General features: G+C 32.2%; 4 protein-coding genes and 2 long non-coding RNA genes across 7 annotated transcripts; all 6 read left to right on the top strand.

The window, feature by feature from the left end:
- The first annotated feature begins 22,563 nt into the window (after positions 1-22,563).
- LOC132712728 (protein regulator of cytokinesis 1-like) lies at positions 22,564-42,719 on the top strand. Its single transcript, XM_060695147.1, has 15 exons — positions 22,564-22,771; positions 23,012-23,132; positions 24,467-24,589; positions 26,485-26,718; positions 27,445-27,615; positions 28,661-28,810; positions 29,429-29,576; positions 31,738-31,874; positions 32,296-32,394; positions 33,043-33,189; positions 34,005-34,124; positions 34,514-34,567; positions 35,692-35,823; positions 36,921-37,097; positions 41,179-42,719. Exons 1-15 carry the CDS (start codon positions 22,761-22,763, stop codon positions 41,272-41,274), a joined length of 1,920 nt encoding a protein of 639 aa, XP_060551130.1. The 5' UTR covers positions 22,564-22,760; the 3' UTR covers positions 41,275-42,719.
- Positions 42,720-65,550: 22,831 nt separating this feature from the next.
- Positions 65,551-75,296, top strand: LOC132712730 (homeobox protein Hox-A1-like). The gene is made up of 3 exons (XM_060695149.1): positions 65,551-66,535; positions 73,945-74,098; positions 74,526-75,296. Exons 1-3 carry the CDS (start codon positions 66,043-66,045, stop codon positions 74,782-74,784), a joined length of 906 nt encoding a protein of 301 aa, XP_060551132.1. The 5' UTR covers positions 65,551-66,042; the 3' UTR covers positions 74,785-75,296.
- A 7,895-nt stretch (positions 75,297-83,191) lies between these two features.
- On the top strand, positions 83,192-86,223 carry LOC132712729 (forkhead box protein E1-like). The gene is made up of 4 exons (XM_060695148.1): positions 83,192-83,486; positions 84,031-84,456; positions 84,709-84,976; positions 85,362-86,223. Exons 1-4 carry the CDS (start codon positions 83,406-83,408, stop codon positions 85,892-85,894), a joined length of 1,308 nt encoding a protein of 435 aa, XP_060551131.1. The 5' UTR covers positions 83,192-83,405; the 3' UTR covers positions 85,895-86,223.
- A 14,215-nt stretch (positions 86,224-100,438) lies between these two features.
- On the top strand, positions 100,439-118,757 carry LOC132712727 (T-complex protein 1 subunit eta-like). Of its 2 annotated transcripts, none has more exons than XM_060695145.1 (12): positions 100,439-100,553; positions 101,408-101,561; positions 102,265-102,371; positions 102,704-102,829; positions 106,380-106,432; positions 107,822-107,993; positions 112,471-112,635; positions 113,620-113,753; positions 114,413-114,565; positions 115,421-115,572; positions 116,068-116,256; positions 117,330-118,757. In XM_060695145.1, exons 1-12 carry the CDS (start codon positions 100,548-100,550, stop codon positions 117,548-117,550), a joined length of 1,632 nt encoding a protein of 543 aa, XP_060551128.1. In that variant the 5' UTR covers positions 100,439-100,547; the 3' UTR covers positions 117,551-118,757. The 2 variants fall into 2 exon arrangements, with proteins under 2 accessions (XP_060551128.1, XP_060551127.1); XM_060695144.1 differs by having other exon boundaries at positions 107,801-107,993.
- Positions 118,758-120,793: 2,036 nt separating this feature from the next.
- On the top strand, positions 120,794-126,924 carry LOC132712726 (uncharacterized). The gene is made up of 4 exons (XR_009623343.1): positions 120,794-120,919; positions 122,414-122,492; positions 123,094-123,198; positions 125,728-126,924. It is a non-coding gene; the product is annotated as an uncharacterized LOC132712726 (long non-coding RNA).
- A 4,240-nt stretch (positions 126,925-131,164) lies between these two features.
- LOC132712725 (uncharacterized) lies at positions 131,165-143,983 on the top strand. Its single transcript, XR_009623342.1, has 4 exons — positions 131,165-131,235; positions 133,527-133,593; positions 140,152-140,235; positions 142,534-143,983. It is a non-coding gene; the product is annotated as an uncharacterized LOC132712725 (long non-coding RNA).
- The last annotated feature ends 196 nt before the right edge of the window (positions 143,984-144,179 follow it).

Raw genomic sequence — 144,179 nt, 5'->3', positions numbered from 1 at the left:
TAGTTCAGCTTTTACTTTCTTTTTAAAGTTAAAAAAGTTACTTTCCTTTTTAATATCAAGTGGGAGCATGTTCCAATCCCTAATACCCTGGTAAAAAAATGTACTTTTTGTAAAACTATTAACATGGGGTATATGAAAGTTCCCGACACTGTTTCTACTATTATAACAATGAACATCAGACTTTAAAGAAAAGTTATCATACATATAAGATGGACACTTTTTATTAAATATTTTGTGTACATGATTAAGTCTTAACTGCATGACTCTATTTTCTATATTAAGCCACCCAATACTGCTAAAATCAATAACTTTCAATGATTTTCTAGAGGAATAACCATGAATATAACGAACAACTTTGTTTTGTGCTACTTGAAGTTTATGTTTAAGTTGTTTAGTAAGGCCACTATACCAAGATGAGCTGGCATAATCGAAGTGACACTGTATTAAAGAGTTACATAATAGTTTTCTTAGCTCCATATTCAAACTGTTGCCTTGTCTGTACAAAAATTTTAATCGAGAGTTTACTTTTTGTACTATATTATCAACAATAGAAGTGGCTGAGAGATCATTATCCAAGATAGAACCGAGATACTTTACTGATGGCTGAGATTGTATGGTGTGATTATTACAGTGTATTTTAAACTGCTCTAGTTTTGACAATTTCCTCTTAGAACTAAAAACAATACATTCTGTTTTACCAAGATGTAATGATAGCTTATTATCAACAAGCCATTTACTACAATTTTCTAGTTCCTTACCCAAAACATTACAAATAACATCTGGATCTTTATGTGAATATAAAATTGCACTATCATCTGCATAAAGAATAAGCTTACATTTTTTGCTAATACTAATACTCATATCATTGACATAACATAGAAACAATAGAGGACCCAATATACTTCCCTGAGGAACACCACATGTAATATTCATAGCTTCGGACATAGTATTATTTACATTTACAATTTGACTACGACCAGTTAAATAAGATTGAAACCATTCTACTGACTCCACACCCATTTTTTGTAACTTTCTACACAAGATGTCATGGTCCACAGTGTCAAACGCCTTTTGTAAATCTAACATAATCATACCGGTGAGCAGTCCTTTAGAAGTTTGACTTTTTACATGGTCAGTGAGATGGATTAGGCAGGAGTCAGTAGAATAATTACATCTAAAACCACTTTGTAATTCATATAATAGTCCCTGCTTAACTAAAAAAATTTCTAACTGATTATATACAGTTCTTTCTAAGATTTTTGAAACAATAGATAAAATACTGACAGGTCTATAGTTGGAAACATCAGATCTGTTATTCTTTTTGAATAATGGTTTGACTTTAGCACATTTCAGTTCATTTGGAACTGATTTAGATGTAATAGAATTATTCACTAAAAAGGTAATGTAAATGTATCTTTAAAAATGGTGCAGCATCTTTAAGAAAGTTTGCTGGAATTTCATCTAATCCTGTGCTTTTAGAAAAATTTAATTTACAAAGCTCTTTATATATATATTCTTCACTAACAGTATGTAAATGAAATTTATTTCCATCTGGATTTCTGTTCTTATAGAATTCTTTAAAGAAGTTTGATTCTACAGAAAAAAAGGTTAAATGGATTTGGCAATTTATCCACCAAAACAGAAGCAACAGTAGTAAAAAACTGATTAAAATGACAAGCAATTTTTGTTGGGTCAAAACAATTTTTATCATCTATGTTAAGTACAATATTTGGTGAAGATTTGGGTTTTTTTACTGTAACCAAGGTCTTTTAATTGAGACCACAATTTCTTTGGATTATATTTATTTTCTTGTAATTGATGTGAGATGTATCCAGACTTAGATTTTTTATCTGTCTCTGTATTAAGTTTCTATAATTACAGTATTTATTATACATATCTTTCTGATTATGTTTTCTAAATTATTGTAAAAAATAATCTCTCATATTAATTAATTCTAAGAGTCTAACCAAGGTTCATTCCTTTGTTTAAGTCTTACTTCTTTTACAGGAGCCACTACATTTAAAACTGATAAAAACATATCTTTAAAAAGTAGCCAAGACTCATCGACAGATTTGGCCGTAAACATACTCGACCAGTCACAAAGTTTAAGATTATGTATAAAAATTTCAGCAGAGTAGTTTTTCATTGATCTAATAATAATATTTTTGTGTTTATTAAAAGTGCCTTTTTGTAATTTTCTTGTACAATATACAGGCAGGTGGTCGCTAAGACCAATAGGTAAAGTACCTGACTGAAAAACCTTATCAGAATGACTACATAATATATGATCTATTAACGTTTTTGTATTTAATGTAATTCTAGTAGGTTCTTTTATAATCTGTGTTAAATTAAAGATTTTAAGAACACATTCATATTTCATAAATACAGAAGATGTTTTGTCCAACCAATCAATATTTAGATCACCCAAGAAAAAACATTCAGTGTCCGATCTTATTTTAGACAAAACTGTTTCAAACATATTTAAAAAGTCAACATAAGATTGTTTTGGAGGTCTATAACATGAATTTATTAAAATTGGTTTAGTTTTAGGAAGTAATAAGTCAGCCCATACAATTTCTAAGTGTTCAGTTTCGAGGTCTTGTCTCTCGGTGAATGCTAAATCTTCATGTATGTAGAGACACACTCCTCCTCCAGAACGATTCCTATCCTTCCTTATCACATTGTAGCCTTGTATTATCACTTCGTTGTCTGTTACACTGTTATCAAGCCATGACTCTGTTATAGCTATTGCAGAAAATTTAAACTTTGTTGCTATTTGTCTAAGTTCCGACATTTTTGGTAAAAGAGAGCACACATTAAAATGAATAAAATGAAGGCCTTTACGTTCAAAGCAATTTATATTTTCACAAGAATCCCTGATTGTAGAAGAAACATTCTGATGTTGTTGGTTACTTTCAAGATTTGAACTGTTGACTCCTTTACTGTTGATAACATGATTGTTTGAAGAATTATGAATCTCATCAGCCGAAGGAATTTCCTTTGATAGAGATAACTTAGAACAAGCATTACACATCCATGATTCAAGATTGCTATACAGGGATGTAAATTCTCTTGGTGAAATCTGTTGACATTTTATGTGCCATTTATGATTACAAGTGACACACTTCACATTCCGATGAGTGGAGGCAATAGGTCTACAACATTTGAAACAAGGATTACGAATAGGTCCGGGGTTGACCTATATTAACTTAAAAGGATTTAATTTTGACATGAGTTTTACATTTTATTATCCCGTTTATGTTCTATATATTGTATGTTGTATATCTCACAACAACGGCATGTATTTAGTATAGATCTTATCTAATACCAAAGCTTATTATTGGATAAGAAATATCTTTGAGTGCAGGAGTTTGCACTACTTTTGATTAAAACAGTAAACTATTTGTTTTATGCATAGAGATATTTATTGCAACATATTTAAAGTAAACAACATGTGTGTGATAATCAATTGGCGTGCCATGTAGAAAATAATAGGGTATGATATATATGTATATCTGATTTTATAACTCTTTTACTTTTGCTATCTTTTAACCTTGTAACATACTTGCAACCTTACAAAATATATCAATATGATAAAGTTATATTATATTGAGATATGTGTACAATAAATGGACAAAAATAAACAAAATGTACATTCAATCATAAATAAATGCAATAGAACACATATTTAATTTTGGACACGGCTGCCATATAAAAAGCAGATACCGGTATGACATTATCTCCTGTGACAGCCCCCCCCACCCCCTGCCTCAGAAACAAAGTATAACGTCTATCAAATATAAAGTATATATCTCATTACACTCTGTAAACTGATGTTTTAAAACTAAAATATTTATAGATATTCTAGGTCACAAATGCATTCTTTTCAATTTTCAGTCGATCTTGTAATGTTATTCAAGTTTTACAAAAAGTCTTTTGTTCTGTGTAACACGTTAAGAATATCAATTAATTCAGCTATTACGAAACTGTCAGCCAATTAAAGCATACGTGTGTACATGAAACACAACTGAGCAAACAATGGGATTCAATTATTCACACTCGGAGGCTAATATTTGCTAATACTATGGAGGAATTACGGTTTACGAACAATAATTATTGATATATTGATTCCAAATTAAGACAATAATACTAAGCTTTAATTGTATATTATCTAAACCATTCCTGATAGTAAATGGTGTTTGTTTTTGGTTATTTAAAATGTGATATAAATCATTTACATGTACACAATACATGCTTTCATTCACCGTTATTAAGAGTATCACTATTAAATTGTCATGTCAAAAGTTTCTAATAAATGATTGGACAGTCTCTTCAAGTTCTATAGTTGATATATTCCATATCTTAATTGAATTCAGATTTATCTTATTCTTCTAATATATCATAGACATTTAAATTTCGTATTGAACACAAAATAAAGATCAGAATATTATGCAATTTCCTTTTTTTCAATAAGTAAATCATAATATATAAATATACAGTTTCATGACTGTATGAATTAATTGACAAATACGGATTTCTATGTGAAGTTATATTTTTCACGACAAAAGGAAAAATCATTCAACAATCAAAATCGTACAAATGTATGATTTGAACAATAAAGAATATAACTTGTAAGATTTATTTGACAACTTCTTTGCAAATTGCTACTTTTGCAAAAGACCCGAATGCAAGAATTCCTATGAACATTATTTGTGATGAAGCACAAGTTGCTACCTAGATAGAGCCACGAACTACGGAAAACTAGCAGCTGAATATATCCCACAATTGACTACCGAATTACACGATTAACTGACTCAAAATTAATGTTGAATGGCAAATTGGACACTCAAAATTAACCTTTTTATGATTATTGAAAAGTAAGTTAGATACGTATCAACAAACATATTCCGATTCCAGTATTCCAGAATGACAAGTAGCACATTGCTTTATGGTTTTGAATAGATATAGGACCGTCAACAATCATGAAACACTTGTATATCATTTACTATCTGACAATGATATTAAAGGCGTGTGATATAGTTATAGATGTAGACACACAGAAAGAATAATGAAAGGTATATAATATAATGTATATGATATAATTTATTCAAACTCTCCCTAAATATCTTAGAAAATGATAACAAAAACATTTAAGTGAAACAAATTGCGACGTGTATGCAGCTCTGTTATGTAAGCTGTAAATTGTATCCGATACAAATTACATCATGTTTAGGTTGATTTTATACTAACAATTGTAAATTTGCTATGGTAATTTAATTTTACACAAATTTCTTTATAAATAATAAAATGAGAACTTCAAAGTCAAGTTATAAGATGGACAATTGAATTTTGACTTGAATTAACAAAACTTGTAATAAAAGCAACATTATATGTAAGTACGATGACAGTATCTGCTTGTACTTGAATTGAAATCCAAATGATTTTCATGACTTGGAAATATTATCTTGGGAATCATTTTATTTGGACATAAAAAAGAGGCAATAAATCCCTTTAGTGGAAGCATGAAATGTTTTTTCTTCTTTTTCTTCTAAGTACTGTACTATGGAACGATAAACAATCGTATCGAATACTTTCTGTACAAAACGCACGGGCAAAAATACACAAATAGGATGGCATCTATTATGTTTTGTATGTGGTGTAATTGGATACATGTTAAAATTGCATAGTAATCTGTTATTGCGCCTCTAACAATATATTTAACAATTGGCTGGGAAACGTGTTTGTTTTGTGCGTTTTATTCTGAATATGCAAACATAATTTTGAAAATATCTTTAATCTGGATTATTTTCTAGCTCATTTCCATAGGAAATCGTTAAGATATTTTATTAATTATACCACGTTTTATATGATGCATGTTTTAAAATGATGACTGTACAACAAACTGTGACAGTATTAGACTAAAATATGCAATAGTTTATTGTATTTTTAGGTAGATAAATCATTATGTGATAAACGATCTTCGTACCAAATGATATCATAAAGTAATTGAAGCAGCTAATATTATTTCAAGAGTTTTCAACTATATCAATATTGATATGATCAGCAAAAAGGGTATTCTAAGCACCATTCTATTAATTTTGTTTTTTCATAAAAATCAAGATAAACATTGAGAAACGTCATAGATTACTTCATAAAAAGTTCGCGGAAGTATCAGAGTGTTTATGGAGTGTGTACAATTGTGTGTCATTTTAAAGTTCACATGGACGATAAAATGCTTTGAAATATTGACGAGATTTTCATACAAAGTGCAGAAAGCAGTACGGAATAAACATTGGAAAGCCATTACCTTATTTGATTTTCGTCCAAACAATATGTCTGATTTATCTCGATGCTTTTGGACGTTTTCTGCATTTCTTTAGTCATTCAACATATTACAGTACAATTTATCTTCAGTTTTATTCAATATTAGACATGATTCAAAATGCGAGATAATTTAAAAGTTTTATTTCCGCATTTTTATGTTGTTTTGGGGTTGTTGCTGCTTTTTCTTTTCTCTTTTTTATTCATTTATTGCTTCATTTTAATATGACAAATACAATCAACTTTTATTATTATTTCCTTGTCATTATGACAATTGTTTGACATTTTAATGTGATATTCAAAAGGATGGTTAGTTTTTATTTCATTGCCACTGACATTTTACATAACGAAGATTGTAAGAGTAGTATACTTCACCAGTGCTTTATGTAAGTAAGTATCTAGGTTTGCTGCTTCTATTTAGGGTACAAAGGATTGGGTGTAAATTTATTTTCACGGATCTCCGTCATAGAAAGGAATAAACATAAGTATTTGCTTGTTTTTCCAATCAATATATAGATGAAAAACATGTTTATATTAAGGAAATGACTCGTCATTTACAATTATGACAAATAAGCATAGTTAAAGATCATGTAAACATATCTTTTTCATGGTTTTATTTAATAAATAAGATGCTCAAATTAAGATTTGTCAATATTGTAAGTTCCAATAAGCATTATTTATAAAAAAATATTACCGAATTTAACATTTCATGTAAATAAAGGGAGGTAATTAGAAATTTATTTTCTATAAATTCTAAGTCAAATTTTCCAATAAGAAATGAATGCATATAATTTATTGATTATATATAACTTTACTTACTTACTTACTTATTATATATACAAAAGAGAATTAAGTATTTCAAAGTCACCGATGATATATACTTTCACGTGTGATGTATTGATAAATATTTGTCTTTTTGAAAAATAATTCAATTATTTCATCTCCTGTTATGCCCTTTGAAGCGTATGATGAATTTATTTCATAAACAAAAATATGAAAACCTAGCAATAAATTCTGATGAAAACAGTTATGGTAAAACATCACAGGAAATTAAACTTTGTTATATGAGAACAGGTATAAAAACATACTATTTTCATATTAATACTATAATGGGCAAAACAGTCTAACGAAACATTACAATTTAAGCTATATATTCATTGACAAAGTTAACATATACTCATTTTTACGAACTTCCTTTAGGGCATTAACCTAGAATTATTCTTATTACTTTTGATGGAAATCTTTCTCGTTTCATGCAGCTATTAATATGATAGTACAATATCAATAACAGAATTCACACATTCAAATGTTGCCAAGGAAACATGTGCAATTGTCAAAATATCTTGATCTATTTATTAGTTACGATATTTTAAGTGTTAACAGTTTTAGAAACATTGTTTTTTGAAATGACAAATTTTGAAAATGACTTGAAGAATTAATTTTATGCATAATATAAGTATTAAATACACAAATACCATAACACAACTTGACATAACATTTCATAACATAACATAAATAAATAGATAATATATAATATAATAAATAAAATAAATAAAGATAAAATAAATGAATAATAATAAATTAAATAAATAAATGAATAGAAAAAAAAATAAATGAATAAATAAATAATGAATAAATAATATAAAACATTTTTAGGATAATTAAAATATAATGAATAAATAAATAGATAGAAATTTAAATATAGGAGTAGCAGGAAATACTTGCATACCCTGTGTTGTTATAAAAAATTATTTTATTATCAATTTTGTCGGGTATTGCTTTGAACCGTTTAAACAAATAACATAATATTATGTATTCGTAAGAACAAACTATCTTTAATTATCATTTACCAATCAGGTCAATATTTTCTATATGTATATATTTTCCATAGAGAAATAAACATCTGTATAACTAAGTTACATTTCCCGATCCCCCTTTTTAACAATTCGTTACAAATGCGAAATTAAAAAAAAAGACAATAGATATTTGAAAAGTAATAAAGATTACAAATCAAACTCACCAGCGGAAGAATGTATCATTAATATCCTCTTTTTATAACAATTTTCATCAACAAAATATGTTATGTGAACATTGCCAGGAACAACTGTCGTGATATGATAGCTCTTAGTTACTGTCTATGTATAAAGTGCTTAACCCAATACGTGAACCGATTTTATATGTAACGAGCTGTTCAGTAGCCTTTCTTACGATTCTGTTGTCCTGCTTTTTGTTCTTCTAATGATATTGATAAATAACAACGCTATACAACACTTTATCAAGAGAAAAAATAGGTTTTCGTATCAAGAATGTCTAAATCGTTGATAGGAAAAACATGGTTTCAGTTAAAACAATTATACTTATTATAAAATATCTTGAATATAGATCGGTTAGGAAAAAAAATGAAACTACCACGTCAATAAGAGACTGGAAAATATGCTTTACTAAATAAATTTTACAAAGTTTACAACCATATATTGTTTACATACCTTTATTGTCAATTCATTGTTTGATGCAAAACGAATAGTGTAAGTATAATAGAATAAAAATGTTTCCGATTCAGACTTGTCCATGAATTTTTAAGCGGGTATATAGCAGTGAATTTGATCATTGGTCGCTTAATTTCTCAGAAATATATTACTTTCAGCCGTATGTTTTGTCATCATAGAAACAAGCATTCTGACAATTACTGATAATAAGATAATAATTGTTAGTTTCATACGTTTAAAAGTAACAACATGAAAAAGATCCTGAGAATACCATGAAGACGTGCTGTTTGAAAAATATAATTTTCAGCAAAAAAATAATCCTACAAAAATAACAGATGCATTTTCAGTACCTTGACTTCATTAGTACCAAATATGTTAAATCTACAATTTCAATTTTAAGATAAGTTTATAGTACTGTTTCAATATGTTATGTCAGTAACATTTAGTCCAGCAATAACAGAAAATTGATATGTAAACTGTATAATTACCTGATTGCTACTTTTACCGCTGCAAAGGGCGGTCGTCAAAAATTATTATGAGTAGATGATATTCAAACGTTCATCACTCTAAAATGTTATTTGATAACTTATTGCGCGGAATATTGAATAGATATATTGAGTCAGTTGTTATGACGCACTTCTTACATCTAAAACGACATAATATCATATAACTGAATAGTAAAGATGGATATTAAGGATCTTTTTGATTTCTTCTCCACTAACTTATATAGTTAATGTTTAATTACAATCTGATTTTCACCAGAGAATTTTCACTATTATTTAGTGATTAAATGGGTGTAAGTCCTACAAAATGACATTATGTTCTGTTTATTATCTGTCGTAGCGTTCAATTGATTGTATAATGTCTTTCACACAAATGCAAAGTGAGTATATATGCTAATTTTATTACCTTCTACCATACATTTAACAGTTTTTTTCCTTGATTTGGATGATCATTATCATTTGAACATTTTCTACTTAGTGATTATTAATGAATAATTCATTTATATGTTTATTTTACTTTAATTGTAAAAGTTGCCCTTGTATATCATTTTACATTGTCATTCCACTAAAGTACTAAATGTCAGCCTTAAAAATCATATTATTTGATATACACCTCTTACTAAAATATTGATAATTCAAGAAACCAGCAACCTTAATAATATTGTCAATATTATTTACATGCTTAGTTTGAAATTGTCCGGTCATTAACGGTTATCATACCATTTAAGTTGCCTTCACACATAATACACATTTATTTAAAATTTACATAATCTTAGCATTGATAAAAAGTTTTAATAAATTCTTCAGAGTGTTATGGCGGTAGATTTTAAACCTTCAATTTAACACACAAAAATGAGCCATTCAATTAATATTTGTCAGATAACTATTGGCGTCTAATGCTTGATAACAAAGAAGGAAGCAATTGTAGTTTATGTAATGATCAAACATATCATACATATCTTTTTTATTTGTATCTGAACTTGTACTACTGTATAGATTATTTCATGTGTATAGCTATAATGTTTTTGTAATATTTTTGTCAATAAAATGATGGTTGTTGTTGTTGGTGGTGGTGGTGGTGTTATTATTGTTATTAAATGCACGTAAAACTTTTATGATGAGTTTAAGACACACCGACACAGTAATGGTCATATGGCAACTTTCCAGATTTATTGGTGGAGGAGGCCTCATGTACCCCTTCGTGCATTTTATCACACATGAGCAGGTACTGTCATGTAAACAGTACATGAATCTCTATAAATAACTGGTCCTCGCTTCTAGTTTTGGTTAACTTCTTAAACTAGAAAGTCACATAATTGTTTTATGTTTCATATTTAATAAAGATTGCAACTTCTTATATAACTAAATGAATGCACAGTAATCGAGTGACAAACAAGTTGGTTATTTTAAACGTATACCTTTGCAATTCCTGCTCATTTTGGCCAATTGAAACATTGCTTCAAAGAGTAGACAAAGAAAATTACGATGCAATATCGGTTGAATTTAACTTATAAAATGTAACGTGTAATGTGGTATCATGCTTGCCCCATTCTATATGATACATTAATGTAAAAGTTAGTCACATCATCTGAAGAAAACTAGTTTTATGTTGATAAATTTGTATAGTATACGATACAATTGCACTTTGCGATACTCATTTGCAATGTAAAAGTGTAAAACGGATAGTTATAAGACAACGAGGAAAATGTGAAATCTGATTAGGAAATTTTGTAAGTAATGGGTACATAAACTGTAATTGTCAATCCTAACCATGGCTTAAACCCGATTCATTTCTTTTTCTTTTGGAAATGCTAAAAACATTAATACATTTTATTAATGTTGGTAAAAGTAATTTCACACAGAGGACAATGACAATGTTTGTATTATCTGAAAAAATTAAAATGTACAGTTCCAAACATGAAGCTGGACAAGACCATTTATGAGAAGGGATAATCGTGATGACGGCGAAAATGTTGATAGTGAATGTAACATTATTATCGTAACCATCATCATCGTCTTGTTTTTTTTTTCAATTTTATCAAGCGGTGTGTGAACACCTCATATATCAGCTGTAATCATGATACCATTTCTGGAACACACTATTTCCTGAACCTTCCTTTTAATTTTTAATACCGGAAAAGGAAAATATAGCATTATGATTTCTCGCAATGAAACCTTAAATTATACAGATATAATTTCCTGTCGCTATGTTTGCCTCGCTATACGACGTAGACATTGAAATATTAACTTACAGCGTTTTAATTTTGGCAAGCTTTTTATTATTGCATACTTTGGTTTTTATTCTATTTGTTGTATAATTATCTAACCACCACAGTATTGAAGTATCCACTATGTATATGATGTAATTTTACAGACATTTCATCACGAATTCTGAGCAACTTTGTTCAGAACAGCAGATCATTAGTCTTATCTATATAAACAGTTGTAAACAGTTACTATGACGACAACATATTTAAATTAAGTATAAAACAGTTGTGTGATAACTGTTGTGCTATGGCACTGTATCACTGCAATGGTTCCTTCATGGTGTGATTGCAATATGTTACTTTGACATGGTCCAATCACTCATCTTTATTAGTCATACAATATAGTATTTCTAGCCTTTTTGTATTTGTCAGACAATAATAGTTTGTCAGTTAGCTTTTTTTCATCCTTTTGTTGATAATTTGTTGTGTTTAACACTGATGGCCATATGGGAATAGTTAGAAAATAAAAACATACATTTATTTCCGATTTGTTATCTCTAGTTTTCTCTTCTCTATGAATCATTTATCTTAACAACATACTTACAATGTGTTCATTGAAAACTAACGAAAAACATGTTTACCAATATAACATAACATAACATATAGTTTATAGTTGTATACCAATATAATAACATTCATGATATTTCCATTATTTCAAGTATTATTCCTGTATCAGACAACTAGTTACAAGCTTTGCTTGTTAAACTCAAATGATACTGAAATGTGTCCGTAATAGAATGTGTATAATAAATGAACACTAAGTTAAAAATAAGAAAAAGATATCACATAATTTATTTTTGAAGTGGCTGATATTACAAAATACTTTTAAAAGCAGCATGGATAGCTTTTGTATTGATAAGACCTTTAGATGTGTAACACAGGGTGATGTCGTGAACAATGTTTCTCCAAAATCTTAACCGTTCTATTTATCTATGATATTGATGGGTACAATAGAGTTCCATAACTTTTTGTCGAGCTTGCAACGTTATTCAAGTTTAACAAAAGTTCATTTGTCTTGTTTGACTAGTCCGGCACAATGATCAAGTAAGATAGTACACGTATCACGTGGACATGTAACTATTGATAAACTTAGGCTATAAAACGGCTGTTTTTATCATTTCTGAGAGGTTATTTTCAATGTGATATATTTTAAAAGCAATTATATAAAAGCTTTCATTTGCCAGTAACAATATTATCATAATTGAATTGTAAAGTTTAAAGGTTGAGATAAAAAATTGGATAACCACGATCTAATGGTTATCTTTCATAGCTATTACTTAATTTATGTTGATCTCATAAAGATATGATTTTGTCCTACGAATGCTTTATCAACATTTTTGAATTTCTGATTAAACTTTGTAAAGCAAAATAACCAAAGTTTTGAAATTTATTTTTGGATATCTATTTTATTCTAATGATGTAGTTATAAACATTTTAATGTATAAAATGTTTTGTTAACAGCCAGATAGATGTAATATATGGAGAAAAAAAAGTTATTTGTTATTTCTCCACAAACCTATCAAAATAGTTATTAATGACCATAAATATATATAACTTGTGTGCGTATGAAAACTATGCATCTTATTTGCTAACTTCTTTGCCATATTGTTACTTTCAAAAAACTCGATGCTCCTGTGGACATTATTTGAGGTGAGACACAAAAGACATCCTAGAAAGAGCTACTATCATACGGGAAAATGCTGGGTATAACGAATAATAAACGACTGGAATAAACAACCAATTTACGCAACGGACTCCAAAATATGCGTCTTGATGTGTAAAAGGTACAGTTCATGATAGAGGACTCTCACAAACCTTGAATACCCATCGTATACCCATTTGAATCAGCAAGATCTTCGAGTTACTATTCGATTATTTACTTTATAAGGTAAAGTTGATCAATACCGAGATTATTATAGTAGAATTGGCTTATTGACCCATGTCTCCAAACAACTGAGAAGACGACAGCACCACACACATTGCAATTTTGACGAGAACTAGGCTAATACTGTTATGCCATTTGATAATTCCTGTCTTAAAAATGTCTAATATATAAATGGCTACAACTGCAAAATTAGAATACAAAATATAACACACGCACAGACTGATGTGGTAAACGGACAACATAGGCATATTATATTGTCAGCTATTGTTCCCGAAGACTGGTGGAAAATTCAACGTCAGATATAATGAATGGAAACATTATTAATATTGAAAAATGTCATGTATCCATATGGCAACTATCATGGTACGTTCGATTTTTCTACGCAGTTCAAAAGTTTTTGTCAAGTTGTACATAAGGTCAGTTGTTTGTCCGATAAGCTTCGAACAACAAATAAGCCTGATGCTACTGATCCAAACAGTAAATAATATTGGGATTTCTATCAAATGATTACTAAAAGGTCCATTATGTCCCAGACAGGAAGTTAAAATACTACTTTGTTTACATTTTGCTACTTATATAATTTTATGACAAATAATTTTAAACTGAGCGCTACTTTCTTTAGATACAAAGCATAAAACATGTTCTAAAAACCATTATTCATGATTGCCCTTTCTAAAAAACAAAAAAACAAAAAACTATTCATTTACATGGCAAAATGTGTCTTTAATTATCACTCGTGGACATGCCATTTGTTAACAGCACATGGTGCTAAATGCATGTAATAACATAATGTTGCCTTTTTATGACTGCAAATGATTGTTCTAAAGATGATTTCATTAAGACATATTGATTATGTACATCTCTTGATGATTATTGTCTTAAAGTTATTTAGCATTTAACTGATGTTTAATGACTATACTATGCAATCAATCAGTAAACCAAATCAACTTAAATTGAAAATTCAACATGTATTTTGATCATGAAATATTAATTCGCATGAAAATGTCTCCAAATTTTGATTGAACATAAGATTAATCAAATTAATTTGAAACATCTATCGCAATATACATTAACATGGTTATAATTAAAAATTGATATGAATATTAAATGATGACGAAAATGTGCATGTTTATAAATATACAGTTAAATGCAATTAAATAATATGAGCCGTGTCATGACAAAACCAACATAATGGCTTTGCGACCAGCATGGATCCAGACCAGCCTGCGCATCCGCGCAGTCTGATCAGGATCCATGCTGTTCGCTTACAGACCCTATAACAAGTAAAGAAACTGATAGCGAACAGCATGGATCCTAATCAGACTGCGTGGATGCGCAGGCTGGTCTGGATCCATGCTGGTCGCAAACCCATTATGTTGGTTTTGTCGTGACACGGCTCATATGATTAATGAATGTTTTAGTTTATTCGTTACATTTGTATGAGTTCATCAACTTAAATGGAAAACATTAATATAGAATAATTAATAAGGTTGCAAAGGATGCAAATTGTGTATTTTTAGATATCATATTTAAAGCAATCGATTAAAAAATACTGGCTCTAAAGTGTTAATGTGACTAAAATGTACTCGTAAACGTTAAGAATCATCTACGCTCTTTAAAAATATATGATTCTACCCACGTACCAATCTGTCTACATAGTTATATTTGATCCCTGTTTGGTAACACCAAAGATGTAAAAGTGGTGAAACTTTTGAGAAGAATCAACGTCGTTTTAAATTAGAAATTGTATACTATAGTTATGCATAAGTGCTGAGAAAGAGCATCATAGTTCGTGATTCTTTCATGTTAGAAACCTAACCAGCCAGCTTACGGAGGCTCGGAGGTTCAACTCAAGTACCCGCTCGTGGATAAATAATGCACTCCATCATTAAAGCTGGACAGTCGCCACAAAAAGTGACGATGTAACTTAAAGCCAAACCAAAACAAAAAGGTAATTAAGGTAATCATGCGAAAATAATATTTATGTGAAGTGTTTAGTCTGGAAGAACTAACATATTACCTTTTTGTTGAGCATCCAATATAACATGAAAAAATATCATAAAATTCAAATGCTTCTGGTTATGTAGGCTTATAGTTATTCACAATTGATTGCATTTGTAATGCATACTAATTCCATATTGGATTGTTTTCTTCAAGATGAATGTAGCGTACACAACTGTCAATATTTTTCCGATTGTGGTTTTTATTAATTTTATATGGAAATGGAATACAATCATTCTTCAGCAATGCATGTATATCCGAATGCAGCAAGCCACATTAAATCACCAGAGCTTAGTTAAACCGTCGCATTGTTCCCAGGCAGGCTGTCAAGAAGTTTACCAGTTTATCAATCACAACGACATTGACCTGCATTGTCCGGGAATCGAACCCGGGCCGCCGATTCACAGTCAAACTTTCTACCTATTGAGCTAACTGGACGGCACTACCTTGTAAAAGACTAGAATCCTATCTATATCTACATATTCAGACATCCTCTATTATTTGTCTTTATGTGTTATTATGGTTCAACAGCATTGAGTTTCACGCGACACGACTAGGCAATAATTAACTGTCAGACTGTCAGTTAGAATTGTGGTTGATACATGTACCTTCTCGTCCTTCTGAAACGAACATATAATCTAAAATTAATACGATTACTTCTGGAAGCTAGTATGAATATATGAGCCGCGTCACGACAAAACAAACATAGTGGGTTTGCGACCAGCATGTTCGCTTACCAACTCTATTGCAAGTTCCTGATCAGACTGCGCGGATGCGCAGGCTGGTCTGGATCCATGCTGGTCGCAAACTCATTACGATGGTTTTGTCATGGCGTGGCTCATATATATTTGGTTCATAATGTATATTCGAGCCTTTTTTATTAAGCTTTAATAAAATCTATGCAATTGCTGCTTAGACGACAGGATTTTTGACTCGTGTACTTGATCGAATAATGAATTAGGTGTTTTTTCCTGATAAGACAACTTAAATAAAGCTGTGCAAATAATCATAGAGATGTACATACCCAGTATGCCAACTGGTTATTAAACTGAATACCATATAAAAATTGTATTCATTTTTTTTTTCCTTCTTTTTTTAACGTGTACAGCTTTGCATGGAAATTGTAATACATCAGCAATATTTAATGTTGGAAGAGTGAATATTGGGTACATTTGCATTAATTTGTGTTAAGGCACATATATTTTTAATCTACGACTAGTGGTCTACACACATTGATAATAAAAGTTGTCGCAAGTCAATTACAAAATTATGTTTTTGCTGAAATAATTCATCCGGTAAAGCCTTTTTCGTGTATGATATATCATGATTTGATAAAGTCTCTGCATGAGACAACCAGGATGCCATTTGTTTAATGGATGTAACCAAAGAGGTGAGCTTTTATTTTATCATGTATTATAAATTGCACTCAGCAGTTCAATAATTACAAGTTTCCCAGTTGAATAGTTCACCTCGTGAAACGCTGATCGATGCAGACGATATAATATTATATCAGTGGCTCCAAAGGATTTTGATCGGTCTACATTTACTTTTTACTTGTATTATTATTTGTTGTATTGTTTGTTTGTTCACTCTAATGCCCTTAAGGGCTATGTGTTATTGACTTCCATCCGGTCAATCGCATTCCTTTTTGTTAAATAAAAATAGCATTGAACCGATTTCACAGATATAAAAACAATTTCTGTGGTGAAAAGTCACCAAAATTAGTTTTAAATTAGAATAAAACACAAATGTGAACATTGTTTAATGCTAACAAACGCAACATTTTATCTCTAGCCAAGAAAACCGGAGGTTGATTTGATTTTTTTCTCAATTAATAGAAAAATTTAGAATTCTGCTCAAAGTTGTTCAAGTAGTTCAATAAAAGGTATTTGTATTCCGGAAATGATGTTTGTCATGTATTAACATGAATATTTTTCTGCGGATATTAAATAAAATACATTCTCTCGAAGGGGATAAAGTAAACGTGAAATAATGAAGAGCTAACAAAAATGTCAATATACTGCGGAATGGTCGGATTAAATGCTTTTATAAATATATCAGATTCTCTTCCAGGACAATATGTGGGTCAAGTACTGTGGGTTGAGATTATAAGTAAACAAAATATTTGACTTATCTTTATTCCACAGGACATCAAACATAGTCATTTTTGATGTAGCAAATACCATTAGTTTACATATCATGGTATAAAACACGAATATCGTAAGATTTTTTTAACTCGAAAAGATCGATATGTTCAACAATGAGAGCAGTTTTCAAGAAATTTATTCGACAATTTATTTCCTTTGTGCAAATCGAAGAAATACTGGTCTAAATAAAAAGCGACAGGCATAAATTAAGGTGGCGATATATCATTTTAATTGAGTGATACAAAATGTAAAAAAAATATTTATTATTTATTTCTAAATAATTATTGGCAGCATTGTTCATACATTTGGTACGACACGAACTAAGAATAGCACCGCACATTATGAGAATTCTATGATTTGTTAAACATACACCTGCTACTGTTTACCATCATGTCATTTTGTACATGGTTCATGCCTCATACATTCGGGTACATTCCCTATGAATCATACATACAGTTTTTATGGTCTTTATGCTTAAAAGTTAGTGGTATATAACCCTTACCCGTACCTATTTAACCTTTGCATAGTCTGTAAATTGGACATGGAAAATAACGTAAGTAAGTCATTGATATCCTTGTACATGTAGTAAGTGTTGGATATACTTGTACATGTAGTAAGTGTTGGATATACTTGTACATATAGTAAGTGTTGGATATACTTGTACATATAGTAAGTGTTGGATATACTTGTACATGTAGTAAGTGTTGGATATACTTGTACATGTAGTAAGTGTTGGATATACTTGTACATGTAGTAAGTGTTGGATATCCTTGTACATGTAGTAAGTGTTGGATATACTTGTACATGTAGTAAGTCATGGATATACTTGTACATGTAGTAAGTGTTGGATATACTTGTACATGTAGTAAGTGTTGGATATACTTGTACATATAGTAAGTAGTTGGATATACTTGTACATATAGTAAGTGTTGGATATACTTGTAAATGTAGTAAGTCATGGATATACTTGTACATGTAGTAAGTGTTTGGATATACTTGTACATGTAGTAAGTGTTGATATATACTTGTACATGTAGTAAGTGTTGGATATACTTGTACATATAGTAAGTGTTGGATATACTTGTACATATAGTAAGTGTTGGATATACTTGTACATGTAGTAAGTCATGGATATACTTGTACATGTAGTAAGTGTTGGATATACTTGTACATGTAGTAAGTGTTGGATATCCTTGTACATGTAGTAAGTGTTGGATATACTTGTACATGTAGTAAGTCATGGATATACTTGTACATGTAGTAAGTGTTGGATATACTTGTACATGTAGTAAGTGTTGGATATACTTGTACATATAGTAAGTGTTTGGATATACTTGTACATATAGTAAGTGTTGGATATACTTGTACATGTAGTAAGTGTTGGATATACTTGTACATGTAGTAAGTCATGGATATACTTGTACATGTAGTAAGTGTTGGATATACTTGTACATGTAGTAAGTCATTGGATATCCTTGTACATGTAGTAAGTGTTGGATATACTTGTACATGTAGTAAGTCATGGATATACTTGTACATGTAGTAAGTGTTGGATATACTTGTACATGTAGTAAGTGTTGGATATACTTGTACATATAGTAAGTGTTGGATATACTTGTACATATAGTAAGTGTTGGATATACTTGTAAATGTAGTAAGTCATGGATATACTTGTACATGTAGTAAGTGTTGGATATACTTGTACATGTAGTAAGTGTTTGGATATACTTGTACATGTAGTAAGTGTTGGATATACTTGTACATATAGTAAGTGTTGGATATACTTGTACATATAGTAAGTGTTGGATATACTTGTACATGTAGTAAGTCATGGATATACTTGTACATGTAGTAAGTGTTGGATATACTTGTACATGTAGTAAGTGTTGGATATCCTTGTACATGTAGTAAGTGTTGGATATACTTGTACATGTAGTAAGTCATGGATATACTTGTACATGTAGTAAGTCATGGATATACTTGTACATATAGTAAGTCATGGATATACTTGTACATATAGTAAGTGTTGGATATCCTTGTACATATAGTAAGTCATGGATAAACTTGTAAATGTAGTAAGTCATTGATATACTTGTACATGTAGTAAGTCATTGATATACTTGTACATATAGTAAGTCATTGATATACTTGTACATGTAGTAAGTCATTGATATACTTGTACATATAGTAAGTGTTGGATATACTTGTACATATAGTAAGTGTTGGATATACTTGTACATATAGTAAGTGTTGGATATACTTGTACATGTAGTAAGTGTTGGATATACTTGTACATGTAGTAAGTGTTGGATATACTTGTACATATAGTAAGTGTTGGATATACTTGTACATGTAGTAAGTCATGGATATACTTGTACATGTAGTAAGTGTTGGATATACTTGTACATGTAGTAAGTGTTGGATATCCTTGTACATGTAGTAAGTCATTGATATACTTGTACATGTAGTAAGTCATGGATATACTTGTACATGTAGTAAGTCATGGATATACTTGTACATATAGTAAGTCATGGATATACTTGTACATATAGTAAGTCATTGGATATACTTGTACATATAGTAAGTCATGGATATACTTGTAAATGTAGTAAGTCATTGATATACTTGTACATGTAGTAAGTCATTGATATACTTGTACATATAGTAAGTCATTGATATACTTGTAAATGTAGTAAGTCATGGATATACTTGTACATGTAGTAAGTCATTGATATACTTGTACATATAGTAAGTCATTGATATACTTGTACATATAGTAAGTCATTGATATACTTGTACATATAGTAAGTCATTGATATACTTGTACATATAGTAAGTCATTGATATACTTGTACATATAGTAAGTCATTGATATACTTGTAAATGTAGTAAGTCATTGATATACTTGTACATATGTAGTAAGTCATTGATATACTTGTAATATAGTAAGTCATTGATATACTTGTAAATGTAGTAAGTCATGGATATACTTGTACATATAGTAAGTCATGGATATACTTGTAAATGTAGTAAGTCATTGATATACTTGTACATATAGTAAGTCATTGATATACTTGTACATATAGTAAGTCATGGATATACTTGTAAATGTAGTAAGTCATGGATATACTTGTACATGTAGTAAGTCATGGATATACTTGTACATGTAGTAAGTCATGGATATACTTGTACATATAGTAAGTCATTGATATACTTGTACATATAGTAAGTCATTGATATACTTGTAAATGTAGTAAGTCATTGATATACTTGTACATATAGTAAGTCATTGATATACTTGTAAATGTAGTAAGTCATGGATATACTTGTACATGTAGTAAGTCATGGATATACTTGTACATGTAGTAAATCACGGATATACTTGTACATGTAGTAAGTCATTGATATACTTGTACATATAGTAAGTCATGGATATACTTGTACATGTAGTAAATCACGGATATACTTGTACATGTAGTAAGTCATGGATATACTTGTACATGTAGTAAGTCATGGATATACTTGTACATGTAGTAAATCACGGATATACTTGTACATGTAGTAAGTCACGGATATACTTGTACATGTAGTAAATCACGGGTAAACTTGTACATATAGTAAGTCATTGATATACTTGTACATGTAGTAAGTCCCTGATATACTTGTTCATGTAGTAAGGTACGGATATACTTGTACATGTAGTAATTTACAGGTAAACTTGCACATATAGTAAGTCATTGATATACTTGTACATGTAGTAATTAAGTCACGGCTATACGTGTACATGCAGTTAGTCATTGATAAACACTTGTATATTTAGTAACTTGCGGATATACTTGTACATATACATCTAGTAAGTGACGGATTTACTTGTACATATAATTAAATCACGGATATACTTGTACATGTAGTAAGTCATGGATATACTTGTACATGTAGTAAGTTCTGGATACAGTTGTACACATACATGTTGTAAGTTCTGGATAAACTTGTACATATACGAGTACATATAGTAAGTCAATGAGATACAAAACCACCAGTTAAAGAGCATGAAGATGTATCTGCTGCAAAAATTAGTGTTTGAATTTTAGAGAAAAAAAATTCTAAAATGCTTGTATGAAAAATACGGTAGTACGAGTATATTACCTTAAAAGCGAGTAACGCATGCTATAAATCATTGCTGAAAGGTTAAATTCTTAAAATAGCAGCATAATATTTTGATTTGGAACATTTTATTCTGTTTAAGTACACTATTCATATGTGTAAAATAATAGAGAAATTTTATGTAACAGCTCAAGAATCGACTATAAGATTATAGAAACAATATAATGTTACTGTTGAATATTTCTTAAAAGTATTTCATAAAAATATAAACTTTATACGCCTCAATTTGCAGATTAAAAAAAAGTTTTTTTTTATTCCTGTTATCAACGGTTTGTTAGAGATTTGTACTAAAATATTTAATAAGAAATTGCTCAGTTGTTGAGTTCATGTGCAAAGATCACCAATATATCATTTAATTTGATTGCACAGAACAAATAATAAGACAAGTCCTATGTACATGGTATCGCAGTCGACCGACGCTCCAATGTTATAGTTAAATATTTCTCAATTTCAAAGTAGTGTAGTTTACACATACACATATTGTCCCAGTCATTAAATTTAAGATTTTGAATTTACTGGCCCGAATTCAAGTTTTGAATTTATTCTACTATTTATTTAACTAAATTTTCTTAAAATTTGCACTGGCCCGAACTAATTTTCACTGGCCATGGGCCACTGGGCCAGTGCTAGATTCGACTGTTGTCCTTTGAAATTCTCAGCACAGTCAATTTTTATTTTCTAAAATTTCTGAGATACCGCAAACTGTTTAATGTCTTAATGATGTTTTAACTTCCTCCACTGTTCAAGATCGCTTAATTGGCTACTGGAATCCCATTTTGCTATCGGTAAAGCGCTGTCAGAGCCGTTTCGGTGAAATTATCAACTTTTCGCTAAAAATATTATTTTCGTAATTTGTGGCGGATGGCCTGACGGGAAAATTGTATCAGCCAATCAAAAATCGTATTACTGCGGGAAGTTTGAATCTGAAAGTGGCGAAAACTGTGAAAGGACAAAAATAAATAACTAAATAGTATACAAATCAAGCCATGGATCCGAGGTAATATTTGTTTTTCCTATGAAATAAACAAAATCGGATTAAATAACGGTATCCGATTCATAAAAGATCGGATGATATAATGAATTACGACAATATGGTTTATTGGTAAAAAAAAATCAAAGGAAAACATGGAGAAACATGCGAATCATAACTAATTTATCCGTTTATTTTCCATAATATCCCATATTGGCTAAATATATTCCTTTAATAATTAACAAATTACTTTCTTGTCATTTAAAGCAAACAGTTGTTGAAGTCTTTAGAGATGGCCATGGATAAATTACACAAGATTTGGGACCGCATTGGAATAGGAAGGGCAGCAAAAGAAGAGAGGAGTTCAATGGTGCTGAGACATTTGCAGGTACTACATGACATATGAAATAATAAGAAAAAGGCAAAGCGTCAAAGCGAGCTCGATTTTCTTTTACTGTCAAATAGTTTAAAATAATCATTCATTTTTATTTTACATTTTCCGTTTTAAAATTGTCATTCGGATTTTATACACTGCTTCCGTTTATTCTTGTTCCCCCTTTCTATGATGGTTCTTGTATAAGTGCGCAGGACACCAGTCTACGCTTTCGTTTTCAATCAGAGTACATCCGCTTTTATCGTTATCTTGTAATTCAAAAAGTTGCGATGTGTCAGTTCGGTTCTCCGGACGAAAGTTTTCAAAACCATCACTTAGCAGGTACTCTTGTTACCCTAAAGCTTGCTTTGCGAGCAGGCCCTTCGGGCCAGCTCATCGAGCTAGCTATTATAAGAATCTTACACCGGCTGCCGGTACAGACCGAAATATCTAGGTCGAGGGTAACTGTTTACAGCGGTAACGAGGCTCTGCCTAGTTTCTGCTAAACAGTTACCAGAGAGCTAGATATTCCAGTCTGTACTGGCAGCCAGTGTTTGATTCTTTTTCTTGCATATTAAATATCAATAAATTTCAGAACAGGAAATCATGAAAACTGTTATTCTTATTATCATTTTTTTTCTTATAGTAGCGTTTGAACTTGGACTTCATTCATAACGGTAAAATGAGGTCATCCTAAGAACGCAATTCATTCATAAAGGGCGCGCAGCAATGACGTCATTTAAAACACGCGACTTGTCTTACATAGGGATGTAAGACAGGGTTTTCTAGCACCGATGTAAATGGTAGATAATCCTGTCTGACATGCAAGAAAAATTAGTATCTAGTATTCTACCAGTAGAATTTAAGGCAAGATGAAATTCAGTTTTATATCATTTGTGTGACTGTTTTGGTTTTTTTTTGCTAATCATGTGAGGGATTGTCTGTTAAAGTAAAATATGTTTGTGTACTTGAAGTTGAAATCAGTGTTTATCATAGGAATCAAAAAACCGGGATTTTTTTTTCGAAAAGTGAAAATTTATTACATTTGTTGATCTTTTTCCTTCTTTCTTTGTGTAAAACTTCCTGTCTGCCTCTGAAAAAATACAGCGGAATTGTCAAAAATATGAAACATACATTCCAACTATAGATGTAAACTATTGACATGAAAGTTGATGTTAAAAAAAACAGTGAATTAAAAAAAACAACAATTACCAATAGGAGTTTTCAATCAAGCCTCTTAATTTATAAATACATGACAATGGTCGTAATCGTCATATCATTTTTTATGCATTCAGTGGTCTGCCACAGTATCTTTTGCAAATAAAAATTAAGCATGAAAATGATTTCAGGGACTGCTGGATGAGATGGTTGATGAAGAAGAGGGTTTAGAGAAACAGATAGTACAGAGGGTAGAAGATCTCTCTGCTGAACTTAAACAGCTTACTCAAGACCTTAATGTTCCAGAATTCAAGGTAATATTTTCTGTGTGCACCAAGTAGATTCACCCTTGTGGCAGAGGGATGCCTTACAGGGTTGAGGCATCAGAATTACAGCCACTGTTTATTCCTGTATGATTGGAAAAGATGACTCAATTGGTTTGAAATACTGGAGTCTGTACATCTCTTAGCTCTCGCAGGTGAGATGGTTTTGACCTCTGGTGTTGATTTAAGATTGTATTACCCAACGTTAGCCAAAATCATCTTTCCTGTTTTGGTGCCATGTGGCCTAAATTGTGTTGGTGAGACATAAAATCAAACAAACAAAAAAGAACAAGTAGTTTGGATTTTGATGATTCATTTTTGTTATTATATGAATAATAAATTTTTATATGCCCAAAAGGCATATTATGTTATACCCCCTGGCGTCTGTCCGTATGTCCGTCCGTTAGCAATTTGGTTTCCAGAGCATAACTTAAGTTCCATTTGGCCCACAATGTTCAAACTTCATAGGATGATTGTCCATATTGGGTAGAAGACCCCTATTGATTTTAGGGTCAAAAGGTCAAGGTCACTTTTACCTTAAAACTGAAAACAGTTTCCGGAGCATAACTTAAGTTCCATTTGGCCCACAATATTCAAACTTCATAGGATGATTGTCCATATTGGGTAGAAGACCCCTATTGATTGTGGGGTCACAAGGTCAAAGGTCAAGGTCACTATTACCTTGATACTGAAAACAGTTTCCGGAGCGTAACTTAAGTTGCATTTGGCCCACAATGTTCAAACTTCATAGGATGATTGTCCATATTGGGCAAAAGACCTCTATCGATTTTGGGGTCACTAGGTCAAAGGTCAAGGTCACAATTACCTTAAAACCAAAAACAGTTTCCGGAGCATAACGTAAGTTCCATTTGGCCCACTATATTCAAACTTCATAGGATGATTGTCCATATAAGGTAGAAGACCCCTATTGTTTTGGGGTCACAAGGTCAAAGGTTAAGGTCATTATTAATAACTTAAGTATTAATCAACCTACAGTTGTAAAATTTTATAGGATGAACAGCTAATTCCCATGTCTTAAAAATGCTTCACTCTTACTAAAAAAAAAAAAAACACGTTCGGGCATATAATGCTCCGCCTAGCGGTGCTCTTGTTATATTCTTGAATTAATGTGAATTGATCCTTTTTTGAAGGTCTGTAATACCATAGATAATTATGATAATAGTATTTGATATTGTATGTGTCAACAAACCATGAAAGAAAAACCAGTGATTTTTCTCACTTAATTGGGAAAAGGTCTTAGCCTCTTGATTTTTGGAAAAAGTATCACTAAAATCGCTAATTTGGGAAGTAAAAAAGCAAATTTAAGTTCAGATTTTTGGGAAAACTGCATGATTTTAAAGAAAATTTCAATTGGTAAGTGGCCTTTTATCGGAGCCTATTAAAAAAGCAGGAAAATCACTGAAAAAATATTGAAGTGTGAGATACACAATTCGGTATGACATACATAGTTACATACATACATAAGATCTGATATGACATAATACATATTATAGTAGACAATGAATTGTTCCAGAACAAAATATTATTGTCAATACAAATGTTCATACTCTATCAATAATAACTCAGTTTTTGAAATAACTACGGAATTGTGCCCATTGACTGTGAACTGGTACGTTTTAATACAGACATACCAAATCAAATTAGTTTTTGAATGCTAAAGATTACAAAAAAAAGAAAACCAGTGTGAAAAATATTTTTTAAATACTGACTTAAAGATACATGTATTTGATTTTTGAAGGCTTAAGTTTGTATAATTATGTTTCTGCTTTGGCTGCATTATGGCAACCTGTAGAATAGTTTGTATGTAAGTGATAACTTTTACATATAAATTATATTTAAATTATGTTTGTTTGTTTTTTATATAGAAAACACCAGGACAAGCAATTCTACAGGTAGAGAAAGAGCTAAAGACCAAAGTGGACACACTTAGGAAGGAGAAGAAAGAGCGTATGAAGATTCTTGCCAAGTTAAAGCAAGATGACCAGGTTTTATGTGATGCCATGTGTATGACACCATACTATATCCCATCAGGTTCAATACCGTCTGGTGAACAGTTAGAACAACTTAAACAACATGTGGAAAAACTTGCACTAGAGAAGGTATTTTATAGTGAACCTCTGTTCTTGTATACATGATGTTAAGCTCAAATTTAGAAGCGGTAGCTAGCAATCTGACTGAAGTTCAGATCTACTTATTTCTTACATGTAGATCTTATTCCCACTGTATTTGTTCTGTCTTCGTTGTGATTCAGAATTCCCGAGAAAGCTAGTTTTAGTATTGCAATCAAATTGTCCCTTACAGGTAGGCATTAGAAGAAGTATCAAACTATTGTTGTCCGTTAAAGTAAAACAAATTGTTGATTTTTGTGAGAGAAAAAAAAAGTTTTTTAATTTGAAAAACAAATTAACTGGAAATAATAGTCAATTTTTTATTGTCAAGATTGTTTTGCCAGTTTACCTGACAACTATATACACAACACCATGTTTGTTCTCGAAAAATTACCTACTTAATATTGGTTCTCCAGAGGTTAAAATTAGTATCGCTTTCAAAATTTTGGAAACTTGCTAATGATTGGTTGTTTTAGGCATATGAGGAGGTGGCAACCTATTGCTGATCGTCAGATCCTAATGCGTTATTTAGGAGCTGATTTTGATCAGATTGTGGTAGCTTTTTAATGCATATTCTTGTATACCATGATATTGATTGAATGTATAGACACTGACAAGACACTCATAATGTCTCATTCAGGCAGAATTTTCTGTGCGAAACAGTTTGCTTTTGATACTTTGAAAAATGATAGCATCACATTTTATTCACCAATCTAGAGACAGCGCTATGAAACATTTATCAAACAGAAGAAAGAGATTGCAGACCTGATGTTATTTATGGACCGCTCACCAGAGTCGAGCTTTGAGAAGGAAGTAGTTAACGAGGAGGAGGAGTCTTTCGCTCTGTCCAAAGATAACATGCATGCTCTAGATGCCCTAGTTGCTGAGGTAAGAACAGATATATATCTATATCAACATAATATGTAAATTATTTAATTATTTCAGCTAGTATTTTAGTTTTAATTACTGTAACCCAATTTATATTCGCGAATACAAAATTTCGTGTTTTGCCGAAGTCAGACATATTCGCGAATATTAATTTCCGCGTTTTCTTGATTTCCGAAAAAAAATCGCGGATTTAAAAGTCTGATGGGGCCGTAAAATCCATTAGCCGACTATCAATCTTCAATAATTGAGGTCATTATTGGTGTCTTAAATGGGATTAACAATATGCTAGCCTTGTATTGTATTTGTAAGTGAATTGTGATCACAATTCAGCAAAACCTTTTCTCTATATATGTACATGTACGCATCGTTCGTCTTCATTTCTAAACCTGTTGTTAAAAGGGTGGTTGATAAAAAATAAACCCTTAGAATGCAGGGATGTTTCGGCATTGTTTCTGCCTGATCATGATCTAGAAAGCACACCAGAAAAGCAATATTCATGACAATTCATTACTTCCTAACAGGTGCCCGTAAAATTCGAATATATCCGGTCAAGTAGCTTTGCATGAACAATGTCTAAAATAAAAATTTATTCGCGAAATCGTGCGGACTTATTCGCGCAAACAAATATTCACGCTTCGTGGCCATCCGCGAATAGAGCGAATATTAATTGGTCGCGAATATTCGTTGGGTTACAGTAATCAGATTTTTATGATTTCTTAACTAGATATGTGTTTTAAGTTTATATAAAAATCCATGATATTGGACTACTGTCACTTGAAATTAACAAAGTGATGGCAAACATAGTTATATCTTAGGAAAGTTGCTGAGATGTGAGCCTATCAGCTCCGTGATCATGAACTCCATGAATTCTTTTGAGGTCATAAGTTGCTCCATTTTGACTTTTTGAAGAATTGGTTTGTCTGAAAATTCATGTAGGTTAAATCATAGTGGTTAAGTTTGGCTCAAAGTCAAAGAAATTTTCAAATTAGAATACAATGTAATTTGTCCTTTTTCTTGTCTTAATTTGTTTCTGAATTTCTTGAAGCTTTTATCCAGTAAAACAAAACTGGAGATGACCGTGGCTAAGCTATGGGACAAGTTACATACACTCTGGGAAAGGTTAGAGGTTCCCAAACATGAACAGGAGTTATTTGAAAATGGTAAAGAAGGCATTAAACCTGCAGTGATAGAAGCTGTAAGTATTTGTAAAAAAGATGATTGTATCAGTATAAATCTACTATTTGCTGTCTTTGGATAGTAAAATACTGTTTAAATTGTGATTAGAATTATCACAAATTCAGATTACCAAAAAAATGAAAGAAATTTGTTTTTGTATTTAATTGAAAGCGAGAAGAGCATGCATGAAATCATTGCCAAAACTACTTAAAATTGCGGCAAAATATTTTATTCCAGAACAGTTTTTTCTGTTTACATACAATATGCACGTTTCTTTCATGAATCAATCATATTGAATAAATGCTGTGAAAAGGTCAATAAAACTGTATTATATTTACAAAAGACCATCATGCGATCAAGTGCAAGAAATGATAAAAAGAAAAATAGTGTGATCCAGTTTATAAGAAATGATGATATTTTTTTAAGTTATTGTAAACATTGCATTGCACTCCAGAGTTTAATTCTCTGTTTCTCATGTCTTTAATGCATTGATTATTTGTCAATAACTACAGTTATAAATTGTGAATTTTCAATTAACACTTGTGAAAAAAAGATGGCTTCTGTGAGTGTGACCTTGTTTTGGTCCAAAAAATGCTAGCAAAAAATACATGTAGTTGTACATTTATTTTGTTTCTAGTTAAATGAGGAGATAGAACGATGTGAGGCACAGAAGTTAGCACATATACAGAAGTTTATTGATGGTATAAGACAGGAGCTGGAAAATTGGTGGAATAAATCCTACATTAGTGCCAAACAGAGGAGTGAATTCAAATACTTTACAGATAGTAAGTTCAGATAAATTAGATATAAGATCATGTAATAAGTTTATAGATGTCTCACATGATTTGCAGTGTGATAAATTATTGCTTAGTTTGTCTCACATGATTTCAGGATGGTAAATTATTGCTTAGTTTAAAAAAAAGATCTGTTTAGAACTACAAAGTTTGGTTACTACTATTCTGAATTTCTATTCTAACCTTCCATGTTATAAGAATTTATTGCATGCTTTTCGGTGGTTTATAGAAATATATCAGTGATATAAAACTGGTAATTTCACTGTTTGAAACAGTGAAATTACCACTTTGATAATTTCACTGTTTTGAATTTAAGCCCCTTACGTTGTTTCAGTGAAATACCAGCGTGCACAGTACTGGGTACCAACTTTATGACGTGACGTCGTAAATGACGTCACATTGTATTATTATTTGGCGCGCTTTTCATTCAGTATTAGGTTTAATAATGTCTTTTTAAAACGTTTCTTTGCATGTAATAAAAAGAAAATTTGTTTAGTTTAGTGTTAGATTGAAACATATTTCACCTTGGGTTCAACACCAAAAGTTCATATTTCACTCGTGGCTGCGCCACTCGTGAAATATACCTTTTGGTGCTCACTCGGTGAAATATATTCCGATCTTACACTGAAATAAACAAATATCCTCTATATATTCTGGGAAAATGTAACAACATAGCAATATCAAAATTCAATCATTTCAACCCAACTATGTAAACAAAGTGCATATTTGTAGCTAGGTTTAATCAAGCAAAACAAAAAGTGTAAGTTGTTTCAATTTCCACAGTAATAGTTATACAAAAGAAGTCCAGTAAGTCAAAGATAAGGGGACTTGACAAAAAAGGCTTCTATACATTGGGTATTTGACTTGTGTATCAGGCTTAATTTACTGGCAAAATTTCCAGACGACATTTTTAAGTGGCTTACAAAAGGTGCAACAGAAGGAAAAGGCGATAACTTGACCGGATTACAACACATTATGATTATCACATGAACCAAGTGTTTGCTAGATCAGAACACTACCTTTAATGACTATTTCATAATACTGTATTCCTAGAAATGTTCGCGGATACAATATTTCGCGTTTTTCACAACGTCGGCATTTTCGCGGAGACAAACTTTCGCGGATATGTACTAACCGCGAATTCCGCGAATGTTAAGTCGCTACGGCCTAAATTACAGTTTTTGGAGGTTACGTTTTTGATGCATGACCTTGCCTGGTGGGTGCTTTAATTATTTTATTTCAAGTCACCCCTAAAGCGCAACGTTACTCGATACATTTTCATCTATTAATTACTCGAACAAGGACGGTTTCAACACTTTCATATTTCCTTACCTTTTTCATTATGTTATTAAGTAAGATTTAGTCAGACCAGTTAGCTTTTATTCTCATTTGAATAATAACTGACTCTATCTCCAAAATGTAGATACGTATTTTTTTACACATTATCGGACTGTACATCGCTTTCATTTAACAACATAACAGCTGTTTATCAATGTAGCACTTGATCGCTATTGTACTTTTATCAAAGGATTACACCTACTCCAAGCAAATGAAATCCAAGTCATTCAATGTTTGCAAACTGTAAATGTGTTTGTCAACGCCGTGACTAGCAAATAACGTCAATAAGCATGTTAATTACTAATAATTGATATTTTCTTTTTCAACGTGAAAACTAGTATCAATAACATACATAAATAATTCTTTACACATTTCTCTAAAACCTGTGTTTATATCTTGTTTTGTGTAAGTAGATTATAATAAATTTCTGCACTTTGGTTGAAGCTAGAAATGTTCGCGGATTTGTTATAAGTGACATATTCGCGGCTATAAAGATTCGCGGAATCATGCCTATCGCGAAAACCGCTAACTTAAAATGCGCGAAATCTTTTCTAGGAATACAGTATTTTGCAGAAGTTTATGAGTGTTTAAACACATCTTTCTATATCTCTACCTTGCACTATCCTCCAAAATCTATAATGACTAATAGTCTTCTTAGGAGCTCACCCATATGGGCAACCCAGTGGCGAGTATAAATATACTCAAATACACACACACCAGAAAAGGTGTGAAAATTTTCTCCAGATCAAGTGTCAAACAATCGAAGGGCTTTGACTTATGTATGGTAAAATGTTAATGATATTGTGTATTTCAGATAATTACACTGAAGAATTGTTAGCATTACATGAGAAGGAGGTAGCTTCTGTTAAAGAATATTATGAGAATCATAAGCAGATTCTAGAACTGGTCGGGAAAAGGGAAGTCTTGTTTCACAAAATGATTGAGTTTGAGGCAAGTATAAATTTTTATCTTTTTTTTTTATTATTATGAGTGGTGGGATAGCTTTTTAAAGACTTAAAGTACAACCTCTGAAGAAGTAAACCCCTTAAGAGAGATGAAGATTTTGGTTGTTTCTTAGAGTTGGTTCTCTAAAGAGGTTATCTATTTTGAAGTTTAACTATAGGAAGGATTGTTTCTAATTGCTCTACAAAGGGCCAGTCCACAGGGGTTGCACTGTAACTTGATTATAAAAATGGGTTTGTTACATAGAGATTCCAAACAAGTTATCGTATTTTGATGTATGTTGAGTTTAACCTAGGAGATGAAAAGAAAAGTGTGGAATATTTATTTAAAGTGTTTCAGATGGCTTTTAAATATACAGTTAATAGAAATACATGTAGAGGTATCGATAATGTGTGTTTGTACTTTACAGAAAAGAGCAAATGATCCAAACCGATTTTTCTCGGATCGAGGAGGAAAATTACTGCTGGAGGAGAAAGAGAGGAAAGCTTTGATGAAACAATTACCAAAGGTAAGTTGTCAACCTAGGTTCACTGTGCTTGACATGTCGAGGGATATATCTTATTATAACCTCACTAAGCTTGGGAAAGGAATTCTATACAAATGTGTTTGTTGGTCACTAAGTCTGCTTTTAATGGGCATCTTTCAAGGCCTGTGGCCGATTGGTTAAATCGTTTACCTCTTAACACTGCTGTGGGTTCCTGTCCTGCTAGGAACTTAGAATTATTTCATGTGAGCAGCTAATTTGACAATGGTTGTACTCAGGTGCCTGAAATACTGCGCTTTTTTCCTCCACTAGTGAAGCTGGAAAATTACCATATGACCATTACAGTAAATTGCTGTGACTGTACTTCGGCTCCAAAACCCTTTATTGTATTTGAATCAAACTTAAAAATTATATTATAGTTGTGTATACCTTGGATATCATATAACAGAGGTGAGATAAGGAATTCTTATCTGGAACATAATGATGCTTACTTAAAGTAGAAATAAGTAGTGACAAAAGTTTCCTTTAAAGACAGAAGCAAGTTACAAGTTGTATTTCATCAGTGAGCTTGGTGTTACTTGTAATTTAAGACTATTAGATATCATTAAAATCTGTAAGTTTTCAATTTCAACTCTGTAAATGTTTATGTTATATAATTGACATACTTTTCAGGTTGAACAAAATGTAAAAGATGATATTTTGTTGTGGGAGAAGGAACATGGACGAACATTCTTAGTGAACGGAATGTCGTTTATCAGATATATTGAGAAAACTTGGACCGACTATGAAGAAGCAAAAGTAAGAGAAAAGGAGGAAAGGGTATGAAGATTATAATTTTTTTTTACTTTAAAGAGATTTGTTATCATCACATTTTAAGATTGGATTGTAATTTTGTTTGCTTTGCGGTTTTAGAACATGCTATATGGTTTATTAATTCATTTTTAGCTTGTCTGTATAGTAGAAAAGTCTAGCTATTCTAATGGTTGCATCATTGTCATCAAGCAAAAATTTTAATGCAGCCAATTATTCTAATATTTTAAAAGGTATCATCATGTAACTTGGAATATTTGCTTATCATGACAAGCTGCAGTTGTAAGACTGGGCGTTATCCTGAAGGCAATATTTTTAGAGGTTATGTCCCTTTCTAACTTAATATTTGTAAAAATCAGTTATTAATTGGCGTAAACCATATTAACTGATGAGCATCAACAGTGCATGTGGTGCTTTTGTTGTATTTTGATGGTAAAATCCTGAAATTAATAATTTAGTGTGCTCAAATCAAAACAGAATTGTCAAAACAAGGGCTTCACAAAACTTTTTTGAGACATCAGAATTGCAGCCGCCTTTACCACTGCAAGATTGTAAGAGGCAATTATATTGGTTCGAATGACTGGTATCTGCACCCCTTAGCCTTAGCAGGTGAGGTGGTTTTGACCCCTGGTGTTAACACCCAAGGGTAGCAAAAATCATCTTTCCTGGTGCCATATGACTCAAATTGTGCTCACTGTATTTGCGCACCACAAAACCAAACAGACACAAACAGAACTTGAGCAGTTCTTTTTCTGTTTTTGCATAATGATTGTTACATTGTTTTGTTCAAAAAGAATGATCATGATTTGGTGTTTTTTTTACAGCAAAAAGCAAAGACAAAACTCATGAATGAAGAGATGATATTTGGAAGTAAGCCAAGTACACCAGTTAAACGAAGATTTCAACCGACCACTACACCTTCAAAAACTCCGAAATATAGAAAGGTAAACCTAAAAATACTTGTTTTCTTGTAAATATTATAGCCTACTAGCTTATAGAAGTAGTCTGTGAAGATTGTAATAAATATATCTATAATTAGATTTAATATGAAACATACCGGTAAATCATATTTGATACAAACAGATTTTCTTTATTAAGATAAATGGTATATTCTGATATCCACTTTATGTTTGACTTCCATTTCAAAATTTAATGATTGTTTTGAAATTTCGATATACTTCTCATTTTAAAATCAACTAAATTGTAGATTTTCATACAGTACCTATGATATGTTATCCCAGGCTAATTTTCCTTGTGTATATCTTATGACTGATTTATGAAAGGTAATAGTAATAAGACAGGTAAATAGTGACACAGTCTGTACTGATTTTAGATTGATAGTACATGTAGCAGTGGCAGTGGTTCAACGGTACATGTCAAAATTTCGGTATATATTCAGTAATTATTGAATGCAATTTGTTATTACTAGTTGTTACTGTTTCTTCTCTAACAAATTTCAGCTTCACATACTTTTATATCTACCAGCTAGAATGGTACTGCAAGTTATAAATATCTAGACTCCCTAGTTTCAGTTATATTTGCTTCGTCTCCATGTTTGGAAAAAAAGTTTTTCTGCTTATCCATTTACTTGAGCTGCTCGTTAGATACTAAAACTGCTCTTGAAAATTTCATCAACTTTAATGAAAACAAATTACATTATCTCTGGATGAATAATTATTAGTCCTTTAAAGTAATATCTTATTATAGAGAGAGAAAAAACTTGTGCAGGTATATCTGTTTTGCAGAAACGCAGTCGTTGTTGTTATGTAATAAAACTTTCACTATAATGCATGGTAGTACTCTTTCTATCACTTTACAGCTTTACATTATTCAAACACTGTTCAAAAGTTACATTATATCATCCATGTCAGTTGGCATCAGTGTCACACTTTGGTTAAAGTTTTGCGAGCATGTTGATATCTCAAAAACTATTGAAAGAAATGAGTAAAAACTTCACACACTTATTTGAGAGCATAATAGAAGTAATAGAAGGTCACTTTAACTCAGACAATAATTTTTACAAAATTATGGCCCATTTTGAACTTGGAAAATCTTACATTATCCAGGTTCTTGTTTTACTTTCCAGCACTGAGATTATTCATAGATTATTCAAGCACACCGTCCTACTGACAGCTTAGTCTTACAATAAGATATATTATATCTGTATTGTCTTTCAGAATAGAAAAATATGAAATGTTTTGACAATTAAGGAGCATCAGTTTTATTCTTACATTAAGATATTTACTGATAAAATTTTATTCTTACAGGCATTGGAATTTAAATATCAAACTGAGGAATTGAAAAAATATTGTACAACAAATTTACTTTTTTTATAAGTCAGAATATTAATTAACTGAAGCCCTGAAACACTTTTCAAGTTCATCTAATTGGAAAACATTGCTTAAATAACATGTATATCAATTAGAAGTAATATATGTGGTGTTGTAGAATTATTCAAGGGAAGCTTGATAAATACCTTTCCATTGACACTTGTACTGTTTACCATTGCAGATAAATGATTCAAAGACTCCAGCATCAGTGAGTAGAATGCAGCATACATCAGTATACCATTCCCCATATAGAAAAGCCCCAGTATCATCTGTACCTCATGCCAGTAAAGTCATGTCAGCTTCCAGTAAAACTGTAAGATTATAAAACTTTTATATTCTATTAAATGATTCAGTTTCTATTGAAAAAAGGTGTCTGAAGTTTGAATTGATGTATCATGTGAAAGATTTTTATTTTTTTTAATTTTCTGATTGGATTTTTTTTTTGATGAAGAAAGTTTTCACTGGATCTCAAAGCTCATCATGATTAAAATGGTGCATGCAATATTAATTATAAAAAAATTATTATTCATATCAAAATTTTAATGATTATATTTTTATGATATGTTACATTTTCATTTCTTCTTGTTAAAACACAAAAGTATTTTTGTGACAGATTTAATTGAGAAAAAAAAATCTGTGACTTGTTAATTTTATTGTAAAATGTACCTTTGATACATATACGTTAACTTTATGGTAAATAGTACCCCTGATGATATAGTGACGAGTATCGGAATGACAGTGATCAAGGGATAGAATCATTGATTGGGATACATTATTTTGATTCTAACACACAAAGTAAAAAAATAAATGCTGCCGTACCTGATATCAAGCTTAATAGTAGTTATCTTCAGCGCGTCGCATTTCAAATGGTTATGTCACATATCTAAATAAAATATAGAATGTCATCACTGATTTTATTGCATATTCTAACACAACCCGCATTTTTCCCTATTGAACATAGAAGAAGTGAAAGTGTGTGTTATTATGCTATAAAATCACTGTTTGATGTTCTATATTTAGATATGTGACATAATCATTATACACGTGACGTTACCACTAAAAATGTGACGCGCTGACAATAAGTACAAATCAGGCGCAATTTAGCTAACTATCATGTACGGCAGCATTTATTTGTTGATGTTGTGTTAGAATCAAAATAATATATCCAAATCGGTGATTTTGTTGCTTGATAACATCACTGTTTTGTCGTTCGGATGCGCATCATTATATCACTCGGGCTACGCCCTCGTGATATAATTCCCCGCATCCGAACTCCAAACAGTGATGTTATTGAGCAATAAAATCACAGTTTGGATATATTATTTCTTAAATAACACACACTTTCGGTCCTTCTATGTTCAGTAAGGAAAAATGTTATTAGAATATTTATTATTATTGTATTTGTTTCAGGCGCCTGGTTCCCGTAACAGGAGGAGGTCTAACAGACTGGCCCGTAAAGTTCTAGGCGAGAGAAACGAGGGTATAAATGAGACAGTGTTCAGTCATACTACAGTTAGCAGCAATATAAACACAGATTTTGGTGGGAATAATTCTCTAGCCTCGACCGGATCTTATCAAGATTTTGCTGTGTGTACTCTAGTTGTTATATATTCACTAAACCGTCCAAAATTCAAATTTGTGATGTTGCATTTTAATTTGTTCTAGTTGATACTGATATTCTTTAATATTTGTGGTACAAGGGCTCAATAAATCGTTACTTTAGTTTTATAATTCATTGATAGGTGTCAATAGTTTTCAGTGGAAAGCCATCTTTAAATTTAACCATATAAATCGCTATCTGCGTTATAGAGATGAGGGTTTATTTTGCGGTGATTTTTCTTTCTTTTTTTTTTCTGTCTTTGAAAAATGTGTTCGCTTAAAGAAATGAACATTATTTATATTATAGAACAAGTATTTTGAGATTACCAATGAGTAGGGGTAAATTATCATCTAGAAATTACTATTTGTATTGTGACTGTTCAGTTTCTAAGTAAAATCAGCTTGACATTTTGTTTGTTTGGAAACATGAATTGGTCAGTCTTGCAAAACCATTTTGGTATAAATCTGCTTATCAAAACATTTCAAAAAATAGATTAGTTTTATTGATCTGCCAAGTAAGTCATAAATGAAACTACATAGAAACTTTCAATGTATGTGCTAAACAGTGCAGTGACATATGTTTAATTTTTAACAAACAGTTCTGTTCCCAGGAAAATTAGTTCAACCGTCATTTCTATTGTGATGTACACACACACACAAAACAAGTCATAAGTCATAATTTTTGCTGGACATTGTTTTACCCGAGTTCTATATGACATAAAGCAAATCTAGATGAAAACTTTTATCTTGTTGATTTGTATAAAAGTAGTATCATTGAAATAAGCAATGTACAAAAGTTTAAACACATAAGTAAGGGGCATAAGATATTCAAAATATTACAGCTTGAATAATACTTTCTTTTTCTTTTTTGTTGTTAAGCAAAATTTGATCAATCTCTTTTAAAATGCTTTGATCTTCCAGTTACATATTTTTTTCTTTTCAATCTATACTGTTTTCCTTGTGATAAAGATTTTCATATAATTCTTTTCCTTAATTTGTAGCTATGTTTATATTTGGTACGTTTTAAAACTGCACGCCTCCAGATGAGCCAAAATATTTCAAGAACTTCTATCTTTAGAAAAATGTATTAAGATCTTTAGAAAAGTAAAAAGATTTAATATCTAATTAATTATTTACACGTTTGGTACAATTAATGACTGATTTTGCAGTATCAATCACTATAAATTCTACTACGTTACTAACACAGTAAGTTTTTTAGCTCGACTATTCAAAGAATATGAGAGCTATTGTAGTCGCCCCGGCGTCGGTCGTCTGCGTTGGTTAAAGTTTTTTGTAAAGTCAAATATCTCAATTATTGCTTGAGATATTCAATTGAAACTTACAATACTTATTTATAGTAACAATGTACATCAGATTGACAAGTTGGATAACTCTGCCTACAATATTGACAGAATTATGCCCCTTTTTAACTTAGAAATTTTGGTTAAAGTTTTTTGTAAAGTCAAATATCTCAATTATTGCTTGAGATATTCAATTGAAACTTACAATACTTATTTATAGTAACAATGTACATCAGATTGACAAGTTGGATAACTCTGCCTACAATATTTACAGAATTATGCCCCTTTTTAACTTAGAAATTTTGGTTAAAGTTTTTTGTAAAGTCAAATATCTCAATTATTGCTTGAGATATTCAATTGAAACTTACAATACTTATTTATAGTAACAATGTACATCAGATTGACAAGTTGGATAACTCTGCCTATAATATTTACAGAATTATGCCCCTTTATAACTTAGAAATTTTGGTTAAAGTTTTTTTGTAAAGTCAAATATCTCAATTATTGCTTGAGATATTCAATTGAAATTTACAATACTTTTTTATAGTAACAATGTACATCAGTTTGCAAAATTGCATAACTCTGCCTGCAATATTTGCAGAATTATTTGCCCCTTTGAAACTTAGAAATTTTGGTTAAAGGTTAAAGGTCTTCAAAGATATTTACTTGAAACTTTACACATGTACTTAGGGTCATAATTGGAGAGTCATAATTGTATGTCACTGACCAAGTTCCATAACTCTACTCGCATTTAGGCTGATTCATCTCCCCTTTTCTACTTAGTCTCTTGGTTAATGTTTACATGCAAGTTTTACATATCTCAATAACTATTAAAGATATTTATTTAAAACTTCACATATGCATTTAGAATCATAATTGTAGGTCACTGACCAAGATCCATAATTCTATCTTGCATTTAGGCTGATTTTTCTCCCCTTTTTCAACTTAGAAATTCATGGTAAAGTTTTGCTTGTAAGCTGTTATCTCCATAACTACTGAAGAGTTTATGCCTTTTTTGGGACATTTTTATGCATTCATAATAATAAAGCAGTGATTTACTTGATAAAACATCTTAATAACAAGCCTTTGTACCTTTTCGGTCAATTTTATGTATTCATAGGTAATTAGCATTATTATACTCAATAAAACACCCTTGTGACAATTTTTGAATAGTCGAGCCAATACTGTCCTCCGACAGTTCTTGTTATGTTTATTTTGACATTTTTTGGTTATTTACGTGGATGGTCAGTGCCATTTGCAATGTGTAAATTTACTTTTCTTTGTTCACTTACAATATTTTACTTTTAAATTTATTTTCAAAATTTTCATGAAAATTAGCATGAATCTGGAGGCATGCTGCTTTAAACCTTTCTACAAAACTTTTGGTCAGGCTGATTTTATGTTTTATTGAAATTTCTGTTGTATTTAATTGAACAATGCCGTTGTATTATACAGAATAAGTTGTCAGTGAACCATCACTCCACCTTGTCATTCAGCCCATCACCAAACACAAAAGGCTTTCATCATCTCTAATGTGTAAGACCAATTTTAGATAGTGTCTTTTTAGCTTGTGTTAATATGTATTATTTATAGTTTATTCCCCTTTTTGCCTGTAACTGTTACCCCATAAATTTTCCCTTCTTATTTTTATGATATGCTTAAAAAGAGCACTATTTATAATATTAAAAGGCCAATTTAATCAATTGAAAGGAAACCTATCAGTTCATGTTAAGAAAATAGTTTTAACTGCAAATTTAATCAGGATAATCAGAAAGTCTGGCTAAAAAAGGTAAAACACTTTTCAAGCACTATTCTTTAATTTAAAATGCATTCAGTTATACTTTTTTATACAATAGCCAATAGGTTTAAAAGGTAAAAAAGATGAGAGTTTTGACATAATTTGTAATAAATAAAAACAACGCAAGACAATAGAATACAGAGCTGCATATTAAGTACATATAAAATAATATTACAGTAAGTTTAAATGTAATGTAGCATGAAATTATATGTAAATAATATTAGGGTACATGTGTTCCATTATTGGGGGGAAAATTGAAAGAAAAACATTCTTTTAAAATTTAGTTAATTTACAGAGAACAGTTCCTGTTGTTTTATCTAATCTATTAATCAAATATGATAAGTTTTTCTAACACAATAATATCTGCATGTTTGTTTGTTTGACTTCAATGTTTAGTTGCATGGTATTCCCACCAAATTCTAGCTGTTTTTTTTTTTCTCACTGCTAACTTTTTGTTTCAGAGTTTTGTTAATAACATAAATGTTTTTGCAAGAGTGACCAATTTAATTCTTTTCATTTTTAAATGGCACTTGATAATTAAAACACAATTTGTTTTTGGTAGCTTATCTGTCATTTTTCAAGAGAGACAAATTGATTCCAATGAAGCAAAGCAAAAAAAATGCAAGATTTTACTGCAATGCTGTTGTTAGTCGAAATTCTTGATGATCTTTCAACAGATTTGCAATGGACTCTCCATTTGTTAGTTAATGGAAACTTTAATATGGTTCTACCAAATTTCGCTAAAGTGTTACTTTGATGGATAATTTCTTATATACATGATAAAGATAAGACATTTTATACAGTAGAAATGAAAAGCATTCTTTTGGCATTAAAATTGTTATTATTAAGACTGTGTTAAAAATTAAAATAAGTTTCCTTGCATATGTTAAATTTCAGCGTACCATAAACTGTCTGATGTATGTACTAAGTACACTAATTTGAAGTGTTGAATGTTTTTTCTATTTTTCAGGTGGGATTGAACCCCTCAGCCCGTCCCTATTGCCGCAGCTCTATCGCTCCCCCACATACAAGTCCTAGCAAACACAAGGACCATCATAGATTGTAAATACATTGTATTATGAATAATAGGCCACACTTGAATCATGGAGGAAAATAAAACTGTAATGCATACAGGGTCGGCTATCATCATAGTGAAGTGAGAAATGTGTTGTACCGCAGTGCAGCTTGTAGCCTTAACATAACAACATTGATATGAACATAGTCATGAAGTCATACTGATTGATATACAGACTGCCTGATAGAATGTGACACTAAAATAACAAAATGTTATCAATATTCAATGGAACTTAACTATTGAACAAATGCCCAGTAGTTACCTAAATATCGGATAATGTGATAAAAATGCTCTTCATAAAACCAGAAATAAAGAAACTGTTACTATGGTAATAGTAAATACGTTGTAGTCATTATGCAAAGATGTTTTGTTCTGGTTTGCAGAACATTTATAAGAAAGAGACTTTCACATTTATATTTATCAAAACCTAGAGATGGCGGTAATCATATGGGCAAGGTGTTCTACATGTTACATAAGCAAAACATAATCCCTCTAAATGTCAGTGTTACAGTGTATGAGCATCAATGAAAAATTGTTCTTCTTTTACTGATTTAGTATTGAACCCTCATTTATTGAGTATGCCCTGTAAAATACTGCTTAGATTCTGTTATTTTCTGTCTTTCTTGCACAGTGTTTTCCTCTTCATACTTTTTCCTGTCAGTCTGACTCTACTCTGCTGTTCTACTGTTACTGTATAGTCATCCATTTATTATTCATTTAGAATATCACATGCTTGTGTTTTACAGGTCTTGTTTTTAAGGAGTATTTGCTTTGGAAAAAGGGATCTGCGATATGCCGTGGAAGAAAAGATACTTTTTTTACTGTATTATTTTGAATGTATATTTGTATTATATATAAAGGTTGCTTGAAATATTTATTTCTTTTGCAATGTAAGAGAAAATAATTTTAATATGTATGTAAGAAATGGGCATTTATTGGATAATAATTGTTTTAAGTGGTAAGTTTTTAGTTGACACTGGTTAATAACCCAAGCCTGCTTGAAATGATCTTGTCATTGTAATCAAAAGGAGGATCCAGTCAACTTCTATCAGATCATACTTGTTCTTTAGTCAGATATAGTTGAATTGTTTCCATATCACAAGAATTTACCATCACACTACATTATTTTGATATATATCGTCACTGGAGTGCGATAATGGGTTAACTCCTTAAATAATTATGATAGGAGTTAACCTGTTACTGCACTAAGGTGACGATATTACCATTGGCAAGACTTGTGACCTTCATTGAAGGGTCAAGGTCATTGTGTTTTAAGTTAAGAAAGTAGACCAACTTGTTGCTAGGATTTTAGTTTTTACTTCTTTAAATCAGCAACTTATCAGTTGCATTTATCCAGATGTTTACATAGGAATTGTTAATTTCTTTGTTTAAAATAATTAATTACATACAAAATGTTTAGTCTACATTCCATTATGATATACTGTATAAGTAAAAAAGGTTTCTATAGATGCAATTTGCCTCTCATTACAGTTAAGAAATTATTTATATAGTTTAACATTGGCATAGATTTCTGAAAAGAAGCATTGTTTGTTTACAAAAGGTCAGTAGGTCTACTCAAGCGTGATGTTGTGGTCACCTGAGGTGTTCCTCCACCAATAAAACTGGAAAGTCTCTGCATGACGTGTAACATGAACCCTAACTCTAAAACTGTTTTAATGAACTCATACCAATTGATATAACTACTTTGAATGAAGAGTGAATTGTGGAAAAAGAGAACACATCTAAATGCTGGTGTAATTGTATTGAAAAATTAATTTTAATATGGTAAAATGTAGGTGAGTGCAATTTTTATATGTAAATATTATTTTAATTGTATGTTGCAACATGTATTGTTTTGTAAACCTTTTATTTGTAATATGGTGCTTAACTGTGTGAAAATAAGGAAATAAATTTTGTAATAATGTTCGGGCTGTAATTTCCTTTTTAGCTCGACTTTTCTATGAAAAGGGGAGCTATCTTACTCGCCCCGGCGTCGGCGTTGGCGTTGGCGTCACACCTTGGTTAAGTTTTTCGTACCACCCCACTTTATTTCAGAAGTATTACAAGTATGGCTTTGAAACTTACCATACTTGTTCACCATCATAACCTCCATCTACAGACAAGAGTACATAACTCTGTCAAGGTTTTTGACAGAATTATGGCCCTTTTTTGACTTAGAAAGTGTATTGAGCTTGGTTAAGTTTTTTGTACCACCTCACTTTATTTAAAAACCATTGGAGGTATTGCTTTGAAACTGACCATACTTGTTTACCATCACGACCTTCATCAACAGACAAGAGGACATAACTCTGTCAAGGTTTTTGACAGAATTATGCCCCTTTTTGACTTAGAAAATACATTGAATATGGGTAAAATCCACTTATTGCCTTAACCCTTTGAGATATTGCTTTGAAACTTTTAATGCTATTTCACATCATTACCCCCATCTGTACGCAAGAGAAGGTAACTCTGTCAAGGATTTGTTTTAAAAATTAAGGCCTTTTATCGACTTAGAATCTTGGTTAAGTTTTTAGTACCAGTCCACTTTTTGACTGAACTGTTTGAGATATTAATTTGAAAGTTGGAATACTTGTTTACAATCATGATTCCCAAACATGTCCAGGAGAAGGTAATTCTGTCAAAGATTTTATTTGAATTATGGCCCTTAACTGTCAATGTTTTGTATTATAGGCAAGCACTAAAAAACTTAAAAAATCTAAAAAAATTCATTCCTATCCACTTGTTCACTTTACCATAAATTATGTCATAATAAAATAATTCTTCACTAAATATCTTAATGCTCATGGCCATTGTTCACTTTAAAAATACAGAGATTCTTGTATTGCCTTTTACTGCAAAAACTTTTTTTCTTGGCAAGCAATAAAAAAGTCGAGCGCGCTGTCTTACGGACAGCTCTTGTTTAAAAGCTTCTAAACTGCTGATGAAAATTATGTTTTTACTTTGCTTGCCTTATATTAATTATATTATTACACATATATGATGATATGATGGTTAAATCTGAAATACATATGCCATCATCATATTTAATAAATGTTAAATTATTGGAACAGAATTTATTTTAATTTGATTGTTTTAGGAATCTATAAGCTTATAGACACACTCTTGAATCTGTTCCTGAACCAACCAGTATGGAGCGGTAAGTGTAAAGTTTCTTGCTCAAGGAAATAACAGCTTGCTCCTGGTGGGGTTTGAACCAATAGGAATAGATATTCTTACAATACTAATTCAACATGCTAACCAGTCGGCTGTGCTGCAATAAGATAATTATGCCCCCATTTCGAAGAAAAGGGGGTATATTGCTTTGCACTTGTCGGTCCGTCGGTCCGTAGACCAAATGGTTTCCGAGTGATAACTAAAGAACCCTTAGGCCTAGGAACTTCAAACTTGGTATGGTGATTGGTCATGACCAGTAGATGACCCCTATTGATTTTGGGGTCAAGGGGTCAAAGGTCAAGGTCACATTGACCTTGTAAGCAAAAACGGTTTCCGATCAATAACTAAAGAACCTTAAGGCCTAGGAACTTCAAACTTGGTATGGTGATTGGTCATGATCAGTAGATGACCCCTATTGATTTTGGGGTCAAGGGGTCACAGGTCAAGGTCACATTGACTTTGTAAGCAAAAACGGTTTCCGATCAATAACTAAAGAACCTTAAGGCCTAGGAACTTCAAACTTGGTATGGTGATTGGTCATGATCAGTAGATGACCCTTATTGATTTTGGGGTCAAGGGGTCAAAGGTCAAGGTCACATTGACCTTGTAGGCAAAAATGGTTTCTGATCAATAACTAAAGAACTTTAAGGCCTAGGAACTTCAAACTTGGTATGGTGATTGGTCATGATCAGTAGATGACCCCTATTGATTTTGGGGTCAAGGGGTCAAAGGTCAAGGTCACATTGACCTCTCGGGTAAAAACGGTTTCTGACCAATAACAAAAGAACCCTTAGGCCTAGGAACTTCAAACTTGGTATGGTGATTGGTTATGACCAGCAGATGACCCCTATTGATTTTGGGGTTAAGGGGTCAAAGGTCAAGGTCACATTGACCTTGTAGGTAAAAACGGTTTCCGATCAATAACTTAAGAACCCTTAGGCCTAGGAACTTCAAACTTGATATGGTGATTGGTCATGATCAGTAGATGACCCCTATTGATTTTGGGGTCAAGGGGTCAAAGGTCAAGGTCACATTGACCTCTTAGGTTAAAATGGTTTCCGATCAATAACTAAAGAACCCTTAGGCCAAGGGACTTCAAACTTGGTATGGTGATTGGTCATGACCAGCAGATGACCCCTATTGATATTGGGGTTAAGGGGTCAATGGGCAAGGTCACATTGACCTTGTAGGTAAAAATGCTTTACAATCAATAACTTAAGAACCCTTAGGCTTAGGAACTTCAAACTTGGTATGGTGATTGGTCATGACCAGCAGATGACCTATTGATTTTGGGGTCAAGGGGTCAAAGGTCAAGGTCACATTGACTTTGTAGGTAAAAATGGTTTCCGATCAATTAACTAAAAACGCTTAGGCCTAGGAACTTCAAACTTTGTATGATGATTGGTCATGACCAGCAGATGACCCCTTTTGAGTTTTGGGTCAAGGGGTCAAAGGTCAAGGTCACATTGACCTTGTAAGTAAAAACGGTTTAAGATCAAAAACTTAAGAAAGCTTAGGCCTAGGAACTTCAAACTTGGTATGGTGATTTGTCATGACCAGCAGATTACCCCTATTGATTTTGGGATCAAGGGGTCAAAAGTCAAGGTCACATTGACATTGTAAGTAAAAACGGTTTCTGATCAATAACTAAAGAACGCTTCGGCCTAGGAACTTCAAACTTGGCATGGTGATTGGTCATGACCAGCAGATGACCCCTATTGATTTTGGGGTCAAAGGTCAAGGTCACATTGACCTTGTATGTTAAAACGGTTTCCGATCAATAACTAAAGAACCCTTAGGCCTAGGAACTTCAAACTTGGTATGGTGATTGGTCATGACCAGCAGATGACCTATTGATTTTGGGTCAGTGTCAAAGGTCAAGGTCTCATTGACCTTGTAGGTAAAAACGGTTTCCGATCAATTAACTAAAAACGCTTAGGCCTAGGAACTTCAAACTTTGTATGATGATTGGTCGTGACCAGCAGATGACCCCTATTGAGTTTTGGGTCAAGGGGTCAAAGGTTAAGGTCATGACCAGTAGATACTTGATAACCCTTATTAATTGTTTGATCACTGGGTCAGAAGTCATGCATAATAACCTTATCACATGACTAATTGGCTGCAGATAGGGGGCATACATGTTTTACAAACATATCTTGTTTATATATAATACTTGTAATAAAGATTCTTGACTCAATGATTTTATTTTTTATTTCACATTTTGTGTTTATAGATACCAGTTTAAATAATTAAGAGAAAAAAATTACCCAGTGTTTTACTTTATATGAATTATTCTTTAGAAAACTCTAGAGATCTTTGTGAAAAGCTTACTTTCAAAAGTTTCCCTTTTTTGTTTTGTTACTTACTGGTCATTTTATTAGGTTTGTGATACAATAAACTCTGTGTATTTAAAAATAAAATAATTAGTCCATATATACTGCCTGTACAAAAAGGTGTTGTATTTTTATTTATGAGTCTTTTTTATTCATTATTCAATTATTTTTAACTGGAACAGAAGATGGAATGTGTTAAAAAACATGTTATGCACAGGCTTTGTATTTATTCACACATATAATGCAAGTTGCACACTAGCCATATAGTTATCAAATATATGTACACATGTGATATTAGTAAGTCTGTATTGGTATTTCAAAATAGTCTGTATTCTGTGTGTGTTTTAACTGCTCTTTTTATTTTTGTAAATTCTTTGTTTTAAATTTAACAAAAAAGATTTGAGCTGTGCCATGACAAAACCAACATAATGCGTTTGCGACCAGCATGAATCCAGACCAGCCTACGCATCCATGCAGTCTGATAGGATCCATGCTGTTCGCTTACCAACTCTATTACAAGTAGCGGACATCATGGATTCTGACCAGACTGCACGGATGCACAAACTGGTCTGGATCCATGCTGGTCGCAAACGCATTATGTTGGTTTTGTTGTGGTGTGGCTCGTTTATTGATTATATTCTCACATTGAGGTATGAAGAAGCAACAAAAGCTCATTATTCTTCTTATCTGAATATATCTTAAAGCAAGATCTTTCAAATAGAACTTGATTTGCTATTGAAAGACCCTGCTTAAAGATTCCCCTTATTCAAATAACAACAGAAAATGCGTTTGATTAAAACACAAACTGTTATAAAATGACATGATTTAATGGGAAGCATGCATGCCCTTGACCTTGTAAATATTGTGTTTGTTTCTGAATGTATTTCTAGTTCTGTATTTCTTGTTCTGTACACTATCATTCTTCCTATTTCTTCTCTTACGTAAACTGATTGTGAAATTTCTCTGTAAGTCGATCAAAACTGTACATGTATTTTATTTATTTATAAGCCAGATTTATCACCTTTTGTATTTACATTTCTCAGACATAGATTTTAAACTAGCCATCGTATTCTTGATAAGAACATGAAAATTTAGTGTTATATTTTAAGATTCAGTGCAAAAAAGCAAGCGTGCCTGTATTTTAGGTTATTTGAATATGACCTGTCATAGAGTTCTGAATCAAGACCTTTAACTAACTAGTTAAATAAGATCTCAGTTTAATTTAACTTGATTCTCTTTCTCTCAGGGTTGATTTATTTATGATGAAGTTTGATTGGTTGCATTTTAGAAGTTTATTTTAAATGAACCAATCAGATGTTATGATTGAGTTACAGACTGGTCACTCATATTGAATTTGCTTGTGTTAATTTTTGATTCAAAATGATGTAGATCTTAATGTATTTTTTATTTATTATGATAAAAAATAACTTCTTCTAGGTTGTTTTTTATATGCAGAATGTTCCAAAGTGTTCTATTTGTAAGCAGAATGTTCCAAAATATTCAGAAAATAAGACAAATTCTTATTATATTCTTATTATATATATGTTTTAACTTTTGTCAGATTTTTTCTTTCTTTTTGAATTGAAAAAACTAATCATGTTTATTGTTTATGCTTATGTGAAGATGAAACGTTGCAGTTTTAATTTTTTTTAAAAACTATTATGTGCAATTTTAGTTCCTCTGTTATAAAAATCATTGTCTGACGTAATATCTCAATAATTGAAATAATGAAATTTCTAACACAGCTACATGTTGCGAGCTGTATATCGAATACACTTTAGCAAGTTAAAGTAAAATAATATGTGACTGTTGGTGTAAGTTAGTTCAAAGTAAATGTTTTTACCTTGTTTTTCCTAAATCAACGTTTTGAAGGATAAAGAATTTGTCTTAATGTGTCAATATTGACATCTAAGTAACACTTGGTCAAGGTTTTAAAGCGAGGGATGGAGGGGATATATGTGTCCTATGGACACATGTCTAGTAACATCAAGACATATTGAAGATTAAGTCATCATGAAGACCTTATGCTTTAAGCCTACTAGAGTACTGATATATTAGCATTTAATTATTTTGTATGTATGACATTTTTTTCATGTATAATTGAAGATAATGCAAATGATGAAATTTAAAGTAAACAAAAATATTACACTGTGGAAACTTGTTTTTCTTACTTGTCAAATGTCAAAAAAAGTTCTTTACACTAATATTATTTTCATATCACTTATTTAAAGCTGCATGCTGCCAGATGAGCTAAAATATTTCAAGAAATTTAAACTTTAGGAAAGTGTATTAAGATTTTAAGAAAAGTAAAAGATTCAAGTAATGATTAAAATGTTATGTGCCATTATTGACTGATTGAGCAGTATTTGTCACCATATTTCTACTGATACAAATGCAGTAAGGACTATTTTTTAGTATTTTGGCCTCTTTGGCAATTTACGGGGATTGTAAAGTCGTTTGCAATGTGTTAAGTACTTTTTTGTTCACTATATTTTACTGTTGAATATTATTTCATTTTTTTTTCATGAAAATTTGCATAAATCTGGAGGCATGCTGCTTTTATATGAATATTGATATAAAATTTATTGATAATGTTTTGTTGAGTTATGTTGTTTTTTTTATAATTTTTGGGAAACCAAACTTGGTGTTCAACCTGTGAAGTAAGTTGCAGTCTGATATTTCCCCAATTACAAACTGATATCAGACTTTTGTTGGAAATTAGACTGAGGGTAGGGGTGAGGTCTAAAAATGTCCATATTAACTTAGTTGTAGTAATATAAAACTTCAGGACACTGTTTGTTTATGTTAGGTTAAAATAATGTATTATTATTATCATGTATGGGATATGTTTAAATGTGCTTGTCAGTCAATACACCTTATGCTAGTATATACAAGTCTATACAGAAATATTACTGCCTTTTATCTTCCATATTTAATAGTTGAGATACAAATAAACTTATTTTACAGACATACATATGCTTTGTTTCTATTTTGTGTGTTCCAGCTAGCTTACGGAACGTCGATGGTTCTACTCGGGTGCCCATTTTTGCCTGAAATAATGACAGAAGGGCATCTGAGGTCTTCCTCCACCAGTAAAGCTGGAACGTCGCCATATGGCTTATACTGTGTCGGTGTGACGTAAAACCCAATCAAACAAACAAACTATTTTGTGTATGACTTTTAAAAAAATGAGAATTGGCTTCATTTGGAAATATCTTTATATCATGCCTCCAACGTTTGTCAAGTTGAAAAGGGCCATATTTTCAAGACATATTTATTGTATCCCCAAGAACGAAGTTTAGGGGTGGGGTATATAGGAGTGAGCATGCTGGTAGGTCCATTCGTCAGTCGTTCCCACTTCATGGTTTTAGGACAAAAACCTGAGTTCGGGATGAGGTACCGTAATCAAACTTGATGTAAAGCAAGCTTATGTGGAAACTGGGTTGTTGGAATTGCTTATGGTCCCTCTTGGGTCAAGGTCACTTATATAAAATAGAAAAATGATTCCGGAAGAGTTAGGAATGAGCTTTGAAATCAAACTTGGTACATAGCAAGCTGATATGGAGACCCCGGCTTTAATTGCTTTTGAACCCCTTGGGAACTAAAAACAGAAAAATGGTCTGGATGATAACTTGAGTTGGCAATAAGATATTATAATAAAACTTGACAGCAGGCTTATATAGAGATCACTGTTACTGAAAAAATAAAAAAAAAGAGAAATGGGTTCTGGATGATTACGGTACTAGAGTCAGCAATGAGATGTTGTAATTAAACATGGTGTAAAACAAGCTGATGTGGGGATAATTCTCGGGATTGCTTTTGGTCCCGATAGGTATAAGGTCACATTTACTGAAAATAGAAAAAATAGTGTCCAGAAAATAACTAGAGTTAGGAATGGGGTATAATGATTAAACTTACAGCAAGCTTATGTGAAGACTTCACTTTGGACTGCTTTCGGACCCCCTAGGGTCAAGATTAAGATCACTTCTACTGAAATATGGTTTCCGGACAGTAGATAACCACAGTTTGGAATAAGGTATAATAAAACTTGGTTTATAGACAGTGTATGTTGAGACCTTTTGGGGTTGATTTTTTACCCACTAGGGGTGAAATTAAAAACCTGGGTTGTAACTAGACATGTGAATGAGATATTGTCACCACAAGCTTGGTATTTTCAAGCTTTTGTGAAGACCTTGCTTGAGATAGCTTTTTATCAAGTTCAAAGTTTTCTTCAGAACATTATTTCTTTTTACACAGCTTTAACCTTTTTTCCCATTTAATTTCTTTTACAAAAACATTGTTCCCAGATGATTAACAAGGCAAGTAAAGTAATAATTTATAGTACATGGACGAAACATCATAGAATGCAGGTAAATTGGAATTTGACTTCAGGCCACTTATTTTACACATAGTAATAGTTCCTCCTTGTCTTTTTTTAATACGTACCTTCCGTTTTCCAATGATTTCTCTTTTATGAGAGAATGGATTGCAATAATTTTTGTACATAAATGTTTCATAATCATAAACAAATTTAGTTCAAATTTGGCTTAATTTTTACTTTTTTTACATAGTAATCTTGCTTTTTATGCCTCCCAAGCATTTAGTAATTGACACATGTCCGTTCGTCCGTACAGGGGTAACCTAAAACGGTATTTTTCTTAAGTTTTTCCTATACCAATAGCTTTATAATTCACACACTTACTTATCAACACAAAGTACATGATCTTGGCAAGTTACATAACTATGGCTTCCATTTGTTCCAAGTTATTGTCCCTTTTCAGCATTTTAACCTAAACCGGCAAGTTGGATATATAATAAGTATATTTTTTGGTCCCATGTTTGCTAATTTTATCCTTTATCCGATCCGACTGTGATGCCAAAAAGTCACATATATAAGTTTAGTAACTTTAACAAATCTTGTAAAGTTAAGAACATTTCACATATTGGTAGCGAAAATAACACATAGTTTTGCTTGTATACGAAGGTTCTTTTGTCAGAATCGAATTCATCATCCAGGGTCATTCAAATATGAAAGACCCTGAATTTATGCGTAAATGCAGAAAAGTTCAAGGTTATTGATGAAATTCACTGTTTCATCGGTTATTTATCAAAATACATGTAAACTATTCTCAACTTATGGTTAATCATTCAGATTATATTAGTCTGTTAATGAAGTTGTTGAATACTGATAAAATCTGCTTTTTTCTAAGCAGAATGCGCATGCGACAGATGCTACGTTAGTTTCTATGGAAATATTATATTGTTAAAAGGTCTATGAAGTTTATAATTATTAATTACTAATTGTTTCCTACAGAAAGGCTTTTTGAAAGTTTTATACATTCAAGTGTGCTTTCAATAATGTTCATATTAGAACATATATAGGTAAAATTCATAATGAAATTATTATTTTATTCTACATTCAAGCTACGGTTGTGTTTAAGCAATCTTACAGTAGCTCGAACACGACTCACTGAAAATGTGCAAAAAAAAAAAAGGTTTAAATGAAGGAAGTCTCCATTTTCCATTACAGTACCCGCTCTCACTCCTCCGAAATGTTAAGTTTAATTTGACTTCTCATTGAACTTCTGATATGCTTAACTTACAAATAAATGTTCGTTGCCCAATTATGAAAAACAGAAGTAGATCTACGAGTTACGTCCCTTTTCACTTAAATGTCCTTTGATCACAACTTATGTTTTTTTGTTGTTTTTTTGTTTTGGGTTTTACGTTCCATCGACACAGTATAGGTCATATCGCGACGTTCCAGCTTAAATGGTGGAGGAAGACCGTTCGTGCCTGAAATAATGCACGGAAGGGCACCTGAGTAGAACCACCGACGTTCCGTAAGCTAGCTGGATAGCTTCCTCACATGTAAGAATCCAAAGTCCCTGTCGGGATTCGAACCCACAGCGGTGAGGGGCAAGTGGTTTGAAGTCAACAACCTTAACCACTCGGCCACGGACGCCCCCATAACTTATGTGAACAAATTTTAAGAGCGGAATGAAATTTCATATTTAAAAAAATCTCCTAGCCTAAGTAAAATGTGCAATATTAATTTAACAGTGGACTTGCAATAGAAATAGACAGTGATATTTTAGACAAATTCCAAAATTATACTGTTTTTATGTAGTCTGTTACTTATGCAAATATGTTGTTTAGAATGGATTCAAGTTTGTTTTCTGATGTTAAAACTGATCTCCATATTTCTATCTAATTATCTCTTGTAATTGTATTGTAATGCGTTAATAAAGCGTTCGTCACGATATAATTCATGTAAGTTATGCTCAATTATTTCACTGAGAAGTTCAGCCGAACTAGTTATATACACTGTATTTCAAATGCTTGACTGTTTTAAAGTTGATAATGAAAAATGTTTAAGATAATATATAAAAACTGCCTGGATATTTATAAAAACGAATTTGTCCCACTATGCATTCCGAAGAAAATTTAAAGAATTTTCCGTGAGTCACGTGGGTTACCGGTAGAGTATAACAATCGTGGCATACAATAATGTAAAGTTATTTTGACTTTTACCGTGTTCATGTTTATTTGACATTTGGATTGGCTTAATTAATGCCACAATGTTATCCAAAAAGAAGTCTCCGAAATGTTTCAGTTTCAGATATGTATAGCACTTGGACGATCCTAATACATGTACATTTTGTATATGTATCTCAGTATAAAATGATACTTCATTCAATGTACCCGCTTGTCAATGATAATATTGTGAATGGTCAGTATTTTAAAGAGAAATACTAACGGACTGCCAATTTGTTAAGTCCTTATTCAAATTCCATTTTCTTGCATGTTTGAACTTTGTAGTGCATAAAAATCCAGAAATGTCAATTTTCGACAGCAGACTTGAGAAAATACTATTCTAATGCTGTACTTTCATTCTTAATTCTGATAGGCAGCCACTCATACGTTTCAATCAGTCTTGTATATAATTAATTTGTAGCGTTAAACACGTGTCATGATTGACGCGCTGACAGATTTACTCGTCACATGATCTGGATATTTTATCACGTGACGTAGACCGCACATCTCGCAGCGATGTATCGGCTATGTGTAATTCTGTTGTATAAACTAATTTTATCTTTTAATTCTATATTTCACTCTAATTCGACTATTTATTCAATTAAATAGGTGTTCGGCTAATTCTTAACATGATACAAACTGATTTAATCAATCGAATGAAGTATAAATAGAAATGCACGGTTAACTTGGCTCATTTTGTACCTTATAATTGAAATTTCCGGCTAAATTTTCTCAAATTTCTGTTTGAATGAATCAGGCCTGTACACCTGGTGAAAGATTGCAGCTCTAAAAGCCTTACAAATTATTTCAAAACACATTATTAAATGTATTATATAAATTTGATTCTATCATATAAGCGATATTTTGTGCGTGAATGCTCATCTTTTCAGAAAACCTATCGTTAAACCAAATAGACAATTTAAGGTCCTTTCATCAGATAGGCGCTGCAAGCAAAACTACATCTCCCATTTATTTATTGTTTACTCTGTAAACACGATCAACGTTTATTAGCCCCAATCATTGACTGTCACATCAAGGAAAATAAAGAGACATTTCAACATTTTTTTTCTCAAATGGTCTGCGTTTTTCAAATACATGGAATACGCATCATTCTAAAGGTGGTTAAAATCTTTTATAAAGATTTGCCAAACTCTCACGTTATAAATTCGATTTGAATAGCATTTTTTTTATTTCACCTTTCCATTGCAGATTTTTTCTCAAGGGTTCCATGTGTTCTTATGCAATACAATAACTTATTTTGTTAAGACATTTTTTTTTTTTTAAAAAAAGGGAAAAAAGCGCATTTGTTTATACAGCGACTAAATCAAATTTTCGATAATGGCTCAGACATAGTGCATTTCACAAAGAATTAGATGTAGAATAATCAGCAGAAAAAATACATGTTATTCTTAAACTCTACATGAGTGCGAATAATTATTTCTAATCTTAAGTTTTAATAAAGTTCTTTATATCACACAACATGTTCAATGTTTGAATATTTTCTGTTTGCTATTCTTAAGCAACTAGATATTATCTTTGTAATTGTCATGCAAAAAAGAGAAAGAACTTGATATGTTTCTTAGATTCTTAACCAAGAAGAAGTTGCCAAATGATTGCTAAGAAGTGATAATTTATTACTTGCTTAATTCATTTTTTGTTTTCATTTTAAGAATTTATGGAATATATGTGATTTTAGGCTGTGATGTTATATGAATCATGTATTTCTATTACCATGTCAGATAGTTGAAATGACCGCTTTTGGAATAAGAGGGATTTTTCTCCTTTTTGTGTTTTACGTTGGTACTGAGTTTTTGCCATTGTTAATAGACTTATTTCTATTTTTTCTGAAAACCTGTTTATAACCATCGTATAACTAAAAACGTGAAAGCAGAACTTATTCCAAGCATTGATGTATGAAATGCTATTAGTTGTTAAATTTACTTATCAACTTTCAATATAATCACCTTATGAATATATGTACTTTTGGATGTAATCAATTTCCTTGTTGCGGATATCCCATAGTTCAAAACTTGATAAATTGCGTGCAGGGGATCATTTCTACAAGATCTTACACGTACGTTAGATCGGAATCTCTATATTAACTAAATAGATAAACTATCACCAATTTACTTTATTTAATTAAACCCACCCTAACCTTAATTTCTTCCATGCGCACAATTAGATGTATAATTTGACAAAGTCAACTATCACCTTCTTTGTATGTTCATTTACGATAAATACGTAAGTAATCGGATAAATCTTTTGACCAAATAAATAGATAATATATATATTCTTATTTTAACTTCACACTTAAGTGTGACTTCAGATTTCTGATAGTAACTATTAATTGAGAATTGAAGCCCCTGAGGGTCGTTACAGCATGAGACTGTTTGGATATAGAGCTTAAGTGACAACCGTTTCTATTAGCTATATTTACTATGTGAGATTCGTATCTTATTTACTTTCAACACCAGCTTACTACCATAATATCATACGAACCCATGTTAAATTGTTTCTCTCTCTTTCTACTGTCAAATCTATATATTTAAGTGTTTGAATTTTCTGTCTATTGTTTTATTTCTTCTTTTTGTTGTTGTTTTGTTTGTGTTGTTCTTTTTATATATTTTTTGAAATAAGGTGGTCGGACAATTCAAATCCAACCTTTAATGCATTGTAAGCGCTGTGGTTCGTTAATAGCGTTTTGTATGTAAGGTGTCTATAGCTGCCATCTCACCAATAAAAGACTGTTTTTAAATGAGGATCATTTCATATAAAAAGTTTGTTATAAAATGTCATATTATTTTCTTTTGGCCAGTTAATACAATGAAAGCTATTTTCCAATCTTTAACTCGGAGAGCGTAACTGTGTAAAGTTGTAATATGCAAACCAATTCCTAACTTTATTTAACGCCCTAATATTTTTGGAAGGGAAAGGATTGGCGAAAAAATATTTTATTATCTGTGAATAAAAACAGAACAGTAAATAACATTATTTATTGTTATCACTTGTTCACAAATAGGTAAATAAGTTGAAGTAATGTTGATGGCCACATAATGTGCAATTAAGAAAAAACAAAAACAAATTATTACAATGCAGAGCAAAGGGATATTTTATACATACAATGCAATATATCACAAGAGAAAGACAAGACAATTTATTTCAATCAAATAAGGCTTATAAGACCATAGTGACGTAATAACGGCATTGTCCTACAAAACTCATTGTTCAAATAATAGATTTCTTCTGCAAATAAATAATGGAGTTACTTTAACCGAGTTAATTTTCACACTTCATATACCTGTAAACGTCTTTATTATTCGGAGAAACGTCAATTATTACTGAATATAACTGATCCTTGTCTTGGTTAAATATTAATATAAGTTTCTAAGTACCTTGAATTCTAGATTGATTGGTTCTACAAATTTTATAAAATTATTTTATACAAAAATAACACTTAATATAATTATTTGATAAGCACTGCATTTCAAAACAAGTATCTATAATTACTACTACTCGGTGGATTTTTATAATTTGAATCTTGATCAATTTGTGTGCATGGAAAAAAACTTTTCATTCTAAATCTTCTATGAATGCAGACAGGGTAAATAGAACTCTATAGAAAGGTGACTTTACTATGCGGGTGAATGCTCATATTTCATATCTGAGACGAAGATTTATGATTGCACCCTGCCTGTGTAAATATATTCATATACATGTATTATAGTATCAGTAAATTATAAATGCAACACACCACTTAAAACAGAATGAGCTTGCATGCATATTAATAACAAGAGCTGTCGGTAGGACAGCACGCTCGACTATTCTAATTGCTTGATAGTAAAAGAGCCTTGATAATGTTAAATTTTTTGAATTCACAAAAGGGCTAAATTTTTTTTATAAATTCATGTTATAGGTCTTAGAGAGAGTCTAATTATACAGTATTGGCTTGACTATTTGGAAGGTAATGTCACAAGGGTGCTTTATTGAGTATAATGATACTAATTACCTATGAATACATAAAATTGACAGAAAAGGTACAAAGGCTAAAATGTTATTAAGATGTTTTATCAAGTAAATCACTGCTTTATTATTACGAATGCATAAAATTGTCCCAAAAAAGGCACAAACCCTTCAGTAGTTATGGAGATAACAGCTTACAAGCAAAACTTTACCATGAATTTTTTAAGTTGAAAAAAGGAAGAAAAATCAGCCTAAATGCAAGATAGAATTATGGATCTTTGTCAGTGACCTACAATTCTGACCCTAAATGCATATGTGAAGTTTTAAATAAATATCTTTAATAGTTATTGAGATATGTAAAACTTGCATGTAAACATTAACCAAGAGATTAAGTAGAAAAGGGGATATGAATCAGCCTTTATGCAAGATAGAGTTATGGAACTTGGTCAGTGACATACAATTATGACCCTCAAATTATAACCCTAAGTACATGTGTAAAGTTTCAAGTAAATTATATCTTTGAAGACCTTTAACCTTTAACCAAAATCTCTAAGTTTCCAAGGGGCAAATAATTCTGCAAATATTGCAGTCAGAGATATGCAATTTAGCAAAATGATATACATTGTGACTATAAAAAAGTATTGTAAATTTCAAATGAATATCTCAAGCAATAATTGAGATATTTGATTTTACAAAAAAACTTTAACCAAAATTTCTAAGTTTCAAAGGGGCATAATTCTGTCAATATTGTACGCAGAGTTATCCAACTTGTCAATCTGATGTACCTTGTTACTATAAATAAGTATTGTAAGTTTCAATTGAATATCTCAAGCAATAATTGAGATATTTGTCTTTACAAAAACTTTAACCAAAATTTCTAAGTTAAAAAGGGGCATAATTCTGTCAATATTGTAGGCAGAGTTATCCAACTTGTCAATCTGATGTACCTTATTACTATTAATAAGTATTGTAAGTTTCAATTGAATATCTCAAACAATAATTGAGATATTTGTCTTTATAAAAAACTTTAACCAAAATTTCTAAGTTAAAAAGGGGCATAATTCTGGCAATATTGTAGATAGAGTTATCCAACTTGTCAATCTGATGTACCTTGTTACTATAAATAAGTATTGTAAGTTTCAATTGAATATCTCAAGCAATAATTGAGATATTTGACTTTACAAAAAACTTTAACCAACGCAGACGTTGACGCTGACGCCGACGCCGACGCCGACGCCGGGGCGACTACAATAGCTCTCATATTCTTCGAATAGTCGAGCTAAAAAGTCATCATCATCATTATCACCATCGTCGCAGTATAGAACTGTTCAATAATAGGGGAGAAGATGTATAAGCGACCAGTCGACAGAGTTGTTGAACATTATTCCAAACATCCCGGGTTCGAATTCCGGTAAGGCTGCATGTTTTTCTCTAACTAGAAAACGTAGAAATCTAACGTTATGGGTACGCTATCCTCACAATCTATTTTAAACTGCTCCCGAATTATCTAAAATAATCCAAATCGTAAGCAGAACAGGTTGCGTGCAAACTTTAACTGTTGACATGCTCAAACGTCAATTGATTACGTCGAGTTCCGAGATGCGTGAACGTTAGAAATATTGGCAGTGTCTAACACGGCCTGGATAATGCCGACGTCATGTAATGACAGGCAAAAATGCCCAGGAATGCACGGTATCTTCAATACACTTGATTACATTTGTATTATATATAAGATATTTAATTAATAGACTTTGAAGAAAAGATATAGCCGAGGGGAGTGTATGTGTCAGTGTTATTTGAATCTTCTGTTGACATTTGAAGTTTCCGTGTGAAATGAAGTTGTATATAATTATTCAACGCATTGAAAAGCGTTCTGCTCTCTCTTTTTTCACTATCCCCTCTTAAACGTGGGAACATTACTTAAATTATTGCAATCCATTTAGGTGAAAAGACAATTATTTTCTAAATCTGTGCCCTGATATATAGTTAGATAGGAGATTGCACAAATAAACTTTTAAGTGAGAAAAAATCGTGTCAATTGAATTCATTTAAAGTTTGTTAAAGCTTAATAGTAATACGGGATAATGAAAAATAAACTCGATTAGTTTGTGTATAGATTTGAAAAAATAATCATAAAATCATGACATCATCCAGAGTATTTTAGCAGGTGGTGTGTGTTGATAAATGAATAAAGCATTAATAATGAAACTTTCATGTTTGAAGGAGCACACAATGCTGTCAGTGGGTGGTAGATATCGGCTGTAAATTTACGTCACCGAAAATGAAACATTTAATTTGCATTTTAAAATTCTTTCTACCAATCATTGCGATGCAGTTGAGCAAGTTTATAAGTAAAACTGGCTCCCGAAATGTTGTGTATACATATAGAAAGTGGTCTTTCAGCATTTTATTGGGATGACTAGGCAGTTAAGTGACCACAACGACTTGACACATTTAATATTCGTCATCAGTTTCTAACCAGATTCGCCAAGTGTCTGAAACAAAACAAGAAGAGCTCTTTGTTTCTTTTAATATAACATTAAAGAGAAATAATGGCCAATATTGATGGGAGGTAGTATATATATATATACTTTTTGAACATGAAATTAATAGGATTTTATGAAGAAACAAATGAACATTGCAAGCAATGTGTGCCCCATATGCATGCCGTAAAACCGAGCCAATGTCTTTGAGGTCTAAAAGCCCAAAACATAAAATTCAAAAAGCTGAAAAAGACCAACTTGGACACTTGAAACGCAAATATACGTAAAAGATAATAAAGAAATATTCTCAGAAAATCGACAATTACTGCGATTCTTAGCTGGATGTGGAAAAAAACAACATTTACATGATTTTCATTTTAATTTCAATAAAAAATTACTGTGGAAAACGTATTAGGCGAATGCTCTGAATTTTTGGACAAAACAATTGGTTTGGACCTGGTTACCTGCATCAAATTGTATAAACATTTCGGACAAAAAATGTCGCCAATCCCAGCATGTCAAAAAATTCAGTGGACTCAGCTGAGGTTTTTTGACGTGATGTGACTGTGATTTTTTAAAAGAGATTTATGTTCCATTTGATGTAAGTCTTGACTTGCAAAAAACCAGATCATTCACTCATCTCGTTTTCCCAGAATAATTATTCTAATTGTTAGAATAACCCAATATTGAAAAGCGTTGCAACGCTTTACACTCACATTAGGCTCTGAATAGCACTACAATAAGATTTTCAATTTCTAAGTATATTTCTTAATTATCTTTTGAAAACAATTTTGTTTGTTGAAGTGCCCCACTTAATCAATGGAAAATTCAAATGTTATGTTTTTATGCTTTTGGACCCCAATGGAATTTATTATAAATGAATGTAATATAAACATTGTTGTTGTACGTAGAACTATATAAAAACATGCCCGCTTTTAATTCCTTAGCTACGTTACTATGTCATTACTGATTTTTCTTGTATATGCGAAATAAATAAGGCATATCAAATTGGTCGTAAATTCAGAAATCCACTAGCCAACGCAGAGCACTGACCGTTATATTAATGACCATTCGTAGCTGGATAATCATTTTTCTTTCGTGTATCATAACACATTGTCTACAAAATAGTGTTAAAATACTTTTATATTGCAATTTTAACAACAATTTTATGACTTGTATACGTTTGATGTACATTAATACATCGGCGATAATTGTTAAAGAAAATGCTAAAATTGCGCCAACTGGCGGTCATCTCCTTTGATATCAATATCAAAATTAGTCAGTCTTTCAGAAATTATTCCTAATTTATCTAAAATCACCATTAAAACTGTTTAAACCTGATATTAACCCGTTTATAAAATAGTTTCTTAATTTACATGAAAATAGCATTAACACTATTTTGTACAAATAACCTTTTATAACACTGTTAAATAATCGCTAATATTTGACTTAGGACATATTAGAGTATGAAAGTGAAATATGTTAATTTAGGTTTATTTTATCTTTGATTGGATCCGATATTTATTATTCTTTATCTATATCAATTTGATGTTTTATGATGTAATTGTCTAATTCAATGATTTAGCGGAAAACTTTCAATAGAAATGTTTATACATACAGTAACCTTCTTGCGAAGTATCTAGCGATTCTTTACTTTAGAATTTCTTTCTTCTCACATCTGAAATATTATTTCTTCTATTTCAGAGAATAAATGTCGAAATAAAAATGGCAATTGACTTTAAATATAAATGACAATATATAACACAAATTAGGAGTACACTTTGAAATAATCTAAGACGAGTATTTAAAATTGTGTTGTTGTTGTTGTTGTTGTTGTTGTTGTAGTAGTCGTCGTCGTCGTCGTCGTTGTTGTCGTCGTTGTTGTTGGTGGTGGTTCTGGTGAAAATGGCAATGCAAGTTTATTTAAACACGCTGAAATGTTTCTTTCTATAACATTCGTAGAAAAACTTTGCGCCAATATGATATTTTTTTGTAAATAAAACACTCGCAGAAAAAGAAGAGAAAACTTGTTTTCTTTCATTTTAATTGCTTTGTAATCTGGAGTAACCTCCTATTCAATTTTAAGATTCATGCGCATTTTTCATTCTCTCATAAGTATGCAAATACATTCCATTAAATTTACAAATATTAGCATGTAAACTGTAAAACTGCCAACTGTTTGCTTTCACGATGGTAATAATGCAAAAATGGTAAAAAATAATTTCATTTTTTTTTTATATTTTTAATATTTTTTATTTTTATGCTTTTGCAGCACCATTGTTTCGAAAGAATATACTTTAAGAAATTTATCATTATTTACCGTGAACAATGTGAAAATACTTTATCACAAATAATTCATATCCACTCTGCGGAAGAATAAATATATTCATGTATATTCATTTTTCTATTTATCTGCAAGATAATGAAAAAAACAAAAATGTTCAGATATATAAACATACTAAACAGTAGGAGTTTTAAACGCGTATGCAAGAGTTGCATTTAGACATTAACTGATGAACCACAACAGTCTGAAATCTATTTAATGATTATTGTAAAACTTGTAAAATGAAAGTTAATGTTTCAAAGACTAAAGTAGTGATTATAGAAAGGAGGCATTTTACTAAGAAATTTAGAATTCAATTAAAAGCAGATAACTCGAAAACGAGATCTGTGACCCCAAATGTTTTCGTTTAAGATGTATCTGTTATCATATTCATGAAAACATTCTATTATACGGTTTTCATAATGCATATGTCTATATGTAACCATAGCACATGCCTTAAAAAAAATCTGCGTAAAAATAAAGGGTTTTGTCACTTAAGCTTAGGCATATCATTTGATGTTCATTTTCCTTTTTGAAAATAACAGTAAATTTAGAGTTTTAAAAATTTTCAACATATTTGTTTATTAAAGTCACATTCATATTCATCTAAGATAAATTACGCATACAAATTAAGCTGTATAATTCTACGTGTAAGTCAGAAATTTTTATTTCTATGAAACTTAAACATTTAAGCTAATATTCAGTGAGTTTACAAAATGTCATATCTAATATCTGACACACGAAAATGTAAAGATACATTGTCTTAAATTATCAAGTTATACAAATCAGGTTTTAAAATGTTGCATTAGTTTAATACAAAACATGCAAAAGATTCTTTATCTGTATTTTCAAATTTGAGAAGACTTAAAATTTGAACATACTAGGTCTATTGCTGTACTAGTTATCTATTTATATAATTTACCTACTATTTTCATATTCTGGACTTAAAAAGATAATGAAATTCATCGCCAATATCGCTACAAATATTACGTTTACGCTCTTGAGCATTTAAATTTTGCCATCTTCCTATTTTTATTGGAAGGCGACAAAACGGTTTCTTGTCAAAAATGGTAATACTATTTTAGCTATGTAATAGCTCAATGAAAAAATGATTTTAGATATATTTGTATGTTATCAGATGTCACTTTGTGTTATTTAGTTCAGGCGTAAATATCTGTTTAGTAGTTGTCATGTACTGCATTTTGTTTTGTATTTAGCATTTTGCCCTATATTTGTATCTATAACCCCATGTGCTGTCCACCTTGAGCACATACTTCAAAGATTATTATCATTGTGATTAAGTACATAATATCTCACATGCATTTTCTGAAGTTATCACATAATATCATAAAGTATATTTTATCACTCCTTAAACGCAAAATGCCTATATTGTACCAGTACTTTGTCAGCCGTATTCACTCATTAAATGACGGTGTTACCCTTTCTTCTGCAGTATTCTTGAGGATCGGGTTTTCTCGAATCTTTCATGGTGAGTGTGATGAATGGCAAAATGATAAAATTTAGCAGATATTAGTGAGGAGACTATTTAGGTTGCACGGACATAGCAACTGCCCTGGATCTAAAAATAGTTTGATCATTAAAGTGGATTGGTCTATAATGGGCACATTCTCCATAAGAATTTCAAATATTGATGAAAGAAATGGAAATTATGAAATTCTTATTAAATATTATTTAAAAGAAATACGTTAATAAAGTTTTAAGTGATTTAGTAAGGAATTTTATATGATAAATAATAATATTTTTTATTGGTTTAGAACATTTTATTATCGATTCATGTATCTAACACTTTCAAACAACATTTATTAATATTTTGAATAATTTGGTATTAGATCTGGTATTAAATACTATCATCATACTTATTTATTTTATTACAGACCTCCCATTATCAACCAATTCACTTTAACGTGAAGATGATATGTTCGTATAACTTGTATTCAGAAAATGCTTAACAAGTGCAACTTCCTAACTGCACTTGTGCATTGTTCTTTTTATTTGGCATTATTTGATAGCCAATTTGTATTATGTTAAATAAATAAATCAGTATCCATATCAAATATGTATGATACTACAATGTGATAAAAATATTGTATACCTACATTCATGTATATACATTCTTAAATGTGAATAATTATTTCACTTTTAAAGAAATAGGGGTACAAAAAATAATCCTAAAATAACATGAACCTATAAATGTTCTATATATCATTTTCATAAGTGGCACATAGTTAGAATGGAATAAATTAGGAATCATCAAAAAATGTAAAAATACCAAAAACACCAAAAGCATGTCATTTTAAGCAATTGTCTGTGATTCACTGACATGAAACCTAAGCCTGAAAACATTTAATGTTTGTAGAAGTTTGGTCCCATTTTACTTTACATTTGCTACATTTGATTGATTTTTTCAACTGGATAAACAGTTCTTGCAAATATATTCTAGCAGTGTGAGAAGCACAGATAAGGCAATATATGGTGGAAACGCTGACACCTTATTATACTTTGCAAAATAGACACACATATTAAAACTGACTCATAACTATATATGATCAGGGTCTTTTAAATAGAATTGAAAGACCCTGATATGATATACTTTAAAATAACTTTAATATATGCAAATTGAATATGAATATTCATCATAATGCCAGCTATTTCTAAATATGTATATTTAATGTACCGTTTAAACATGTCAGTGTCAGAATAATTTCAATTTTAAAATTTGACCAATTAGATAAGACTTATCATTTAGATCTTACATTATCCACAAATTGACAATAACAATTTGCAAGTAATTTAAAATTCCTTAAATATTAGAACTGTACATTTCAAATTCCCCTAAGGCGTACCATATTAGTGTATTTGTTTTTTTTATTATGTACATATACATTACTGTATATGTATTTAAGAATTTTATTTCTTATTTTTAGAACTTATGTGTTCATTGTATATTGTTAAATAAGGTCAAAAAAGAAACTTGGTTTAAAGTTTAATATTCGCTTTTATCAAAGCTGAAACGCCCTAAAATTGTACGTTACAGTCTTGACTAAATACTTGTTTTTTATTATGATAAACAATATAAAAGTGATTAACATTTTACGTTGATTTTACATATATTCATTTAGTATCCAGTTTGATATTTCATGATTTAGAGCACGTAATTTTGTTTCTTTCAACATTCACCAAGTTTAGCTAATTAATTATATTTTGTCATGATATGAAATCTTCTTACAAACTGAAAATATATCCGTAAAGAAAAGATAAAAGATATTCAATTCAAATGTATATAAATATACATTTTTATAATATAAATTCAAAAAAATGATAACACGCGCATTAGCTTGTTACACCAAGTCTTCGTAGAGATCTTGAACGCCTATTTCCTATTGGTCCGCCTACAGTGACGCGCGCCAATGAGATTCGTTGTATTACGTTTAATTGAAGATGGCATAAAATGGCCGGGAGGAGTCGAAAATGAATGGTATAATGGGATGGTAAAAGGTTTTAACGCGATTAGATTACTATCATGCTACAATATTGCAATTATCAATGAAATAATTTGTAAAGATCGGTTAATCGAATCAGTGTCAAGTAGGGGGGATGAGCAGAAAAAAGTGACAATATCGAGGTGTTAGAAGACACTGCACGCGCTGGGTATATAAACGGCTAATGACCACGAAAAGGTCCATTAATGAGATACCTCTTTTCGTGACTGGAATTATTAGAGATTTGAATATCTTAAACAGTACGGGAAAACTTTTGTTGTGACGCTAGTTAACATATATTACACGTTTCTTCACAAGAAAAAAAAACAAAATACAAAAATCATGAACTTTTAAGGAACCACGTTGAAGTGTTGATGTGAGCACGAAACTAAAATTCTGCGGTGTTAAAGTGATATATTCGTTTATTTTTGTGACAGATAAAAAGTGAAATGCATTCAAATTCTGCTCAGATGTTAGCCATGGCTAATTCTTTCTGGCCTCTGGCATATTCTTTGAAATCGTATGACTTGTCTGTACACCCAGCATTTTTGTCGTCTGCGTACAGATCAATTCCTACATTACCATATGTTACACCGGTAACAGCACAGACGACACCAGTGTCGTTATCGTCATCACCGCCGCAAAAATCTAGTGACAAATTTTCTATAGACGCTATTTTAAGCAAAGACAAAAGACCAGATTCTACAAGTTCAGAAAATTCTACAGAAAATTTTAAGAAAATCACTCATAGTTATCTTGAAAATGACAAAATTCACGATTCAAGTTTTCACAGACGACACCAGCGTCTATTTGAAGCAGCACATCCATATCTGGGTCACGCGAACGCTGTGCAAGATCTTCATCAGCATGTACAACACTCGCAGCAGGCAACACATTTGTCACCTGCATACAGACAGATGAACGAATCTCCCAGGACACCAGGTAGGCGATATCCCTGTTTCCTCGTGTAAACAGTTAATTTTCCTAAATTAAATCGTCCAAATATCAATTTATGAATTAATAATGATTTGTATTTGCCTTATTTTTGATGATTTTTTTCCCGCATTTTCTTCTTTTCTTCAACAGTATAATTAATGCCTTTTCTACAAGCCAATAAACATCTTTTCATTGGAGCACGTGCAAACAATATTTGATTCGTTCCTGTTCTAATAGACACGTTCTGTAAAATCTGTTTAAATGATTTGCATTAATTCCCCTTGGTTCTGTTATATCTGTATTAAATGATTTGACCAGGGGTAAAGTTTTTGCAAAGAAAAAAATTCATTAAATGAATAATTTATTATAATTTAACAATTAAACAAAGAAAGAAACTATGTTGAAGTTTTGAATTTCACTGATTTAAATCTAACATATACACATTGTACTCATTTGATATAACCAAACCAAAATCTGACAAAGGTACAGGATTAGTCACTTATAAGGTATAATTTAATTTAAAAAGAAACTATGTCAAAAGAATATCCCCGCACGCATTGAGTCCTCTTGAAGAAAAGTCCGGAATTAAAATACCGTCTCCGAACGGGTTATAGCACAATATGAAAATTTTATCTTTCAATCTTGCATAATTGATAAAAATGACATTAAGAAAGAATTAAAAAAAAAAAAACAACAACAAAAAACATGTATATCTAAAGTAGGCTTAACATATTGCATTGATGGAACATTTGTGTTATCTTTCTTTGCCCTTTAAGGCTTATAAAATCATGATTTTATTTTAAATACAAATCTGACATAGATCTTAATAGTAAGTTAAAATGGAATTATTGTATTTTCTTGTAATATTTATTGTACCTTGAAGAATGGTGCTAACGAATTAAGAATTATTTTGCAGAAACATTTAAGACTGACTCTAAAATTACATGTCGGTAACATTGCTTTGAATATAGTATGTTAAAATACGTTTATAAAAAGTATTAGAACATAAATACAGACTTTAAATTGACCACATGTTATTAGTCTTCAATATTGAAGGAATATGAAAATGAAATACAAGCTAAGCCAGACTTTGTAGATTTTGCACTCTCTGTCCCACCCAATGAATGTCATCGTTATACAAGTGTAATCTATTAATTGTGGCATGTACTAAAGTTCTTTTCCATACAAAATCTAAGATAAAATGTGATACAAAACTTATTCCTAACTTCTTAAATTCTCACTGTGTATTTAGTTCATGCAAATGTTTGACGATCTATTATGTAACGTATAAAACTACCACATGCATGATGACAAAATTCAACGAAAGATACTTCGAGACCGTAACATTGTGAAGCTTGAAACCACTCTTTTAAAAAAAAGATGTAAGTTTTTTTAACATCAAATAATGTCAAGTGAAAATCCGGATTTCTATGAGGTTTATTTTTCCACGAAGACGTGGAACAAAGTGCTTTCTAATTACGGAACATGGATCTTTCTCGAGTCTTTCAACACGTAAATCTAACATGTTATATAATGTGCTAGCACTGAATTAACCGAAAGTAACTGGTAGGTTATATTACGTACAATCACACGACTTTCCGCGATTTCAATTTACTGACTTTATAAACACGGTTGTTTCGTTGAGACTCACCAGATCAGAGGGAGGCAGGTTTTCCAGAGAACGTGTTAGCATATATAATCACAAACGTATCAGCTTAATATATACACAGAAACGAAAATTAGCAATAAATACTTTGACACTTATAATTAAAATTGCAAAAAAAGTTCTTATTCCATGTTATTACTGTTTTAATTTAGCCCACCAAAGAATCACCTGCTGTAGAGGGTCTTGTGAAAGTGAAATCTCCAGTTTAATTTCTCAGAAATGGTTTAAAGATACTTAATTATTTTATAGCTTGATATTTGATAAAAAAAAATACTTGCAATTATTAAATCAAATTGTAGCATTTTTATGATAATGATATGTTGATAAACAAACTTTGATGTGATCATTACATTAACTATCTAATGATGTTTCCAGAAGTTTTCAACTTCGGTATATCTACAGTTAAGAAATTCATGAATTCTTAACAAAGGCAGATCATATTTTTTATTAAAATCATATTCCTAGTGTACAATAAAGCATTTATAAACACAACTTGTTCTCAATAAAACACAAATCAAAACGGATGAGCTCATTGTTTACTAAAATCGTATCTTCAGTTTTTTACACTAATCCCTGTTTTATTAGAAACTTTTATATATTTTTAATTTTCAACATTTTATTTTCTTGTTTACATTTTTCACGCCACTCGGTTATTATAAGTAGACCATTGCACTCATAACATGTTGTATAAAAGGGATAGACGATCTTGTATTTTGTCAAAGCGAAGATATAGAAGACGAATACTATTGTGTCCTTGTTATACCTATGTAGATTTATAATAATAATAATAATAATAATAATAATAATAATAATAATAATAATAATAATAATTATAATAATAATAATAATAATAATAATAATAATAATTATTATTATTATTATTATAATTATTATTATTATTATTATTATTATTATTATTATTATTATTATTATTATTATTATTATTAAGTTCGTTTATATGAGTTATCGTATAATTATACATGTATACGGACTCAAACCATAAAAGTATACATTTTTTCAGAAGATGCCGTTGAGTTATCAATAAACTTATGATTTAAATCTTGCAAAATTTCCTTTTCAATTATATGATTTTATTTTTGAAAAATATGTGCTATGAACATAATAAATTAATTTTGGTCTAGATAAATTTGCTTTAAAGGTAAAATTATAAAATAGATAATTAAATCCACAATCACTTTATTCAGCCTGTGTAATGCAGTTTCAAAATGAAGCCACATGTGATTAAACTAGGTAGTATAACATATGATTAGTGATTGAGTATTAAACAAAATAATATATGTTTTAGGATATATGCAAACAGTTGTATATTTAGACAAATCACGAATAGCAAATTACTTTGTTACGTTATATTTGCGTGAAGCCAAACACGAAACAATAATAAAATAGTAGTTAACATAATGATGATAATGATCATGTGATAGTCATCATCATCATCATCATCATCATCATCATCATCATCATCATCATCATCATCATCATCATCATTGTTACACTGGCTTTTCTCATGTAATCTACAACATATTTTACCTTTATTGGTATTTAAATTCCATATTACATTATAGTATCAATACTGCATTAATAGAAAGAAATTAACAAAAAAGAAGTGAAGTACGAGTATAAAGAATAATCGTGTGCAATATTATAATCATGCAACACAATGAAATACTATATTTCATCAGTTAGATATGAAACTGTCAATCGCTGTTTATGATTTATTTACAAAGTTACTGTTTCCATAATATACAGTAATAAACTTATTATGAAAATGCTTTCTTATGCGAATAATGAATAAATATCAATACTTGTATAGCAATACCTTTTACATTTCGCCGAAGATCTAGATTTTATTTTCTCTCTTTTTCTCTTTTTTAAGCGCCTCGGAATATGATGTAAGGGAAAAAGTCGATATGCTTATCTATTTCTTGACATGGTTTGTAAGCTTTATTTATATATATTCCGATATTCTGTTAAAGCTTACAAATCATGTCAAGAAATGTATGTATTAGAAGATTCCGTTTCATTTCGTCTATCAAGGGAGGGTCAGGACTAAATGAAAATGACATTTTCAGGAATTAAAGACTGTTTCTATATATTGACGTCATATAATATCCACAAACATCGATTACTCTTTATAACTATATAGTACATTCCGACAGCATTACAAAAATGCGTTAATGTAGCACCAAATTTACCGAATACTTTAATTGGATGGGCGTTTGAAATTCACACGTAAGCGTTCTTCTTTCAGATGTAGGAATACAACGGAACTACTTTCCGGAAATGCTTCCATTAAGCGCTTTATCTTGTGTGTATTATTTTTTTCTGTGCCTCATCAGATTTTGCGGTAAAAATAAATAGACCTTTCATTTATATTATGAGAAATTGACAAAAGTTAAAAGCTTTATTACCTTTTGGTATTCAAAACTCATAATGGCACTCTTTTCCACCCCATAATTTTCGCCTTTTATGAAAAATGCCACTTTTTTGAAATATATTAACTAATTACAATACTCAAATATTAATATTGATAATTTTCGTAAACCTTAGTCACCCTTATTATATTAATATTTAATAGAGTTAAAAGGGCCCTTCATTTTATTTGAAGACTACTTTAGTATTGTTGCTTTTCATAAAAGAAGATTCAATGCAAATTGAACCCAATTCTAATTTTGTATAATAACGTTTTTGAATGGGCGTTTCTATTCACGCAAAATTTGAATACAGTATAATTTGTACCATTTTAACTTGTTCATTTCATTGAATCGTATTCACTATGGGTTTATTAACCATTTCAAAGACTAAATCGACGAATTATGCCAACACCTAAAAATTATTTATACATTGCTAAATCTCATAATGTACAATCTAGTTGAAATAGAATCAGCATGTCTATTTTCTTCCTTTAATCGACAGTCACTCTATATAAAATATAAAAAATAAAATTATTACTTTTAATAAGAGAAATTCAAATTTAAAGTTCAATAAAAAAAAAAAAATCGTGAACTCCGCGCAATAATATGTAGTCTTGTAGTCTTTAAGTCTTAGTATTTGTACCGCCATTGTAAATATGTTATATTGGCGATGAACCTTTATTGTATGTTTTGCCGGATAAAATATTGAATAAAATCAAAGAATGTACAAATTTTGCACAATCTGGCTAGCTATCTGAATAGTACATTGAAAGTAAGGGGTAATTTGTTATCATAGCCTCTTTATATATCGCATTATTTATGTATAAATTATTTTCTTTTATATTCTTTGAATTTCTTCCGTACAATAACAAATCTGAAAATGCATGTGAAGAATAAAAGATAATATTTTCTATTATGTCTGACATTTTCCGATTTGTGACGTTCAAATAATGGTGAAAAATAAGTGACTGTTAAAGTTTATTATCTTGATTTTCTCAAGAAGGATTACTCGCTGATAAAATACATGCTTGCTTGCATTGAATTGTGAAACATATAGTAAAAAAATATATAATCAGTAATGTGCCTTTGTATGTCACTTAAGTGTATTCGCCTGTTCGGTATGTACTGTTGTGTATTCCGTCTCTTATGAAATTTATTATTGTCCATGAAAAAGATAAAGCTAACTTGAATTTCTTGCTTGGTTTAAACATATTTATTCCCGAAAGTATATATAATGTACATACAATTATATAACAAACAAAATATTTTTACACAATGGAAAAGGATGAGAATGAAAGACTTATAGAATTTTTCTCCTTTGGCGAACTATATGGTTTGTCTTAAATAAGTTTATAGTTAGTATATACTAGACAAGGGAATAAGTATTAATTATACACACATATAAATATATATTTATATATAAACTTATATAGAATAGAATTTCTTGCTTTGTACACACACAATACCTGTTTGAATTAAAACTAGCCGTTTCTGGGTTTTTTTAAATCAATAATTATTATTTTATATATAGGAAATGAAAATGAAATGAAATAGGAAAGAAAACATGAGCATTTTGTCACAAAACCAATTTTCACGGTGCACCACCCTTTCTTTAAATTTCACATCTCCCAAGCACACGAAAGCTCTTTTTATGCTCTTTATGCACATTTGTTGGACAGAAACAGACGTTTTGGGTTTTAAGTCGAATTGTCTATCAAAGGGTTTCATAATGTAAAAAGGACAACACTTGAAAAAAGGGGGAAAATTAGCAGGTGTTTGTACAATCTACAGAACGTTTACCTTAGATAAAACACTATATTCTGTGTCATTTTAACTGTCTTCATATATAACTTAAAACAAATTTAACTTTGGATATTTAAAATATTTTTAATAAATTAAGAGCAATGTGATCTTATCGAAAAGACCAAAAACAGCAAGCTCATAGAGAATGAAAACTATTTCATAATTTCGTCACTAGGTAGTGGTTGAAGCTCTCTTCCCTTACTACCAATATTTCAATATCACAAAAAATCGGAAGCTCTCGGACATAATGGATGAGATTTCTTTTTTATTCTCCGATCAAAATTAACATGCCATTTCAGTAAATTGAGCATACTTTTTCTATAGGGCCCTAAAAATGTAAACATTATACGCGCTAATGTAAACATTTTCAAATAATTAAAATATTTTTCACAAACTATAATGACTAGTATGTTAATCGTGAGAAAAGGCCGTCTGTGATACTGACTAATTACACTTAAACGACCGTAAAGGCATTATAATTCTATCTCTTACATAGAAATGTTCAGACTAATTTCTCTAATTTCATTATGTCACTAAGAGCGCAAATTTTAATCGTATATTTGAGCTGGAATGAAATTGAACCGAAATTAATTGGAAGCCGTTTAAAGAAAAGCAAAAAATTGCTACATTATGTTAAATCAAATATACTTTTTGTTACCAATTACTTTTCACTATAATTTCACTTTTGCAGCTTAAACCGATTTTATTACATTTTATTTACTCAATAAATTAAAAAAGAAGTGAAGAGGTTGTCTGATTAGTAATGAATTAATTACGTCATAAAGGGTACCATTAAATTTAGCAGACAATGTACTTGAACTTTTTGCTATTAAAATGTACAACAGAAACTTTGTGTTACAATTAATTATAATTTGCAACATCTGTTTGTCAAATGTTTAATGAAGGTCAAATTAATGAAAAAATACTTTGACGAGGCCACGTGTTAGCAACCTTTAAAGAGGGATTGTCAATTCGTATGCGCATTTTTTTGCAGTAGAATAAATACAAATGTGTATGAAATGACAAAGATATAAAAGACCATTTGATAACTTCGGTTAATGTAAAATAACATCTCAAGAGCAAGATCGCATGCAACAAATTAATGCAAATGTAAAAATGTACTATTATGTTTAGTCAATCATGTTTAAATTTAAAGAACTATTAAAAAATTATAAAAGAACAATGCTTACAAAAGCTATATATTAACGCGCTATGACTTTAAGAGCATCTGCTACACGTATTTAAGCCCGTCCTCTTAGAACAGACAATGATGAATATTGTATGTTAAAATTGTCATGTAATTGTATTAAATATGTTACTTAATGTATATGTTATTGCGATTCGGTACTTATAAACACTGGTTTATCATGTGACTGTATTATACCAAATGTTTGTTAATATGTTACGATAATGTACCTTTGGTACAAATCTAATAAAATATATGTTCTGTTCCGTTTTGTTATAATACATGACAAAAATGCTTAATAAGTAATAACAATGCACTTTTATTCTAGGAGTCGACAAAAGCGAGAAAAAATCTAGTCCAAGTTGTCAGTCATGGAGCAAGCAAGCAAAGGGGAAGCGCGTTCGAACCATTTTCACACCAGAACAATTAGAACGGATGGAGGCAGAATTCGAGCGACAGCAATATATGGTCGGAACAGAAAGGTATGTAATGATAATTTGATAATATGGCGTTACTGGAAAATACCCGATGATTTCAGTAAATAATTTTACTTGCTGCGATTTTTTACACTTTGAATAAGTTTCAAACCTATACAAGGTCTTTAAACTATCGATAGTCAGAAATTGTATAAAATAAATAATATTTAACACTTTTTCTTTACCGTAATATTTTATGAGAAGGCTCACTGTGATATAAGGTAACCTTTGAGAGCAAATTTCATCTTAGAGCACTGCATATATACCATATTCCTTTATTGTTATTGAAGGTAATATACCTTTATCTTCATTATGTCTTGTGAAAATGAAAGTAAAACACAGATATTCCGGCATTATAACATCATCATATCTTGACTTTTTTTTAAATGTGTCTAATTGGTTTTCTAAAAGATATTGCTTGTTTCTTCTTCAGATATTACTTAGCGACTTCACTAAACCTGACAGAGGCCCAAGTAAAAGTTTGGTTTCAAAACAGACGTATCAAATGGAGGAAACAACATTTAGAACAACAAAAAGCCAAACTTAATTCCATAGACATTTACCGCCAGGTCGAGTCAGGTAGTGACTCCGAGAGCGAGGAAGAAAGACAAATGATTGGTGGAGGTAGAAGTCACGTGGACTCTTTGACAGATCCGTTCCAAAGTCCGCGAGAATCTCGTACAACTCAATAAATATTGAGGCGCCCTAAAATAATCCATAAATACGCTATAAACTATTATTATGAATTTGGCGTTATTGTTGAAATAATGTTTAGTCGGTGCCAGTAAATGGAGAGTGGATGTCTGACCACTGTGCAGAACATTAATCCTAGTCAATCAATTAAAAAGCTAAAAGGAAACCTTTAAACTTTTGTGTTGAACAAAATTGTAGACACTGCTTGTGACATTTCGTTTGACCACGTGACTCAGCCCAGATTACACAAAACAGCTTATAGTACTGTTAATTAACAATTCTAGATCATATGATGCTGTTTTCATTATACTATTATAAGTGGTTTATTAATCCCTGTGATTTTTTTCTTATATTTTACTGTGCTATGAATCAGATGTTTTCTGTATTTGTTCATAGCAGATTATATTTGATAAAAGTGGTTGGTGTGACACAGTGACATTTTAATTTTCAAAAATATTTTCACTGACAATACACATTTTATGTTGCATTGAATTTCTTATGTTGTGAATAAAAAATATTCAAATACAAGGTGTAATTCTTTTCATTTTTGCCCCCCCCCCAAAGTAACCCATAGAGAAGGCACGTCTCTTATCTTGATTCCTCTTGCATAGGCCAAACAACAACAATATCCATATATGCGCGTAACAAAATAGTTAAATGTCTTTCAAATAAGTCTGAGCTATAACATGTATAAAGAAATCAATTGCAGGCAAGAAATCATGTTCAGCGTTTCATAAAAATACCAGATTTAGATAATATCATTTTCGTACATTTTATATTATAAAAAACCACTTAATATAAAAATACTTCTACATTCGTTAAACACTGAAAGACTCTTCTATCGGCACATATATTAGGGTTATTGGAGAATCGCTGTCATTTTAAAATGTACAACATAATTATATATATCATTTATATCTACATTTCATACGTCTTGCCTGTACATTTCAATGTCACTTAACGAAAAGGTACAAAATCTATGAAAAATAAAAATACATGATTGTAAAAGATAAAAAATCGCAAAAGCCATGACGAAAAAGCTATTACCCATATCATACGATTATTTTATCACATTATTACTGAATATATTAGTAATGAAAGCGATATATACATCTTCAAACCATACCTCTATACTTAAGACGTCACATAACTTTTACGTTAATATTTATGTCAAATGTCCATCCGGTCCTGTGTCAGGACCTCATTCAACTTCGGTAGCGTCCATGATTGCTCCGCTCGCTTCTCTTACGCACGGGCCAATTCAATTCGTCCGCAGATGCTATTACAAATGAAATAAAGTGTTACATTTTAAACCAATAGTGTGATTTTCGACAAACTTCTTACATATTATATAAACAAGTATGTAAGAAATTTGGCACAACTTTAGATGGCCCGTCTGATGTATGCTCATGCTGATGGCGAGAGCACATCCGAAATTCCATGCGAATCATTTTACATTTTAAAGATCTTTTTCATTGTTGCTAACATTAAATTATAATTTTTATCATTTAAGTAAAATACAAAAATTGAACAAACCACTATACATTTGTACTTGTTCAAAAAGTCGAAAACATACAAATTCCCCTTTGGAAATGATAATCCGTTAGGACTTAATGATTTTATTGAAATCCTTTGCAGAAAGTAGACAGACCAGTATTGATAAAATTCGAAAACGATATCTAAAATCAAAGCACAGAAGGCGCTGAATTTGTTTGGGTCTCAGAATGTCAGAAAGGTGAAGGTTGTGACATTATAAAACAATTTGTTTTTGTATAGTGCCACTAATGCTTTCCAGCGTTTTAATTGTAGTAGATTGGCTATAAGACTAATTGCAACACTGATATTCAATCCAATGTTTATTTGACTTAAACAATTTGAAAAAAAATGAGTTGCCTTAACTGGGATTTGAACTCCAGACCTCTCGCTACCGAAGCAAGCGCGCAAACCCCTCGGCCACGGTGAATTGATAACGGCCTGAAGAAAACCATATTATTCTAAATTAGGGTTTGTAACGACGCTAACTGTTGTTTAACACTTGTGTAAATAATCATGGCGCTTACTATAAGCATGTATATCTATAAAGAATAAAACAATATTAAAAATCTTCGACCATTCGGGAATTATTTTGCTTGAAAATGAATGCGCCTGTCATGTGACCATATTTACGCAGTGATCTCTACTGAATTTTTCTGCCTTAGTGTTAAATATAAAGGGAAGTAACCGCTTCAAAAAAGCGGACTACTTTCGGCATTTGCAATTACCAGCATTAGAGTCTGAAATTTCGCTACCATTATTTGTTTGGTCTGACGACCCAAACAAATAATAAAACCATATACTATGTATATAAACAAGGTATGTCATTCAATAGGACAGAGGGTTCGACTATTCCCAGTGCTTTAAAGTAAAACAAGATCCTGGATAATGTAGGGATCAGTCATAAGGAAGATTTCATTAAAGAAAATACATATAGGTATGAGTCTTGAATATTGAACAAGAATATTGTAAGATCACAAAAAGTCAAATTTCATAGAAATCCATGTCAGGAGTTATAGGCCATGGATAGTGACCTGCAATTATGATCAACAAGGCATATATTAACTTTCAAGAGGATACATTCAGTAGTTTAGTGGTTTTGATATGCAAAACTTTAACCGAGATTTTTCACAAAGGACCAAAAGTATGTCAAAATCCACGGGACAGTTTTGCGCCGCGGACAGCTTTAGTTATAAACCTGAAGACATCTCTTAAGTATCACGTGAATATCTTTAGTAGTTTTCAAGGCAAAACTTAAACCAATTATTTTCTAATTTCCCAAAGGTCCATAATTCAGTCAAAATTCAGAGTAATGTGCCTTGGATAGCGAACCCCAGTTATGATCGCTTGGATATATATTTAGTTTCATGAGGAATGCAAAACTTAAAACTAGCAATTTTCGAAGTTCACAAAGGGCCATGATACTGTCAAAATACAAGCAACAGTTATGGACCTTGAATAGTGACTTTCTATAATGATCTCAAGTAGGTGTGTGTGTAATTACAAGTAAATATCAAGAATTACACAGGCTTTGTGTAACAATATTTAACATGCATTTTCGCCCTGTCTACTCATTCTTGTTACGTTGGAGTGTTAAAGTGCGTCACAAGCTATAATAACACTTTTAATTATTTGACAACTAACAAGTAATAACTTTGGTTGTTACGCTGCTTACGTATATGGTGAACCAAATTATTACATTACATGCAGTATAAGATAAAATGAGCCGTGTCAAGACAAAACCAACATAGTGGGTTTGCGACCAGCATAGATCCAGACCAGCCTGCGCATCCGCGCAGTCTGATCAGGATCCATGATGTTCGCTATTAGTTTCTCTACTTGTAATAGAGTTGGTAAGCGAACAGCATGGATCCTGATCAGACTGCGCGGATGCGCAGGCTGGTCTGGATCCATGCTGGTCGCAAACGCATTACGTTGGTTTTGTCATGACACGGCTCAAATACTCCAAAATGAAACATTGCGACGATTTGAAATTCTAGGAGGATTAAAGTAATCTGGTATTGTATGAACATGCGGTAGTTAATGGTACAATTGTTTAGAACAGTTCAAATCACCATATGTGGGAGAGTAACTCTTAACTTCAGGTACATGTCAATTTCTGGAAATTTATACACATCAAATAAAACCATAAACAGCATATTCTCATTCTTAACAGATTTCTAAAAGGAATGTTTAATGATGAACATACATTTATTTATTAATTAAATATACAATTTCGTAAAATGACCATGATCCTGGGAGAAAAAACCCTCTATTGGTCGGTTGGGCATGTAGGACTCCGACCAGCCACACATCTGTCAGAAATCATTGTACTTTAATGTTAGCTTCCTCTGCAATACATACATACATGTAGATGATCTTGCCTATCTCGTTTAAAGCCTTGTAAAATAATTTTTATGAAGTCTTGGAACATTTTTGATTTTTGAAGTGTTTTTCTATTCGGAATAGACGAGATCCAACATTAAACATTTATAAAATTAATCATTAGAAGCGAAAATCTTTATCAAAATTCAACAAGTAATCAGGTTTAAACGACTTTTTTTTATCTTTTCTAAAATTCAATGTTGAAACGTTGGCAGGTTCAATTGAACTTTAATTGCAACAACTTAAACTTTGATAAAATGGAATGGGTAAATACTCTATGGGTCTGCATCTTGGCTAATGTGAAGATCGACTATATGCAAGCCATTGCAGTGCGGAATGTAATAGGTATTCATTTGAAAATGTGTCAGCTCATGGTTTTAGGATTTTTTTCTTTTATGGCCTAGGCGTTTTATTGTCTAGTTAGACCGGTCCGCGTGCAAGTAGAAAGGCCCAAGTGCACATACAGGGGGATTATTTTAATCTCATCTTTTCCTAAATCTCTGTTTTACCATCAACCCATAAAATCTTTACACAATTATTTCCGGAATTCTTGCAAATGTCTTCAGGAAAAAAATTCTGATAAAAAGTATGGCCATATAGTGATACGAGCGCTGATTGTTTGGGCTATTATGTATTTTGTCATCAGAATTTCAATAAAACGTCAATCGTGATTTCATTATCTTCTTTTCTACGGCTCATCCATTGTCACGATTTGCAATACAGTCTTCCTTATGAACACCAAATAAGACCATTCCATTTAATATAATTCAGTTTCTGTGCGTAATTACGTCTTTATTCCGACCAAAATGCCAAGTTCCTCGACAAACATAAAGATAAATGGTCTTCAATGAACATTTCTGCCGCAAAATGATGCCGCCATATTGAGCGGATGCGTCTAATATTCATACGCGTTTCTCAGAAACCGTGCTTCGGCATTTATCCTTCATTGAAATCACCCGCTTGATGAAGAATTTGTGATGTGGAAAGCTGTACATTAATTGACCATGCAGAAGCTTATTATTTCAATTATAAGACCCGTATTGCCAAGCGACAACTATGTACCGCACTCAACATAGTTCCAGACTGAATAATTTGGTTTTTACAGCTTAATATTTGCAGAAAGTCGATGGTCTATTTGACAGATTTTCAATAAAAGCGATCGCTTGATTTAATAGAACTTCAAACAACATTTAAATGAAACCCCCGAATGCAAACATTCCGAGGCAAACGCCCCTTGAACACATTAAAAAGTACTCTAATTTAAACGTTGTCCACATCTTCTTTATAAACAGTACAAATAAATGCACGTGTGACTAAAAATATAGAGGCATTGTTGTCTTACTATAATTAGAATTTCCCCTTCCTGACAACTCTTTTGTATTCATTTAATGCGTCTATGAAAATATGAATATTTACAATATTTCTACAACACATGCAGATTTTACATTACTGATTTAAGAAAAATTGATATGAAACAAAATAGAATTATCATCTGGTAGCAAAATACAGTCAGACCAGACAGTGTCTTTTGTCGGATCTTATTTAATGAAATATAAATTATATATAAGTTGTAAACAAAATGGCATGGCTTTAAAGCAGCATGCCTCCAGATTCATGTTAATTTTCATAAAAAAATGTAAACGTATGGAAAAGGGAAAAAAAGAGAAGTTGATTTTTCGCTTCCACGTAAATTACCAAACATATGTTCAAATATGCAAAAAATGTCCTTACTGCGTTAGTTACGAAATAGAAACATGGTGATAGATATTGCAAAATCAATCATTCATTGCATGTAATATGTAAATTATTACTTGAATTGTACATATTTTTTGCTTTTTTTAATATCTTAGTACAGTTTTCTTTGGGTTGATTTTATCGAAATTTTTGGCTCATCTGGAGGCATGCTGGGGTCATTGTGAAACTTTGGTTTAGCTTTTACACGTGTTGTTATGTTTTTTTTTACTTTATTGTGTGTATGGTGGTCAAATCTTAAGATTGTATACATGCAAGTATCATTCTACACATAATATTACGTTAATAACATACATTTTGAGCATGTTTCCCATGTACACAACAAGGTTATTACTTGTAGATACACGCACGCACGCCAGATGCACGCACAAATACGCTCGCACGCAAATACATATTTATGCAAGAAAACTGTCTTGAAGGTGGTACAATGATTGTTTTAATAGTGGAATCTTCAACGCTGTGTTTTTGTGAGAGAACACTTTATAAACGCATTAGTTAATTTGAGGCCAGACGAGTTGAATATTACTCGTACTCGACGGTGATTTCAGGAATTACAATTATAAATACGAAAATCAAATAATTTATACTTTCTTATTCAAATATGCATCTAAACAAGATGTGAATTCTCAAATTCGATATTTAATAACAACTAAAACAGCCAAGTGTAAACCACTTAAATAATGTCTTCATAACGTCTTTCAAGTACTTAAAGGAACTCCACTGAGGTCCAAAAGCCTAAAATATATATAACTTTGGCACTTAAAACAGAAAGATATGCAAAAGATATTAAAGATATAAACTCAGAAATAAATTGAAAGTCGTATTTTTATGATATTCTTTAACCAAATTGAGCAAAATTTGGGTCATTTTTCACATTTAGATTTATTATTCTTAGTGAACATAGTGAGCTAATGGCCTAAAACTTTGCACACAAGTTTTTGTTCTAGACCTACATCAAATGGAAATTTAAAGTCGAAAAATAATTCAGTCCCGCCATGTAAAAATACCGCAGTGGAGTCCCTTTAAGTAAATATTTTATCGCTTGTAAAATTTTCAAATTATTTTAACTTTTGTTACACATTTTTTCTCTACAAACAAGAACATTAGAAACCGGTGGTTATTTTAGACACATAGTATCTTCATAGACCATCATGCTATTTATTTCCTGTTACAGGCAGAACAACCATACACATAATGTCCGTGGTCATACCATTGAATCCATTTGATGAAAAATAATTAAAGAAGTCCCTAAATTAAGGTAAAATGGGATAAATTATGATCAAAGTACTTTATTGAGACTTGATGTATGGTGAAAGGTTTTTTCATATATGTAAAAATTCTTTGAAAACCAGTTTTATCTTTATAACTGATGTCCCATTCGTGTTTAAATATTAAAATATTTTTGATAGAGAGTTTACAGGGGCGTATCACGTTGGGGGCAGGGTCTGACCCCCAAGCGTCTGTGCGAAAAACTACTCACTGAACTAAACCATCTTTTGATATTGATTCCTTATGGCAATTACAATGTAGTACATTTACAGTGTTTTACTATTTTGTATAGAAGTCAAAATAAGTTACTTTGTTTACATTACGAGTATGCAATTCATTTCACATTTCAGCGCTATTTCCTTCCGGTGATTAAAATCTAACGTGCTCTAAGACCATTATTTAAACGTTATAAAAACAAATTTGCCCTTTTAAAAGAAGGAAAATATTTTTTTGATTCCGAGGCATAATGATATAAGAAACTGTTGTTGGATTGTGAAAATGATGCGGAGAAATTGTTATATTATGTTAAATAGTTAAGTGTTAAATTAATAACTTTTATCCTTATTTCTAAAACATTACTGTAAAAAGATTTCCTGTACTTCGGGGCCATTGCTTCGTTAAAGATTTTTATGTATTGGAAATGTTTTTATTTTTATACTTTTCCATATGGCCAAGAAAATTGGGCAACTGTATGTTTCTATAGATCAACTTTTTAAATATTGAACTCAAGTGACCGTGTGTACTCCTCTACGAAGAAAGTGACTATGCACATTCCAGTGACCATCTAACCTAATACCTAACATCAGATGACATCACCATAGAAACATGTTTCATTAACTGAACACCTGGTCCTATTCTTCATTTTTATTTGTTACCTAAAAAAATAGTCCTTTCTTTATCATGTTATTGTAAGAATTGCTTAAAGATCTACCGCGAGCAAAAACCACAATATGTGCGGCACAGGTTGTTAAACTTTTTAAGGGGATGCAACTAGTATTACTCGTAAAGAAATATTCAAATTTTTTATCTCCCTTGAATGTCTGATCAGTTAAATACTTTGCCGACCAGTTAATTAATGTAATTTTTGCATGAAACTCTAAGAATATGATGAAAAAACATTTCAAGCCTTTAAACTTCATGTTAATTAATGCTAATCTAAAAGTGGAAAAATCATTTACATCTTATTATGTGCTGATGTGGCAAGCTAGCTAATTTTTTATACGTGTTAACTCATTATACTTACTTGTAAACAGGAATATTTAACTGTGCTTCAGATTCTTATTTATGAAATGCATAACAAAATTGAAATAGAAACAAACCATAAAACGATTCCAAAAAAAATTGTATTCGCCGCAATAATCACTCAAAATCAGTCAGCTATCAAAAGGTGTGAAAAATAACGGTTAGAAGGCCGGACCATTCTATTTGTCGCTTAGCGTGCACGTGAAAGGTGTTCACTCAAAGACGAGTAATTAACCGCTAGTTGGCGAGTTTCAATGAAGTGATTTGTCTGAATTAATTTACTCAAATGTTTGCACGGGTGATATAAATATATGCAAGGAAACAGTTACAATATCAAACAGTTATAGCTTAACAATAATTCATTCAAAACAAGCAATCAAACAGTGTGCATATTAAATTTTAATTTTGTGGAACTAAGCGTATTAGAAATCTGGTCATAATGCAGAGATTCACAATTGAATATTTGACAGGGAATACAGACAGCTCGTACCAGGACCCCACAGTAACGGCAGATGCTCAGGTATGGAAATTTATAGTCTCTTTTATTGTACAACGGTTGGTCCTATACTTACAAAACTAAAAACTGTTTGTTATTGTCATGAATCAAATATCAATAAGTTCTGTTCAGTTTATTTAGCAAATCGGCATAATATCATGCCTTTGGCCAATATAACAATTACATAGTGAAGAATATGGCCAAGACAACATAAACATATAAACAGTATATTAGACAGTGCTTGCAAAAAAATAATACTTATAACATACATAAATTCAACAACAAAATTGTTTGCAATACTTAATTATTTTACTCAGCTACAGACGTTTAATCATCTCTTGTGTGACAGTGTCAGTTGTTGCGAATGATTTAGTTTTGAATAAATTTTTTTCACTGGCCCATATAACAAAAAATTCTTGATAATATTTCGGGCAGCTTATGTTATATGGGTATTACTTGTTTTCAATTTATGAATATTTAAGAACTCTGGTGCCAGTCAAGAAATGACCAAAAACATGAACACATAATTATGCTTATTGAATGAGAATTCAATTTTTGTTTCTTTCAGATACATGTAAGCAGTCATGATGGTCTACTGACACACATTGGTTCCAACTTTCTGCACACCAGTCTCCACTTGGAAGATGTTTACAGTGTCATCAACAAGGACACAGAACACTCCTCCACAGATATCTCTACACATAAACAAATGACGTCACCACTTGTCATAGACTCTAGCTACACAGATGTCGGTACTGAATCTTCACCACTTGTCATTGACTCAAGCTTCGTCTCAACAACTTGTGATGAAACGTCTCCGTCAGGAACTTCATCCGGAAGTGACGTCTCCCCGTTACACTCACCTAAAGACATCAACACCGGCATGGTATACAACTATACTCTAGAAAGAGCAACACCATCTCCTAATAAAGACAGTGGGATAGAATCTGACAATTCGCCAGTATCCACTTATACAAATGAAGATGTTAAAAAGGTAAGTCGAAAAGTTTCATTGATGTATGTTCAAAAAATACACTTTCTTATAGCTTTGCAAGTCAAACCCTATACGGTCTACATAAAAAGATGATTTTAGAATCAGTAATATACAATGTACTGTGCAATGTTTGTGCTAAGCTTACGGAAGATTCAGGCTTTGATCATTTTAAATCCATCAATTTTGACATTATGTTTAAACTGTTCAAGGTAAATTAGCATTGTAGTAATTGTTGGGACATTATTTTTGCAGAGTTTGAGGGAGCTTGAGAAAAAAGCAGACAAGATAAAGACATCAAAGAAGACAACCTCGAGTGACAAGCCGTCACATTCTTATATTGCTCTCATTGCGATGGCGATTCTAGACTCACGTGATATGAAAATGACGTTAGGCGACATCTATCGGCACATCATGGATAATCACCCTTACTATAATAACGAGGAGAAAGCATGGAGAAACAGTATTAGATATAACCTTAGTATCAACGAATGCTTCATTAAAGTAGGAAAAGATGAACTAGGTAAGCTCACTTGCAAGGCATTCATGTCAATTATACATACATTTTATAATTATAAATAGTATAAAAAAGTATTAGTATTATTTTTATTAGATTTAAAATTCCCTTATATACAAACCTTGCGACTAAACAGCCTTATTCAGGATACATAAATAAATACACAATAAACAGAATGTCAGCGTCGCATGACGCCAATAGAGATGACGCCAAAACGTTACGAAGAGTTTGGCTTAATAATCATAAACATGATTCATTTGATGCATCATACTGGTGAAGAAAGCAGTTCAAGTGCAAATAATAAGTAAAAACACCAGTAAAACAGACATTTTGATATATACAAAATACTTGCAATTATGTTAGTAAGCAAGATCATCGTTCTTTTTTTCAGCTGGTAAGGGTAACCTGTGGGGAATTCATTCAGCGTGTATCGAAGATTTTAAAAGCGGGGACTTCAGGCGTCGTCAAGCCCGCAGGAGAGCAAAGAAAACAATTCGAGGCATCAGCTCCGAGGATTCTACAGCAGACTATACAGCAAGAAAGATATCGTATCAGAAAATGACGCCATCGTATGTTAATTATCATCCGTACACAACTGGACTAGTCCGTCAGCAGCAAATGGCAGATTACGCGCATGCGTACAATGGACACTACCAAATGCCGTCTGCTTCGTATTACAATACACTTGGACATTACCAAACAACGCAACATACACCAATGGGAATGACAAGCTATCCCCAACCCACATATGATTACACTCAACAATATAACACTGCTGCCTACCCAAGTTATGAAGTAACCAGTCAGTTACAAAGTGACAATGGTGAGAAAGAACGCCAGGATTTGGGACTCAAATATTACAGTTATTCTACGACAGATACCGAGACGGGCGTGCCATCTAACAATAAAATTGAAATTTTGTAGAACATTTTGTAGAATTGTATATAAATGTGCTACGAGAAATATTTATGTGCTATATGTAATTAATAACGATGTACAGTGGTGTATATATAGAAGAAACCTAGGGGAAAAACTGGAATCATTTTAACAAACATATTTTAGTAAGTTTTTAAGATTTCTTTTAGAGATTTTTAGAAGATCATTTTGCTTATCATAAAGCAAATTATTATTTTTATTTTTACTCCTTTTTTAAGAAAGAAAACGATAGAAATGGTTGAGTACATACGGTTGTCTTATGTTACATTATTTTAAGAAAAGCAAATTGTTGAATAAATGATGCTTATGTATATATATACAGTTGTCTTAGTTATCATCTCTTAAGAAAAGTGCATAGTAACCTCGCCAACAGGACGTAAAAATCCCTTTCGAATCAAAATATGGTGAACCATGATGATCCATTTCTGAGCACCATGGCATGACACTTTGTCTTCCGGTTCTACGAGAGGGAGGATTCGGTTTATTGAAGAATTCATTATTCTTTAAGATTCCTAAAATGTTCATAATTTCGAACACCATCTCTGTAACATCGTACCAGTGTCTAAATATACAGAATTTATTACATAAGAACCGTAACCGTTTATATGGGAGTAGTGCTACGCTACCGTTGCAAAAATGAATAATGCAGTCTCAATATCGAATTATATAGTAGTAAAGTTAAATCTTAATGTTCACATAGATGTGCCCTTGTCCGCCCTTGTCCGGTAGACCGACAGTGAAATGCGGGGTCATCCGTTTCCTACGTACGCATTACTAGTGTTAAATAGTACTGAAACCAGTTTGGCCTATTAATTTTCAAATACTTGACTGTCAGAAATAGAATAACTTTGTGTACACATGTGTAAAGTTGGAGTATGACCAGTGGCATGAAAAAGCGATAAGACGATAAAGACAATATTATTAGAAATGTATAAAGATGAACAAACAAAAAATGAAAAAAATATGAAAAAAGTCTGGGTAGCATGATAGAGCATGGAGTTCAATTCAGTCTTTATTCATTTGACTTACCAATAAGTGTATTGGCCTACTATAAAAGATAGTACAGCTTTACCCTATATTAAATATGATCAATGACAGTACGGGGAAGTTCTACTTACGTTCGCGCTTATATACGTAAAATGGAAAGCCGTACAGGAGCACGGTCAATCGGGAAAGTTGTCACACGATCTTAGCAGTGCCGGTTAGTAAATAATACAGGAGCACGGTCAATCTGGAAAGTCGCCACACGATCTAAGCAGTGCCGGTTAGTAAATAATACAGGAGCACGGTCAATCTGGAAAGTCGCTACACGATCTTAGTTGTGCCGGTTAGTAAATAATACAGGAGCACGGTCAATCTGGAAAGTCGCTACACGATCTAAGCAGTGCCGGTTAGTAAATAATACAGGAGCACGGTCAATCTGGAAAGTCGCCACACGATCTAAGAAGTGCCGGTTAGTAAATAATACAGGGGCACGGTCAATCGGGAAAGTCGCCACACGATCTTAGTTGTGCCGATTAGTAAATAATACAGGAGCACGGTCAATCTGGAAAGTCGCCACACGATCTAAGCAGTGCCGGTTAGTAAATAATACAGGAGCACGGTCAATCTGGAAAGTCGCCACACGATCTTAGCAGTGCCGGTTAGTAAATAATACAGGGGCACGGTCAATCGGGAAAGTCGCCACACGATCTTAGTTGTGCCGGTTAGTAAATAATACAGGAGCACGGTCAATCTGGAAAGTCGCCACACGATCTTAGCAGTGCCGGTTAGTAAATAATACAGGGGCACGGTCAATCGGGAAAGTCGCCACACGATCTTAGTTGTGCCGGTTAGTAAATAATACAGGAGCACGGTCAATCTGGAAAGTCGCTACACGATCTTAGTTGTGCCGGTTAGTAAATATTACAGGAGCACGGTCAATCGGGAAAGTCGCTACACGATCTAAGCAGTGCCGGTTAGTAAATAATACAGGGGCACGGTCAATCGGGAAAGTCGCCACACAATCTTAGCTGTGTCGGTTTGTAATTAATATAGGCACGATCTAACCTCAAACGCTTCGTATATAAAAGTCGGTGTAAAACAGACGGATGGTAAGTATATATTTTTAACATATCCGACTGTGTTTGAGTCGCCACACGATCTTAGCAGTGTCTGTTTCTGAATAATACAGGGATGTGGTAAATCTGGAAAGAAGTCGCATGTATATCTGTCATTTTGAAATCTAAATCTGCCAAGCAAGGATACAATGTAGGTAATTATTACTCTTACATTTTTATAATTTATAATTTATAAGTGATGAAGAGTATCTTGAAATAATTTTTTAATTTTACTACATCACTCCATTTTACATACAACATAAAGCAAACAAAATCAAAAAGTACATTATTAGCGTAACAACGTTATCATTATGAATATGTTTATCTATCCGGTTATTTCATTGAAAAAAAAAACAACAACTATTTTAAAAAATGCCGAGATAGTGATGAAAAAATAGCCATTAAAATTTTTAACAGAACATAACATCACTTACAAATACAAAGACATTTAATCTTTTATAAGATAATGGTAAAAACCATTTTATTTGTTTGTACTGCACATTATTTTTGATCAGTTTACACCAGTACACAATCGGTGTCCTATTCCAATTACAAGAAGTAAAGGGTCAGAAGTTAGATATACAATGAATTATTTATCCGAGGTATATATCAAATAAAGCTATATAATCTAGGGAGATGATCGCTGGTTTAGATCGATTGAATTGTTTAGCTTTATGAAGAACCTTCAATATTACCGTGTGTCAAGGTCCAGATGTGTATCAAAATTGGTAACTTTTTTACCGTAAAGCCGTGAAATTATGGAATGTCATTATTTTTGCCGAGATCTCTATATAGTTAAACGAATAAAAGTCATGACTGGCATTACAAGTCTATCAAACTGTATAAATGTACGTGTTAACATAACGAGAGTTATTAGCAATTAATCCTAGCAATATTCAAGTTATAGCATTTCGTATAGGTACAATTTGATAAGGAAAATCATGCCTTTTTTGATTACGCATTCGTTATACAAGGGCGTCTTTTAAGGATATGTACACATATTTTAAAACAAATTTTCATTTTTTTACTTATTTATGATATAATAAAAAAGTTTGGAAATGTTTATTAATGACAGACATAATGAAGGTTACAGGACCCTTGATTAATTATGAATTATATACAATTTTCTCATTGCAGACCTTTCTGGATATGTAAATTATTTAGCTCGGACAAATTTTCAGTGACCATCGTGAAGTATTTTACACTGATGCAAACATTGTGTGATTGGATTATGTTAAATATCTAAATAGATATAATGTATCGCAAATCTTATACTTATGCATGGTAGTTATCAGAAATTAAAAACTCGCAAATTTCGCCTAGAGTACAGTATAGTAGATTGATTCCTTCAGTCATAGTGTCAGCTTAGATGTGGAAGATAAGTACCGTCATTAAACTTATTCATAAAATTTGTATGCTTACAAAAATATAAATTATTAAAGTGTACAAACACTTAGACAATTACTGATATATTAAAGGATTTAACTTGAAACAAATTGAAAAATCATTAGGAAATTAGCTAAGCACATAAACTGGAATTACAACAACTGTTGTTTTTTTTCTTTAAAAACATGGATTTTATTTGATTTGAAATAAACAGCATATTTGGAGTATGTTTATAATGTGCTATGGTATATATTTGTTACAATGAAATCCGCACGGAAGCCGACAGACAACATGTCAAAGTTTCAATATCATCAAACCGGAGGAGGGCACCCTTACGCTCACAGACTGCGGTTAAAGCCTACTACGTCATATATTCAGAGCTATGCCCCTGAAAGATCACTCACAGTTACGAACTTACAAATTACTCCACGAACTGCATTCGAAATGGAACGACCCCAAACTCGGGGCTCGTCGCATTTAGTTGTGATAAATACATCCTTTAGGACATCATTTCCTGAAAGGAATTCGCATCGGAAGAGAATTCCCACGTTCCCTAAACTGGCTACTGACCAGCCCAACCGACAATCAAACATTTCTCGTCAGACGAACTCCTCATTAACGACAACCCGTAAACCGAGTAGTCAGTCCACATTTCGGCGTGATACAAACTCGGCAAACGTGTTCTCAAATAGTGCCCGTTTATCTAACCCCGAACGAGAACACTCATCAAGGTCGGACAGGCGCTCGGCGCACAGGGGATACCTCACTCAGAGGCAGACGAACACGTTTGCTGCTTACGCAAAATATAACGATATTGTACAATCAACAAAAGCGCGGGAAAGGGCCAGTGAAAGTCCAATAACAACAAACATAAACGATCTTAGTGCTTTAATTCCAGAAAAAAGACCATCCCCACAGGAAATCACATTATCGAATGAAAAACATTTATGGATATCAGACTGGGTAGCTAGTACTTCTGCTGCAATGAGATTAGAAGATTTAAATCAAGACGACTCCAAAGTGACAAAAACACTTTCTGTGATTCACGAACATTGATCAGTTGTTCATATACATCAAATATCAAAAGTATATGGATCATCATGAACAGATTTGTGTTTATGTTTGTATTTATTTGATGACATTTAGTGTTCTATTCCGCTTGTGTGATACTGCGATGTCAATGTTTGCTTTTTCAGCTTTATTCGCAAAAACATGCGTTTTACATTTATATTACACTTTATGTTTAACAAATCTTAGCCTGTTGGCGGCAATTGGACCAGTGCATACCAAGATCAGGCCGTATATAACGTTCTGTCTGATCACGGTTTGTGCTGGCCTTTATTCAGCCAGTACTTATTTAGAAATAATAAAAAAGATGGATATGCCCATTAAAATTTCCAACGTGCTTTCTACAATTGGTTAAGCATCGTCGGATACCCACGCCAGAACAGTTATACATATAAATCAACCGTGGGTATCCGACGATTTAGTTTAGTCGTCAAGTCAATAAAGATTCGTTACAATTCGGGTACTGACAAATAATTCCTACCTCGCCCCGAAACATATGTGCCATTAGTGTATGGCACGCACCACATTCCCGGCTTTTTACTGACAACCTAGCATTTAAGAAATGCATGATTTACCAGTATTGAGCGATATTAGTTATTCGCGAAACAATTACATTTTGTCATTAAGTATTGAAAAAATGTCATTAAAAATATAAAATGTTATAATATGGTAAAGCCTTATGTATATCTTTTTGAACAACCACAGAACAACGACTGAAATATTTACAACCTTAAATAATTAGGTATAATACTGTTTTGATGTAAAGTAATTCTCTAATTGTCAAATTAGAATTGTGATACACGATCAATACATTTGGATCAATTTGAATAGATTTATAGATATACAATGAATGAATGTTCAGATAATTGTGTAAAATTATAACATTTTACATTATAAAGATATAGATATATAGAAATTATATCTCTTTTGTACCTTACTTGACAAAGACAGTATCAAAAACATTTAAAAGGTGCAATAGTGAATACAGAATATAACGGGTAAACATAAAAGTTCCAAACCTGAAAAAGTGTTCCAGTAAAAAATATGAAAATGACGAAATGAATTTCATTAAATTGTTACACAATATCGGATGAATAAGGAAGGGAGTGGGGAGAGGGTTGTGGAAGATTCATATCAATATAGCACATTTCTCTCATTTAATCCTGTGTTCACGCTGATTCCACTTAAACAAGTCAAATGATAAAGTTAACTGTAAGTTTTTATTAGTTAAAAAACGCGACAGAAAATTTAAAAATTGCAGTGGTTTAAAGGGAAGTTTTAAACTCCACTAATGTTTTTTGACATGACATGACCGGACATAAATTATCGAGATTAATGTTCTGTTTAATGAAGGTCTACTGTAGACCAAAGACTTACTAGTGTGTGCAAAATTTCAGATAGTCCGCTCACACCTATTATTCTAAATTGGAAAAATGACCAAAGATTGAAAATGGGCTTTGAATAGCACAAAAATACGATTTCAGTTTATTTCTGAGTACATGTATATTTCTTAATCATCTTTTGCACATCTTTCTTACATCGTCATCCATTCGATCGTCATGTCGTCATATTCTTATATCGTCATATTCTTATCGCCATCCTCGGAACACTGCAGACGCTATAACAAAACGTACGTTAACCCTATACTGTTTTTATATGAAATGTGTAGATAGGCTAGCTAATGTCAACCAAAGCAATATAATCATATTAGAAAAGGTCACGTGATCGTGCACGGACAGCACGTGTTTTTCACCTCTCTACACAAATACTAAAAAACATTTGTTTATTTGAGTTTTATTGTCAATATATTAGAGAAACTGGATTAAAATAATTATTTAACTAATGTCAAATCAGGATAGAAATTTAGTCAAATCTTTGGAGAAGCAGAAAAAGACGAAAAATAAACGTGAAGCTACTTCGCCATTGTTAGACGAAAGCCAAAGCACATGGTCAATAGGCACGGACTTTTCAACCGAAAATAAAACTAAAATTGTACAATCAAAGACAACTAAACACGGTTTTAAAAGTGGTGAATCGGACCTAACGGTTTTATCGAAACTGAGTGATTCAAATTTCACTGGTTTGAATTACACGTATTCAAATATGGCTACGCCACAGTTTCCGTATAGTATGTCGCCATTTATGGCCGGCGTGTCAAGTCCGCCGCCGACGTCAGCATATGGTTTTTTATCTCCACAACCACCTCATTGGCAATAGAGTTACTTGAGGACATGAAAATACTGAAACAAAAAATTGCCTCGTTCGAAAAAGTGGAAAAAAACTGTAAACATGATGAATTTTAAAATCACATATATTGAGGGTAAGATAAACAATATTGAGGCGCGAACCAAAGAAACCGAGGACTTTTGTAATTTTGTTGCTAAAGACATGGATGAAGCAAGGGAGAAATTAAATATGCAAAAGACGACATCAAATCCTGGATAAACAATTTTCAATTTCATGAAAAACAGTAAAAAAAAAGTTGTGTGATCAAAAACAGGCAACGGAAGACCAGATAATCTCCTTGGAAATGCAATCACTACAAAATAACTTGTTATTCTATGGTATACCAGAGGGCGGAAATATGGGAAATTGTCAAAATTTTGTTAAATCGCTGTGTAAGGACACATTGGGAATTAAAGATGCAGAAACGTTTTCGTTTTTGAAAAAGTTCATCGCATTGGTAAGCGAATTGGATCTAAAGTGCGCCCAATACTAGCTAAATTTCGATACCTGGAACAGCGTGATAGGGTGCGAGCTGCGTCTTTTGATCTAGCCGGGGACCTTAAAAAGGCTGAGCGCGGTATCGGAATACAATTGCCACAATCTGTACGGGAAGCAAGGAAACAACTGCACCCCCATAATGGAAAACGCCAAGAAGGATGGGAAAACCGTAAAATTGTGTAAAATTTTATAGGGAAAAAAATTATATCTCTTTTGTACCTTACTTGACAAAGACAGTATCAAAAAACATTTAAAAGGTGCAATAGTGAATACAGAATATAACGGGTAAACATAAAAGTTCCAAACCTTGAAAAAGTGTTCCAGTAAAAATATGAAAATGACGAAATGAATTTCATTAAATTGTTACACAATATCGGATGAATAAGGAAGGGAGTGGGAGAGGGTTGTGGAAGATTCATATCAATATAGCACATTTCTCTCATTTAATCCTGTGTTCACGCTGATTCCACTTAAACAAGTCAAATGATAAAGTTAACTGTAAGTTTTTATTAAGTTAAAAAAACGCGACAGAAAGATTTAAAAATTGCAGTGGTTTAAAGGGAAGTTTTAAACTCCACTAATGTTTTTTGACATGGACATGACCGGACATAAATTATCGAGATTAATGTTCTGTTTAATGAAGGTCTACTGTAGACCAAAGACTTACTAGTATGTGCAAAATTTCACATAATCCGCTCACACCTATTATTCTAAATTGGAAAATGACCAAAGATTGAAAATGGGCTTTGAATAGCACAAAATACGATTTCAGTTTATTTCTGAGTACATGTATATTTCTTAATCATCTTTTGCACATCTTTCTTACATCGTCATCCATTCGATCGTCATGTCGTTCAATATTCTTATATCGTCATATTCTTATCGCCATCCTCGGAAACACTTGCAGACGCTATAACAAAACGTACGTTAACCCTATACTGTTTTTGTATGAAATGTGTAGATAGGCTAGCTAATGTCAACCAAAGCAATATAATCATATTAGAAAAGGTCACGTGATCGTGCACAGAGAGCACGTGTTTTTCACCTCTCTACACAAATACTAAAAAAACATTTGTTTATTTGAGTTTTATTGTCAATATATTAGAGAAACTAGATTAAAATAATTATTTAACTAATGTCAAATCAGGATAGAAAGTTAGTCAAATCTTTGGAGAAGCAGAAAAAGACGAAAAATAAACGTGAAGCTACTTCGCCATTGTTAGACGAAAGCCAAAGCACATGGTCAATAGGCACGGACTTTTCAACCGAAAATAAAACTAAAATTGTACAATCAAAGACAACTAAACACGGTTTTAAAAGTGGTGAATCGGACCAAACGGTTTTATCGAAACTGAGTGATTCAAATTTCACTGGTTTGAATTACACGTATTCAAATATGGCTACGCCACAGTTTCCGTATACTAGTAGTATGTCGCCATTTATGGCCGGCGTGTCAAGTCCGCCGCCGACGTCAGCATATGTTTTTTTATCTCCACAACCACCTCATTGGCAATAGAGTTACTTGAGGACATGAAAATACTGAAACAAAAAATTGCCTCGTTCGAAAAAGTGGAAAAAACTGTAAGCATGGTGAATTTTAAAATCACATATATTGAGGGTAAGATAAACAATATTGAGGCGCGAACCAAAGAAACCGAGGACTTTTGTAATTTTGTTGCTAAAGACATGGATGAAGCAAGGGAGAAATTAAATATGCAAAAGACGACATCAAATCCTGGATAAACAATTTTCAATTTCATGAAAAACAGTAAAAAAAAAGTTGTGTGATCAAAAACAGGCAACGGAAGACCAGATAATCTCCTTGGAAATGCAATCACTACAAAATAACTTGTTATTCTATGGTATACCAGAGGGCGGAAAATATGGGAAATTGTCAAAATTTTTGTTAAATCGCTGTGTAAGGACACATTGGGAATTTAAAGATGCAGAAACGTTTTCGTTTTTGAAAAAGTTCATCGCATTGGTAAGCGAATTGGATCTAAAGTGCGCCCAATACTAGCTAATTTCGATACCTGGAACAGCGTGATAGGGTGCGAGGCTGCGTCTTTTGATCTAGCCGGGGACCTTAAAAAGGCTGAGCGCGGTATCGGAATACAATTGCCACAATCTGTACGGGAAGCAAGGAAACAACTGCACCCCATAATGGAAAACGCCAAGAAGGATGGGAAAACCGTAAATTTTATAGGGAAAAAATAGATTTATAGATATACAATGAATGAATGTTCAGATAATTGTGTAAAATTATAACATTTTACATTATAAAGATATAGATATATAGAAATTATATCTCTTTTGTACCTTACTTGACAAAGACAGTATCAAAAAACATTTAAAAGGTGCAATAGTGAATACAGAATATAACGGGTAAACATAAAAGTTCCAAACCTGAAAAAGTGTTCCAGTAAAAAATATGAAAATGACGAAATGAATTTCATTAAATTGTTACACAATATCGGATGAATAAGGAAGGGAGTGGGGAGAGGGTTGTGGAAGATTCATATCAATATAGCACATTTCTCTCATTTAATCCTGTGTTCACGCTGATTCCACTTAAACAAGTCAAATGATAAAGTTAACTGTAAGTTTTTATTAGTTAAAAAACGCGACAGAAAATTTAAAAATTGCAGTGGTTTAAAGGGAAGTTTTAAACTCCACTAATGTTTTTTGACATGACATGACCGGACATAAATTATCGAGATTAATGTTCTGTTTAATGAAGGTCTACTGTAGACCAAAGACTTACTAGTATGTGCAAAATTTCACATAATCCGCTCACACCTATTATTCTAAATTGGAAAAATGACCAAAGATTGAAAATGGGCTTTGAATAGCACAAAAATACGATTTCAGTTTATTTCTGAGTACATGTATATTTCTTAATCATCTTTTGCACATCTTTCTTACATCGTCATCCATTCGATCGTCATGTCGTCATATTCTTATATCGTCATATTCTTATCGCCATCCTCGGAACACTGCAGACGCTATAACAAAACGTACGTTAACCCTATACTGTTTTTGTATGAAATGTGTAGATAGGCTAGCTAATGTCAACCAAAGCAATATAATCATATTAGAAAAGGTCACGTGATCGTGCACAGAGAGCACGTGTTTTTCACCTCTCTACACAAATACTAAAAAACATTTGTTTATTTGAGTTTTATTGTCAATATATTAGAGAAACTGGATTAAAATAATTATTTAACTAATGTCAAATCAGGATAGAAATTTAGTCAAATCTTTGGAGAAGCAGAAAAAGACGAAAAATAAACGTGAAGCTACTTCGCCATTGTTAGACGAAAGCCAAAGCACATGGTCAATAGGCACGGACTTTTCAACCGAAAATAAAACTAAAATTGTACAATCAAAGACAACTAAACACGGTTTTAAAAGTGGTGAATCGGACCTAACGGTTTTATCGAAACTGAGTGATTCAAATTTCACTGGTTTGAATTACACGTATTCAAATATGGCTACGCCACAGTTTCCGTATAGTATGTCGCCATTTATGGCCGGCGTGTCAAGTCCGCCGCCGACGTCAGCATATGTTTTTTTATCTCCACAACCACCTCATTGGCAATAGAGTTACTTGAGGACATGAAAATACTGAAACAAAAAATTGCCTCGTTCGAAAAAGTGGAAAAAAACTGTAAACATGATGAATTTTAAAATCACATATATTGAGGGTAAGATAAACAATATTGAGGCGCGAACCAAAGAAACCGAGGACTTTTGTAATTTTGTTGCTAAAGACATGGATGAAGCAAGGGAGAAATTAAATATGCAAAAGACGACATCAAATCCTGGATAAACAATTTTCAATTTCATGAAAAACAGTCAAAAAAAAGTTGTGTGATCAAAAACAGGCAACGGAAGACCAGATAATCTCCTTGGAAATGCAATCACTACAAAATAACTTGTTATTCTATGGTATACCAGAGGGCGGAAATATGGGAAATTGTCAAAATTTTGTTAAATCGCTGTGTAAGGACACATTGGGAATTGAAGATGCAGAAACGTTTTCGTTTTTGAAAAAGTTCATCGCATTGGTAAGCGAATTGGATCTAAAGTGCGCCCAATACTAGCTAAATTTCGATACCTGGAACAGCGTGATAGGGTGCGAGCCGCGTCTTTTGATCTAGCCGGGGACCTTAAAAAGGCTGAGCGCGGTATCGGAATACAATTGCCACAATCTGTACGGGAAGCAAGGAAACAACTGCACCCCATAATGGAAAACGCCAAGAAGGATGGGAAAACCGTAAATTTTATAGGAAAAAAAACACTCTTTATTAACAAAAGTGAATTCAAACCTGCCTTAACGGATATGGATTAATAGGGATGTCGGGAAGAGCTACCCCTTAAAGTGATATCTTGGAACACTCGCGGATTGAAAAGGAACATTGGCGATCCTGATTTTTTTTATAATTATACTTAATTATGATTTAATATTTTTCAATGAAACGTGGATTTCAAAGACTGAACTCTTGACATTTGACATTGAAAATTATACATGTGTTCAAATCCAAGGCAATAAGTCAGTTGGTTGTAAAAGTAGACAATTATTTTTAATCAATCAAGATGTTTTTTTCATATGTATATACCACCATTTAATTCAAATGTTGTACGAACTCGTGATTCTAATTGCTTTCAAACTTTGAGTTAGACATTGTTTAATTTATTGATCTTGGTAAATTGTATGTTACTGGAGGTTTAAATAGCCGCCCGAACATACTTTAATAAAATGAAGAGAAATGCGAAAAGGAAATATAGGAAAGAGGAGGGGAAACGAATAAATAATTTGGCTAAATCAAGCCCATGTATGTTCTGGAAAAATATTAAACAGTCTTTGGAGAATACTGGAAGCAAACCAGATTCGTTGTCTTCAAATGATTTACTACAGCATTTTAAATCCTTGGTGATGTACCGAGCGACTATAACGCAAATGTTTATTCGGATATACCGTCTACGGAAATATATATATAGGTCTAGAAATGATTTTTTTCTGAGCAAGTATTTTTACGGCATAACAATAAAAGCCCAGGCAATGATAATATAACAGCAGAAATTGCTAAAAATCTTTTGAAACTATACCACCTCTGCTTTAAAGATTATATAACTTCATTTTCTCATCTGGAGCACATATATGGGGCGAAGGTATTATTTCTCCTATCTTTAAAAGGGGTGATCAAAATGATGCAAGCACATATAGGGCACAGGTGGCAGTATCAGTGTTTGGACACCCCACTCCTATCAGCACCTGGACCCCTACTACAACCCAGAAAAAAATAATTCAACACTCTAAGGCTTACTATAAGGTACCAAAAACAAAACCACCGATACAATTATAAAAAAGAATCCACTATCAAAATTATAGTTATAGACAGGTGAAAAGCCTAATATATACTCATTTGCCAAACAATGTGGAACACGGGAAAACGTCGTTTCCGGCGGCATACCGCTGCATCATTCATTAACATCAATAAAAAGAACTAGAATTCCATAGCTTACCTAATTCAAGTCCAACGAATATCAGTATCTTTCCGATTTTTTTCTGTTTCACGGTATTTTTTTACTTGTAGTAGCCATTTTGGATTCTGATACCTGTGTCATATACGCGATCTGATTGGACGTTCAATTTGGCTCCTCCATTCAGATCGCGTATTACAACCCAGGTATTTTCAGGAACAAAAAGTCGCAGTCTATTATTTTGCCCTTGATTTTTTGTACAATTTCTATAACACTTGCAAAAAATGTCGCGGGGTTCTTTCTGTTCCTCGACTTTTTATAGACAAACGAGGAATGAATAGTAGAGTAAAACCATGAACTCTACTGGCCACTGAAGTCAAAATTTTCCTTGCTGTTTCCAACAACTGTTATACAATATCGAGGTTTATATGTTCCCCGCAACATTTTTGTACGATTTGGGCGGAAAATCTCGCGGATTTGTCAATTGCCCGCGACATTTTATGATAAAACGATAAAATTTCTCGCGGGTTTGAAATGGCCGCAACTGGCCACCATACTATCAAGACCAATCGCCTAGCGACTTCACATCTAAGATTTACATGTAATGCTGGACATCCTATATCCGGTACAGGAATATTAAACGACAATACAATGAATGGAAAAAAAGCATTAATAGCTCTTGTTCTTTTTGTATTGTGTAATCACTGTAAAAGTGTTCAAGTAAAAACTGGTGTGTCTAATGGCGCACAGTACTCCATAAAACCCTTCCTGTCACCGATAAAATCCTTAAGAAATTCACAAAACAACTTTTAAAGTAATCAAAAATGATAATTCATGAACAAAACGTACCATACTTAAATTATAACCAAACTTGAAATGACCATCTTCAAAGTCTTAAAGAGTTAATTTCGACTGTCCCGTACTGGGATGACACCAGAATATCTTGCCCACCGCCTTGCACTTCTTTCTTTAGAGGGAAGAAAGACAATCTGCTTACTGTAGATGTTAACCGTTAACTAATTGCTGGTATATGATAATGTGACAGCGACGTTTTATTTTTTGTGTACTGGCAGATAAGTTTACAGCCACCTATTGAACTTAAAAATCAAATATAAAAGTAAGTTTGCACTGGGACAAAAACATTAGTTTATTTTTGTCCCAGGTTTGCAAGTGAATGATATATATGTCTGGATGATGAACTTGGTAGAATCTTTGAAATTGCGAGAAAATAAAAAAAGTGTCACGAGTTTGAGTTTCACAAATTAATTGTTTTCTCTCTCTCTCCCCCCGTTCAGTTTTGCATCCGACGCAAATGATTTGTTATATATAAGTAGGTTTATCACATTGTTACACAGAGTATATGAAAATATTTCGGTGTTAATGAGTTATTGTCCTGCATAACGCGTACTATAAGTATCATTAACACTGTGAATAAGGATTTCATTCCAACTAATCTAAAATCAATATAAATATATATATAAATTTTCATAATTATACATAAATACAAAATGTAAACATACAAAAGGGTTGGGCCAAAAGTTATAACAACGTAATCGGGGGCCCTCCCCTGAATCTCTGTTTAATGTAATGTAATCGCAGTCTAAAGTACAGTCATGATACAATCACGGATTTATATTACATAAATCCGTGATACAATGCAATAAAATCATTTTATATAAAAAACAACAATGAGAAATAAGATATGAGACATTACAAGCATTATGCAGTCATTACGAGAAAACAAATAAACACAAGAATAAAAGTTAGGAACGAAATATAACCGGATTGAGGACGGCTACTTACGGGTTATTATTTTTGAAAACTCGATTACCTCCCTTGGCAGGAACTCTTCAAAGTAGAGAATAGAAGCTTTCAGAATGATGGTTTGTTTGGATTCACTACCTTTAAAAATCGCGTTTAATCAAGTGTTCTTTTGTATTTTATGTTGTTACATTTAGATGCAAATATGTATTTATGCTATATTCCTGACAAATTCATCTTAATTTTTAAGTTCTGATTGTTCTGTGAATTAAAATTTTACATGAAAACTTTTCATGTGTGAACTTGTAGAAAATACTGGAACATTCTAAATTCAGCATTACAGATATGGTATTTTTTCAGTTTAAGAATATGAAAAAATGCAGTTTTTGAAAATAGTTTTATTGAAGGCTGAATTCTCATTACCTTTGTAAATATAAACAATCAATAAAACAATTTGTCTTAAGCTGCGGATTTTAGTTAAAAACTAAAAACAGCAAATTTCACATTGAATATCTGTAAATTTATGGATTAAAAAATCTTTTAAATTCTAGACCATCTATGAATTTACGGACAGTCCGTAAATATCATGAAATCCTAGACCTGTGCTAATGGCGTTATCTGTAACAGTATTAAAATGTCAGATTTTAGAGATTTTGTTTTGATAGATGAAGTGTTGGTCCCAGTGGCAGTTTCTACGGAAAAATGTCATAATTATCTTATGGGAATAAATTATCCGAGGCTTTTGATTAACATTTTATTCAGCATCTGCTAATTTTGTCTTGACAGTGTTTGCTGTTTAGATCCTTAGTTGAATGAGGCAAGAATTTCTCCGCAAGGAGTTTAACATTAGTCAATTTAGTGGATGATAGAAAGATTTTGAACATTGAGTCAAGTGGTAAAATGTTTACCACCTCTGAACTGCATAGTTCAATGTTCTCACTAATTACTAAAATGCCACATCTTATTTCTATTTCAGCAACCACAGATTATCTTGTTGAAGGAAGGGACAGACTCTTCTCAGGGAGTCCCACAGATAGTTAGCAATATAAATGCTTGTGGTGCAATAGCAGATGCTGTCAGAACCACTCTTGGCCCAAGGGGCATGGACAAGCTTATGGTTGATGATAAAGGTGAATTACTCTGGGGCAAAAAAACCCTTCTTTGTTGAGGCCGAATATAGGCTGCTTCCCCAACCAAACTAGCCTCTTTTTTCCCCAGTTTGGTCCTCTAAATTCCCGCCTTTTGAAATTTCCCATAGAATTTAGAACAAAATTAAATGATGGTGTTGAATTAAGGTATTTTACTGCCTTATTAGTATTTTCAAGTGCTTTTTGCTTTTCTCTTTTGAAGAACTTATTAAAATTTTGTGTTGAATTTGAGACCCCTTTTCCCAAAGTATGCCAAAATCATGCATATTTTCCCCAAGAAAAAGGCTGAGGCCCCTTCCCCAAAAATGGTGTTTTGGCCCTGAATGATAAATTTTTCTGTAGGACTACAATAATAATAACAGTGATGTATGAAATAGATGGAAGCATGAAAGATCTCCCAACATACGAAAATAAATTAAAAATATAAATGGGCTCTGTTACAGTAGGTTAAGTGTTTAACTAAAAGTTAAACAATAAACTTATTTGTTTTATGCCAATAAAATTATTTGAGTTGTGGTTGTTTATGGAAAAATTACACAACTGTCTTTCACTGTCTGATTTCATGCGTAACTCAATTGCTATCTATAGATATGATATTTAAAGTAAAAAATTTATGTAATGTCTATTTATAACATTTTTAAAGCAGAAATTTACAACACAAATTTAATTGGATATATATTTGTAGGTAAAGCAACAATTTCTAATGATGGGGCCACCATTTTGAAAACCCTGGATATTGTTCACCCAGCAGCTAAAACTTTAGTTGATATTGCAAAATCACAAGATGCTGAGGTAAGGAGAATAAATCTTGTACTGAGGCTAAGCCAAGTGCTTTGTTTTGATTTTCATGCAAAAGTTCTAGTACATACATTTAAACTGTTTCAAGGAAAGATTAGGTATAAAAAATTGATTTCATTACAGTTTCATTAAAGTTAAAAATTACATGTTACCATAATAACTTAATAAAGTAATTAAAAACAATAATGATAAGGACATTGAAACAATATTTCACTTCACTCCAAGTCAGTAATGAATATGTGGGCTGTCTGACCTTTAGCATTTAGTTTTTGTTGTAAAGTTATGTGAAATAGTGATTAAGTAATATATAATTTTATTGTTTGAAGGTTGGAGATGGTACAACTTCTGTTGTATTATTAGCTGGAGAATTCCTTAAGCAGTCCAAGCCTTATATAGAAGAGGCAGTGCATCCACAAGTTGTCATCAAGGCATTCAGAAGAGCAGCTGCACTAGTAAGTCACACGACAATAATCATTAAACACAGTGACTTAATTATCACTGTTTGATGCATTTTATGTGTAATTGTGAATAAATTGAATCTAGATCCACTCCTTTTGGCTGTCTATGTTATGTTTATATGATAGTCGATCTAGGGTGGTACATGATCACCAAATCTGACAATGATTTTGGCGTATTTGCTTCATCATAGTTCAGATATGGGACATATATTTCCTCAATTGATGAACATTGTAGAATAATGACACAAAATTCAGGACTTGTGTTTTGTTAGTTCTTTATTTTACATTGGAAGTGTAAGATATTTACTGTAGTGAATAGTTCACAAGTTGTTATTATTAATAGCATTTTTAGCTCGACTATACGAAGTATATGGAGAGCTGTCCTACTCGCCCCGGCGTCGGCGTCCGGGTCCAGATTTTAGATTAAAGTTTTGGTGCAGTAAAATATTTTTCACTATAACTTTGTCATTTCTTAAGGTATCAACTTCAAACTTCAAATATATGTTCCTTATCATCAACCACATCTTATGTGACAAGGTTCATTACTCTAGCACCAATATTTTCAGATTTATCTCCCCTTGAACTTAGAATTTTCCTTAAAAAATACTATTTTTTACTGTTACTTCTTTATTTCTTAAGGGATCAACCTCATACTTCAAATATATGTACCTTATCATCATCCCAATCTTATGTGACAAGGGTAATAACTCTAGCACAAATATTGTCAGATTTATCTCCCCTTGAACTTAGAATTTTCCTCAAAAAGTACTATTTCTTACTGTTTCTTCTTTATTTCTTAAGGGATCAACCTCATACTTCAAATTATTTTACATTATCATCATCTTCATCTTATGTGACAAGGTTCATAACTCTAGCACCAATATTTTCAGATTTATCTCCCTTTGAACTTAGAATTTTCCATAAAAAATATTATTTTTTACTGTTACTTTTATATTTCTAAAGGGATCAACTTCATACTTCAAATATATTTACGTTATCCTCATCCACATCTTATGTGACAAGGTTCATAACTCTAGCACCAATATTGCAAGAATTATCTCCCCATAAACTTAGATTTTTTTACTAGAAAAATTTTATTTTTTATTATAACTTTTTTATTTTTAAAGGTATCTACCTCAAACTTCAAATACTTATTCCTTATCATCAATTACATTTTATGTGACAATGTTCATAACTCTTGAAGCAATATTTACAGATTTATCTCTCTTTGAACTTAGGATTTTCTTTAAGAAATACAATAACTTCTTTATTTTTTAAGGTATCTACTTCAAACTTCAAATATATATTTCTTATCATTACACAAATGTTGTGTGACAAGGTCCATAACTCTAGCATGACTATTTCTAGAATTACTCCCCTTGATCTTTGAATTTATGTTAACAAATATTATTTTTTTACTATAACTTAATACATAATTATACATAATTGATTTTCCTTTCATAGTTTTGTCCTCCTTACTGCGTCCAGTATTTCATTAGTCGAGCTTCGCTGTCTCCTGTGACAGCTCTTGTATTTCTCCCTCGTAAATATATGCATTATATCAATAAGCTGTGCTTATTTCTAGTAAGAATAAACATTGTTGTGATAGGCAATATTTGTCTTAATTTTGTAAAATTGTGTTACTGAAAGATCTGGGTTTTTTGTGTGTATTTTTAGCTCACCTGTCACAGTGACAGGGTGAGCTTTTGTGATCGCTTTTCGTCCGACGTCCGTCCGTCCGTAAACTTTTGCTTTAAATGACATCTCCTCATAAACCACTGAGCCAATTTCATCCAAACTTCACAGGAATGTTCCTTTGGTGGTCACCTTTAAAAATTGTTCAAAGAATTTAATTCCATGCAGAAGTCTGGTTGCCATGGCAACCGAAAGAAAAATCTTTAAATATCTTCTTTTAAACAACCCTAAGAGCTAGAGCTTAGATATTTGGCATGAAACATCTTCTAGTGAGTGTCTATCAAGTTTGTTCAAATAAAAGCCCTGGGGTCAAATTGGCCCAGCCCCAGGGGGGTCATTGATTTTCCCTATATGCATATAGTAAAAACTTAAAAAATCTTCTTTTAAAGAACCGTAAGAGCTAGAGCTTAGATATTTGGCATGAAACATCTTCTAGTGAATGTCTACCAAGTTTGTTCAAATTAAAGCCCTAGGGTCAAAATTGGCCCCGCCCCATGGGGTCATTGATTTTCTCTATATGCATATAGTAAAAACTTAAAAAATCTTCTTTTAAAGAACCCAAAGAGCTAGAGCTAAGATATTAAGCATGAAACATCTTCTAGTGAGTGTCTACCAAGTTTGTTCAAATTAAAGCCCTGGGGTCAAAATTGGCCCCGCCCCGGGGGGTCATTGATTTTCCCTATATGCATATAGTAAAAACTTAAAAAATCTTCTTTTAAAGAACCATAAGAGCTAGAGCTTAGATATTTGGCATGAAACGTCTTCTAGTGAATGTCTACCAAGTTTGTTCAAATAAAAGCCCTGGGGTCTAAATTGACCCACGCCCCAGGGGGTCATAGATTTTCCCTATATGCATATAGTAAAAACTTAAAAAATCTTCTTTTAAAGAACCCAAAGAGCTAGAGCTAAGGTATTTAGCATGAAACATCTTCTAATGAGTGTCTACCAAGTGTGTTCAAATAAAAGCCCTGGGGTCAAAACTGGCCACGCCCGGGGGGTCATTGATTTTCCTTATATGTGTATAGCAAAAACTTAAAAATCTATGAAAAAACCCAAATAGCTAGAGTTTAGATATTAAGCATGAAACATCTTTAAGTAAATATCAACAAAGTTTGTTCAAATAAAAGCCCTGGGGTCAAAACTGGCCCTGCCCCAGGGGTGTCATTGTTTTTAACTATGTGTGTATAGTAAACACTTTAAAAAATCTTCTTTTAAAAAACCCAATGAGCTAGAACTTAGATGTTTAGCATGAAACATCTTCTTATGGGTGTCTACCAAGTCTGTTCAAATAAACAAATAAAAGCCCTTGGGTAAAAATTGGCCTGGGGGTGGGGGGGGCCTATATACAGGTGAGCGACCTCAGGGCCATCATGGCCCTCTCTTGTTTAAATTTTCTTACTGATGAACCAGAAAACGGTCTTTATATATAAAAATGATCATGTGCATTTCATCTGTATAAATGAGGCAAAGAATTACAAGAACTTAAACTTGGGATGGTGGGGTGCTTGCATCTTGTCATTGATAAATTGGAAAGAGTTTGTTTGCTTTAGACCTGTGTTAAGTTTCTTAATGATACCCACTCCTTTTGGCTGTCTTATTACATTTTTATGATGGTCGATCTAGGGTGGTATAGAAAACCATGTTCAATTAAACATTTTACAACTTTGTAATGTGATCAACATTTTGAGCATGGAACATATTTATAATAAATGGGTCATGTTTTCTTTTTAAATGCCATATTGTGTCCTATCTTGCTTTACAAGATTGGTTATTTGTATGCTCTAGGGCAAGAAACTGATATAAATTGAGAGAAATTAGTATTTACTTACTGTGCTTATGTTTATTCTAGGCTGTTGAGAAGGTTAAAGAACTTGCTGTACAAATTAAAAGAAGCAACCCAGAGTAAGTGGCCATGCAGGTTTTGTGTCATTATTGTTGTGTTTAAAGGTGTTACATTGTAAAAGAAAGCTTTTTCAGCCCAGAACTAGTGAGTAGTGTTTTGAGGTTACTCCTAGTTTAAGTATAATAATTATGATTAATAATTTCAATAGAAAATGTTTTCTGTTGACATTTTAGTCTGTCTGGTATTATACTGATTATATTTGGAAAGTTTTGTAGCTGCTAGTGTATAGTTGATCTTACCCATTGATTAGGCTTGTCATATTTTACATGAATATGGCATACAAAAGCAATGGTAAATTAAACAGGTCCCACGAACATTGCTTAAGGTATGCCATGCCCTTGTAATGGAACCGGGACCTTATATTCTAAGTTCCTTATTTATCAAGGTTTACCAATTAAAATGACAATGGTTGCTTATTTGTTCTTTAATATTTTGATTTCATACAGCATGATCTTTGCTTCACATAATAAGCTAATTTACTTAACAGAAGAAACAACATTTACCTTGATCATATTGACAAATGAAATATTATTGAAGTATGAAGTTGTCCACTAATGGGCGTATATATGAGAGGATAAAGTCATGGATACTCAGAAAAAAAGTATATTTTTTATAACATGTTAAGAGTAAAGTTGTTGTAAGAGTTGAATGAATATTAGAGAACAAGAAAATTAAAAGATAATAATAGTCTATCCACACCTTTGGTCAGCTGTTTAACTGCAGTGTTATAACAGTTCTACTGTGTGTGGTATATTAACAGATATGATGTGCAATACCCACAGCAGAAATACATACAGTACTGTGTTTCAATGTGACCTGCACACATTATCCTGTATGGTATTCTCTTCACCTTGTGTATATTTATGCTTGTGTGTTGTTAAAACCCTCTGCATGATAACAGATTATACCATTTTACCAATCTGTAACCGCATTAATTGTTCCAATTAAATCAAATTGAATGATAAATAGATTGAAAATGATTTATTGAAAATTTTTGGGGTTAGGTCAAATGTTCTGGATTTGTAAAGATAAACAAAGTTGGAATAGCTATCCAGCTAGCTTAAAGAAAGTCTGGGTTCTACTTTGGTGCCTGCTTGTGCCTGAAATTATGCACCTGAGGTCTTCCACCACCAGTAAAGCTTGAAAGTCCATATATGATCTGTACTGCGTTTGTGCCAGGTAAAATCAAACAAACAGTTTTTAGAAAATGCCTAAATTTGTGTGGAATCCATTTAATTCTGTATAAACATTAATGTCAAACTTTGTTGTTTTGTGTTAATGGCTTGTTAATTTTGCTTGAAGGAACTCGAAAGTATTGTGTGAAGTGTGCTAATCAAGATATATCGTCTTTATATTTTTTCTATAAGAAATAAATTGGACATTTACAGAGATCAGAGACAAATGTTGTTGAAATGTGCAGCTACCTCGCTCAGTTCTAAACTGGTTTCTCATCAGAAAGAATTCTTCTCGAAGATGGTTGTGGATGCTGTTCTCATGTTGGATGAGTTACTTCCCTTGAACATGATTGGTGTGAAGAAAATAACAGGTGGTGCATTGGAAGTAAGTTGTTTAGTATATTTAAGTTAAAAGATAAAAAGGATGATGGAATAACTAATCATTTACATATTCTTGTGCCAACATATGGTTTCAAGTAAATGTAAGCTTTGAAAGTTCCAAGTTTAAGTAAGTTTTATGTTATTAATTATATGATAAGATTTAGTGAACATCAGTTATAAAGGTGTGGTGAATCACTGGAAATAATATCTGTAACTAAACCACATGAAGTCAGCTGTTTTGCTTCATAGCTCTTTAGTGTTACGACTGTGGAATAATAAAATGACCTTGACCTTCACTAGATCTTTAGTCGTACTGACAAGAGGTCGAAGTAAAAGGTCGTTGTCACTAGTGCTTCCAGAGAGTTGTAGCCTATATCTTGTAGGATACTTAGTTGGTGAGGCATACATTTGAGTTTTAAACATTATCTTCATCAGTGGTTGTAATCAACAGTAGCCCAGACACCAAATACAAGTTATTTTTTTTAACTCTTTTGGGCTAGCGAAAATAGGAGAAAATTGCTAGGGTACTAGTCTCAACTTGTTTGTTAAATTTAATTCTAATTTTCATGAATTTTTGACTGAAATAAGGCAAGTGTTGACTTTCTTGGGAGTATTGACTTGATTCCATATTCATCTATGAGATGTTGTGAAGAAAAACGTGTAAATGTCGTAATTTGATGATTAAAAAGGAATGTTACTCCTTGTAATCTTGTTCAGTGTTATTATAAAATGTATTGTGTAAGTTGATTTAAAAGCTTGTTTTCTGTGATCCATTTTGTAATTGCTTCTAAGATTTTCAAAATGAGAGTGCAACATGACAAACTGGGTTTTCCAGTACCACATGAAGTCAGCTGTTTTGCTTTATAATAGCTCTTTAGTGTTACGACTGTGGAATAATAAAATGACCTTGACCTTTTCTAGATCTTGAGTCGTTCTGACAAGAGGTCAAAGTAAAAGGTTGTTGTCACCAGTGCTTCCAGAGAGTTGTAGCCTATATCTTGTAGGATACTTAGTTGGTGAGGCACACATTTCAAATTTGATCACTCTTGACCAGTGGTTGAAAACTTTAAATCAGGGATCATTCTAGGGGGCAATTTCTCGCAAAAAAATCACCAAAATCTCAGGGAAATTTGTGAAATGAGAGAAAATCTCGCACGGCAATTTGAGCCGGAAAATGTCTAATCACAATCTAAAGAATGCTAAAATTACACAAAAATATGATGAAAAATTCACGATTCCCATCAAGAATTTAATTTTAAATTGTTAATTAATGAAATCGGTGTAAAAAACTCCAAAAAGTAGTCCAACACTTTAAATTAATTAGCCTAAAATAATTGCCGATCGGAGACAGTAAATTCACCGTACAGAAATACAGTATGATGGCTAACCTTTATCTATCTGTAAGTGGAGAATTTACACAAAACACTTTTAATTGATTTTAATAAAAGTTGTTAGACACAGACTAACATAAAAATCGACATGTCAAAAACAAATAAGGTCCTACCGGTAAAATTTGTCTTCTAATGTCACATCAACCACGGTAAATTTTGCCGTAAAGAACAAATTTAAAAATTTTGTTTTAAGACTCCTGATGAAATAGCCGATAATAAATATTCTTTTATTGAACAAAAATATTTAACTTTATATAATTGCAATCAGCAACAGTTAGAATTGTGAATGTTTCAGCGAAAAACAGACAAATATTCATTTGTCACATATTTTCGCGATGCCGTGATTAAAAAAAATATACTTAAATGAAGCTAAGTATTATTTAAAGGTGTTTTATAACACTAAAAATGATGTTTATGAATAAAAATTACTTTAGGTATTGTTTATATTTGTGGATATGGAGATATTTGTCATCATGTGTTCACTGTTCAGGTCACATATTCAATGAATATTTTTTAATGGAGGGAGGTGTGTGAAGAGAATCATATAGAAAACAAAATGTAAGGTTATAAAAAATATTCTTCAAATCTCAACAATCACTTCTGTACAGTACATTGTTGTCCATTAGGAACATTGGCTGCAAATAATAGTTGTAGTAGATATCCATGTATAATTCTTTTATATTTCAGAATAAAGATGTTATATTTATTTTTCACAATTAGAATTTTATTATGTTTAAAAATTCATAAAAGAAAAGACATAGGATGTGTTAAAAAAGTGAAAACAAAAATCACTGAAATAAACAGAGCTACATCTTCTTATATCCTCATTAGATAAACAATGTTTATATGTACAGTGATTTTAAAAAGTTAGAAATTTCCATATTTTTAACCTCACCCATCATGAAAATTAAATCTCTCAAGAAAATCTAATTTCTCTCATTAAAATTTCTCAAATGAGAGAAAATCTCTCACTAAAAATCCTGACCAGAATGATCCCTGTAAATCAACAGACGCCTGACACCAAATATTAATTTTTTCTCTTTTTGGCTAGCAAATTTTAAAGGGAATTTGCTTGGTCACTAGCCCAACATGTTAATTTTCATGAATTCTTGACTGAAATAAGAGATAGAGTATTCCTTTTTGTTGGAGTAGTGTGAATTGATTAAATATTCATCATTGAAATGTTGTGATGAAAAACTTATAAATGTCTTAAATCTTGTTCAGTGGTGTATTCTAAAAAGAATGTGCAACATGTCAAACTGGGTTTTCCAATACCACATGAAGTCAGCTGTTTTGCTTTTTAGCTCTTTAGTGTTACGACTGTGGAATAATAAAATGACCTTGACCTTCGCTAGATCTTGAGTCGTTCTGACAAGAGGTCAAAGTAAAAGGTTGTTGTCACCAGTGCTTCCTGAGAGTTGTAGCCTATATCTTGTAGGATACTTAGTTGGTGAGGCATACATTCTTAGTTCTACTACTGGAAGAATAGGGAGATCTATTGTACTCACCCAGGCATCTGCGTCAATCACTCACATGGTATAGTTTTTGTGCAAGACTACTGAAGGGAATTGATTGAAACTTCACAGACACATACTCTTGCATAATAGGAAGGCAATACTTCTGGCCCATTACTCTAACATGGATTTTGGCAGAATTATGGCCCTTTTTGAAATTAGAAAAAGCTATATTATACTGATAGTTGAGCGTGCTGTCTTTCTAACAACTCTTGTTCCGCCTTTAGATTTACATAGCTGTGTGAATATAAGTCACAAAGTTTATGTTAATTCCACACACAGACAGCTGTTTGCTGTATTTGGCAGTTCAGTGTTTCACAGTGTGGTATAATGAATAGCTTTCCTCAAGTTGTTAACTATCTAATGTTAGGTAACATAGTTATTAAAGCTGACATAAATTATCACCTATACATAATGATCACTTTAAGGTGTATTGTTATGCCCCATATTGGTAAATGTGATGCTTGTATATCTGGTTTGCTGCTGAGACAGAAAACACGTTGGTGAAACATCATTCACAGAGCTAAAGCCTTCAGACTTTGAAACAAAATACTCAAATTTACCTCCTTTTGACATATTTAAGTATAAATATGACCTTTATGAGAAGGTCAAATTTCAAATATGATTAAATTAATGTAAACCTTATTTTAAAGAGAAATCTGACGTGTGTTTATGAATGGATTCATATTCAGTTGGCACCAAATATGTGTTCCACACACAGACAGCTGTTTGTAGTATATTGCAGTTCAGTGTTTCACAGTGTGGTATAATTAATAGCTTTCCTTAAGTTGTTAACTATCTAATGTTAGGTAACATAGTTAGAAGCTGACATTAATTATTAGTAATAGAAAGAGCATCAAAACACGAGGCTATCTGATTTGTACAAGGGGGTGTAGCCCCTGAGAATTAATCAGATTTCCGAGAGTTTTGTTCTTTCTCTTTTATATCGTAGCCAAACATAAAAACACTTTCCCTGTTGTCAGAAAACGAGACCCTAGAAAAAGGTAACCAATGAACAAGCATCTGAATATGATATTTCTATCGCTCTCCCTTTCTCTGCCATCACAATAAGTAATAAGTAAACCCCAGCAAAAATGAGCCAATCATGGGCATGCTCTGGAGTGCGGGTAACTAATATCTGCACTCCAGTTAACGCACTGTGCATGAATGTATACAAATTAACCATGACACATTTTCAACAGAAAGGTCCCCAAACTATGATACAACCTATACATAATGATGACTTTATGGTGTATTGATATGTCCCATAGTCGGCACCAAATGTGTTCCACACACAGACAGCTGTTTGCAGTATTTGGCAGTTCAGTGTTTCACAGTGTGGTATATTATCAAGCTTCTTTCTTTAAGTTCACTGCATATTGTCTTGTAACTAGTTGATAGAAGCAAACATGTTTTGTTTTGATTTTTTTATCAAATATTTGTTTGATAGGATAAATTTCATGGAAAAGTAAAATAAAAAAAAACTCTTTTTGCATCCAATATTTTTCCAAGCTGTTAACATTCATGAAATGTATTGATAGGTCTGTAATTTATGCTTCTTATTTTGATTCTCTAGGATTCAAGGCTAGTTGATGGTGTAGCGTTTAAGAAGACATTCAGTTATGCTGGTTTTGAAATGCAACCGAAGAAATATGAAAATCCAAAAATAGCTTTGCTGAATGTAGAGCTTGAGTTGAAGGCAGAGAAAGAAAATGCTGAAATTAGAGTTGATAATGTCCAAGTAAGTGTTTTATTAATATTCAAATTATAATATTCTAAAGTATCATTATTTGCATGGATAAACATTTTATAATTAAGTTCATCTGGTCAGCTGATTATTTAAATTATAGCAGTTAGCTCAGTTTCTAAACGGCTTCAGGATTTCAGCATCATAGTTTGATTGCTGTATTTTATTTAATAGTTTAATAGCTGCATATTTACCTTAATCATTAACCCTTTACCATGAACAAATATCCTACATGGACTTGCCCATCTTATAATATGGACAAAACCATTATCGTTATTAGGGAAAATTTCAAAATATTTACTGAATAGTAAACAGTGCAGACCATGATCAGAAGGCTGGGATATATGCCAGGTGATTATTGTTTGTACTGGTTGTATGTGAATGTTGATATGCTGCCAGCAGGCTAAGAGGTTAAATTGTAGTCATTTGAGATTTTAGTTTGTCATTTTGGAATTTTTAATGTTGACAAGAGTACTGTTTTTCCTTGAAAATCAGTTGAATGCAACAAATAAATAAAACATTTGCCAGCCACCACTGTTTGAAATGACCTTTGTCAAATAATGTACATAAGCTTACACTTCCGGGACACTTTTCATTTGGAGGTGGGGCATGTTAAGAATTATATAGGTGACTGATCATTTGAGTTACCTAATTTTGATAATTAAAGTTGATTTTACAGAATTTTCACCAAAATATCTACATAATTATACAAAATGTCTTCAGTTGTACCTTCCAGGTTATTTTTCTAGTAAAATTAATGTTGATTGAAACACTTTGATTATGAAGTTGACCTTTTATTTCCCCGTGTACATTCCAGAGTATATATCTTAATTGGTAAAGTAATCTTATTTATTCACTAAATTTCATTGATGTCTCATTTTCTGATCTTTAACAATTCAAGGTTCTCCCAGGCAGCTGCCAGCAACTCTGATATTTTGTTTATTAAATGTGTTTTATATTTTGTTATTTTCACTTCAGGAATATCAAGCTATTGTAGATGCAGAATGGAAAATTTTGTATGATAAATTAGACAAGATTCACAAGAGTGGAGCTAAAGTAGTTTTGTCTAAATTACCTATTGGAGATGTAGCAACACAGTATTTTGCTGACAGGTAAATCCGTTGGCTGATTCTTGTGAACTTGAGTGAACTTATATATTTTTTATATATTCAATATTTTTTGTGTGATCTAATATCTTGTCAGATAGGATTGTTGTTTGAATAAATATTTACTTGATAAGAAAACATGTATATCACTTACTTTTTGTTTGGGGGAAATGAGGTGTATGTTTATAAGATATTTGAACTCCTGTTACATTAGAAGCTATTTATGAATGGAGGTCAGGTTTACAAAACCTGGTAGTAAATATGCCTGTGTATAGGTAGTAAATATGTCGGAGTATATAGTAGCAATGTCTTAATATACTTATATACAACAGTTTATATACAATTATTTATATACAACAGCTGATATTCAACAGTTATTTAGAGATAACTTGTGTGAGAAAAACTTGAGTTTTCACCATCTAGATTTTCTGTTTCATGCTTAAATGTGATTTCATAAAATGAGTCGTGCCATGACAAAACTAACATAATGGGTTTGCGAACAGCATTGATCTTGATCAGACTGCGCGGATGCGCAGGCTGGTCTGGATCCATGCTGGTCGCAAACCCATTATGTTGGTTTTGTTATGACGCGGCTCAAATATTTTTCTTACCTTTTTGCTAAGAAATAGTATGGAGAAGATTAAAGGTAATATTTTATATTTTAGAGATATGTTCTGTGCTGGGCGTGTGGTAGATGAAGATTTAAAGAGAACAATGAAGGCATGTGGTGGTTCTATACAAACATCAGTTGGTAATCTCGTAGACAGTGTATTAGGCTCATGTGAGAAATTTGAGGAAATACAAGTTGGTGGAGAGAGGTTAGTAGTTTACTATTCTTTCAATTTTCATTTTAATGATAAGGTACTAACGAAACTTACATCCTATTTGTTTTTGTGGAGAATAGTTAGTATTTACAAGCTGCTAAGTGTATTATTTCCTTCATACAATACAGTCAAGATGGTTTAAAAGCACATTATGCCTCAGAAACAAATAAATACTTCTGTAAAAAGGACAAATATGAGTTTTATAACATATATACTGAAACAAAAAAGAAACTCTCTCCAAGTTTGAATGTAGATATGTTTGTACAGTTTTTCAATCCTTTTGAAACTCGATTTTTACGTTGAATAAACATATCAGGCTTTTATACGGGGATTAGCTGACCGATTTTGCAAACAAAACGAGTTTTACAAGCTACTACATACTACATGTATATAAGTGTGTACATCTAAGTGGTACCCTTGAACAACTGGCACATACTTTGCGAAAGTTTCTTTTTTAGTTCAGTATAGTTAATGGTTAAGAGCATGTTAGCAGGGTCTATTCTAGGATTCGAAAAATAGGGGGGATTTTTATCGAAAAGTCAGAATTTATTATATTTGTTGATCTTTTCCCTTCTTTCTCTATGTAAATTTTCCCCCTGCCTCTGAAAAAATAGGAGTGAATTCTCAAAAATAGGGGTGAATCCCCCCATCCCCCCTCCTAGAATAAACACTGTGTTAGATGCAGATCACCTGAAGAAAGTTGTGTTGAATGTGATAAAAAGTAGGAAATATAAAGTAGTATTTTGACTTCCATACAAAGTACTTAATCACTTTTAGTTTTATCCATTCAACATGTGGTTATTTTCGGATCAGTTATGTTTCAATTATATTTTGTTCATATGTTTACAGATATAATTTGTTTACTGGCTGTGTACGAGCTAAGACATGTACGTTATTATTACGTGGTGGTGCGGAACAGTTTATTGAGGAAACAGAAAGATCTCTACACGATGCCATTATGATCGTTAGACGAGCAATGAAAAATGATTCTGTTGTTGCTGGTAAGTCTATATGTTTTCCATGTTACTGTTAGGTATATATTATTTTGCTCATTTAAAGTGAATTATACCAGACTTTGAAAAGTTATCCTTACTGTGCCAGATTCATTTACTAGGATACGTTTGTTCAAATTGTTACAATTTTGTAAATTTTAATTTGAAACAATGAAATAAAAATTGTTATAGATTTTTAAAAAAAATATGTAATAAAACAAACAATATTTGAATTTAGATTGGTTTAACCAATAAATACTTCAAGTGATAAAAACAGTATAATGACACATGCATGAACATGAGACTAGGTCAAATCTCATAACATTATATACATACTGGAACATATTGAAGCAATATTTGGTACTGTACTAGGTTGTAATATTACACACTTTTATGATGATCTAAAGAGTACTGTAATGTATTCATGTGAAGATTATCAACTGATGTGAATATTTTTTTATTCCTTTTACCTAGAACTATCAATAAAAACTTTTATATTAACAGGTGGTGGAGCTATAGAAATGGAACTAAGTAAACATTTACGAGATTGTTCACGGACAATAGCTGGTAAAGAACAGTTGCTGATCGGAGCTATGGCCAAGGCATTTGAGATCATTCCTAGACAGTTGTGTGAAAATGCTGGTTTTGATGCAACCAATATTCTCAATAAACTCCGACAAAGTCATGCTCAAGGTAGTTTATTACAATCTAGTCCAGTTTTCCATAGATTTACTACAGAACTAAGAATTTTCTGGGTTTTCCCAACTAATCTGGGGTTGCAAACAAACTTTTACAGTTAAAACTAAAAAAACAGCCCAACAGGTTGAATAATCTATTGTGAACGGCAGTGCTCCTTGTAGCTTAAGGTCGTTTTCAGGAGTTTTCATATAGACATATAGAAAACGAGAACTGTGACCCCAATTTTTTTTTTTCACTTAAAATGTTTCTGTTATCATATTCTAACAACATGCCAAGTTTAAAGAAATTCTATTGAACAGTTTTAATTTTGCCTATATGTCTATATGAAAAAACTCTCGAAAACATCTTTAAACGGTTTTAAGTTTGGTTGTACGTGGGGATTAACTTGGAAAAACCCACACATGTTAAGTTCGGAATTGCAACAATTGCGTTGTTTGGTGGAATAGTTAGCTTGCCTTATTTGTTTAGATATCTCTGGTTCACAAGATAGAGATCTTGATTCTTGTCCGAGCCAAACCATTGCTTCATTCATTATGTTTAAATTAGTTAAAAGTTAATATATCAAATCTGTCACAGTTGCATTATGTTGTTAACCTTTTACCCCATGAGCATGTGAAAAATGGCCGTTTTCATTGAAAAGCCTCCTGTTACAAAAAAAGTGGTGTGAGGGGGCAAAAAGCCGTTAAAACACATCTATATGAGGTAAAAGGTTAATGGGAGCAGGTATTTTTAATTGCACGTAAAAAAATTCATTATATTATATTTCTTAAGATAGGATGTTTCTTTATTTTACAATTATTTTGGATTATTGAACAATAGCATTGGAAATAAAATTGAAATCATGTAGAACTTTATGGGAAAATATACCAAGAAATTTTATTTTTTGAACATTATGCAAGTTTGAAGGCAGATATAATATAACTTGCCTCGTTTTCTGACACTGTTTATCAACAGTTACATAGAAAGTGTAAATTTTTACTTGACATTCCACAATTTTAATTTAAAATTTTATTTCACATGTTAAAGAAGCATTGAAATTTAACTACTCAATTATTTGCTAATTACAGGTGGCAAGTGGTATGGAGTTGATGTCCTTAATGAAGATATAGCTGACAATTTTGAAGCTTTTGTTTGGGAACCTTCTGTAGTAAAAATTAATGCTATCACAGCCGCCGCAGAGGCTACCTGTCTTATACTGTCTGTAGATGAAACCATAAAAAATCCACAAGCTGGAGGTGAAGGAGGTCCTCCAGGAGGAATGGGGCGGGGTCGAGGACGACCTATGTAGACTGAATATTCATTAAATTAAGCCTCAGTGTGATTGTTATGTAAATGTGCTGGTTTTTTTCTGAAGATATTATTTATTTCTCATCATGGAGTACTAGAATTAGGGAAAATACATATGGATGTCACATTGTATATTATATTAAGAAATAGCATGTATTCCGTTTATTGTACTGGTTGCGCAAGTTTGACAGCAAAAGTTATTTCTTGACATTATCACATTAATGGTACTGCTTAAAATTATGTATTTGAAATTATCTAAGAAATCCTTGAGGCTTGCTTTTGTCACTTGCCAACCACACTATTGTTTAAGAGGCATTTACACAGTATGCTAATATGCAATAGTCATTAAAATAATCTTGTCTCTTATTGTTGACTGAAAAGAGTTTTGTTTTGAAAAACATTGTCTTCATTATTAGCAATATTATTAATTTAAGTTTTACTATATGAAACAAAACTTTTACATTTTTCCCCTCTCGCTAACAATTGTGTTCATGATGTATCAGTAAATAAGTTAAGTGTCAAAAGGTCAGTTCGTTCAACATTTTAAATGTAAACAATTAAGTCCCTGTGATAAAATACATACATGTTTCATTTTCTCTGCCATGGCATCAAATTTATTGAATATAGAACTGTTGTAAAAATATTTCACCCCAGTTAAATTTATATATTAAAATAAACTGTATTGTAAAACATATATTTTCCCATATCTTTTGCATAATTCACTTACATACATAAAATCCAACAGAAGGAAAATTTTAAATTTGGGACAGTATGAATATTGTAAAAAATTATCTTGATCTATTTTATAATTCATTTGATTTCCTAGATTTTTACTAGAATGGATGACATATCTCAGTATAGTAAAATCCACTTCAGTGAAATACAAGTTCCAAATCAAGACACTTTTGTAATAAGGGTTATGTATTAAAACATCTGTATCACATAATTAACACAATTTGGTTTTCAAGGTTTTAATTGTATAAAATTAAATATTTTCAAAATCCCTATTCATGGTTAAATCATGGTGATGATACCTGAACTGTCTCGATTCTTGTTTAGAATATTATTATGTTCATTCTTTGTTATTGTATATTTATTGAAACGTTTTTGCAACAGTTCTATATTTGATTAACAGCTGAATGTTTGTAGTTTTTGTACATGCTTCATTTTAATAGTCTTTTTCTACTAAAAATAAATTATGAAAAGTGCAGATTTCTTTGGGTTTTTTTCTGTTTGTCAAAAATATTTGCCTTGCACATTCATTTGTCTGTTTAATTAAGAGAATTACTAGAAGCTTCAAAAGTACTATCAAAACTTCATGAAAATTTGGGCTAGATTACGATTTCTGACATGTCTTTACATAGTGGTTCCCCGAATTTGAGAAATGTGCCGTTCAGGAACGTTCAACGATTCGATCTTCGACAATTGAGTACTGGCATTAATGACGTATACTGCAATTTATATACAGAACATAAAAAACTTCCCATGTGCAGATATACACAAATAAAGCAGATATATATGTATTGAAAGGGCATTTTATTGTGGAAAAAAATTGCCGAGGGTTTAACCAAATTGTTGAAATGGTAGTTAAAATGCAGAAGGCGCCCAACAAATTAACATCGGCTATGATGAAAGCCTGTCTGACATCGTTTGCGCAAAGAACGGATCAGCGTTGTGGGATGTTCCATTCCTGAATTAATTAAGGCTCGTCTTAGCTGAATGACATTTGATGGTGGAATAGGGCGACGCCTAACACGCTGGTCCAAATTAACCCAAAGGTGTTGATCAGGACTTTAAACAGACTCAAGAAGTTACATTGTACTCGAACAAAAAATAAAGCAGATATACCACGCGTGATCTCACAAGAAATCGGAACGGACTGGTGGAAAAGAGGAAATCGATAAACTAGAAGTTAACAAACAGTACCATCACCACCGCAACGTTGCCTTCCTCATTAGATTTTGTAACGGTGAAGTAAATCCTCTGTACATATGCGGCTAAAAGGTACATTTGTGCCCCATATAAGAATTAAGCGTTGCTGCATAAACGTGGTCACCCTGTTAGCGCATTGAGACCGACCTAGTTTATGTGGCAGCGCTGATATGCGGCGTTACAGAACACTCTGTGATAGACACGCACGTCCCGTTTTCCACTTCACTAAAAAAGGACAGAAGGAATAAGCTGTTTTTATGTAAGAGGGAGATGGTCCGTATCCAGTAGATAACCCCTTTTTATTTTAAGGTCATCAAGACAATTGTTTAAAATCTTTGTCTGAAAGAATAAGCCTAAGTTTGTAACTTTTGATAGGGATATTGTTGACCTCTATTGATTTGGAGGTCATTAGACCAAAAGTCAAGATCACAGTAGCTCTACAGGTCGCAGTTACACTATGTATAAACATCGTAGTGACGTTGATCGAGACCATTCGTTAAAGTTCAAGTCCACAGTGATACTTAATGTAAAATCCTTATCCGATCAACTTGAGAAGGAATAAGCTGTGGTTTATGTTACTTGGAAAGGACATGGTCCGTGACCTATTGATTCCGAGGTCAAAGGCCGAGGTCATGAGGTCAAAGGCCAAGGTCACAGTGACAATGTCAATAAATTAAGAAGGGGTCAGCCTTATTTTGTATTTATGTAGGATCTGTAGGTTTTGAGGTAATTAGACCAAAAGTCAAGGTCACAGTGTAGCTATACGTATATAAAAACACTGTCTGAAAGAAATAAGAAAAGGTTTTTTATGCTTGAGTGATCGTAAGAGAGGACTTAATGTGTTCGAATTACTGGACTTTATGAATCTCTTAGTTCCAGCAGGTGAGAAGGTTTTAACGCTTGATGTTGCTGTAAGTTTGTAACACCCGAGGTAAATGGGTTGAATTGATGTGAAGCCCTTGTCCGATCAATAATTATAGTTCCCTCAGTTAATTATATCTATAATTCTATTATTATATACATTACTTTGTCATTTAACTGTCGACCTCTATGAAATAAATATATCATTTAAAATGATAATGTTGAGAATTTTTACGAAAGACTCTTAGATTTAGTAAATTGAAATTATTAGTAAAATTCTTTCCTCACTGAACTCTAAGGAAAAAATGTTGATATTTGTTCATTGTTTATTAAATTCCGTTAGTTTTGTATTACTAGTAACAGTTATTTGATGGAGAACATAAGAATACACGAAAAATCGCCTTAGAAATAAGTCGCGTGACACCTCATTGTTAAAAATATATATGTTAATGAAATTCCTATCTATTTATCTTGATAACATCATAATATTTTGTTTATTTCAGATAAAGAAACAATGTCACTATTTGTAACTGATATGTAATTTTTACCAACAAGGAAGTGGAGGTTGAATACAGAGGTAAGCTTTTGCTTTCTTTACAATAATTAAAGGCAGAGAACAATAATTAATAAGGTTTTGTTTTGTACTACATGTTCATGTGATTGTATTTCTATTAAATTATTCGTGGATTCTGTAGCCGTAAACATTCACATGATTTGTAACTTTAATTTGTCGGACGATACGTTGCGCGGTTTACAGCTTACGACGTGTATAGCTTACGCGTGAGCTGTATACGTTAAATATTATTCATGTTATTAGTTATAACGACTTTTGACAGGTTTTATGACCCTATATAAACGTTTGTTTGGAAATATGAACCAAACCGCCAGCCTTTCTTTAGCGAGAAATGTGAGATTTCTTCATAAATTGATAGCTTTCACGGGGGCGGAACCCCATAAGTATCTCAAAAATGAGCAAAAAAATATATGTGAATTTCCACTGCTCTAGATGTGAGGCAAAACACCAGATGTGACTGTAAAATTAGGTCAATCGCAAGATAAGTTTTCATCTTTTAAACAGTTTTATAAAATTCAATCGTTTTTTTTAAAAAGAAAATCGAAATGTGACTGCCCTCCTGACTCTATATTACCCATTTTTGTTTTGGATTTCTATGAGTCTTCATCGAGATATGTTTCCGTCGTGGGTTCTGGTGTGTCCAAAACATGCACAATGCGTATGAAGAAAATGTCACTAAACGGACAAAAAAGGTATAAAACTATATAAACGTCACGATTATCCAATAAAAAGCGACGTCACAAACGTGCAGTGGTATATACGTCAAGATGTTGCATATCGCCGTATATACCACTGCTAGCAATATAATCCTCCCCTAGCAACTCGGGTTATATATTGCAAACTACAGTTTATATAGTGCCATATATAACCCGTCAAAAATCTTTACAGCATCCATCCTTTATTGGAGAAAAAAGTCATAAATTGACAGCAGCCGTGTATATAGTTTTCTGAAGTATTTAAACGATTATCCAATGAGATTGTGACCATCAAGGCTTCGACAGCGAAAATAACTACGACTTTCACTACGTCGACAACGATAACAGCATTTACGACTACAGGTACAAATGTACGAATACGAAGACTTACACCACGAATACGATTTTTATGATAACGAGTACAGCTACGATGACGCGTACTTCTAGGACTTCGAGAACAGCAACAATTACGACACCTACTACATTCACGTCTTTACCGCCGACTAGAGCCAACTACAAGTACAGCTACGACAACGGCAATGACGCATTCCACCACGAATACGACTTTTTTTAAAATACCATTATTCAAAATTAGATGTTTAAAGCTTATAAAAGTGTTGTTTCTCGAAAATAACTTTTTCTTGCTACGTTTTTTTGTGAAATACATCTGTATAAGGACAATTTATTTGGAGTTCACCAGGAACATATTTTCATAGAGTTGCCAACAGATTTGTTTTATACTTTAATGTTATCCATGTAGTATCGGATTACGTTAGAATTATGACAAACTTATATTTTACAGAATGCAGGAATTGGATGAGGAATTGGATGGCAAACTCGAAAAAATCCAGAAAGATCTTGAAAAAACAAAGATGCTTATGGTGAGTAAATAATTTCTTCACATTTGTTTGCTATCCAGTTAGTAGATTTTCCTGTATTATTCCATCTTTTTTGTGACTGCATTTTATTATAAGTATTCTAATCATTAATGTGGTGAATTTATTAAAGGCACAGTATTCCTCAGAAACGAATCATTGTTTTTTTTCTTCTGTAGAAACATGACTTTGTATCGTTTAGATAGAGTGGATTTAGAGCATATTATATACTTGTTACCCGAGGAAAGAAGCGCCTAATGTGAAATTATTTGTCATTAAAAATTGTCAAAAAAAAATAAATAAACAAAGTAGTATTTTGACTTCCATACAACTGCAACTGTACCTTATGCCAAAACGCAACAGAAGAAAAGATGGTTCAGGTAAATGGCTAATGGGTAAATTATTTTTTGAAACTAGAAAAGAATCCCATAATTAATAAGCTTTGGTGAAATAAGCATAACATATTTTCTGGGTTATACCGGGCCTTTTGTTGGTGCTTTTTACAGCCACAACTATGAAACAAGGAGCCCCCCTGCTAACCACTTGTAATGTTTAAAGATCCGTTAATAATATTCTGTTTATCATCTCTGTAACTGGTATTTTGTAGAGAGATAAGCTAGCAAGGTTACAGAAAGGAGTGGAAGGAGTGAACAAAATAAGTTCTAGCGAGAAGTCCGGGGAAAAAGTTCCACTTTATATTGTCTTTCAACAGGTAAAGTAACTACGGTGGCACAAAGGTGACATATGTGTGTATGTTTATTTATCTCGTGGCCACGAGATACTATGTCGTGCTCACGAGATAGCTTAGTCGTGGCCAAGAGATAATATGTTATGGCCACGAATTACTAAGTCGTGGCCACGAGATAGCTAAGTCGTGGCCACGAGATACTATGTCGTAGCCATGAGTTACGTAGTCGTGGCCACGAGATAGCTAAGTCGTGGCCACGAGATACTATGTCGTGGCCACGAGTTACTAAGTCGTGGCCACGAGATAGCTAAGTGGCCACGAGATAATTACCTAATCAGAGTACACTATATATTATGATTTTTTTAAAAAAATTAACAACTTAGTTTTACATGCAACATTAATCTTTGAAAATACTGAAGATATTCACTTTGAAATTGTCTTTAGAATCATATTAGAAAGTCAAGCCCATCAGACATTAATTTTGACTATAGCTCTTTGTCGGGACAATTTTGTGATAGAATTGGTCAGTTTGTACGTACAACGGTCTGTTAACCTTGTTTATACGATAACATGAGAAGGAATAAGTCCTGGTTTATTTTATTTGGAAGGGACATTGCCCATGGACAGTAGATAACCTATAAGGTAAAATCCTTGTCTGATGAATAATTTAGAAGGGATAAGCCATGGTTTATTTAACCCAGAAATATCACCTGATCAGTAGATGACATCTAATAATTTCGAGGTCACAGTGACGCTAAATGTAAAATTATTCACCAGTCAATAAGTTGTATAAATGGCACTTTTACAGGCTGGTGAAGTAGGGACATCCTTGTACTATAGCACATGTCTAGTTATTTAGGGAAATTCATATAAATGGTGTAATCTGATTGGTTATTTATCTCGTGGCCACGACATAGCTATCTCGTGGCCACGACTTAGTAACTCGTGGCCACGACTTAGTAACTCGTGGCCTCGACATAGTATCTCGTGGCCACGACTTAGCTATCTCGTGGCCACAACTTAGAAACTCGTGGCCACGACATAGTATCTCGTGGCCACGACATAGTATCTCGTGGCCACGACTTAGCTATCTCGTGGCCACGACTTAGTAAATCGTGGCCACGACATAGTATCTCGTTGCCACGAGATAAATAAAAACACACACATGCCACCTTTGTGCCAACGTAAGTAACCCAACACTGTTATCTAAAATTTAGTTTGACAAGAGTGATTTATAAAAATGCAGCTGCTAGTCATCATTCTAAAATGGAAACAATATAAAAAAAATGCATTGTAAATACGGTTGTGTTCCGTTTGGACAAGTATTTTTATTTCGATCCCTATACCTGCGATGCAGGATGGTAATGATGTAAACGCGACGATACCAATTGAAAAAGTACGATGGTAAAACACGATAGTACGATGGTGTAATCGCGATGGGCGATGGTACGATGAAACGCGGTAGTACGATGGTGAAAGCGCGATGACGCGATGGTGAAAACAAACGCGATGGTACGATGGTGAAAACGCGATGACACGATGATGAAAACGCGATGATACGATGGTGAAAGCGCGATGGTACGATGGTGAAAGCGCGATGGCACGATGGTGAAAGCGCGATGGTGCGATTGTGAAAACGCGATGGTACGATGGTGAAAACACAATGGTGCGATGGTACGATTGTGAAATCGCGATGGAACAATGGTGAAAACACGATGATACGATGGTGAATCGCGATGGTACGATGGTGAAAACGCGATGGTACGATGTAGAAAGCGCGATGGCACGATGATGAAAGCGCGATGGTACGATGGTGAAAGCGCGATGGCACGATGATGAAAACGTGAAAGTACGATGGTGAAAGCGCGATGGCACAATGGTGAAAACGCGATGGTACGATGGTGAAAACCCGATGGTACGATGGTGAAAACACAATGGTGCGATGGTACGATTGTGAAATCGCGATGGAACGATGGTGAAAACACGATGGTGCGATGGTACGATGGTGAATTGCGATGGTACGATGGTGAAAACACGATGGTGCGATGGTGAAAGCGCGATGGCACGATGGTGAAAGCGCGATGGAACAATGGTGAAAACGCGATGGTACGATGTTGAAAACGCAATGGTTCGATGGGGAATGCGATGTTACATCGCGATTTCACCATCGTACCATCGGGTTTTCACTTTTTCATCATCGTACCATCCTGTTTTCACCATCGTACCATCGTGTCATCGCGTTTTCACCATCGTACCATCGTGCATCGTGGGTACAGATAGAAAAATCACGATTGTCCAAACGGAACACCGTAGTATTGAGTCTGGCCATTTCATAAGAGACAGGTTAAAGTCACAACCATCCTCTCAAAACTTAAGCAATTAGGATTATCCCTTGGACCAAAATACATGAAAATTGCAGACTTTGTACGTGACAGATAATGAAAAAGTGCAACATTCCTTACGTCCCCTTGCACCGACTTGAGTGGTACTCGTACTTAAACACTAGCAATATTGTAACCAATATAATTGTAACCTGCTTAATATTAATTTTAGACTCAAAAGAAAAAAGGTTGCTGCTGCGTCATATCATAACAGAGGGCATCTCGTGCATAATAGATGTTGATTATTTGAAATAAATGGCGGGAAATTATTCAGTCTCAAGATGTGAAACTTCACAGGCGAGTTGGTTACACTCACAGGCACAATGGCTATTCAAGATCCTTTATAAACAGTGATAGCGATTACTATAATCCATGCAGGAACTTTTTTCTGGAAAATGCACCGAACTTAAATATGTTACAAATGAGAAGATTCTTGTTATAATTACATATGCTATTCTATGCAAAATGTTATGTGTTGAGAGTGTTTTTTCAACTTTCTAACGTTGGACACATTCAAAATCATAATAATATTAAAAAATCGTGACAGTAATTGGCTATCATTAAAAGAAGGGGACATTCGATAATGCGTATTTGGCGTTTTCCCCTAATATCTGTTTTCAGTTCCTTGGACCATTATTTGCTTAATTCAATATTTATAAAAACTTATTTTGGTAGAAATCAAGCGCTATATACTTAATTACTTCAAAAGCTCCATTGTATAAACTATACATTTGGCATTGTATTTACAATTTTATCAACTGAAAAAAAAACAACAACAAAAAAAAAAAAAAAAAAAAAAAACAACTAAAAAGAAGAAGAAAAAAACAATGCAGGAGTAGTAGATTTAAAAAAAGTATATAGTTTTATGATATACATGTAAGTTTGGCATAGACACAATAATAAGTGTTTATATTATATTTCTATATATAATCACAGTTTAAAGGGACTCCACTGAGATATTTTGACATGACGGGACTTGCTTTTATAAATAAATGTAATGATTTATTTGATGTGGGTCTTGGCCAATAAATGGTGTGCAAACTTTCATATCGTTTACTCACTCCTCCGTTTTTCTAGAATAATCATTATACTTGTGTAAAATGACACAAAATTGAAAAACGTTGCAACGCTTTTCACTCAAATCGGGCTCAATAAATATTTTTTAAACTTATTCTCAGGAATATTTTTGTGACCTTATCTGTTTTAAGTGGCCCAGTTGATCTATGAACGAAATTTAAATTATATGTTTCTATGATTTCCGGCCTCTGTGGAGTTCCTTAAAGGTATTTGTTGCATTTCATTTTATATACTGTAGATTATATTATTGTATGCGTTGATCGAAAATTAAAATATTTTATTCAGACAAAAACATGTGTTTTAGTTTATTATGTACATTCTGTTTTTAACATACCATGTTACTAATTTATCTGTACCAAGACATTTTTAAATTCATTTGTTACTTGAATACGTTAGAATTGGGAAGCTTGAAAAAGAACACAATAGAATAAACTTACATAAGTTTTGTACAAAATACACAGTTTCATAAAATATTTAAATCGGAAGTCATATGGCATACATAATATGTGTCCAATATATACATGTCAATTATATGCGGAATCCTGTATGGGGCACCGGAATGAAAAGATGTTGTTTCTATAGCGGGTCCCGAAACTTGAGAATGATTAACCTTTGATCTAACGATGTGCGCTTGATTTTTTCAGTGACAGTGCTTCTTGAATTTAACTAATGATATATATTTTTGTTGTAATATACTCTCAACTCCTATCTGAAGTACCATCGGTGCGCCTCAAATATGTTGTGCGTTTTTTTTGGAACTATTGTATGTTGAATCTTGAAAAGTTTAGCTTCTGGTGGTTATTCAAATTCAAAATTGTATAATAGTAAATCAGACTTCTGTTATAGTGTATGGATTTATTTTGTCTGCTTTTTAGAATGAGCTTAAAGACAGTAAAGTGAAAATCTGTCATAGCGTGAAGTTTGATAATAATGGTTCATTGTTCATGTTACAGAAAATTTATCTTGAAAATTTCACCAGAACGAAAGTATTGACTTACTGATCCATTCTTTATAAAGTATAAGTTCCACAATTAAAGTACATGTAGTACATTTCTGACAGGTCTTTACATAGCAGTCTTAAGTCAAAGGATCCCCGAATTTGAGAAATGTGCCGTACAGGAACGTTCAAAGATTCGATCTTAGATTATTGAGTACTGGCATTAAGGACGTATATTGCATTTTATATACTAAACATAAAAAACTTCCCTGTGCAGATATAAGCAAACATGAAAACACCATTAAAGCAGATATATAATTATGTATTGAAAGGGTATTTTATTGTGAAAAAAAAATTGCCGAGGGTTTATCCAAATTGTTGAAATTGTAGTTAAAATGCAGAAGGCGCCCAACAAATTAACATCGGCTATGATGAAAGCCTGTCTGGCATCGTTGATGCAAAGAACGGATCAGCGTATTGATTTTGGTTTGTGGGATGTTCCATTCCTGAATTAAGGCTCGTCTTGGCTGAATGCCATTTGATGGTGGAATAGGGCGACGCCTAACACGCTGGTCCAAATTATTCCAAAGGTGTGATCAGGACTTTAAACTGACTCAAGAATTTACATTGTATTTGAACAAGAGATAAAGCAGCTACACAGCTTCATTCACCACTGAATAAATAAAATGTGTGACCCCTATCTCACAAGAAATCGGAAAAGAGGAAATCGGTTTACTAGATGTTAACAAAATCAAAGTACCATCACCACCGTTGCCTTCCTCATTAGATTTTCAAACGGTGAAGTTAATCCTCTGTATGCGGCTAAAAGGTACATTTCTGCCCCATATAAGAATTTAGCGTTACTGCAGCGCTGATATGCGGCGCTACAGATCCCTCTGTGATGGGCACGCACGCCCTGTTTTTCACTTCACCAAAAAAGGACAAGGAATCAGCTGTTTTTATGTAAGAGGGAGATTGTCCGTATCCAGTAGATAACCCCTTTTGATTTTAAGGGCATCAAGGCAATTGTTTAAAATCTTTGTCTGATCTATTAATTTAGAAAGAATAAGCCTAAGTTTGTAACTTTTGACAAGGACATTGTTTCTAGTCAGTAGATGACCTCTATTGATTTGGAGGTCATTAGACCAAAAGACAAGATCACAGTAACTCTATAGGTCGCAGTTGCGCTGACTGTAAAACATCGTAGTGACGTTGATCATACCGGTAGTTTGAGGTCATTCGTTAAAGTTCAAGTCCACAGTGACAATGTAAAATCCTTATCCGATCAACTTAAGAAGGAATATGCTGCTGGTTTATGTTACTTGGAAGGGACATTGCCCGTGACCTATTGATTCCGAGGTCATGAGGTCAAAGGCCAAGGTCACAGTGACAATGTCAATAACTTAAGAAGGGATCAGTCTTATTTTGTATTTATGTAGGATCAGTAGATGACTCCTATTGGTTTTGAGGTAATTAGACAAAAAATCGAGGTCACAGTGTCGCTATACGTATATAAAAACACTGTCTGAAAGAAATAAGAAAAGGTTTTTTATGCTTGAGTGATCGTAAGAGGCGACTTAATGGGTTCGAATTACTGGACTTCATGAATCTTTTAGTTCCAGCAGGTGAGTAGGGTTTAACGCCTGATGTTGCTGTAAGTTTGTAACACCTGAGGTCAATGGGTTGAGTTGATGTGAAGCCCTTGTCCGATCAATAACTATAGTTCCTCAGTTAATTATATCTATAATTCTATCATTATATACTAGTACATTACTTTGTCATTAACTCTCGACCTCTATAAAATAAAATAATAAATATATCATTTAAAATGATAATGTTGAGAATTTTTACGAAATACTGTCTTAGATTTAGTAAATTGAAATTATTAGTAAAATTCTTTCCTCACTGAACTCTAAGGAAATAATGTTGATATTTGTTCATTGTTTATTAAATTCCGTTAGTTTTGCATTAACAGTTATTTGATATGTCATATGCGGGAGAACATACGTAACTTAATATAATTGGATATCGGAAATCGGCTATATCTGCAATTAAGAATACACGAAATAGCAGTTTCGAAGTAAGTCGTGTGACACCTTATTGGAGAGGTCATCAGACCTCTCCATAGTGTTCAGACTGATTGCTGGCGGCATCCATTTTTGCGTATCTGATTGTAGTAAATGAATGTCATTTACAGCTTAAAACCATTAGGAGCAGTCTACAAAATTTGTTTTGCGCATGCTCCGTTTCAAAATACGACTTAACTTAAACGAAAATTTGACCTTTTTCGAAAACCTAGCTAAACATCGTTTTACGGTACGTTACGAACATCGAAGTGAACGAATCGATCGGTACAAAGAAAAATCGGAAAATATTATTTACGTTACATAGCGCTACGTGGATGTTTCATTCCGTTTTAATCTTTTAAACTGTATAAATCGATTACAGTTTTGTTTTCTTAATAGCGTTTTACTATTTCTTGTTCCGATAAATAGTAACAGTAACGATAAATAGTAACAGTGAACATTATAGCTACAATAACACCATGCACTACTATACGACCGAGTGAACCGTGTACCGCGTGTACAAAGTTCTTTTGAACTGGTATGACTAAGTAACGCAACGGGGATTTTTTGGCGCAAGTGGCAAAAACTTGACACACGTTTGATTTTCTTAAAATATTGTGGTTGGAGGCATGCAGCTTTATATTCTGTTTATTCCAATCAAATGATATAAAACATTTTTATGTAAATCCTGGACTTAAAATTATCTGATTAACATACTTTATGCCCGTTTTGGAAAATGTAGAGGAAATGTTTTCATATACATGTCATGTACTTACCAAAACATTAACCGAAAATTTGCTTATTGAATTTTACAAGAAACTTTTATTTTGATACTACTTTTAATATACATATCATTTATTTTAAATTTAGTTCCCTCTGTATAAAAAGTATCCCTAATGCGTCAAGGAAAAAAATCCATTTCTCCAGCATATAATCTTTCAAAACATTAAAAAATGAAGTGTAAACAAACTTTCATTATGATACTTTATATTCAATTTATATAATAAATTATATTTTGTTAAATAATTGTAATTTATAACCATTCGTTGTGTCTTATTTCCAAATATTTTCAAATTAAACAAATCTTCCACAGCAGCAAAAAGACCTCTCGCATGCTTCTTTTTAAAGAAGCAAACTTGTTGTGTTAAAGATATATATATATATATTAAAACGTGATAAATGTTCCTTGTGCAGTGTTGAAATAGATAAAATTATAATATTTAAGAAATAACAAACTCTTTCAATGCTTTCTTCGCATATCTTCAGCCGAAACATTAAAGTTCGGCTGAAGATATGCGAAGAAAGCATTGAAAGCGCTACCGAATTTACATAGAGTTTGTTATTTCTTAAATATTATAATTTTATATATATATATATATATATATATATATATATATATATATATATATATATATAATATATATATATATATATATATTATATATATATATATATATATAATTAATGAAAGACCAATTTATTTTATCTTGATAACATCATGATATTAAACACATTGTTTGTTTCAGATAAAGAAATGATGTCACTATTTGTTACTGATATGTAATTTTTACAAACAAGGAAGTGGAGGTTGAATACAGAGGTACGATTTTGCTTTTACAATATTTAAAGGCAGACAACAATAATTACTAAGGTTTTGTTTCATGTTATTATATTTCTATTAAATTATTCGTGGATTCTTTTAGCCGTAAACATTCACATGATTTGTAACTTTAATTTTTCGGACGAGGAAGTTATCCAGTTATGTTGCGCGGTTTACAGCTTACGACGTGTATATAGCTTACGCGTGAGCTGTATACGTTGAATTTAGTTATAACGACTTTTGACAGGTTATATGACCCTACATAAACGTTTGTTTGGAAATATGAACCGAACCGCCAGGCTCTCTTTAGCATTTCTTCATAAATTGACAGCAATCACGGGGGTGGAACCCCATATGTATGTCAAAAATGAGCACCGGTAATAAGTTTTTGTGAATTTCCACTGCTTCAGATGTGATGCATAACACCAGATGTGACTGTAAAATTAGGTCAATCGCAGGATAAGTTTTCAACTTTTGAAACAGTTATATAAAATTCAATCTTTTTTTAAAGAAAATCGAAATGTGACTACCCTCCTGACTCTCCTCTATATATTATCCATTTTTGTTTTGGATTTCTATGAGTCTTCATCGAGATATGTTTCCGTCGTGGGTTCTGGTGTGTTCAAAACATGCAATGCGTATGAAGAAAATGTCACTAAACGGATTTAGCCAATCAACAAACCAAGTTTTATCACGTGGTATGATTAACCAATCAAAATTAACCAAGCCATTAGTCTTTGTTTACTTGGCTTGCGTGAAACGCTCGCAAAAAATTTCTAATAATTTTGGGGCGGTTTTTCCACCCAGTTATGTTCTTGTGAAAACGTTTTTACTTGCTATGTATTTTAAGGCATTTAATAAATGCCATATTTTCATTCAAATACTATGAGTTGTGTTTTCACTTCATCCATACAAGATTGACCTATGTGACTTTCTCTATATATAGAAGTTTATGGTGACATAAAGTTTTTTTTAATGCTTTTGTGCATTCTTTTATATTGCTTTACAGAATTTAGTACGGCTTAAGACACAGACTTTTGTAGAAATTTAGCCAATCAACAAACCAAGTTTTATCACATGGTCTGATTAACCAATCAAAATTAACCAAGCCATTAGTCTTTGTTTACTTGGCGTGCGTGAAACGCTCGCAAAAAATTTCTAATAATTTTGGAAAATCACCTCCTCCCAATGCCTCCTCCTCTAAAGATATTGTCAAGTTTCATTTTAATTTATTCAATTTTCAAGTTATCGTTACAGTGTAGAACTGTTTTTAATTTTTCGCCTTGTTCAAATGTTATATGTTACAATATTAAATGTTAACTATGAAACCGATACTTTACAAGATTTTTGTTTAATCAACATAGGAGGATTTGTTCAAATTTTATTGTCTTTGTATATTGTCATTTTTTTTCTGTTTGTATTGAGGGCGGTTTTACACTTGTGAAAACGTTTTTACTTGCTATGTATTTTATGGCATTTAATAAATGCCCTATTTTTATTCAAATACTAGAGTTGTGTATCACTTTATCCATACAAGTTTGACATATGTGACTTTCTCTAGCTATATGGACAAAACATAAAAACGGTAAGCAATATAATCCTCCCCTAGCGACTCGGGTTATATATTGCAAACTACCGTTTATATAGAGCCATAAATAACCTGTCAAAAATCTTTATAACGGATGTATAAGACAGAATCCACCCTTTATTGGAGACAAAAGTCATAAATATACAATGTATATAGTTTTCTGAAGTATTTAAACGATTTCCAATGAGATTGTGATCGACAACGGAAATAACTACGACTTTTACTACATCGACAACGATAACAACATTTACGACTACAAGTACTAATGTACGAATACGAAGACTTACACCACGAATACGATTTTTATGATAACGGGTACAGCTACGATGTCGACAACAAATACTTGTACTTCTAGGACTTCGAGAACAGCAACAATTACGACAACTATACTACATTCATGACTTTACCGCCGACTAGTACAAGTACAGCTACGACAACGATAATGACGAATTCTAACACGAATAAGACTTTAATGAAAATACCATTACATGTATTCAAAATAAGATGTTTAAAGCTTAGAAAAGTGTTGTTTGTCGAAAATGTTTTTTTCTTGCTACGTTATTTGTCTTGTACATCTGTATATGGACATTTTATTTGGAGTTCATTTTCATAGAGTTGCGAACAGATTTGTTTTATACTTTAATGTTATCCATGTATTATCGGATTACGTTAGGATTATGACAAACTAATATTTTACTTACAGAATGCAGAAAAAGGAGGAAAACAGGGGGAAAAGCCAGAAAGATCTTGATAAAGATAAGATAGAGATTGTGAGTAAATAATTTCTTCACATTTGTTGATTATCCAGTTAGTAAATTTCCCTGTATTATTCCTTCTTTTTTGTGAATGCATTTTATATTATATGTATTCTAATCAGTAATGTGGTGAATTTATTAAAGGCACAGTATTCCTCAGAAACGAATCATTGTTGTTTTTAATTTTCTTCTGTAGAAACATGACTTTGTATCGTTTAGATAGAGTAGATTTAGAGTATATTATATACTTGTTACCCGAGGAAAAAAGCGCCTAATGTGAAATTATTTGTCATTAAAATGTCCAATATATAATATGTAGTATAATTGATACATGTAGTATTTTGACTTCCATACAAAATACTTAATCACCGTAACTGTACTTTATGCCAATACACAACAGAAGAAAATATGATTCAGGTAGATAGCCAATTATTTTTTGAAACTAGAAAAGAACTCCATAACTAAAAAGCTTTGGTGTCATAAACATAAAATATTTTCTAGGGTATAATGGGCCTTTAAACTTGTTTTATCTTACACATACGGTGACCCGTTAGGCCATGGAATCCGAGAGAACGCTATACGAACCTACCATGCTGACGAAAGCACGATAGCGCTGTACATAATGACTGCATGCACGATTAAACGATGCAAATGTCCGGCAACTATACCCACATGTTTTTTTTCAAACTCACTTTATCTTTTATGTAAAAATTTGGAAGTTAAAATTTTCTGAATTTTCTATCCACATACTGCCAGTTTTCAATCACAACCACTTTTCAATCATCCCTGGAAATTCTTTATTTTTGACCTTATTTGTCATGTAACCAAACTGTAAGCACATCTTGTATTTACCTTGACTACATTTATCAGCAGCAATGTCAATTATGGCGTTAAAAAAGAAAATAACAGTATTTTAGTTCAAAATATGTAAAATTTGTGTTTTCCACTATTCCTTTATTTACCCAGTTACAAATCGCAATAATTTTCTAAAAATAATTGATCTACAGACTCAGTTTTTTGTCAGTCTGCAAAAATGGATATTAAGTTAGACAACTGTTTCAATATAATTAAGTTATAATGTATACTGCACTTCAAAAGCTATAATTTTGATTTGTACACATTTTACCATACAATTCTTAATTGGAAGGTAATGCGTCAGTAAACTAACAGTCACTTAACCAAGGAAAAACATTCTCTCCGATAACTTTTCAGAAAGCTGTCACTAGAATGGGGTCATATAGACCCTAAGATCCTAAAAATTTCACAAGAACATGCTTTTCTGTTATGCACATTGAGATGTACATCCATACCCCAATTGTGACAGCTTTAATACTGCAAAAAGATATCAAGATTGAAAAATGTCATTATAAATAGGTTAAAATTGTTTATTACCATTTATCTGAAGTTGAGTTTGTCAAAATTTCTTCAAAATACATAACTGGTTATATTTTAACATTGTATGACAATTTTTATGTGGTACAGTTTATATTTTGTTAACTGATTGAAAAGTGGTTGTGAAATTTTGAAGAACAGGAAAATGGGTCAGTAATGATATGTCCTCGATTCATAATAATAATTCAGGTAAAATTTTAAAAAGTTGTTGCATTTATTAGCTGAAATGATAATATTTGCAGAATTGTAAGAGAAATTTTATTTTTATAATTTCACTGTCAGTTATTATAGAAAAATCTGTTAGCTGATCGGAAAGTGGCAGTACGGGGATATCTCATTTGGAAATAAGCGTCTGAAATTCTCACTGACATCAGAAAACATGTTCATGTTTAAGTGAAAGACGAACATCTTTGTAAACATTTTTTATCATTTTACAATATACAAATGATACAAATACAAATTTGACTAACTCAGATTAGGCACTGCTTTTGAAAGGCTTGTGTTTTGACACAAATATGCATCTACCTCGAGTAAGGTTTGGTAAATGTACAGTTCTGTACCTTAAAATCGTCGGAAGAAAGAAAATGTTTACTTTAACTTATATTAGTAAGAATATTTTTTTTATAAACTCTTTCCTGTTGCTAATGGAGTAATTCCTTTACCTTTCATCCTATTTATTTGTTTATTTTGAACTAAAATAACTTAATTATAAGGTTGAATGAATTTGACCTTTTTAAAAACTCTTTTTCATTGGTGGATTTTAATTTATGCATTACGTAGGCAGTAAACAACTTTCTATTGGTCGCCTATATTTTTGGCGGTAAACTTTTTTGTCGCTTGCGCTTCTGCCTTTTTGGATCATTCTGTATTCGTTTGACAAGAAGATCACATGTTGAAAATTCTATTTTATAATTTGAATGAAATGAATACTTTTTTGATAAATTTCACTCTTCGTGGAATTTCCCGATTGAAATGTCATTGTGTAAAACAAGCTCAACCTATAACTCCTTTTATTCTTTCTAAGATTTACTTGACGTTGAATTTTAAAGATCCAGAAAACTTAGTTTTTTGGTGTTTATTTTTATTTGCATTTTTTCTGTTGGCACGAAAGTCAAATTTAGTTCCAACTACACTTAAAGATTTAATTAATCATAAATGTTTGATTAGGTCTGATGTTACTCGTGTTCATGGTGACTTAATAGTTACTATGAATTGGACCAAAACAATTCAGTTTGGAGAACGTCTTTTACAGACTCCTCTATTAAAGTTACCAGGCTCTTGTTTGTGTCCGGTTACTGCATATGATAACATGTTAAAGGTCATTCCTGGGAAATCTGCAGATGCTTTATTTCTTTTACCTAATGGTAAACCGGTAACTTATTATTTATTTCAAAATAAATTGCGTCAGGTTTTAAATGATCTTGGGGTTGACTCATCATTATATTCCTCTCATTCATTTAGGCGTGGTTTGCTACCCTTGCCTTTAAGAATAATATTAGTTCAGATGAAATTCAAATTCTTGGAGATTGGCATTCTGACGTTTTCTAAACGTTATATTTCACTATCCATTGAAGATAAGTGTAAAATTATGAAGGATATTTCTCATGTTTTTTATGTTTGATTTAAATATAGTCATTAATAAACTGTTCTTTGTATGTTTTCAGAACATGTAGCTCATCCACCACTTCGAAAGTGTACAATTGTCTCAGACTCCATTGCCAAAAATGTGTCAGGTATTTGGGATACTCAAATAACAGCCTTTCCTGGAATTAATATTTCAAGGTTAAGTTTTCGTATTTCACAAGGTCAAGTTGATCTTAGATCTGCTTATGTCATATTACATGTTGGTACCAATGATGTAACTGGCCCTCGTTCAGAAGATGAGATTATCTCATCTTTTAACGATTTGATTTTCCAATGTTCGTCAACAATCTTCTGGAAGCATTATTGTATCTGCAATTATTCCACGCCCTATAGATTTTGATACTACTGGTAATAGGGTTAAAAATTTAAACAATAAATTGGTTCTACTATGCAAATCAAGAAATGTTATTTTCATTAGAACTTTCAAAACCCTTTCTTAAATGTGGCTTGCCCGTCGTGAGTATTATGCTATAAAAGACGGTGGTTTACATCTTTAATCTAGAAGGTACAAGGCGTTTGAAAGAATTTTTCATTAATACCATTGCTCACTTAAAGTAATTACATCTTAGTGTTGGATGAGCGCTACATGTTTACTGCAAGTTTCAATATTTGTATTTCTAGACAGCTTGTTAAAGTAAAATATGTAATTCGTAATTATTATAATCTTTAGAATATACATTCGTAAGATAGTGTCATGTTCTAATGTCATTATGTCTTTGCTTGAGGCACTTGGTTACTCAAGAAAGATTAAATCTTACAGACTGGCAATGCTAAGTATTGAAGATTACTTTCTACTAAGGAGGTTAAAAGAATGCCTCTTAGTGGTTTTTGTTATTGTGTATACACTTGTTGTAGAGTGTTTCAGGATATTGAATTTAATGTTTATATTCAAATAAATGCATTAGTTGATATATGTACGTTATGCCTTTGCTTGAGACACACTGTTTCTCAAGAAAGGCTCAGTCTCGTAAGCTGGTAATGACCAGTCTTGGAGATTATGCTACTAAGGAGGTGGTATGAAAGCCTCTTAGTAGATTTGTATGTATCTGAACTTTATTTGCTGATGTTTTGTATTTTGTAATGTTTTTTGTTTGTTTTTTTCATGGCCATGGGTGTGGCTGGATTATGAATATTACTTCTGTAATGATTAATGGATTGTCATGTGGATAGACAAAGACATTTTGATTGAGTTTCATGATGAAACAATTTCTATTTGTATTGAATAATATAATCATTTAATATGAATGTGAAACATGTGATCTCGAATTACCTAATAATATGATATCAAGATCAAAATTTCTCTTGTGTTTTCTTTTAAATGATAACTTATAATTTTGTTTATTTTGAACTAAAATAACTTAATTATAAGGTTGAATGAATTTGACCTTTTTTAAAAACTCTTTTTCATTGGTGGATTTTAATTTATGCATTACGTAGGCAGTAAACAACTTTCTATTGGTCGCCTATATTTTTGGCGGTAAACTTTTTTTGTCGCTTGCGCTTCTGCCTTTTTGGATCATTCTGTATTCGTTTGACAAGAAGATCACATGTTGAAAATTCTATTTTACCCTCCACGCCCGCCCTTATTGTGTGTTTTTTGTATATTTTATTGTACAATATTGTATTTTGTAGAAGTTATATTTGAAGAGTTGCTGGATTATGAATATTACTTCTGTAATGATTAATGGATTGTCATGTGGATAGACAAAGACATTTTGATTGAGTTTCATGATGAAACAATTTCTATTTGTATTGAATAATATAATCATTTAATATGAATGTGAAACATGTGATCTCGAATTACCTAATAATATGATATCAAGATCAAAATTTCTCTTGTGTTTTCTTTTAAATGATAACTTATAATTAAGTTGAGATACTTACATATTTTGCCGGCTCGCCACGGCGAGCCGGTATTACGTTAGGATTTTACTGAGAAACAACCTAAAACTCCGAATCCATCCAAAAATTTAATCGAAGCTTGGCTTCCAGCTTTCTACAAAATTTATCTATCTGGGCTAGGATCCAAAATTATTTAGCCAATCAAATTTAATCTTACATAGCGTCAAAAAACCTTCAATTTTCACGCCATTTTTAAAAAGCAGCAAGTATTATTTTGAGCGCAAAGATATAATGATGATTAAAATGTTGTTTTTTTTTTCATGAATTCTTTTCATAAATCATATCTACACTGACGTTTGATTTAGCGATCTCACCTGTTCCTCTGTAATAAGTTTTCGTTTGGTTAATTAACATAAGTATACGTCTGGTTCTGTGCATTTTTTTCTTTTTCCTTTTTTCCGGTCATTTTAATCTTTCCGGTATTTAGTGTATATATTTCCTGGCCGGGATCCGGTACACCCGGACTGGCCGGGATCCGGGTCGTAGAAGATATAGAGGAAAAACTAATAAACTATATTTGTGTTGATTATTGTCGTAATGAAAGGCCATTAAACGTTAAGTTTCTTTTATTGTATGAAATGAACGTTAAATTAATTAAACTTAGTATATAAATATATTTAGAGCTATTTATTAACAAACTTAAAATGCGGAAATCACAATACTTATTATTATATGCCTAATTAATTGGAAAAATCAAAGACTACATTGTTGAATTGGTCAAATGTCGGGATCCCTTTATGTTTTAATGCGATCCCAGCTTTTCTGAAAACTATATTCTTGAACTGGCCAATTCCTGGGATCTCTTTATAATTTATTACGATCCCGGCTTTTCTGAAAACTAGATTCTTGAACTGGTCAATTCCCGGGATACCTATATATTTTAATAGGATCCCGGCTTATCTGAAAAACATTTTAGACTGGTAAATTTCCGGGATCCCTATATTTTTAATAGGATCCCGGCTTTTCTGGATGAATTGATTGACAACTTGCGTTTTCTTTATGACTTGTGTCTGTCACTCATTCCAATACTAAATAACAGAATACAACTAAACTTCGTATAAAGAGACATCTTTATGAATTCTACCTATCTAACATTTATTTGGTCAAGGTCAACAGGCCATACAGTAAATGTGCATAGACATTGGGACTTCATCCTATCTGTTTACATGCATCTTCATATATACTCATATTCCTCTTTGTTAAATTGAGAGACATGGCTTCCATTACTTTATGTCACTTTTATTTTGATGTTCGCTGAAGTCTCTTCAGCTAACAGAACTGTCATTTTTACATTTAAACGCACCCCTGGAAAATAATTACGAAGCGAGTCGCTACTAGCTTTTTTAAAAGCTAACCTTGTGATTTATATGTCATATCATGCGATCCATGATTGGTTATATAATTTATCCTATTTTTATATGTAATTTTGCGTCTGGCATCGTGCTATCGGAGTGCCGTATACAATGTATATCGAGCGCCAGAGTGAAACTATATATGAAAGCCATAACGAGTTGTTTGTTGGTGCTTTTTACAGCCACAACTATGAAACAAGGAGTCTCCCTGCTAACCACTTGTAATGCTTAAAGATTTGTTAATAATATTCTGATGATCATCTCTGTAACTGGTATTTTGTAGAGAGATCAGATAGCAAGATTTCAGAAAGGACCTAAAGAAGAGGAAAATAGCGAGAATTTCAGGGCTTGTATTCGCTTTCAACAGGTAAACTAACCCAACACTGTTATCTAAAATTTAGTTTGACAAGAGTGATTTATAAAAATGCAGCTGCTAGTCATCATTCTAAAATGGAAACAATGGAAAAATGCATTGTAAACACGATTGTGTGCCGTTTGGACAAATTCAATAGTGTAAATTTATTTCGTCCCTACCCACAATACACGATGGTACGATGGTGAAATCGCGATGGTACGATGACACGATGATGAAAAAGCACGATGGTACGATGGTGAAAACACGGTGGTACTATGATGAAATCGCGAAGGTACGATGGTGAAAACACGATGGTACTATGATGAAGTCGCAATGGTACGATAGTGAAAACGCGGTGTTTTATCGCGTTTTCACCATCGTCCATCGCGTTTTCACCATCATACCATCACGCTTTCACAATCGTGCCATCGCGTTTTTACCATCGTACCATCGCGTTTTCACCGTCGTGCCATCGCGTTTTAATCATCGTACCATCACGCCATCGTCTTCGGTAGTCATGCGCAATGGTACATTTTTATCTTCTCTTATTTAACACAGCACTCTTTTTATTTGCGTAAAAACATGAAAAATAACAAAAGGCAATCGCTCAAAAATTAAAAAAATTAAAGTTGTCATCCTTGTGCACTGTGCATAAAAAGTTTCAAGTTGATATCTTAAATACAGTAAAAGAAAAACAAGAGCTGTCGGTAGGACAGCAACGCTCGACTATTCTTAGTGCTTGATAGTAAAAAAAATGCTTGATACAGTTACCTCCTCCTGTTTACAGGTTGGGGTAATGATGGTGAACAAGTGTGCAAAGTTTCAAAGCCATATGTCAATGGACTTTGAAAATATTTGAACTATTACAAAAACTTTAACGTAGTTCTAAGTCGAAAAAGGGGTATAATTCTGTCAAAATGCTCGATACAGTTACCTCCTCCTGTCTACAGGTTGGGGTCATGATGGTGAACAAGTGTGCAAAGTTTCAAAGCCATATGTCAATGGACTTTGAAAATATTTGAACTATTACAAAAAACTTTAACGTAAATTCTAAGTCGAAAAAGGGGCATAATTCTGTCAAAATGCTTGATACAGTTACCTCCTCCTGTCTACAGGTCGGAGTCATGATGGTGAACAAGTGTGCAAAGTTTCAAATCCATATGTCAATGGACTTTGAAAATATTTGAACTATTACAAAAACTTTAGCGTAAATTCTAAGTCGAAAAAGAGGCATAGTTCTGTCAAAATGCTTGATACAGTTACCTCCTCCTGTCTACAGGTTGGGGTCATGATGGTGAACAAGTGTGCAAAGTTTCAAAGCCATATGTCAATGGACTTTTAAAATATTCAAACTATTACAAAAACTATAACATAAGTGGTTACGCCGACGCCGACGCGGACGCCGACGCTCGGGTGACTACTATAGCTCTACTTATTCTTATCGAATAGTCGAGCTAAAAATCAAACATGTATTAAGCGTACATGTATATTAGCATATATATATATTTGATTTCTATACAGTATAATGACATTAATGGAAATGTAAAGATAAAAGTTTTATTATTTATAACTCAAATTAATTTGTAAGTATTCTCAACTTCTTTTTACTATACCTGCCGTATTAGAATCTTTCTGCACTGGTCATACTGACCGAAAGGGGCGATGGTATGATGGTGAAAACGCGATGGCATAATGATGAAAACACGATGGTACGATGGTGAAAACGCGATGGTACGATGGTGAAAACGCGATGGCACGATGATGAAAACGCGATGGCACGATGGTGAAAGCGCGATGGTACGATGGTGAAAACGCGATGGTGAAAACGCGATGGTACGATGGTGAAAACGCAATAAGGCGATGGTTTAACCGCGATAGGACGATGGTGAAAACGCGATGTCACATCGCGTTTACACAATCGTGCTGTCGATCGCGATTTCACCATCGTACCATCGCGTTTTCATCATGGTACCATCGTGTTTTCACCATCGTACCATCGTGTCATCGCGTTTTCGTAATCGTACCATCGTGCATCGCGGGTACAGACTAAATAGAAAATCACGATTGTCCAAACGTAGCACCGTACTATTGAGTCTGGCCATTTCATAAGAGACAGGTTAAAGTCACAACCATCCTCTCAAGACTTAAGCAATTAGGGTTATCCTTTGGACCAAAATACATGAAAATTGCAGACTCTGTAAGTGAGAGACAATTAAAAGTGTAACGTTCCTGACGCCCCCTTGCACCGAATTGAGTGGTACTCGTACTTAAACCCTAGTAATATTGTAACCTGCTAAATATTAATTTCAGACTCAAAAGAAAAATAGTTGCTGCTGCGTCATATCATAACAGAGGGCATCTCGTAAAAGATGTTGATTATTTGAAATAAATGGCGAGAAATTATTCAGTCTCAAGATGTGAACCTTCACAGGCGAGTTGGCTAAACTCACAGGCACAATGGCTATTCAAGATCCTTTATAAACAGTGATAGCGATTACTATAATCCATGCAGGAACTTTTTCTGGAATGCGCCGAAATAAAATATGTTACAAATGAGAAGATTCTTGTAATAATTACATATGTTATTCTATGCAAAATGTTATGTGTTGAGAGTGTTTTCTCAACTTTCTAACGTTGGACATTTTTAAAATCTTAAAATATTAAAAAATTGTGACAGTTATTGGCTATTATTAACAGAAGGGGACATTCGATAATGCGTATTTGGCGTTTTTCCCCCTAATATCTGTTTTCAGTTCCTTGGACCATTATTTGCTATTAAATATTTATAAAAACTTATTTTGGTAGAAATCAATCGCTATATACTTAATTATTTCAAAAGCTCCATTATATTTTAACTATACATTTTGAATTGTATTTACAATTTTATCAACTAAAAAAAAAAAACCAAAAAAAAACACACAATAAAAATAAGAAAAAAAAACAAACAATGCAGGAATGGTAGATTAAAAAAAATCATTTTATGATACACATGTATGTTTGGCATAGACACAATAATGTGTGTTTATATTATATTTCTATATTTCTATATATAATCAAAATTTAAAGGGACTCCACTTAGATATTTTGACATGACGGGACTGATTTTTATAGATAAATGTAATGATTTATTTGTATGGGTCTAGGCCGATATATGGTGTGCAAACTTTCATATCGTTTACTAACTCCTCCGTGTTTTCCAGAATAATCATTATTGTTGTGTAAATGACACAAAATTGAAAATCGTTGCAACGCTTTTCACTCAAATCGGGCTAAATGAAGATTTTTTTACTTATTTCTAAGTATATTTCTCAGGAATATTTGTGTATCTTTCTCTGTTTTAAGTGGCCCAGTTGATCTATGAACGAAATCTAAATTATATGTTTCTATGATTTCCGGCCTTTGTGGAGTTCCTTAAAGGTATTTGTTGCAAGTATTATGCGCTGATTTTGTAGTTCTACTGAAGGTGGATTGAATCTCAACACAATGTTCCGTTTTATATATTTTAATGTTAATCTTTCTTAGTGGAATACCACAAATAATATATAACATATACACAGGTTATCCTTATGTTTACAAATAGATATTAAAAAACAGTAACAAATATTTCTAGTGGAGAGCCACAACGTTATCACTTGGAAATCCAAAATCTAACTGTTCGATTTCTCTATCTTTACAATATTTCTAAAAATGGTTTCGTTTTAAACTGACCAATAAAATTTTAACATTTTTGTGTCTTAAATAACAAAATGACCAATCAGGTTTCAATACAAAATAAGGTAACATAGCAACATAGAATTTATAACAACAATCATCACCTGGACATTTTATCAGTAATAAGGTTTAACAACTTATTAAGTACAGACGGCTAAATTGACATTATCACCTAAATATAATAAAACTTTTAGCACAGTTGATTGGACAAAGAGGAAAAGCCATATTTAATCTTCCGGTTACAT

The sequence above is a fragment of the Ruditapes philippinarum genome, unplaced genomic scaffold (assembly GCF_026571515.1).
Source record: "Ruditapes philippinarum isolate M1 unplaced genomic scaffold, ASM2657151v2 ctg4106_1_1_1_1, whole genome shotgun sequence".
NCBI classification, from domain to species: domain Eukaryota; kingdom Metazoa; phylum Mollusca; class Bivalvia; order Venerida; family Veneridae; genus Ruditapes; species Ruditapes philippinarum.
The sequence above is the reverse complement of the archived record's forward strand: the minus strand, read 5'-3'. Positions and strand labels throughout refer to the sequence as shown.

Excerpts from the sequence above, each read along its gene's own strand:
- LOC132712728 (XM_060695147.1), top strand. Across the intron at positions 23,133-24,466 it reads TGGTGCTGAGACATTTGCAG|GGACTGCTGGATGAGATGGT; the intron begins GTACTACATGAC and ends AAATGATTTCAG. Across the intron at positions 24,590-26,484 it reads TTAATGTTCCAGAATTCAAG|AAAACACCAGGACAAGCAAT; the intron begins GTAATATTTTCT and ends TTTTTTATATAG.
- LOC132712727 (XM_060695144.1), top strand. Across the intron at positions 112,636-113,619 it reads TTAGAGTTGATAATGTCCAA|GAATATCAAGCTATTGTAGA; the intron begins GTAAGTGTTTTA and ends TTTTCACTTCAG. Across the intron at positions 116,257-117,329 it reads CCGACAAAGTCATGCTCAAG|GTGGCAAGTGGTATGGAGTT; the intron begins GTAGTTTATTAC and ends TGCTAATTACAG.
- LOC132712729 (XM_060695148.1), top strand. The coding sequence starts at position 83,406 with ATGCAGAGATTCACAATTGAATATTTGACAGGGAATACAGACAGCTCG. Across the intron at positions 84,457-84,708 it reads CAAATGAAGATGTTAAAAAG|AGTTTGAGGGAGCTTGAGAA; the intron begins GTAAGTCGAAAA and ends TTATTTTTGCAG. Across the intron at positions 84,977-85,361 it reads AGTAGGAAAAGATGAACTAG|CTGGTAAGGGTAACCTGTGG; the intron begins GTAAGCTCACTT and ends TCTTTTTTTCAG.
- LOC132712730 (XM_060695149.1), top strand. The coding sequence starts at position 66,043 with ATGCATTCAAATTCTGCTCAGATGTTAGCCATGGCTAATTCTTTCTGG. Across the intron at positions 66,536-73,944 it reads CGAATCTCCCAGGACACCAG|GAGTCGACAAAAGCGAGAAA; the intron begins GTAGGCGATATC and ends CTTTTATTCTAG. Across the intron at positions 74,099-74,525 it reads TATATGGTCGGAACAGAAAG|ATATTACTTAGCGACTTCAC; the intron begins GTATGTAATGAT and ends TTTCTTCTTCAG.